General features: G+C 42.7%; 7 protein-coding genes across 9 annotated transcripts; 4 read left to right on the forward strand and 3 right to left on the reverse strand.

Annotated features, from left to right (window-relative positions):
• Positions 1-1856: 1856 nt before the first annotated feature.
• pkd2l1 (polycystic kidney disease 2-like 1) lies at positions 1857-10351 on the forward strand (the record flags this gene model as incomplete). Its single annotated transcript, XM_080546137.1, has 15 exons — positions 1857-2136; positions 2543-2656; positions 5178-5305; positions 5558-5811; positions 6376-6600; positions 7044-7272; positions 7738-7908; positions 8004-8185; positions 8324-8444; positions 8550-8648; positions 8732-8853; positions 8978-9095; positions 9223-9356; positions 9943-10078; positions 10193-10351. The coding sequence occupies 15 exons, from the start codon at positions 1857-1859 to the stop codon at positions 10349-10351; spliced, it is 2472 nt and encodes an 823-aa protein (XP_080402263.1).
• A 1953-nt stretch (positions 10352-12304) lies between these two features.
• tial1 (TIA1 cytotoxic granule-associated RNA binding protein-like 1) lies at positions 12305-24521 on the reverse strand. Of its 2 annotated transcripts, XM_080546181.1 has the most exons (13): positions 24383-24521; positions 23106-23202; positions 22206-22358; positions 21185-21239; positions 20918-21005; positions 18993-19068; positions 18607-18715; positions 18192-18287; positions 17812-17896; positions 17400-17523; positions 15043-15188; positions 14233-14271; positions 12305-14136 (listed from the first exon to the last, which is right to left on the reverse strand). In XM_080546181.1, exons 1-13 carry the CDS (start codon positions 24409-24411, stop codon positions 14019-14021), a joined length of 1215 nt encoding a protein of 404 aa, XP_080402307.1. In that variant the 5' UTR covers positions 24412-24521; the 3' UTR covers positions 12305-14018. The 2 variants fall into 2 exon arrangements, 1 of the variants encoding a protein (XP_080402307.1); XR_013937820.1 differs by lacking the exons at positions 12305-14136; positions 14233-14271; positions 15043-15188; positions 17400-17523; positions 17812-17896 and having other exon boundaries at positions 18961-19068.
• Positions 24522-31326: 6805 nt separating this feature from the next.
• bag3 (BCL2 associated athanogene 3) lies at positions 31327-36245 on the forward strand (the record flags this gene model as incomplete). The annotated part of the gene is made up of 4 exons (XM_080550145.1): positions 31327-31485; positions 33733-34068; positions 34942-35289; positions 35448-36245. The coding sequence occupies 4 exons, from the start codon at positions 31327-31329 to the stop codon at positions 36243-36245; spliced, it is 1641 nt and encodes a 546-aa protein (XP_080406271.1).
• Positions 36246-46999: 10754 nt separating this feature from the next.
• inpp5f (inositol polyphosphate-5-phosphatase F) lies at positions 47000-69811 on the forward strand (the record flags this gene model as incomplete). The annotated part of the gene is made up of 20 exons (XM_080546104.1): positions 47000-47096; positions 55555-55635; positions 57088-57224; positions 58844-58975; positions 59187-59354; positions 59471-59527; positions 60278-60476; positions 62270-62449; positions 62595-62662; positions 62773-62897; positions 63301-63378; positions 63604-63724; positions 64137-64265; positions 65162-65279; positions 65383-65581; positions 67496-67567; positions 67649-67722; positions 68125-68253; positions 68376-68463; positions 68638-69811. The coding sequence occupies 20 exons, from the start codon at positions 47000-47002 to the stop codon at positions 69809-69811; spliced, it is 3426 nt and encodes a 1141-aa protein (XP_080402230.1).
• A 4641-nt stretch (positions 69812-74452) lies between these two features.
• Positions 74453-88940, reverse strand: mcmbp (minichromosome maintenance complex binding protein). Its single transcript, XM_080546149.1, has 16 exons — positions 88837-88940; positions 87480-87565; positions 86816-86956; positions 86370-86411; positions 85829-85920; positions 85542-85669; positions 85280-85440; positions 82146-82243; positions 81341-81513; positions 81100-81223; positions 80642-80759; positions 77548-77713; positions 77316-77449; positions 75913-76077; positions 75579-75667; positions 74453-74861 (listed from the first exon to the last, which is right to left on the reverse strand). Exons 1-16 carry the CDS (start codon positions 88892-88894, stop codon positions 74741-74743), a joined length of 1896 nt encoding a protein of 631 aa, XP_080402275.1. The 5' UTR covers positions 88895-88940; the 3' UTR covers positions 74453-74740.
• Positions 88941-90324: 1384 nt separating this feature from the next.
• Positions 90325-100017, forward strand: sec23ip (SEC23 interacting protein). Of its 2 annotated transcripts, none has more exons than XM_080546120.1 (17): positions 90325-90469; positions 91148-91692; positions 91868-92072; positions 92758-92951; positions 93835-93924; positions 94234-94354; positions 95293-95382; positions 95583-95724; positions 95887-96095; positions 96207-96463; positions 97045-97140; positions 97229-97393; positions 97504-97659; positions 98155-98257; positions 98421-98606; positions 99131-99293; positions 99550-100017. In XM_080546120.1, exons 1-17 carry the CDS (start codon positions 90337-90339, stop codon positions 99629-99631), a joined length of 2937 nt encoding a protein of 978 aa, XP_080402246.1. In that variant the 5' UTR covers positions 90325-90336; the 3' UTR covers positions 99632-100017. The 2 variants fall into 2 exon arrangements, with proteins under 2 accessions (XP_080402246.1, XP_080402247.1); XM_080546121.1 differs by having other exon boundaries at positions 99134-99293.
• Positions 100018-102547: 2530 nt separating this feature from the next.
• Positions 102548-107103, reverse strand: csgalnact2 (chondroitin sulfate N-acetylgalactosaminyltransferase 2). The gene is made up of 8 exons (XM_080546160.1): positions 106848-107103; positions 105529-106521; positions 104817-105033; positions 104507-104608; positions 104153-104331; positions 103521-103615; positions 103209-103290; positions 102548-103051 (listed from the first exon to the last, which is right to left on the reverse strand). Exons 2-8 carry the CDS (start codon positions 106181-106183, stop codon positions 102759-102761), a joined length of 1623 nt encoding a protein of 540 aa, XP_080402286.1. The 5' UTR covers positions 106184-106521; positions 106848-107103; the 3' UTR covers positions 102548-102758.
• Positions 107104-108851: the final 1748 nt, after the last annotated feature.

Genomic DNA, 108851 nt, shown 5'->3' on the forward strand with positions numbered 1-108851 from the left:
AATGGGACACAAGGGAGTGTCATGAGCTTTCTACTCTTTGATACAATTAATGTTGGCTGAAGAAAGAGAGAGGACATTTTGGGCATTTGCACAACCAATGATCGCTTTGGTTGAAGATTGTGTGTTATGCCACTGCACAGGGTTAAGTGCTTTTGAACCCAATGAAATGCATTTTAAAAATGGAAACCATTATCATAAGTCAATATTTTCAATCAAGTATTATGTCATGTCATTGATCAAGTACTCCATATCAATATGAAATTGATATATACTAGTATATTGATATATCATTATATTGATATATAATAATTGATATATATGATATTTCTATACAAATAGAAATAGTGCTAGGCAGAAAGGTTAAAGCAAAAAATAAATAAATATGGCATTATAATCAATCAATATTTCATAGGCCCTTTTGACGTTCTTACACCAGAATAACAGGAGGTAAACATGTTTGCATAGTATCAATCATTAGTATCTCTAATCTCTAATCATATGAATCAGGCCAGTAATGAGAAGTCCCATATTCATACAGGGACCAACTGTACAGGAAGCCACAGTCTCATTTGAATACCGAGGATTAGTGGTGGAAAGGTGATCGTTACACATTTTAAAATCTTGCCATCGTGGTACAAGCTGCAGCTGATTAAAGAAGCCTGTGAGATGGACCCTACCACTGCCCAGCGAAGGAGGAGACATTACTGTCTATTGTTGGGCAATGACTGTGCTTAATGTCTCTGTTCAGAGGAACTGAAGCGTGAATGTTCCATGGCTGGACTCAAACTCTCCATCTATGTTAGGATAAGACATCCACAGTAATACATATACTCTATACTATAGTATGTCGACATCCAGATTTCTCTGTTGATGAGTCATAATATGTCAACAGTTCCAACAACAGTTTCCAATATTGCACTAACATTTAAATATATATTTTTAATAACATACAGTATAAGTCTTCCCAAACGTCAATGTGTATGTATGTAGTCAAAAAGCTCAAAATAGTTTGATTCTTAACGAACCAAAATGTTTGTGAACTAGTATGAAGCAGTGTGTGGGTGTGGCTGTGTGGGTGTGTGTTTTGTGTGATGTGGTCAGTTATACAGATGGTCATGGTAATTCAAATGCTGTGTTGATTGTTTGCATACCTAATGTATGCTTTTTCACAGTTGGCTCGTCATAGATGAATGCGTGGCAGGGTCAAAAATGTATATGCTAATGAGATTGGGGCCTATTGTACTTTGGTACTTTTGGCAGGAGATCATACACACAATGCAGTTATACCCAGATTAATTTGCCAGGAAGCAAGTTAACAGTTTGCAAAGGAAAATGCAATTGACATAATGTCAATCCATTCTTTAGGAGGAGTCAGTTGCATTGTTATTGAATGATTGTTTTTTTATGCAAGCATCAGGTGGAACATGGATGTCAATAAGAGTTCCAGACAAAACTCACATAAACATACACGGTGAAACCTCTGCTAAAGTGAAATAGAAATCATATCAACCATAGAACAGCAGCTGTCCATATCAGGTGACCGTGACAGTACAGTACATTCTCTTTTAAATTATTAAAAAGAAAAAAAAAGTCTGAAAATAGATACAGCAAGATCTTTCTCTGTCCAAATCTCTGTATACACCATCATTCTACTTTATTAGTGAGAGCAGCATCACAATGACATAATGATCAGCTCCTCCTTCTTGAATGCTTATGTCATAGCCCCTATAAAGCCATCACACCAACAGGTGATGCCTAAAAGCTTGCAGGACCGGTGTTCTTCACCAGCACCTTGTTTCTGAACGTGATATCCCATATCTGACTCCTACAGTAAAAAGCCAGGTTATATCCCCATCATGCTGCGCGCGAACAACCGGGCCGAGAGCCACATGACTGGTCAGGTAGAGTGCGAGTTGGACAGCTTGGGGAACGGGTCCTGGGTGAACCAAGGATACTGTGGCTCTCCCACACCCCTGCCTCGTGCCGTCAGCACTGTCTACAACCCCGAGCCCCTCTACCCGGGCTCCTTCGACAGCATGTGCAAGCTGAGCGCACCGAGCCCTTTCCCAGTGGAGGTCAAGCCACTGGACCAGGGCTCAGAGAAGAAACGCGCTGGGTGCTGCTCATTTTTTAAAGGTAGGAATTTGTTAATTGTTAATTGAGAGCTAATTGTAAGCCTTTTTTATTTGCTTCAGTTACACTGTATGTATAGATCTGTTGTGCACGGTCATGTTTGTCTAGTGTCACAATTTCATAATTTTCATAATTCTTGACCCTGTCAGTCATTGAGAAATGCAACGTTAAAAAGATAATCAGTCAGAAATTGTCTGCATGGATATACAGTACAAAGACCGATTTAATTTAAAGACGTAATCTTTTTCTTGGTATATTGTTCCATCAAATGTATGTCTTAAATCTGTTTGTTTTAATGGTAGTGAACAATTATTACAAAGATACAAAAACAAGCTTTGAAAAATCCACTTTGTTGATGAACACTATCTTATCAGATATATTTTGCTTACAAATGTCCTCTATTGTGTAGGCTTGTGGGGCACGACACTGACTGAGAACACTTCAGACAACAGAGAGCTGTTTCTTAGGACCACGCTGAGGGAGTTACTGGTGTATTTGGTTTTCCTTGTGGATATATGTCTCTGTAAGTATATCAGCAATATTATACATTTGATCTGTGTTGGAAATGTGTTCACAATGATTGGTATTGTCTACCCTATATTATGACTGAATAAATGCATTTATGACTGTAATCATAGATAATGTTGAATGCTGTAATGCAACTGAAACACTGAGATTCAATATGTTGGTCCATAACATGAATGAAAGGATAAACATTTGTCTTAGTTTCTACATGTTAAGATAACAGTTTTTCAGTATTTTGCTAACCAATAATGTCAAATCAAATTTGGGAGCAATATTTTTGCCATGCAACATTTCTGTGGTATTTTGTTACTGTGTGTTACAATGTTATAATTGTTTTGAGCGTTACAGTTTTTCCCAATCGTTTAAACACGTTTCCTGAAACTATAGCTCAATTTCTCAAAACTCAAAAGTGTTAACAATGTTTTGTCAAAACTCCTAAATCTCTTCTCAAAATGGATTCTTTCCACCAAAATGACATACACAGCTATCATATGAATATCTCTTACATGAAACACTACCATAAAAATGGTGTTATAGAGGCCATGCTACATATTCAAATGTATAAAATTGTATAGAAATGGTTTCCTTTCTAAAGTAAAAAGCATCTGTGAAAAGTATATACAATATGGGCTATACATACACTACTACATTACGCTATACATTTCTCTAAGGACTGTAGATATTCATAGAAATCATAAAGTTACATTACTGTAATTACTGTAGAGAGGATAGAAGACTACTGAAGTGGTTACTTACCTAATCTCATCTCAAAATTCCCGGCTTCGGTCATTGTTAGGCCATGATTGAGTACATGGTCAGCTAAAGTTGCCCAGATTTCATTGGACATAATTGGCTTGCTTTCCTCATCCTCATCCGCCTCCTCTTCTTCCTCCTCCTCCTCCACTCCTCTTCCTCCTCCTCCTCCACCTCCACCTCCACCTCCACTCCTCCTCCTCCTCCTCCTCCTCCTCCTCCTCCACTCCTCCTCCTCCTCCTCCACTCCTCCACCTCCTCCTCCTCCTCCTCCACTCCTCCTCCTCCTCCTCCTCCTCCACCTCCACCTCCTCCTCCTCCTCCTCCACCTCCTCTTCCTCCTCCTCCTCCTCCTCCACTCCTCCTCCTCCTCCTCCTCCACTCCTCCTCCTCCTCCTCCTCCTCCACCTCCTCCTCCTCCTCCTCCTCCACCTCCTCCTCCTCCTCCTCCACTCCTCCTCCTCCTCCTCCTCCACTCCACCTCCTCCTCCTCCTCCTCCACTCCACCTCCTCCTCCTCCTCCTCCACTCCACCTCCTCCTCCTCCTCCACTCCACCTCCTCCTCCTCCTCCACTCCTCCTCCTCCTCCTCCACCTCCTCCTCCTCCTCCTCCTCCACCACTCCTCCTCCTCCTCCTCCTTCTCCTCCTCCTCCTCCTCCTCCTCCACTCCTTCTCCTCCTCCTCCTCCTCCACCTCCACCTCCACTCCTCCTCCTCCTCCTCCACCTCCACCTCCACTCCTCCTCCTCCACCTCCACCTCCACCTCCTCCTCCTCCTCCTCCTCCACCTCCTCCTCCTCCTCCACCTCCACCTCTCACTCTTCCTCTCTGTTCTCCATGCGGCTCCATTCCCCCCCCCCCAACACAGTAGAGGTCACCTGAGGTCTCTGTTATGCTCGGACACATGATTGAAGTGTTTTGCCAATTGAGTGAGAAGTGAGTGAGACTAATTGGTAATCAGGGTGTGGCATTTTGAAGGGCAATGTTCTCCAGGTGAACACAATGTGCTAAATGATGTGATTTGTGCTTCAAGTTTTGCAAAAATGTGATTTGAGTGAAAACAATGGAATTGTGTTTGGAGTGCTGTCTGGAGTCTTGTTGTTGATACGTGAGCTTCAAGTTTTCAGACTTGGGCATAGTTCCAATTCTTGCGTGTATACAATGGAGAAAAACTGTAATGTCAAGAAAAAACTAAATTATACTTAATGTCTGTGGTATAATTCCAGTTATTGTGCAGGTTGGTTTATATTAGCCAATATGAAAATAGTCTTCCTAGTGGAATCGAGTTTGAAATGATGACTGTGTTTTAGCAAGCTGTTATTGTGGTCTATGTGTTGATTTATCATCAGCTGTTTCATGCTGCTTTAGTGTCCATTATAACCCCCCCCCCATCCTCTGCTGAAAGGCATTGTCCATTAGAGCATCACGAGTGACGAGCACACAGGCACAGCTCTCCTGCCTTTCACTGATAAGAGTATTGGCTCAAGCCATTGTTGCTTTGTCTGTGTTGGATTTACATTGTTTGATGAAAGCTATTTATGTCGGCCAACATGTTCTCTCTTCAAACAAATGATCTTCTGCTCTAATCTGGGGCTCTTTGACTTCTGTGACGCGAACGTGGCTAAACGAGAGGTCCTGAATGACAAGCCCTGTGTTTGTGTCTGCTTCTGATTTTCCTTATCTTGGCCATTTGAATGGACATCTCAGTCAAGCCTAATATGAATCAATGGCTGACCGTAACAGTGTGGCTGTGTTGTCTCTTTTAGTGACATATGGCATGACCAGCTCAAGCACCTACTACTATACTAAAGTCATGACAGACCTGTTTGTGAATACGCCCAGTGACAGCGGGGTCAAGTTTCAGTCCATTAGCAGCATGGCAGACTTCTGGACTGTAAGTAGTAGGCCTACCCTCCCATGTTTTTTAACGTTAACGTACATTATTTAAATACTGAATTGATACAGGATTGCTTTGATCATCATCATCATCACTACAACAATGGTGGATGAATTATGACATCAGTCAATAAATGGCATGGTAAAGTTAAAGATGGCATGGTAAAGTTAAAGAAAAGAAGGTTAATGCTTTGGCATAGATTGACTTCCTACTGTTTATTCTGTCCCCTACCTTTTTGTATTTGACCAGTATGCCCAGGGCCCATTACTGGATGGCCTCTACTGGACCAAGTGGTACAACAACCAGTCACTGCAGAACGGAGACCAGTCCTTTATCTACTACGAGAACATGTTGCTGGGAGTTCCCAGGATGAGACAGATAAAGATAAAGAAGAACTCTTGCAAGGTCCACAACGACTTCCAGGATGAAATCACAGCATGCTTCGATGTCTACAACGAGAAGAAGGAGGACGACCTGGACTTTGGCCTTATCAATGGAACTGCGTGAGTTGAGAACGTTTTTTCGTTGGGTGTTTGTGTTTTTGTTTATTTTAAGTATTTGGGAGTAAATCCAATAGAAAATGGACAATACTGAAATTATTAATTTGATCATGTAGTTCTGAACTAAGAGCTCCTCTCATCCCTATCTACATCCCCGCACAGCATTTTCGCACAACCTGATACTTGAATCTGAACTTTCTGTGATGTTGTTTGCATTAAGAATGTTGATATGCTGATTCGCATTCTGCTGTTATCACCTATTCTATTATTGACACTCTGATGCTACTGTATATACAGTACAGGCCTGCAGCCATTGTTGATTGTTGTCTGTATCCCGCTTATTCTTTATTGATTGTTGTTTATATCCTGCTTATTCTATTATTGATTTTGATTTTGTATTTCTGCTGCAATGCCAATGCCTAATTGAACCTGTACCCAAGAATTGTACTCCTTGTGTCCGTACGTCGATGTAATAAAAGCAATTCTGATTCTGATTCTGATTCTGATTCTAATTCTGATTCTGATTCTGATTCTGATTCTAATTCTGATTCTGATTCTGATCTACAGTTGGCAGTTCCATCCAGAGAAAGAGATCAAGGGTTCTGCTCACTGGGGCCTGTTGACCACGTACAGCGGGGGAGGGTACTACCAGGACCTGAACAGGACCAAGGAGGAGAGTGCTGTGGTCCTGATGGAGATGATGAACAACCTGTGGTTAGACCGAGGAACCAGGGCCGTGTTCATCGACTTCTCCACTTACAACGCTAACATCAACCTGTTCTGTGTCATCAGGTAGGGACAACAGTAGCACCATTAAATGGACTGACTTATATAGAGCTTTATTCCAAAGCGCTTTACAACGGCCTCTCATTCACCCATTCACACACACAATCAACACATAGACTACAATAACAGCTTGCTACCCACACAATCATCATTTCAAATTCAATTCTACTAGGAAGACTATTTTTATATTTGCTGATATAAACCAACCTGCACAACAACTGGATTTATATCACAGAAATTGAGTTTTTTCTTGACATTACAGTTTTTCTCCATTGTATACACACACGAATTGGAACTATGCCCACAAGTCTGAAAACCTGAAGCTCACGTATCAACAACAAGACTTCAGACAGCACTCTAAACACAATTCCATTGTTTTCACTCAAATAGAAAAAAATCCTTCACGAAGTTAAAGTAGTCAAAATACAATCTTTTCCTGTCTCCTGCAGGTTAATGGTTGAGTTTCCGGCCACTGGCGGAGCGATACCTTCCTATCAGATACGGACAGTGAAGCTGATTCGTTACATCACCTACTGGGACTACTTCGTCATTGGCTGTGAGATGGTGTTCTGTGTGTTCATCCTCTATTACATTGTGGAGGAGGTTCTTGAGCTACGAATACACGGGTTTTCCTACTTCAGAAGCATCTGGAACACTCTGGATGTGGTTGTCATTCTGGTGAGAGAAGTGTCTGGAGCCTTATCTTCAGTTCAACATCATTTCAGACAGTCTAGTAGTCCAGTGGTTCTCAAACCTCTCCTCGGGGACCCCCAGCCGCTCCACACATTTGATCTGTTCCACCACCAGCAGAACACCTGATTCAACTAATCAAGTACAAAGCCATTTGAATCAGGTGTGCTGGTGGTGGTGGAACAGATAAAATATGTGGAGTGGCTGGGGGTCCCCGAGGAGAGGTTTGAGAACCACTCGTCTAGTCCAATTATCATACATTCCTCAATGACAATACAAAACAGGAATTATTTCAGTGATTGTTTCAACAAACAGATAATATCAACCTTTTTAGAGCATGTAGCCTAATACATTTTCTACCATAGCCTGTAACCATAGCAAAACTATAGTCTTATTAACTAAAATGTATGAAGGTTTGTCAGAGGAAGGAAATAACATATCTGTTTTCCACAGCTCGCCATTGTTGCAATCATCTTCAATGTTTTCCGCACAATTAAAGTGGATAAATTGCTTGGAAAACTATTACAACAACCTGATATTTATGCAGACTTTGAATTTCTTGCATTCTGGCAAACACAATACAACAACATGAATGCAGTCAATTTGTTCTTCGCTTGGATCAAGGTAGAGTGCTGGTTTAATCCTCAAAAACATTCATATATTTATCATCGGTGCCATTGATGAAAAACATGACGAAACATGTTTTCTTGCTCCAATAGGTTTTCAAGTACATCAGTTTCAACAAGACCATGACCCAGCTGTCCTCCACTCTGGGCCGCTGTGCAAAAGACATCATGGGATTCGCTATTATGTTCTTCATAGTGTTCTTTGCATATGCTCAGCTTGGATATCTGCTCTTTGGAACAGAGGTGGATTCCTTCAGCACCTTTGTCAAGTGCATGTAAGAGAAAGAGAGCACAGAGCAGCCATTATCCTCTTAAATTAATAACAGTCAAGTGTCTACACAACTGGCAGTTGGAATGTGAATAGTGGCATTATTTGAATGATCTTATTTGTTCATTTGCTATCTCTTCTGCAGTTTCACACAGTTCAGGATTATTCTTGGAGATTTTGATTATGATGCCATTGAACGAGCCAACCGAGTCCTTGGACCCATCTATTTCGTCACCTATGTATTCTTTGTCTTTTTTGTGTTACTTGTAAGTTGCCCTACACTCGACACCTTCTACTGAATTTCAGAACAGTGAACAACATTACGCTAAATCGTGGATTTTAGTCTTATTGTGATGGTTTTTGTTTCATAGAACATGTTTCTGGCCATTATCAACGACACATATTCTGAGGTTAAGGAGGAACTGTCATCCCAGAAAGATGAACTGCAGATCACTGACATCATCAAACGGGTAAACAATTATTTCAATGTAAGATGAAAGATGAAAATCCTAAATATAAATGAATATTGAAAAAAGATGCCATTGTATTTCAGAGCTACATGAAGACCTTCACGAAACTGAAACTTAAAAAGGAGAAGATATCAGATGTTCAAAAAGCCCTGAGATCTGGATCAAAGGAGCTAGAATTCAAAGACTTCAGAGAAACTTTGAAAGAGTAAGTCACACCACCACCCATCCTTAAAGTAAAAAAGGCAGAGAAACATACATAAACAAACATACAGGTACATATGATGTGATATTAATGTTGGCCTTCCTCTCTCTTGTGCAAACCCCATTAGGATGGGACATCTTGACCATGAGATCTCTGCAGCATTCTCTAGATTTGATCGTGACGGAAACCAAATCCTGGACCAAGAAGAGCAAGAGAAGATGAAGAGGGAGCTGGAAGAGAAAAGGGTAAATAGACTTGACGTAAACTAGTCGTTTAAACAAACCCACTATTGTGCAAATAAAATTATAGATTTACATGTTTTATCAGTAAATTATTCCATAACAATTCATCATTGTATTTCATTATCCCCAGGATGCTCTTAGTGTTGAGCTAAACAATCTAGGCAGAGACTATGGTGATGGTTCGCTGGAGGAATCGCCGATGGATGCAGAGGAACGAAACATCAGGCCCAGTAAACCCCTGAAGGAGCAGGAGGAGTTTCAAAAGTGTGTTGAATATCGCCACCATGATAGAGCAGGGGGCCAATACCATATAGACCTCATTCAGACTTGGTCTTCACATGATGTGGCTCTGTGATCGAATGACAGCTGATAGGACGTCGATCCTATCACAGATGTGTCCAGTTCATCGACTGCTTGACATTGTTCACGATTCATTGTGAATGAACAATTGACTATTTATTGAAACAAAAAAAGCCTAACAACAAGATGTTAAACTGATCACAGGTAGCATGATTAGATCAAGTCTGGTGGTCGGTCTCTTATGTGAAGGCCACCATATTCAAAATACTGTCCTATCATTTCAGCAGCGCACAATGAATACTGACATGGTCATGTAAACTCGTTCAAGCTTCTTAGAGTATTACATAACATTAATGTTGGGTACACACTGAAATAGAGACCAATGAAAGCAATGCTATTTCCTGACAATAACTATCTAGACTAGACACTAGACTACAAACACATCAGAGGAGGTGAATAGGAGGTGAAACCACACATGCATGCAGCCACATACAATGTTTTGTGTACCTCCGTCTCTCATGACAATAACGTTTCCTCTCCTCCATATAAGGTTGGTCAGACAGGTTCTCCAACTAGAAAGCTCTGTAGCTGCTATCATGTCCAAGTTTGACAAAGTCACTGAGAAATTGGAACTGCAGGAGAGCAGCAGGACTAAAGGGAAAGAAACAATGGGAAAACCAAGTGTGGTGAGTAAAAATTATGAGTATGGTTGATATTTTAAAAAATGCTAAACCACTTCACAATTGAGAGGCACAAAGACATTGTACAACCCTTTGACCTCTCGCTAACACTTTCCATAGGCTGAAAAACCTGCTTCAGATGGGAATGTTCTGGTACATCTAGAAAGAGGGATGAGGGCAGAGATGCCATCTTGGAGAGCAACAACTCCTGCAGGAAACGCCACATATGATCGTCTCGACCCTGGTAAAGGCTGGCCAATGGCCAACAGTCACATGTGACCCCGAAGCAGAAATGTGATCATGGATTTCATTGAGAAACGCAATGTTGACTTAGCTGAATAGGTTATAAACACTTTAGTGATTATTCAAAGTTATGCTTTTTCACTTTTCCAGCTTTTTAAGAGGTCAACTTGTATTGTCCATTGGAAGCAGCAAAAACAAACATTTCTACAAACGTCGAATTAAATCAGACCAGAATGTCAAAGATTAAAAGTCAAATTAATTGCTGTCTATAAATGTGGCAAATATGATTTATGATTAGGCAATCTGAATTCAAACACAATAAAGTTGTCTCCCCATCTCTTTTTTGGCTGCTGAGGGATGGGGCTGGAGAAATGTAACCACTTTCAAAGTCATATTATGAACTATGAATGCAAGGACTGAGATCAAAATGAGAATTATAACCATGTTCGGAAGCTCTACAGTGTTTGTTTACGAACAATAAGAGTAAAACAAGTTGATAGGTAAGACAGTTGCACTAAGCTCATGGGGCATTTAGAAGTCAAATTCCTTAAGAAACAATGGCTGTAAATAATTCATTTAAAAGTAAAAATATAAATGTCCAAGGTTGCCCTACCTGTATTGATCTACAGCAGATCATAGTCTACCATATAAGTATAGTTTTACCTGGTGTTTGATGGTACAATGATAACCAAGTACTTTTTTAATTGACGGCATTAATTAAAACAACTGTCCAGTGAGTACAGTACAAAGTGCAGTGCAAAGTATTGCTGATGGTTAGAGTACTGTTACCGCACTCTGTGGCTAGCTGCACTGTGTTGTAGACAATACCTGTGTTTTTGTCGTTTGTGGAGTTCTTTATAACCATTTGTGCTGGGATTTAGTGATTATGTTAAATTAAGTGCTTTTCTTTTTGCTGTTGATGTGTGCTTTCCATGTTCCCTGCTCATGGGTGTATAACATCGTATTATGTGCAATATCCTACACTATGTAAATATCCAAGTACCACCACCTCACATTTCACTTTATGAATGTATAATGTATTAACATCGTAGTCATTTTTAGTGAGTTGATGTTTGAATATTGATGTCCATTGTAACATGTAATTAAAACTAAACTATAAACTAAACTATACACTAAACATATTATAGACATCTATAGATTTCCTGAATAGATCAGTGATTACGTTTAATCATTATCAAAGCCTAAAATAGACATAATTGTTGTACCTTTATTGTACATAAATCATAACTCAATAAAAGTGTCTCTTAACCTATTTACGGTGAATTCCTAAATCAAGATCCACATGCGTAACTCTTGACTTGCATATCTCAGGCATTGATATCAATGGGCATTTTTAAATGAGTATTCAAGTTAGGATTCCAACCCACCATATTTGTTGATAGGTAGCAAGGGAAACTTACTATTGAAGGGGTTGACAGAACAGCTCAAGACATTTTGACTAAGGTAAGTGTAGAATCTTCTTGTCGGTAAAAGGATGGAATGGATCAATCTATTGAGGATTGTGATCTTAAATGCGTTGTGTCATCTCAGGATAGATTAGGTGCACAGCAATGACAGCATACACGATTTGACAAGAAAATAGGATGTTCAACACGGGTCGGAATCTCTGTACTTGATTTATTAAGACAGTCCGCATTCATCAGCACAGTATCTCAGCATTCGGCATTCAACGACCATTCCACGACATCATTATGACATACAGACAGGCTTAAATACTCTTGACCACCCTCTGTCTGTGCCCTGGCGCCTAACCCCCAAGGTCTTTAAGATAACAACCTCTCGAGTCTGTATATTTTGGCGTTATTGCTACCCCTGAAGAGCAGGCTGACCTGGAAGGAACAGAATGTGTGTGTCTGAGTGACCTGAGAATAGAGTGTGTGTGTGTGGGTCTGTCTGAGTGACAGAAGCATACATGTTGCTAGACAATCAGTAAGATCTAACATAAGTACTGTAAATGCATTGAACATAAACACAAAATGGCGATAGCATATTTGGTTCAATTCATCAATTTATTGTGATTTTTGTTCATCATTAAAACACTTCTTACATTATTCTATTCAATACTCTGAGCCACCAAGATAATACATTTACATTTTAAAAACATGCAATTGAAACTCACAATGTCTCCAGGAAACATTAATTTTTTTCTCTCCTACTAATGCACTGTGAATGGCACACAAACTTAAAATGGGAAAACCCCCAGAAGAATCTAATATCTAGAATTCAGCTTTCTAACATTAGTAGAATAAAAAAGGTGCTTCTTTGTAAACTACTCTGAACAGATGTAATATGTCAGCCCTGCATTGCACACGTCTACAGGTCTACAGGTACAGTATATACAGCATCAGGTTTGTGGAGCTCCTGTGTTTCTATAAAAGAGTACATGCTTGGAACCCCTTATATCACACCAAGATCTCAAGGGTTATGGACAGTGCCATCGGAAAGTATTCAGACCCCTTCACTAGATTCAATTCAGACTCAATTCAACTTATTGAGTGATTTGTTGATGACATAATTTGCATTGTAGCTAATTTTAATAGTGACATAGCAAAGGGTCTGAATACTTATATGAGGTATTTCTGTATATCTGTATTTTACTGCAATTTTATTTTACTGCATGTTTTAGCTTTGTCATTCTGGGGTATTGTGTGTGTGGATTAATGGCAAATTCTTTTAATTTAGTCTATAACACTACAAAATGTGGAAAAAGTGAAAGGGTCTGAATACTTTCCAAATGCACTTGCAAATATTTATTTGGGCTTCATGACCAAGTAAGTGATATTTACAGTTATAAGCAAAAAATGTCCACATAGTATCAAGTACAATGCCAAGAGAAAAGGACAGTGAAGTCAAATAAAATGTTCACACATTACCTATATCCATATGCCGGTATATTTACAGGAAACAGGTAAACCAAAAAAGTGCTTTTCCATAAAATTGCTTTGTTGGACCAAAATGTAAACACAGGATCAAAGTTTGAATAAGGCAAATTGTAGTATATTTAGATCATTTATAATTTTCCATCAGTTTTTTCAACAATGTACCTGTGTCAACTTCCTATGACAAACTCTGGGGTAAACATGACCTTTAAGTCGGTTTTAGGCTACATTAAAGCGATAGTTCACTATTTTACACCTCTGATGGGTCAACAAAAACTATGGGAGTGATAAGGGTTAAAAAAAAAAAATCCCCAAATCATCTCTAAGTAACATCCAACTAAGCCAGAGTTCATTTGAGGTGATTGGGCTTCACATTTTGAACCTTTTTAATAGCCACTACTAACAAAAGAACCATGGGAGTGATGGTTGGAGTGACAACTCCATGGATTAGTTTCTCCTAAAAAAAAAGGAGCAAAATAGTGAACAAACCTTTCAGTAGTAAACTAAAATGTATTTTAAAAAATGTTATCAATAAAACATGTATCTTCTATTAAAAAGAAAGCGTGAAAGTTCAGTCAAAGGAGCTGTTTTTAATTTCTGTTGAAATGTCCTATATACATAACAAAATTGTTCTTGCGGTCTTTTATAAGTAGCCTTTGCCTCCTCACATATTGGAAAGGTAAGCTCTCGTTCCAGATCTTCTCTGCTTAACAAAGAGTCGTTCAGATGTATACATGCTGGGTTCTTTATTAAAGTGATTTCATTTCCATGTGGTGATCTGTGTCACTGATGTGAGAGCCAGCTCACTGTGTCTGATAGCCAGTCATACTGAAGTTCGCCTGGTTGGGCATTACAGGGCCCGGCTGGGGCTGGGACTGTGGGGATCCAAACCCTCCTACCCAAGCTGGGGACTGGGACTGCCTGGAAGAGAGAGGATACACAGAAGGGGTCATGGCACCATACAGTACAAGAGCCAGGAGAAAGAAAGGAGTGTTTGGGCAGGAAAGCATTCATCACCTTGATACGCTCTGTGCTGTTGCTGCCAGAATGGAGTCCCTGTAGAACAAGATGTCTTAGTTTAGTGTGGTCCAAGTCAAACAAAACACTCTTTCCAATGATGATTTCCACTCTTTGCAATGATGATCGGGTACGAGGACTGTCAGTATCGGCATAGGTGCATCCCTACATAATATTATTGGGACATTCTAGTATGATCTACGTTAGCTACTACAACATGTCACAATGTTTGGTGGACTTTTATTTACTGCAAGGTAGTCTTAACCTACCTATGTTACATGAACTGAAAAGCTAAATACTGTTCACTGTACTTAACTACTGAAATTATAAGCTGTTTGAAGACAGCAAAACAAGAGAGCAGGAAGCAATAAAAACATTATGAATGACACAGGAACAGTACCACAAGCCTCTTATCTTTATCCTCATAGCATAACTGAAGTCATATTTTGGCCAAATTGAGATGTCTGCCTAACTCTACTCTCCTAACACTGATGATTCACTGTGCATTATCGCCTATGCCATCAGCCTGCTTGTTACATTCCAAAATCACTATCTGCCCAAGTCATCTCTTTGACATAGGCATTTTTTGACACTACATACAAAGATGGCTCGGCTGACCACAAGTGAAGCATGACTTAGGCAATTATGCTACGAGGCTAAACGATATGTAAAGCATCAGAACTGATTCTCAGACCAGAAAAAAATATGGTGCTGCAAACATCCTGTAGATAGGGTAAGGACAAGCAGCCTATACCACGGTTTCATCAAACGCATTTGACAAGGTGCATCGTCAAAGACAGTTGAGCTTACTCTACGCCGAAGGCTTGTTGGTTCCAGGTCTGGCCGTACGAGAGGCCGTAGGAGGGCACCTGCCAGCCGTTGGTCATGTACTGGCCGTACTGCTGCTGGGGGTTCCCATACATCTGGTTCCACTGCCCCCACTGGCCATACTCCACCTGTTCAGAGACAAGGGAAGACAAATACAATAAAACAGTTACCGTATTTTCCGCACTATAAGGCGCACTTAAAAGCCTTTTTTTTTTTTTTTTTTACGACAGTGCGCCTTATAATCCGGAGCGCCTTATATATGGATCAATTGGTTAATTGGTTGATCCATACTGGTTGTACACGGCGCTCAAGGCGCTCTGTCAAAATGTTTCAGTACGACTGGTAAACTACAAAGCCGCACCGCTTGCAGCATTACGGTAATCAGTAAACACCGGTACTGATGTGCTTACTCACAGTCCCACACCACAAGACCCCAAGTAAAGAAGACTAAACAGAGTTTCCGAAGGAACAAAGCGAGATGGCTACAGTTAGATCAGTTAGAGGACAAACTCCAACAGTGGGTTGTTGAACAGAGAGCAGCAAGTAGAAGCGTCTCTACAGTCACTATTTGAATGAAGGCAACAGCGCTAGCACGGGACATGAACATCGATGAATTTCGAGGCGGTCCTTCTTGGTGCTTTCAACTTGAAGTTTTAAAGTACCCACTCGATATACTAAACAACAGTTTAACGATCACTAAACACTTATAATGTGTGTATTGGATTCATTATTCTCGTTTGCCGGAGGCTACCGGTAAGGGAGGGTTCAGGGTTGACTTGTAAACATACTTTCGTTTTAGCTCGTGTTCAAAAGCAAGAACTGTGTGTTCATCTAGTTATGTGTTATGTGTTTTTAGCATGTCGATGTTCTCCCAGTATGTTGTGATGTTATTAAAATACAGTTGAGACCTTCGTAGCGATGTGTTTTGTTAGCAGCGTTCGTAGCTGTGGCTGCGTTCAGAGTCACTTTTCTCCCATTCAGTGTTTGAGGTGAACCAACATTCAAATACGCCTGTCGTGTTCAATCTTTCTCTGATTTGAATGTATGACACATCATTTGAAAGCTTACAATCTGTAGTTTAAGCATGTGTAAAAACTGAAAAATTACGTTGCACATTTCACCAGGAGCTGTCACATATTGGTTGTTGGTTATAATTGTATAGCCTATTGGTTGTTTTCTGGTGTTGTTTTATTGTTTTGCTCTGTTTGTAGTCTACTATTTTTATCAGCTGTTAAATCACCACAGCGGTTAATCCACTAATAGAGACAATACCAGATTGAAAATGCTTGTAGCTAACTACTCTATATCTCGTGGTCGCAGCTATTGCGAATTGCTATTCACGCGAGTCAGCTGTGAATCACCGCAGGTCCTTGACGCTTGTTGCAAAAATGGATGATGAACGGCTGATACTTGAGGTGGAAAAATATATATTTTTGACAGTGGAGCAGGTAGAACGTTGACGGTGACAACGCTCAGGTGGAGCATGGACAACGGGAAGTTGACACAACACCGATGGAGAGGTGACGCAACACAGTAGGTGGAGCTTGGGCGTAACGCAACCCCAGTCAAACGTTTGACTGCAGTATTTTCTATTCTATGCGCCTTATAATCCGGTGCGCCCTGTATATGAAAACAGTTCTAAAATAGGCCATTCATTGAAGGTGCGCCTTATAATCCGGTGCGCCTTATAGTGCGGAAAATACGGTAACCTTTAATTGATTTGTTTATTTAAAAGGATCCCCATTAGCTTATGCCATAGCAGTTTGCTAATCTTCCTGGGTCCACACACAGTCAGCATTACAACAAATAATACATTAATACAGTACATAAATAAAGATATATATAAAAGAAATAAAAATACAAATCTCTCTCTCCCTCTGTCTGTCTGTCTCTCTCTCTCTCTCTCTCTCTCTCTCTCTCTCTCTCTCTCTCTCTCTCTCTCTCTCTCTCTCTCTCTCTCTCTCTCTCTCTCTCTCTCTCTCTCTCTCTCTCTCTCTCTCTCTATATATATATATATATATATATATTAGTGCTGTCGATCGATTACATTGTTTTATTAAGTTAATCACAATAATAGGCTGTGATTAATCATGATTAATCACAAGTTTAAAATACTAGTATTTACTTATAAAACAAAAACATGTGTGGTGTTGGAATAAGGAAATTCAAGACAAATCGGTTAGAGGAATCAGTTTTTTTCTTTACTTTATGCTCGGACAAACCGTCCTGTCAGTCAGATTATACATACTTTCTGCAATATAATATTTCCTTAATTTATGAAACATATTATTTAATACTGTGATCCCTTCTTGTTACAGTGATCTATTACTGTAACCTACCTGTTGTACATTCTTGGCCAAATCGGGAGATTCTTTGCCCCAGTAGCACTTCACCATGTGGCCTTCAATGGTTGTGCCATTTACTGAGACAATGGCATGGGCTGCGCTTTCATGGGAGGAGAACCTTTCAAAAGAAGAGAGATTTCAGCATTGCAATCATGGTGCAATCATGGCACTAACCATAAGCACTACTGTACAATCTAGGAATTCAAAAGAGGGATAGAAAGCTGAACTGTTCATTTAATGTGTGTATAGATATATCGATACGTATATAAATATGTGTACACAAGTTTGTGTGTGCCTGTGTGTAATATTGACTGATTCGTCAGAGTGTCCTGTACAGGTACTGTCCCCTAGGGGCAGAAATGTGGCGATGCATGTTGTTCACTAAGAGCATCACTGCTTACAGTACCTGATGAACGAGTAACCTTTCTCTGGGAAAACTCTGATTTCCATTATTGACCCAAAGAGTAAGAATGTCTGTCGCATGAGGTGCTCTGCAAGAAAAGAAATGTGTAATGAAACAGGTTTGCACCGGCACTGCATTGGTCAAATCATGGACATTTAACAATGTAATGGGCTTATAAAGACTGAAAATCAAGGCAGAAATTCCAATTTGGTTGAGGCCATCTAAACAGAATGTGATAGGGAATATACAGGATAATGGACATACAGACAAATACATCATAGTCATGAGTAAGTAGTGTTTGATGATTAGTAATGGTTTTGACCCGTCACAATGTTACTTCCACAGTGAGCAGGTATCTTAATAAATGAGAATACATGACTTGCCTGATAGTCCTGACTGTATTCCCCCACAATACACAGTGCAGTTCTGGGGACTCGAATGATTCACCACATCTTCAAACCTGAGCTGCTTCGAGCCATCTGACGTGAAGATACAAAGATGAACCGCTTGAATCAGTACAATACACGTCCTTGGGCAAGACACTTAACCACAAATTGCTCCCAATGAGCGAGCCGGCGCCTTGCATGCTAGCTAGCCGCCATCGCTGTGTGAATGGGAAAATGAGAGGCAATTCTAAAGCACTTTGGAATAAGGCGCTATATACAGTAAGTCAGTCCATTTGCAATTTATCAAACTACCAAGCTGTTTTAACTGATGATGATATTTTGAGAGGTAACTCGTATTTTAACTATCAAATTAAACACATTGTAAGGGATATATCTCACTCATCATACTTACTGTCTTGCACGTTCTTTGGAGCTGGAGGTTTGCGGGTTGCCCAGTTGGTCCTGATCTGACGTCCCCCTAACCACTGTCCCCCCATGTGTACGATGGCATTCTCTGCATCCTGAAAATTCAGACAAAAGCTTCCTCTCCAAAACCCAAAAGTGCTACCTCCTTCAAACATGTTAAACATTGTTATATACTGTATATTTTCTATCTATAATTATATTCAGGAATGACAAACTATTATGTAAGTCTTACAACAAGGTGATCAACAGAGAACATGAGAAAATGAGCCTGATTGCTTGATTGTACTATTATTTATCTATAAAAATACAAAAATAGGATAGTAACAGAAATAGAAATAACCTTCGTCTTGTGTTCCTGCACCGGAGCCTTACCAGTTTGTTATAGAAGGACACAAAGCCATACCCCTTAGATTTCCCTGTCGTCATGTCCTTCACAACACGGGCGTCCCTGGGAGGACACAGTAGCATCACAACACTTGATTGATACAGGTGTTATAAACGGACACACACACACACACACACCCACACCCACACACACATAGGGCTTTCACACCGGCAGTTCCGAACGCCGGTTCGCGTTCGCGTTCGGAAACCTCCGAACGTTGGCGCTGTCTGCCGAACGAGCCCGCGTTCATACCAGTGTATCGTTCGCCAGACAGCGCCAACGTTCGGAGGTTTCCGACCGCGAACGCGAACCGGTGTTCTGAACTGCCGGTGTGAAAGCCCTAACAGTGAATCTTCTACATGGTCCCACATCTAAATATCTTAACTATCTTAATCCTCAACTGATTACTGGTAATACTGATAAGCAAAGCAGGATTGGAAACAAAAACCACTACAAAGACATGCAACCTACACTGTTTCAGATTTTAAAACAAAGTTTCCCTGGTTTCACTAAACACTACACCAGCTACTTAATAACCCTCAGCACTATTAGTTACGTATTGAGGTCTGAGAGCAACACTTTTCTTCTTCTATGGATTACCATGCATTTCCTACATCTGTTGATGGTGCTCATCCTACAGTACCAATACAAACATATAGAAATATCAAAAGAGAAAAAAAGGCATACATGGCCTGTTAACAGATTTCTTTATTTTTCCTGGTCAATTCTTTATCACCAATATGGAGTTTGGGGAGCTGCAAATTTTCTGAAATTGACATTTTCAGAATCTTAGGAAAGGAGCATAAAACTATCAACAACACTAAGCAACCAAAACGTGACTTGTTTACAGAAATCTTAAGAAACAAATATATAGATTATTAGGAGATGTTATGCTAAACTAAAGTAATGTTAATACAAACGATTGGTAATAAATACAAATGTAAATTAATAGAATAATAAATAGATATGAAAAGAAAATCTACATCTGAGTAGTTTCCAGTGTGTACAGTTCCTTGCTGTTAGCCTTCAAGCTCCTGTCCAATCCTATGAGCATGTCTGTAAAATAACCAGAGCGCTATTACTCAACTGAGATTAACATCTAAGGGTGAGCTGAAAGATTTTAAGGATTACACACACACACACACACACACACACACACACACACACACACACACACACACACACACAGATTGAACTGCCTTAAATTTGACATTCAAAATGACTTACCATTTCCTACATTTATCAACAGGCATGAGGGAGAATAGAAAGCTGACACTTTTAATGTAGTTTAAGTTGATAATGGCAGGGAAGAAACTGTTATTAAAAGACTGTAGGGTACTTAACCAATATACAATATCTACATCATACAAAGGGTTGGTCATACTTGACTATGAGTTCAAAAGGGCTTGTGACTTAACACATTATGTAACATCAAATAATTTCAATGTTGGCTAAAGTCAAATGCAAATAGTTTCACTAAATATCAATTAAACAACCATGATCTTTTCAATTTCATCAATTCAGGAAGTGATATGACACTCAATAGATATTACTCAGATACTCAGCAAAAATGAAAGTCACGTTTTCAATTATCTAATTGGAATTCAGTTACCTTCCTGGATTGACAGAATTGAAAAGGAATTTACCCCAACCCTGTAAACAGCAGGAGTGGTGATAGAGGACAAGAGACTAATTTGCTATTATTGGTTGCAATAAGATACTGTTTAAGATAATGTATTGGCAAGATAAAACTTTTTCTGGTACCTTGCAAACACAAACTATGAGAGGAATTCTAAAGGTCACTAAAATGATTAGATAAAGATCATCAAAAACAGACAAAATATAAAGCATTGTCAGAGCATGACAACATGTTGAGAGGACAAGTATATCAATGCAAAATTACCAAACTTACGAGATTTTCCCAAAAGGTGCAAAGGCGGCTGTGACATCATCAGTGGTGATCTCTGGGCTCAAATCTCCCACAAAAACATGGAAGTGATCTGAAACAACCAAGAAAGATATTCACTTAATAACTTACCTTAAAGATATTCACTATCCTCTAAGAAAGATATTCACTATCCTCTAAGCATCCTGACCTGGTTCTAAAAGAGGGAAGTCACTTTCCTCTAAGCATCCTGACTTGGTTCTAAAAGAGGGAAGTCAAAACGTCAACACTTACTGGATGTATCTTTCTTCTGGCTGCTGGGAGTCGTGGCCCAATTTACTTTGACCTCCTGGAAGTTAAACATTTAAAATAACAGTCACATGCAATGAAAGGTTTTTCCCTGTCCCTGAAAGCCCCTGTAGAAGGGATCCTGCACACCCGATTCAAGAGCAGAGAACCCTACCCTACTTAAAACAAGAGGGGATAGAGCCTTCTCCATAGCCGCCCCCAGGCGCTGGAATAGTCTCCCCCTCCACATCAGATCCACCCAGAGCATCGAGGCTTTTAAGAAACTAGTTAAAACACATCTTGTCTCCCTGGCCTTTGACCTGAGGTGAGCCTCCCGAGTCACGACACTGCACTTTTTGCACTTTTATTTGTATTGCATCTTGTTTTTAGTGTATTTTATCTATTTTATCAGTTTTTTTATCAGTATTTTATCTTGCTTTTCTCTTTTACCAGTGTTTTATCTTTTTATCTGTTAAGCAGCAAAGCCTGAACACAGCAAAGACCTAGGTTCTGGGCCCTGGACAGTCTGGACGGATTGATGGCAGCTGCTGGATTGAAAATCAGGTGTAGTGCTGAGGCACAAATGTGTACATTTCAAGCCTGCAAACTGCGACACTTTAAATGAATGTGCAATAACACTATGTGCAATATGACAACCCTAGGGTACATAAGGTTGCAGAGAATAGGAAATGTTAGGATATGTATAGCATAGCATAGAGTACAGCACAGTGTTTTATTTGTATAGTATAGTATAGTGGATAGTGTACATAGCCTTTATTTATGTAAACCAGCTCCTTTCCCTTCTTCTTTTTTTTCTTTCTTTCCTAGCACCAAGGGAGCCCCCACCTCCCAAATGTCGTTGTTTGGTACCTGTACTATATCAATGACAATAAAGACCATTCATTCATTCATTCATTCAAGCACTTTGGGCGGCTGTTTGTCGTTGTAAAATTGTGCTATATAAATAAATGTTACTTACTTACTTACTGTCACTGTCATACATGTCATTTTAGAGTGCACAAATTACCTTTCCCATTATCTTCCTTCCATTCATGGCCGCCAAGGCGGCAGCAGCATCTCTATGTTCAAAGAATTCCACAAAGCAATAAGGGTCATTGCTTGTATGCTGCAAAACAGAAAATCCAAGAGAAGAAGAGTTCACCCTCCTGCTATCGGGTTGCTGGGAAAAAAGTCAGGAGAGGATGTTATTGCCAGACATATGGAACAGATTTGGAAGTCTGATTATATTACAATATCATTCAGGATTACCCTATCATCGTTCAGTGGCCCTAGACTCCCACATAGGACGGGCGTGTCAAATATGTGACTAATGGTACATCTGCTTGCACAGCGTCTAAGCAAACTAAGTTCATTTATACTCTTATACATCCGATCATTTCAGGAGAAAGTATAATCTGCAGGGAGAGGAGTGACTCTGAGGGTGTGGACAATCTCTGAGGTCAGGGCCATTAGAGACCAACACATCATCATCATCATTCCATGGCCAAACAATTATGTTTTCCTTTTCTATCTATAATAACTCCCAACGATGTTGACACCACAGGCGTGACTAACCTCCCATCGGACACCAGTAGGCTAAACTCCTAAATCTAAGGAGGGGCTCCTCTTCCTTGCTTAATGATAAGGGTGGTGATGATGAAAGGGTTGAGAAAACCAGTGGGACTGCAAACTGCTGCTTGTGCAAGGATCCGATCTAACGTTACATTACAGGTTAACGGCAACGTTTCTAACACACACACACACACACACACACACACACACACACACACACACACACACACACACACACAAAACAAATTCACCTCCCTTTAAGCTCTATTATTTATTGGCAGGTCGTCCACACTAATTAAAGACACAGATTCTCTCTTGTTAGGTATGCCAAAACAGTATAACAGATATTTCTCACCTCAGTAATCATTTTACAACTTTTGCAAGGTCCTATCTGAGTGAACAGCTGAAGGATCAGAATCTCTGTCACGTCTCTGGAGAGATTGCCCACGTATCTGATGGAAGAAAGAGGGAACAATTAAGTGATGCATTTGTTTGGCCAAATGAACTAATTTAGTCTACACACATGTGTATACGCATAGGCTACTTCTTACTGATGTCACTAGTGTAGCATCATAAGCCAGAAAGCTTAGTTGATGGCTTCTTACTAAGCCTGGGACAGACATGTGGCCATGGAGAGTTGTACTCCTATCAAGTGCGTAAAACAGCAACAACAACAACGTTAACCACAAACTTTCCGACATTAAAAGCATGTGTACAACTTTTGCCAGGTCGAAAAGAGTAGAAACGAGTAGAAAAAGAATAACGTGAAACAGTCTAAGTACAGGGTATATACAGGAATCTTGAGGTTAATTTCAATACCTTTCTAAGACTTTTTAAAGACCTTGTCAATATGTTTCCAGACCTCACCGCCACTTCGAGCTGTAACCGTTGACATCAGTGACACCTTTAACTTAACAGTTTTAGTTTGCAATAGACTAGACCACTATCATACAACAGAATGTTCGGTTCATCTTTGTTTTTTAATAAAACTAATAAATTCACGAACTTTTTACTAAAGGTGTTTAGGACAGGACTCAAACTATTTGGACAGAGTCTAATTCAGAAAAAGACCTACAAAATTCAAGACCTCATAAAATCGTGATAAGACTTTTTAATACTTATTAAGGGTCTTGATTTTCCCAAAATTGATTTATCAACTTTTAATACTTTTCAAGACACCGCGGATACCCTGGTTGGGAAGTGTGGATGCGTCACAACAACATGCCATAATTAGGCTGACCCCCACCACAGTGACATGGCTGGTCTGCACAAGAACGAGCTGCGTTCGTAAAGTCGCTTTTGGAACTCTGATCAGCACTCATGGAACGCCTCTTGTCCAATCAAATTACTTGGTCCCTTTATGACGTTGAACCCAGTGTGCGCTCCGGCGCTCTCAGAGCGAATTTACGAACGCAGCCACGGTTACCTTCAGCCCAATGTAACACGCTAGCTGCTAAGCTATCTCTCAACGCCCTCCTCCCGCAGAAGTGCGTTATTATAAACACATGGTGTGTTGAAATGAGGAGGCTAATGGTGGAGGTTAGCAGCGATCTAGCTGGCTGGTTGGCTAACGTTAGTGTGGCCCCAAAACAGTTATAAACTAACGTGATCATGTGTTTCATAACTACTTACAATGTTCTGGGGTGGCACTCGTCCTCCATGCTATCAGGTATCCAAGCCTTTTAAACCACTAACCCTTAACCCTAACCCTAGATCCACTGTCTTATCTATACAATTAACAAGCTAAGAGAAGCTAAGATAATAATAACGCAAACCCGGACAGTCATGGAAGCCGAAAGGTAGCGCTCGATTGATCCACCGGCTGGTGAAACCGGGTAACTTTACCTTGGGCTGCGTTCGTAAACACGCTCTGTGAAATGTGATCAGCACTCGCGGAATGCCTCTTGTCCAATCAAATTACTTGGTCCATTTGTGACGTTGGAACCCAGTGTGCGCTCCGCCGCTCTCAGAGCAAATTTACGAACGTTACCACCGTATACCTACGAACGTACCTTATACCTTATACAGGGTGTAACTACCTTATATCTTATATAACTACCTTATGCCATATGTAACTATCTTATATCTTATATAACTATATAACTACCTTATACCTTATATAACTATATAACTATATAACTACCTTATACCTTATATAACTATATAACTACATTATACCTTATATAACTACCTTATACCTTATATAACTATATAACTACCTTATATAACTACCTTATACCTTATATAACTATATAACTACCTTATACCTTATATAACTATATAACTACCTTATACCTTATATAACTACCTTATACCTTATATAACTATATAACTACCTTATACCTTATATAACTACCTTATACCGTATATAACTATATAACTACCTTATACCTTATATAACTACCTTATACATTATATAACTATATAACTACCTTATACATTATATAACTACCTTATACCTTATATAACTATATAACTACCTTATACATTATATAACTACCTTATACCTTATATAACTATATAACTACCTTATACCTTATATAACTACCTTATACATTATATAGGGTGTAATTGTAGGGTGTAGTGACTACATTATGGGTTCATGTTCTCCTCTTACTGTTGGTTGTGTAGTGGGAGGGAACCAGTTCTGGCACTAGGGGCAGAGGGGAGGATTATTAACGTTGCAACTTCCTGTTTAGATACAAGAGTTTTGGTGATCGATTTCCTGGTCCTGTACGGAGTGTACAAGTTGTTATTTTGATTAAACAGTTATCATTACGTTGCCTACGTCTTTCCTTTTTCCTCCGGCACTACACTGGTGACCCCGACGTGGATTTTTGTTAACGTGATTGTGTACAAAAATCAGCGAGCGAACATTACAATCCTGCAAAATGTCCGGGAGAGGAAGACGTTCAAACCAGCGGCAGCCATCACCATCCCCTGTCAGGGTAACGCGTGGTGCGCACACTCCCACTCTCAAGCTACCAGAGTTCTGGGACTCAACGCCTGCTGCATGGTTTGCTATTGTAGAGGCACATTTTAACAAAAGTGACATCGATGACGGCGACGACCGGTACAACCATGCTGTGGCTATGTTGGGCAGCTCCACCGCAGCTCGAGTGGTAGGTTTTTTGTCTGCTCCCCCGACGACGAACAAATATGAGCGCCTCAAGGCCCTGCTTCTAGAGACATTTGAACTGTCCACTGCGGAGAGGGTGCGTCGCCTATTTGCCATGTCGGACTTGGGTGACGAGAGGCCTTCTGCGCGCATGGAGAGGATGCTAAACCTGCTCGGTACAGAAGACCCCATGATCCTCTTCACAGAGCTGTTCATGCGCACATTGCCAGCTCAAGTTAGGATGGCGCTGGCCAACACCGCCATCATGGAGCCCCGCGCCCTGGCCAGGGAGGCGGACCGGTTCGTCTTGGCCATGCCTCAACGGTCCCCCGACCTGCTCGCTCCCGCGGCCGCCCCGCCACCCGACCGTCGCAGGAGAGCGAAGGATGACGCCAGACCTTCTGGCCAGCAGGGTAACGCTGCGGGCCATTGTTTCTACCACGCCACTTTTGGCGCCAAGGCCAAACGGTGCCGCTCACCCTGCACCTTCGGACCGACGGGAAACGGCGGGGCCGGCACTCAGTAGTGGCCCTGAGCGCTGGCGTCACCAACAGGCTGCTCTTCATACAAGACACCGCCTCTGGTCGCAGTTTTCTTTGTGACACAGGTGCCCAGTGGAGCATCATTCCGGCAGAGAGATCGGATGTGGCGAAGGAGGAGCGTGGTCCGCAGTTGGCAGGCGCGGACGGCACACCTATCTGCTCTTATGGCACTAGGGCGGTGGACGTGTGCTTCGGAGGACAATGCTTTTCGTGGGATTTTGTCATAGCGGCTGTCACATTTCCCCTCCTTGGTGCGGATTTTCTGTGCGCCCACAACCTGTTGGTGGACGTGGGGAACAGGCGCCTGGTCAACTCACAGACTTTCGCTTCCTTCGCCTGTACGCAGGGGGAGGCGGTCTACAGCGGGTGGTCCAATACGCTCGCCGAAAGTGACCAGTACCTTCGGCTGCTCGCCGAATTCCCCGACCTTACCAAGCCCACCTTCTCCGCGCCCACGGTGAAACACGGAGTGGAGCACCACATCGAGACCGAGGGGCCTCCCCTCCACGCCAGGGCCAGGCGCCTCAACCCGGAGAAGCTGGCCATCGCCAGGGCGGAGTTTGCGCATATGGAGCAGGTGGGCATCGTTCGGCGCTCGAGCAGCCCCTGGGCGTCTCCCCTGCACATCGTCCCTAAGTCAGACGGCGGGTGGCGCCCGTGTGGGGACTACCGCCGCCTCAACGACGCGTCCAAGCCTGACCGCTACCCGGTCCCACATGTCCAGGACTTTTCAGCGAACCTGGCAGGCAAACGCTTCTTCTCCAAAGTGGACCTGGTACGGGGGTACCATCAGGTGCCGGTGCACCCCGAGGATGTCCCTAAGACGGCCGTAATCACGCCATTTGGACTCTTCGAGTTTCTGCGGATGCCGTTCGGCCTGAAGAACGCGGCGCAGACCTTCCAACGCCTCATGCACTCGGTGCTCCGGGACCTACCATTCCTCTTCGTCTACTTGGATGACATCCTCGTCGCAAGCACCACGGAGGAGGAGCACCTGTCCCACCTCCGGGCCCTTTTCACACGGCTCAGCCAACATGGGCTGATTGTCAATCCGGCGAAGTGTGAGTTCGGACGGAACACCATCGACTTTCTCGGGCACCGGGTCTCCGCAGAGGGGGTGACCCCCCTCCCCTCGAAGGTGGAAGCTGTCGCTGCTTTCCCGCGCCCCAGCACAATCAGCGAGCTCAAGGGGTTCATCGGGATGGTGACCTTCTACTATCGCTTCCTCCACCACATCGCTCACATCCTGCGGCCTCTGTACGATGCCCAGAAGGGCAAGACTCTGAAGCAGCCGGTGGACTGGACGGCGGAGCGTGTCAAAGCCTTTCAGGACACCAAGGCGGCCCTGGCCCGCGCTGCCATGTTGGCCCACCCCTCGCCCTCGGCACCCACTGCTCTCACCACGGACGCCTCTGACTTTGCTGTGGGAGCGGTGTACGAACAGTGGGTTGGGGACGCCTGGCAGCCTCTTGCATTCTTCAGCCGCCAGCTGTCTCCCAGAGAGCAAAGGTACAGCACATTCGACAGGGAGCTCCTCGGGCTGTGGCTTGCTGTCAGACACTTCCGTTTTTTACTGGAGGGCCGCGAGTTTACGGCCTACGTGGACCACAAGCCACTCACGCACGCCATGTCCAAGGTGGCGGAGCCGTGGTCCGACCGCCAACAGCGCCAGCTCGCCTACATATCCGAGTTCACCACAGACATCCAGCACGTTGCTGGGAAGTCCAACCAGGTCGCGGATTGTCTCTCCAGGGCGGTGGTTGGTGCGGTCCAACTGGGTTTGGACTACGCGCGCATGGCTGCAGACCAGGCCGCCGACCCCGCCGTCCAGGCTCTCAAGTTGTCGGACACAGGACTGCGCCTAGAAGAGGTGGTTTTCGGTGACGCAGGGGCCACGCTCCTGTGCGACGTCTCCATGGGTCAGCCACGACCGGTGGTCCCCGCCAACTGGAGGCGCCCCGCCTTCGAGGCGATACACGGCTTGTCTCACCCTGGTAGGAAACCGTCCTCGCGGCTGGTGTCAGAGAAATTCGTCTGGCATGGGCTCAAGAGGGATGTGAGGGCCTGGGTAGACACGTGCATCGCCTGCCAGCGCGCCAAGGTGCATCGACACGTCAAGGCCCCCCTGGAGCAGTTCTCTGTGCCTGAGCGGAGGTTCGATCATGTCAACGTGGACCTGGTAGGGCCGCTGCCCCCCTCGCACGGATACACCTATCTCTTTACCATGGTGGACAGGACGACTCGCTGGCCGGAGGCAGTTCCGCTCTCCTCAACGACAGCCCCCGACCTGGCCCGGGCGTTCATCGCGGTGTGGGTCTCCCGCTACGGCACCCCTGCTGATCTCTCCTCTGACCGTGGCTCACAGTTTACTTCAGAGCTGTGGGCAGCGGTGGCGGAGAATCTGGGGGTCAAGCTCCACCGCACAACCGCCTATCACCCGCAGGCGAACGGGCTCTGTGAGCGTTTCCATCGATCCATGAAGGCCGCCCTTCGAGCCAGCCTCACGGACAGCAACTGGCTTGACAAGCTGCCGTGGGTCATGCTGGGGCTCAGGACAGCGCCTAAGGAGGACCTCCAGTCGTCGTCCGCTGAGCTGGTGTTTGGACAGCCGCTGCGGGTCCCCGGTGACTTCATTCCCAAGTCAACGGAGCCCTGGTCCGCCGCCGCTCAGCGCGCCTCCCTGCTGGACAGCGCCAGGACCTTCGTCCCGGTCCCGACTACGCAGCATGGTGTCCCTACTTCGAGGGTGCCCCCGGAGCTGCACTCGGCGAGGTTCGTTTTCATTCGTCATGATGGCCACAGGACTCCACTACGTCCTCCTTATGACGGGCCTTTCCGTGTCATCGAGGCCGGAGCCAAGAACTTCATGGTTGACATGGGGGGTAGGCCTGAGTGTGTGTCCGTTGATCGCCTCAAACCGGCCCACTTGGACCTTGAACTGCCCCTGGACTTGGCCCTGCCACCGCGCAGAGGCCGGCCTCCAGTCCTACCTCCCCTGCAGCGCCCTGGCCATTCCCCCCTCCGACCCCGACAACCCCCCGCAGCTCGCGAGCCCCCGGTCGTCACTGCCCCCCGTCCTTCCCTGCAGGAGGACGTGATGGGCGATGTCACACCTCCTCCCGCACCTCCTGACTTTACCTACGATCGTAGGGGCCGGGCCATACGCCCTCCTCGCCGTGAGGATTTCCAATATTGAGGTGAACACTGGGGGGGCTGGTGTAGTGACTACATTATGGGTTCATGTTCTCCTCTTACTGTTGGTTGTGTAGTGGGAGGGAACCAGTTCTGGCACTAGGGGCAGAGGGGAGGATTATTAACGTTGCAACTTCCTGTTTAGATACAAGAGTTTTGGTGATCGATTTCCTGGTCCTGTACGGAGTGTACAAGTTGTTATTTTGATTAAACAGTTATCATTACGTTGCCTACGTCTTTCCTTTTTCCTCCGGCACTACAAGACCGCAATTCGGGGCGTTTCTTGATATCAGGACACGCCCACTGATCGCTGCTATTGATCTGTTCCCACACTGTCGCACACTGTTCATATTTACGAGACATAAGGAATGCTTTAGACATTATAGGAGTTGCATTTGTGTTGTTGTTTAATATGGTTGACTGTCTATGTATGGCAAATGATCCAAAACTATTTATTAGAATGCACATTTATGTTCACAATTGTTTTTATGTTGAGTTGAGTATTCAGAATACCCAACTCAACGTACATGTACATTTAGTTGACTGACATAATCACATATTGTATATATTCACATATATCACACCGTATTCTAACATGTTACTTGTGTTCTTAGTTTCTGTGAATAAAAGGACTGTACATTGAGACAGACACTATTTCCAGGTAAATAGCAAGTGTACTGCAAATCAATCCAAATCAATCAGTTCTTTCTACAAAGTTACTATGAGATGTGCTGATAAGACCGATTAACATTAGGCTAACATTAATGAAACATTTAAAATGCTGCACTGTCCCTTATACTGTTACTTAGAGTACTGTAGCTATTTTCCATACCAAAAGCAAACCAAAATACCATTTGTAAAAAGCTTGGAGGGGTTTAGCAGGACGCTCCGCCCTCGCCGTTTGACTCGTTTGGTTAAACCTGGGTTGAGTCTAATCGAATGTCACCATGCGTAACGCGCTCGTAAATACGCTGTGGAATTCTGATCAGCACTCATTGAATGCCCCTCTGCTCTTGTACAATCAAATTACTTGGTCGCTCTATGTATGACGTTGAAACCAGTGTGCGCTCCGGCACATTCAGAGCGTATTTACGAACGCACCCTTAGTTGATGATCATCTGTTCCATTCATTATCATTTCATAAATCAAAATCATGTTACCAGCGCTATGAAGATGTTGTCAAGTGTGTCCGAATAGAGGGGTCTTTTATTTTGTAGTGGTATTACTGGGTGGTAAAATAAAGTAATAAAGTGCGTCTTTGTAGTGCACTGGTTATTAATATTATGGTTATGTTCTTATTATATTATTATTAAGTTATTATAATAATTGTTATTATTATGGTTATTATTATTATTTCAAAACGTGTCTCATGATCTAATCTCGGATTACAGTTGTGTCATTTCCAGTGTAGCGATTAGCCTACAATGTCAGAATGAACTGTATAAAAATAGCATATATTATTGTAGCCACCTGCGTGGGAAATGATGTTCATTTCCAAGAGATCCATTCTAGGCTACAGGCAAAACAGAGCGCAACACATGTCGCCCACACGTCGGGCTGGAACTTTCTGAATCTTGATCCACCAGACAACGTTGATCTTCCTGCTATTTCTAGAACCTTCCCTCCCCTCCTCCCCACACGTCACCGTGCGGAATGTATTAAAGGGTCCGTTCACTGTATCAAATGGCACAGTAGTATCCAAGACCAAGGGATATCTGAACAGCATGAAGACACAGTCCCCTATGGTAGTAATGGCCACCAGCGACCCTCCTCTCCCCCCGGGATGGGAGATCAAAATTGACCCGCAGACCGGGTGGCCTTTTTTCGTGGATCACCACAACCGCGCAACAACATGGAATGACCCGAGACACGATGGTAAAAAGGTACGTGTAGTTAGTAGCCTACAGTAACACACATGAAGAGTAACTGGAAAAAGCTCTGGTTGAAAGTTTGCGGTGTCCATGCCATGATGACCAGGGGCTGACAGCTCCTGTGAGGAGGGTCTCTCCAGGAAGGCACGACGTCGATCACGCGCTTGATTCAGTCCCTATAATAACCTTTATTATAGGGAGAACGGAGCCTAGTCAGCGAGCGTCATTTCTCTAAAATCGCGCATAATATTTTGGATTTGTTTATTCTTGATGTAATCATATATTGGTGTCACAAACCACTGTCGGAAATCCCAAACCACTTGCATGAATAACCTGGCTTAGCCTAGTGTACTATCTATGCCCATTAATATTATTATGTTATGATCTAAGCGTGGCTGGTTTGTTGGTGACGCACTGCAGTCGTGTAAAGCCTTGACTGTGAACGTTGACATCTCCACAATGTTTATTTAAAGCTTTGGGAGCTACGCAGACAGCGTTTGTTCAGATTTCCAACTTTTCCTTACAAGGGGGTTTGAGGCGGATCCGTCTCATCACAGTTGCAGGCTTAGTGAAGGAGAACGACTCATTGAATTAAAGGAAGACCTTTAGTAAATGGTGTTATTTAATTTAACTACACTGTTTGACTATGTGATTGAACTTTGATGTTGAAGGATTGGTAGTAGTAGTTAGCTCTATGCACGCCAGTTGGCATCTGCCATGAGATCAACACTTGCTGTTGTCCAAAGTTAGTGTCACGAAGAATCTGCTGGAAAGACACAGCTGTCAGGGGATAAAATTGGTGCAATGCTGGCAGTCCTACAGGGTCTCTGCCAAAATGGTGGAGGGCGAAGGGTCGTTCAAAGCTATGTATGTGTCATAATGTCACAGATGTTGTTGCAAAGGGGGGGGGGGGGGGGGGGGGGGGGGGCGGAGTAAAAAAGTATACAACTATAGGATTACCCTTATACTTAATTGTAATCATTAATTTTCATGTAGTTTTTCATTTTCATAATCTGCCCATACTTGGTTGTAACACAGGTCCACTGTCCAGCCATGTGGTAAATTCTTGGCCTTACTCAACTGGGTGGAGTTGTTCTATCTAGACTATATCTATCAGCCTGTAAGCCTGTGGCCTATGGAGCAGAATCTGGTCCCCCATTTCAAAGCTCTTCTTTGCGACACACTCCTACACATTGCCTACTAACGTTGTTTCAGCTTTGTCTTTTCAACATCTTTATTATTGTTCTGAGCAACACCTTGCCAGCAAGCATATACCGATGACAGTAGCTTAACATTCTACTGTAATGTGTGTCTGTGTATTTAGATGAATCAATTTGTTCCTACACATACCTTATTTATCAAAATATTATATTTCATGGTCAATATTGTACCCAGTTAGACTGCAAGCACCACTGAGCTAGCCTAAATGCTTGGATGATGAAGCCACATTGCGACATACTTTGTTAAAGACTGAAGACAAAACATTTGTGAACAATTGAATTACATCAGTGCCAATATATTGCTTCTTAAATTTATATTTGTTTATTTTAAAATGTATATTTTTGTCGCTGTCAGGTGCTTCACTGTGACAGCTTTACTGGTTGTCCTGGCGACCACCATGGCAGTAGATTTTTATCTCAACTTATTACTGATACTTTTCACCAGAACAATGCCATATTTGATGATGACAAATTCAGAAAAATAGTTTTTGAGTTGAGAATTTGAGTTGTGTACACACAAACCTTGTGTGTATTTGTTTGTTTGTTAGTTAGGTTATGTACACAACTAAAATTCTTGGCTAGTTTATTGGCTAGTGTAATAGCTTACTCTATAAGGCATTACAACTTGCAATTGGATTATGAGTAGTTTCCTCTCTGTGGTCAGGGAAGTGATACTTCTGACATCTCCCAGGGATATTTCACATTATACCTAATGCCTTTTCTCTTTGCATACCTCCAGAGTAGACTCCAGTTTGGTTCAGCCTCTAGCAAACAGCTCTTTTGTGCTGTAAATGAAATCTCCGTAACACTCCTAGTCCTAGGGTGGAGGAAATTGTCTTTCTCTCTTACTGAATGTTGTATGTTTTCTCCAATCCCCAAAACAAAAACTATGTAAACATCAGGTTTCATAATGCTGTATAGAAATGTCATCCCTTTGTATAGGCTAGTTTGGGCTTCACCGTATAAAACCATTTTACACAATCGGCGTTGACGCTTATATTAATGTCACATTTAACAATTCTGTGATTGTGTTTTTCAGGTCAGTCCGTTACCTCACAATGGCCCTAGTGTGCCGCCAGAGCCGAGCCTTCAGGAGCAGCAGAAGACCTTCGTAAGGGAGATGAAGCACCCCACCCTCCGCCAGGGTTACATCCCCATCCCCGTCTGCCATGAAGGTGCAGACCTCCGGCAGCATCAACACCCGTGTTTTTCCTACATCCAGCCGGCCGCTTTACAAAACGTTCGGGCAGATGGACGGACGCCCTCCCCCACCCCGACACTTCACTGCAGGCCCAGATCCCCTTTACAGGTTCCGTCAGAGAGCTGTCTTCCCGAGCCCTGCATGTCCTGTTCACCTGTTTCACAAGGACCTGAGGTGAGATTTGACTTCAGGCTTTATCTCACTTGAGATATAAGAAACAAGTGTAAGCCTTACTTTTATATTCATTAATTCATTCACCTTTATTCAACCAACCTCATTCACATCAACCTTTATTTAAACTCAAAAGTCCACTGAGGTTCCCCTCTTTTACAGAGACGACGAGTGACGAGATAAAATAACATAGTAGATAAAACAAGTAAAACATAATCACATGCACAGAATAAAATCAAGAATAAAAAGCAAGGGGCAATTAGGTGGCGTAGTGGATTAAGCGCTGACCATGTACCGCAGAGACATATCCTGCATGTCATCCCTCCTCTCTCTCTCACCCATCCTTCCTGTCATAATCTCTACTGTATCTGTCATTAAAAAGAAAAAATATGAGTGGGGCTGCCCCACTCAGAAAAAATTACTTAAAAAAAAAAGAAAGAATAAAAAACAAGGATAAGAGAATAAAAACTAAGAATAAAAAGATTAAAAAAGATCAGCTAAAACAATTACAAACTGAAGTGCAGTGATTATAGATCAAAGCCTCGAACTGTGCACGTTTGGAAGTAGGCCTACATCAATCTTTAAAGTGCGTTGCAGATCATTCCAAGAGCGAGGAGTACTAAAGCTAAAGGCAGACTTTGTACTCGGGGGACAGTAAACATAAGTAAATAATTTGCACATGTAGGATAAGGACCAAAGTTCAATTCTATATTTCCAAGAAGGTTTCATGCAGGTATATCTCATGTTAGGATTATGATCTTATTAGTTACCTTCGGCTAGTATTAGTGTTCGATGTTGGACTCAAATGAAACATCTGCAATATATAATTGTGTTTCATCTGATACACATTTTGTCTTGTCTTTTCATTCCCCTCAGGTCCATAATGTCTCCCTCCATCAGCCTCCCAGGCCCAGTAGCACAGGTCTCCAGGCAGGTTACATCCCCATCCCGGTGTTCCATGAGGGGGCTGGAGGTCAAACACAAACCCCACCCAACCCCACTCTCTACACCCAGCGCTTCCCTTACTCAGAGCCCCAGCCCTCCTTCCACCGTATGCAGCCAGAAGAGTGGAGTGCTCATCATGGGGCGGCCATGCCCCCTCCCCGGGATCGGGCCTCTCCAATTCCACCTCCCCAGCATCGTGAGGCTGTCCCCGTCCATCTCCCTCCCCACATGAGGAGCCAGTCTCCTGTAAGAGCACAGGTCATGGGAGAGAGACCACAGGTACATGTTTTCTTATTACTATGCTTTCTGTATCAACTGAAAAGTCTTATATAATATGTATATTACCAACAGACAAATGCCAAAGTTACAAATTTGACATACTCCTTCTCCATTTGATGTTGAAGACCCTTTACTCATATTCCCTCTACATTCCCCAGGTTCAACAGTATATTCCACAGAGGGAGTGCCCCCACAAAGTGGAGGGGGAGGAGCTAAGCCCCCTTCCCAGACATGAGATGCCTCAGTTTCCCCAAACTGTACAAAAAGAAGCTGACACACAGCAGCCCCAACAGCCCCAACAGCCCCAACAGCCACAACAACCACAACCACAACCACAACCACAACCACCACAACCACGCCAGCAACCAGTACAGGCACAATTCCAACCCCCACAGCAACCCCAGCAACCACAACAGGCACAATTCCAACACCCACTGCAACCACAACAGGCACAATTCCAACACCCACAACAACCACAGCAACCGGCAACACCGGTCACTGTCCAGATGCCGAAACCAGAACCCCAGGACCCTGCGCCTCCTCCACAAGAGGTCCTGCCTCCAAAACCAGAGAATGAACCAACCGCTCAGTGCCCAAGTCACCCGGGCTTGGCGAAAGTACAACAGATAGTGGAGAGAGTGGCCAAACTGGAACAAGAGGTGAAATGCTTTGATGGGAAGAAGTACGATAAGAGGTACTTACTGCTGGAGGAGCTGTTGACCAAAGAGCTTTTGGCATTGGACTCAGTGGACCCAGAGGGACGATTGGATGTGCGGCAGGCACGACGCGATGGAGTCCGTAGGGTCCAGACCAACCTAGAGGACCTGGAGCTGCTGGACGAGCGGCCGTCAGGGCTACTCAACGAGTCCTCGATGGAGGGTGACAGTCCGCCACAGAAGGGAGAACCCACCATGATCAGTCAGGCAAATGTAGAGATGGCTAGGGAGATATCGTAATGACTGCACAGCGTCAGAGCAAATATGAGGAAGAACGTAATCAGATTTGATATAGAAATAGGCTTCTCCAACTCCCTCTTTCTTCTGCAGATATCAGTTATATATAAGATGCATGCGTTAATTAATCAACAGTGTTAGTATTTTCTGGCATTCACCACGTATTATGTGATGGTTTACTGAGTGAAATCACGTATTCATTCGTTGTTGCCTTTTTTCGCTGAGCCAATGTCTTGTGTAACATGAACATTGTCATGGTTAAAGTGTCAGTAACAAAGTTCCTTGCTGAATGGAGATTAAATAAGAGGCCTTTATCCATAAGAAAACATTAAGAAAATAACTGTTTTTATTTTTGTATATGACATAGATGCCTTCTGGACCATGTGATGTGGTTGCGTTAAAGCTATTCAATACAACTTCAATGATAAGACCTCTTGTCTCGATAAACCTATTTAAGTGGTTATTGTGAGAGATGTCTAATGTTGCACTCCTATTTTTCTAAGCCATTACATGGACATGTACCTCAGACCCCTTCATATAAAAGAAATGGGACAAATGCAATCAAATGTTTTGCCTCATCTGACAGAAGGCCATGACAAGGCTGACTCTTTCTTTTCCTCTCACTTTTCACAGTTACACGTCACACCTATACTGAACCCCAAACAAATATCTATCTTGTTTGCTTTGCTAGCCTACAACTTATTATTGGTGTCTTACTTATTTTTTGCTGTCTTGGCACTTGGCACAGTGTCACTGTTATAATAGGCATATGAATGATTACACTAATGATGGGATCTTGTAATGTAACATGCTGAAAGTTCGACAATTCAACCCCCCCATATCAACATTCAACTGTCATTTCAATGACTAGATTGTTTGAATGATTTTACATGTATACGTTTACTTGTATCAGTCCATAACATTAATATATTTTATCAAAAGATTATATTGTCATCATTTGTGAATTCAATTACACATGATGAATTAATGATGGTGATAATGACAGAAATGGATGTGAGCTGTATCTTACATGAGAAGGGGGAAGTGAGACTATCAGTATTAGCTGCTAATCAAGAATCACAATGTAAAGGGTTTCAGAGTATAAATGTTAGTGTCAAACTACTGTATGTTTTATCACAGCTTGTGAGTTGCAGGTTGTTGCAGTGTTAAAAGCTTTGGGTCACGTTGGCATGGTTGCAAATAAAATGTATTTGACATTGTCTATGTTTGAGTGATCCTTTCTGCTATTAAGTTGTCCAATCACATTCCTGCAAATCTTCTCCCTTGGCAGCAACACCATCACCTCACACACCTCTGATTGGAGGAGCCATGCAGCCAATGCATGAATTGAAATGCTAACTGACGGTGGTATTGTCAAGAGGAAGGTGTCAAGAGGAAGGTCAAGAGGAAGGTGTGACCAGACCCAACAATGCAGATGAGCTGAAGGCCGCTATCAAAGCAACCTGGGCTTCCATACACCTCAGCAGTGCCACAGGCTGATTGCCTCCATGCCACGCCGCATTGATGCAGTAATTCGTGCAAAAGGAGCCCAGACCAAGTATTGAGTGCATCAATGGACATACTTTTCAGAAGGCCAACATTTCTGTATTATAAACCCTTTTTTTGATTGGTCTTATTGGTCGTTCTAATATTTTGAGATACTGGATTTTTGATTTTCCTGAGCTGTAAGCCGTAATCATCAACATTAAAACAAAAAAGGCTTGAAATATTTCACTTCATGTGTAATGAATCTAGAATATATGTTTCACTTTTTGAATTAAATTATGGAAAATAAAAAAAACTCTCCACAATATATATATATATATATATAATATTTTTTTTTTTTAGATGAACCTGTAAGTATATCTTCTTCAACTATTTTTAAATTTCAATGTATGACACATCATTTGAAAACTTCCTGGACGAGAGCCGGATCCAGGACGTCCAAAGCCTGACCCCAGGACTGTTCCTCGGGCCCAATCCACCAAGTACAGCGGGCTCGGCAAAACAACCGCCAGGCGTCATCTTTTTCTTGGGGGTAATACACCTTAACAACCACCAGAGGGCAGCATAGCCAATTCTAATGTCTAGAGTAGACTTTAGTCTACCTCAATGACACGAACACATTTAACTTGTTAATATTGTGTTGTTGGGGAGATGGCAGCTGGCTACTGATGTGTACATGCAGCTAATTGCTAGTCATATGCAGCTGATCACAATGTAATATTTTGGCAATGATTAAACATTTTAGAGAGAGGCCCATGATGAACAAGATTCAGCACTGGAGCGGCTCGGCCTCATGGGAAACGTAGTTCATGAGAGCTCTTTGCCGGTTACTAAACTCCTCACTTTTTTGTTGTGCATTTATACCACACATTTATTGTCATTGTGTATTTTAAGTCTTATAACACACATGCAAAATAGTTTGTGAAAGAGACAAAAGAATACGTTATGTGAATGAAGGTAAGTAATAAGATATGAGTAGCTCTCGGCCACTTACATTTTTTCAAAGTAGCTCTCAGATGAAAAAAGGTTGGAGACCCCTGATTTATGCTGATACATGCCTGCCATCTAGTGGACATTTAAGGGTACGACCAGGTAGGGGGATATTGCTTGTAACTAACACAATCCTCATTCCTTCCCTCTCTCTAACTAACCTAATCCCATAGTAACCTTCATAATTCAGTTTTAGATATGTATTTTCTTTATGTGGCTAACACAACTCCAATTAAACTGCTTCATGAAGTTAAAGTTAATAAATGTATAGTAATAATCACTTTAATCACTGTAATTACTTTGTTGTTTAGTAACAGGGAGGGAGGGAGAATGTATGACCATCTTTCTTCAGTAGGCCTACCATTTATAGCTCATGTATATTTCTAATGATTCCTTATATGTCTTGTATATGATTCTTGTTATGATTCTTGTATATGATTCTTATTATGATTACATTTCTTTTTTTTTAAATTTGTTTTTTTCAGATTTTATCCCTTTTTCACCCAATTTGGTAGCCAATTGAACCCAACCTAGCATCCAATTATCCCCTGCCTATTGCATAGGATCCGCCGCACGACCCCGTGGCCGGCAGTCCCAGAAGAGGCCGCCAGGCAGACTAGCTGACTGGCTCCTCGAGCCCAGCACCGTTATTCCGGCACCCAGGGGGCGGTGTTGCGCGACGGATCCTTGTCCAGAAATACTCCTATACCGCCCTCGGAAGCGGCCGCCCAATATGCCGCTTCCCGTGTGCCTCGGCCATATCTGGATCTGGCGAGCCGGGATACGAACCCCGGCCCCGGTGGGCAGCATGCACTAGTGGCCAGTGCGTAGACCGCTACACCACCGCGGGGCTATGATTACATTTCTATTGGGATATTGCCTCAGGCATGGCTGTAAACATGCTTAGCTACTATATTTGTTGCTGTAATCGCAGTTGCTTCTAGCTATGATATTGTTAAGACCACTTATCTAGTTACACAATCTTCAGCATAACAAGTTCATAAGATATGAAAAATGCACAAGCAAAAGGAATGGTCCAAATTATTTAATTTTTAAGTTTTGATGCATCCTCTGGAGGCGTCGTCACAGCCGCCACTGTGCCGGGCACTAGAGACAGGAGAGAGAGTTCATATGAGCTTCACCAGGCCTATCGCTACAGAATAGAATACGTCATTAGTTTAGTTCGTATGTCCTTGGTCTATGTGTTCTATATGTTGACTTACCTCTGCTGTGTCCATCGTCGTGAAGACGGTTACTGGGTCTCGTTGGACGGAGACTGTCTGCATGGACAGCAGCTGCCAAGGCTCCTCAAAGATTTGAGAATCCGCTGGAGGAGGGAACGCTTCTTGGGCTTTGAAGCTCCGCTCCCCTCACAAGGCGTCGTCACAGCTGTCACTGGGCTGGCCGCTAGAGAGAGGAGAGAGAGTTCATATGAGCTTCACCAGGCCTATAGCTACAGAATAGAATACTTCATTAGTATGGTTAGTATGTCCTTGGTCGATGTGTTCTACATGTTGACTTACCTCTGCTGTGTCCATCGTCGTGGGCAACCTCAATGCCCTCCTGTCCTGGGGCTGGAGGCGGGACACTTACCTTCATATCCTCCTGTCTTGGAGCTGGAGGCTGGAGACCTACCTTGATGTCCTCCTGTCCTGGGGCTGGAGCCTGGACACCTACCCGGTTGGTCCTCTTGCACTATATCAGTTGTTACAGAAGAAGAATCAATGACAGAACATATCTCTTAAAACCCCATTATTCCAATGCATAGATTGTCTGCTGTTTTATGATAAACTGGTAAGACTTATCTCTTATAAATTCACTGTATATTTCTGTTTTACCTTGCGCATCACCATTGAAAGGAATTTCCAGAATTTTCCTTTCTTCTTCTTCCCACTAGCATCCCTCTGAGGCTGTGTGACCGAGGCTGTGGAGGTGTCGGATCCCACTGATAGGGCCATCACCTGGTTGACCAGGGCACTGGAGAACAGATCCACTGTCTCGTTGTAGATCTCCGAAGAGCTGGTGGACAGCAGGCTCTTGTGGCTGGAGACTCTGGTCGGGGCGTTGCTGTTGGAAGCTCCTCCCACCTCCATGCTCCATGATGAGGGAGGGACGATCACGGGAAGAAGCAAACGCTTCACCGACTCCTCGGCAAAGGCGTAGAGCACCTCAGAGCACACCGTCGCACGCGTCTCTGCCGGTGTCCGTTTGGACAGAACACTGTCCGACACACTGGTCCCAACGTCCACTGGCAGACTGCTGTGGAGTAACATCAGCCCCTGGAGTCTGTCCACAAGGGCGTTGGTCAGGGTGCGGATCCCCCCCTGGGACAGAAGCTCCTCCCGTCTGGTGAGGTCAGCTCCGGGAGAGGTGACCTCTTGAAGAGCCGTCGGGTCCAGGTGGTCCATCAGGACTTGCACCACGTCGGCCATCGGCTGTTTGGAGTCACTGACGACGGAATCCTCCGGCACAGACTCGTCAGAGGTCGCGCTTCTGACGACGGGGAAACTGCTTTCTGCTGGAAGCTCTGTGGGAGGCTGACATGTGAGACTACCCTCACTACACACCCTCTCTACACTCTCCAGCAGAGATCCTACAGCACTGTGCCATTTCTGTAGCTCCACTGAGGTCTCCATTTTCCCTGACTTTACCACCATGTCACCCTGAATGGCGACCAGGATCTGGCTAATGCTGTCTCTAGCCTTAGCCATCGATGCACTCTGCTCAGAGGCATCCATCTCACGCCGAGTGAAGAACTCCTTCAGCTTCCTCTTCAGATCTCTGAAGATGGTCTGCGCTGTAGACCACAGTCTCAGCTCCGACACACCATCACTAGCACTAAGCCCACTAGCCTCGGACACCTCAGAGGCCTCAGTGTGTGTGGGCAGCACACTGGGACCAGCTGAGGACTCCTCGTCCTGGAACAGGCCCTTCACACTGTTCACAACCATGCCGACGAGGTCTAAACTGAGGGAGCATCTCTCTGATCTCAAGAGAACATCCCTCACTTTCTCAGTGGCTTGACTCTGAAAGTCCTCCTTGGACAGTTCGCTCACGACTGCCTTTGGAGACACGCACAAACTCTCTGATGAGGAGGAGGAGTACTCCGTTAACCATGTTAACACGTCCTCCACAAACTTGCAGGCAGCGAGGGATTCATCAGATGCCGTTGGTCCAGCGGAGGCTGTCCTCTCGTCTTCTGTCTTATAAAAGAGGAGAATCTCGCTCAGAACCTCTTTGGTCGTGCGGTCGAGTTTGAGCTGGCTCACCGGAGGGCTCTGCTGAGCCAGCATCGGTAAAGAGCATTCACTCTGACATCTATGCAGCTCTACTCCAACCAGTGAGGTGGATGGAGCCAGCATCGGTAGAGAGCATTCACTCTGACATCTATGCAGCTCTACTCCAACCAGTGAGGTGGATGGAAACAGAGGCTCACTGTGAGAAGACCCCGCTTTTACCAGAGTAGATCCATGGATGAATCTATCCTGGTCTGAGGGCAGTTTGCTCTTCTGGCTTGTGCCTTTAAAAGACAACAGCCGCGCGAAGAATGCTCCCAGCCTTCTCTGAAGCCTCTGAACTAGGGTCAGGGCAACAGGCAGAGACTCCTCCTTTGAAGCACCAGACCCAGCTGAGTGAGTGATAGACCTCATGTCTGCCACAAACTCATCAACAATGTCTGAGGCCTCCTCCGTGGTTATATCTATAGATATAATGCTATTCCGGCATAGAATTGCACTCACGGCCTTGGTGGCTTCGGAGTGAAACTCCTCACTCTTCACACTCCTGAGGTGTCCCACACTGCAAGAGGAGGACACGCGTCTATGCGGTGCTCCAGCAGAGGATCCGTCCTCATCAGAGACAGAGCTGATCGTGCTGATCTTCTCTGCCAACTGTCTGAGCATGTCAGCTGCCCCCTGATCAGCAGTGCTGCAGGACTCCACCGTCTCAACGATGGCAGTCATGACGTCTGCCGCCACTGACCCCAGGTCGGTCTTAGAGGTCGTGACCTTGACCTTTGGCACCACTGGTTTGGTGATCCCCAACTCCCGGAGCTTGGTGCACACCACGTGCAACATCCTCCTAGCCGCGGACATGGTGGTGTCCCTGTCGCAGACTATCAGGGTGGACTTATCTGACCTTGATAAGGAGATTATCAAGGAGACGTCCGAGTTCACCTGCTTCAGGACGTCTCTCACCACAGGTCTGGTCAAATCAAATGGGCCAGAGGAGATAGAGCCCAGTGATTGGAGGACGGTGTCCTCTGTGATCCCAAAGTGGACCTGGAGTGGATCATCCAGGGGAGGTGATCCTCCGGACACACATTGCTGCAAAGTCTGGGAACTTCAAAATAAAGACAAATATGACATTAAATTCAAACGAATTCAACTTTATCAATCCCTGGGGGATAAAAGCATAAGAGTAATCACATTGGTGGCTCACATGAGATTCTGATGTAGTGGAGAGAGATTTGACCTTCGACAGTACGTTGTTACTTGTTATTCTGATTATTGTTGGTATTTTGTCAATGGTCAAAACATTTCATCACCCAAAAAATAATTGTATTATCAGCATTGATAAAGTCCAACACTTTAACTGTGCAACAAACATTTGGTTCTAAAACAAAACAAAGTAAAAATGATCATCATCATGTTATGATCATAGTAGTCATTACGTAGAGGCGTGGCTGTGATTATAGCATACCTCGCAGAGGAACACCTTGACGGGGACTGGGCCTCTCCTTCCTCCAGAGAGGTGGTGGAGGAGAGCTCTGACCCACTCTGAGAGGCTGCAGCATCCCTGGCCTCACTCAGCTCTATGACCCGCTGTAGAGTCGGGAGGAGGACCTCTATGACCGTGTCGGCGACCAGTTGGACAATCTTTCGACCCGTGATGTCAAGCTTCGCCTTGGTCATCTGTGTTCATTCAGAGAGTGAAGAATTAGTTGGTGTTTAGCTTAAAGAAGGTAATCATTTCGATTCACTGATTCACAACACAAACAATGACTGGTATGGTATGCCTGCTAACTCTAAAGTCACACACATCAAATACACTTACAGGGTCTGTCATGCCATCATGGATCACCGTCCACTGCCTGGTGAAGAAACAAGTCAACATTTTCAGTTGTTTTGGTCTTGGCTCACACTTGTTGTACTGTTTATGCGCAGGGTGCAAAATATTGGGTGTGTATAGAAACATAGGGAGCATAGATACAGTAGAGCGCATAATACTGACTCATCAGTGAGACCCTTCATGAACTTCATCAGGATGGGGAAGGAGTCCTGATCTGTGTTGATCAGGGCACCAGCCACGCCTTCCTCCGCCAGCAGCTTGATTACTGCTCCTCTGTCCTCATACTTCGTTCCGGAAGCAGAGGACATCACAGAAGGAGCTAAAAGAACCAAACAGAGAGGATTCTGGGGTTTTATTGCCAGCTATGAAATATAGTCTGTAGTACATTAAGACAATCAATGGTTGTGTTTACAATATTCACACTAGCATACCATGATGGAGCCATTTCCCAGCCTTGCATTCAAAATGATATGTATGGCCATGCATTCATAATGAATGTTAGCATGTGGATATTGGAATGATGTTCAAGTCATTATCATTGTCTGTGATCGGATGTTTAATAGGAATGAAATACATTTTTTCTTCTCATCAAACCAAGTCTTCAACATAGGGACTCTACAGGGCGAAGTCAACAGAAAACTCTCACCTGCATCAGTCTTGGCACTCTTTGCGCTCTTCCTAGCGCATTTAGCGCTCTTCCTCGTGCTCCTACTCTTCACCTGCAACACAACAGAGTTCAGATCGTCACATTCTGGTCAACTTGTTACGTGAAGTCAAAGTAGCTTCAGACACAAAAAGTAGCTTCACATAAAAAACGGATTAAAAGGATGAAAATCTGTCTGACTGAAAATCTGTCTGACTGAACAGTGTTATACAGTACTATACTGCTCTTCACAGTCTATATACTGAGCTCTCAGGTCTTCTGACGCTGGTTTTCTCTGTGTACCACATGTACAAAAGAAGAGATTTGGTGAGGCTGCGTTCTCATTTTATGCACCCAAATTGTAGAATGCACTGCCAGTTTACTTTAGGCATGCAACCTCAGCAAATATGTTCAAGTCAAGACTAAAAACCCATCTTTTTAATATTGCCTTTAAATGACTAAATAATTCAATTAAGATTATAATGATTGGAGCACTTTGAGCTGCAACGTTTGCAGGAAAAGCGCTATACAAATAAAGTTATTCTTATTCTTATTCTTATTCTTCTTATTCTTATTCTTATTATATATACTATAATAGGTATCCTTACTTTTTCTTGGTCCATACTCTCAATCTGCTCGTTGTTGTTAACAATACAACGTGCGATCTGCGATGTAAGATGTCATCCAAGTTGACATCGACCACATGACTGACGACAAGACGCCGCACCGTGGTTTTATAGTGGCGTTTATTACGTCATAATACATTGCGCGCGATTACGTCATAATACATTGCACACAGTGGCGGCCAATCAGAGGCCTGTAGACCATCTTCATGTGGCCCGCCGAAGAAAATGATTTTTTTTTTTAAATGAAAAATATTAAAAATATATATATTTTAAATAAATACTTTATTTATGACTGTCTTGTATCACGTTGGTTATTACATATTAAGGGTTTAACTTTTAACCATTCCGTTTTTTTTTTAAACGACAAGGTGTATTACCCCAAAGAAAAAGATGACGCCTGGCGGTTGTTCTGCCGAGCCCGCTGTTCTTGGTGGATTGGGCCCGAGGAACAGTCCTGGGGTCAGGCTTTGGACGTCCTGGATCAGGGGTTCCTGTCAGACATGTCACTGAATCCTGATGTGATACTTTTAAAAACATGAATGAATAGGATTTAGGTCTAAAATAACCAATTGATATAATAATAAATTGATTATATAAATTGATAGTAAATTAGAAAGAGTACAAATCGAATCATTTCGTGATTAAAAGAGTCCAGTGTTGAGTTATATTCGTAATTTTGAACATGTCACCTCAAGTGTTGAACATGTCACCTCAGTTTCTGCCGCTAGGCGTCACTGTTTTACACCTCCACAGGGTGTAGCTGTTATGTGGATATTTACATATCCACAGTTATCAGTCTATCCAGAATAACTGCCTGTTTCCTGGGCTTTCACCCCTGTACAGCTAGATGTATGCAGCTAATTGCTCGACATATGCAGCTGATCACAATTTAATATGTTGGCAATGATTAAACATTTTAGAGAGAGGCCCATGATGAATTGAGAATCAAGGACCCCAATTGAAATAAGCCAGTGGCTTTCTTGGGTTTTTATCCTGTTAGTTGACCTTGTATGTAATATGTACTTTCATGTACCTACTCCTGCAAATCTTCTAATAAAGTTTTCAATCAATCAATCAAACAAGATTCAGCACTGGAGCGGCTCGGCCTCAAGGGAAATGTAGTTCATGAGAGCTCTTCGCCGGTTACTAAACTCCTAAGATGGATCATTTAAAAAAATACATAAATACATATTTCACAGATTTCTAAACTATTTGTACAGGGATAGAGGGTTGTGGCTTCAGATTTCCGGGATTGGAAAGCTTCCGGGTGATTATGGCTCCCTCAAATCAGGGTTGCCAGATGGGGCGGGTTACCAGGTTTTGGGCCGCAGGTTATTGGTGGATTTACCGTAGCTGTTGTTTAGACTGTGGTTAGGCTGGAAATTGTCAATCCCATTTGGCAACCCTGCTTCAAACACTACATTTTCATTGGATGGACGAATTGTGAAAGTCACGTGTCAATGTTTCTGCAGGAAATTGATAGTCTGTCTGGAGATGAATAACCAACGACATTTTCACTAGTTTCATCAAACTGGAGATGAATTAACAACGACATTTTCACTAGTTTCATCAAACTGGAGATGAATTAACAACGACATTTTCACTAGTTTAGTCAAACTGGAGATGAATTAACAACAACGACATTTTCACTAGTTTCACCCTCTGCCTCTTCTGCAGCGACATCATGTCTTCGGGATGGAGTAGCAACATCTTCTGGACTGCAAAGTCCTTTGGATCCACTATTATATCATATTACTATACTATATAATAATATGCCTAGATATTACAATTAGACTTGGTGGAACAACCAAGGCCAACGTCAACTAGTACAGCTAGTTGTCTAGCTAGAGACATTAAATCCTAGTTAGTTAGCCACCCGCCCGGTTTGGACTGGTTCATATTTACATGCTTTACATCCCAACATGGAGCTGTTTCAAGCCAAAGATCATTATATCCTCCAGAGGGGCGACCATGCCCTGTGGTGCAGCCGCAAAGATGGGACAATGAACGTGAGACCTGGTAGGAAACATTGTGAATTGTTGGCATTTCTGAATAACATTCATTGTAATAACATTCATTGTAATAACATAACATTCATTGTAATAACATTCATTGTAATAACATTCATTGTAATAACATTCATTGTAATATAACATTCATCCTAAGGAGACTTAAACACATGATGTAGCTTAGCATCACATTATGGGACAAAGATCATCATAATCATGTCATCCTCCTTTGAGCACTTCATTCACATGTCATAGGATCAATCGAGTGTTTTGCATATGAAAATATGATTGCCCCATTGCTAACCCTATCTTATAACAATGTCACCCATTATGCAGAATGAGTGGGACTTTAACTAACCCTACTGATGTGTCCCTACAAGCCTCTACTCCACTTCTTGTGTAGCCTCACACACACACACACACCTCACTCACCACACTGACTTGTACTTTGTTTGTTTTAGGGCAGTTCTGTGTAAAGAGCATTTACAATTAGATTAGATTAGATTCAACTTTATTGTCATCACAGAAGTGCAAGTGCAATACAAGGAAATGCAGTTTAGCATCCAACCAGAAGTGCAAATAGTGATATAAGGGCATGATATAAATAGAACAAGAATGGTAGTGATAGGTAACTATGTAATATATACAGTATGTGCAGAGGTAGTATTGTAAACATCAGTATAGCTAGAGGTATATACAGTTATGGGCTATATTATACAGTTATGAGCTATGTACAGTGAGGTAGTTTATGTACAGTATCTAATGTGCAGCAGTATTAAAGTGCCCATGGGGTGTCATATATGACAGCTAAGAGTCCATATTTTGGGGTAATGAAGTGAGAAATATCTTTCTCTCAACCATCTTCCATCATAGGAAGATGATGCAACGGCTTTGACTTCTAGTCAAACATTATATGGGAAAGTTTTCTAAGAAAACTGTCATCTTCCAGACCTTATTCAAACCGTACTAATGTTCAAGTATTGACCCCGGTCATGTTATATTATCAACACTTATATTTCCTTTATTTGAAGGAGTTGGTTTGGCTCTGTAAGTTTCAGAATCATTCCCAGTCTCCAGGTCATGCCTCATGAGGAGCAAGGATAATGAAAGTTAACAAAAGTAAAAAGACCCTACCAAATACTCCCTCACTTTCAATCTAAAATCTCCATTGAAGATGCTTTTTAGTCTGGGACTAGGTTTAAGCCTTGCCTGTGAAACTGACCCATAGTGTTTTTCCTTATATTGATTTATGAATGAATTAGTAAAGCCCGAATTATATATCGGAGCACAAATATTATTGGCCATTTCCAGAAATATCTGCATTGGCACACATGTTCCTCCGATAATGCATCGATACAGCACCTCACATTCCGAATTGATAGAATGTCTGTGTAATAGAGTTTTCCCAGATTTGTATCAAGGAATAACGTGTGTTTTGTGGCATTACTGGAGTGCCTACTGAATTAAGTGGCTGTATTTAGCAAAGTAACGTTAGCTCCTTGAACTACAGTCAATTAGCTCAGTTGCTAACAAAAATTAGGCCTATGTTCACTGAACATCAGTTATTCGGTATAAGGAGTCACACAGTTAAGATTATTCACCAACATAGCTAACTTGTATCCATGACAGTCAGATGTTCTAACTAAATGTCGTCACAACACAAGCAGCTTGGGTGTGTAGTTCCAATCAACCGTATCAGCATGGACTGCATGATACAGGTTTGTTTACTCTTGAGAAGAGAGCAGAATTTACCACTTTGATAAAGTTTGTCTTTGGGGAGGGAGAGGGCTGGATTAAACCATTACTGGAAATGACAGAGGTTGGCAACCAGAATGCGTGAACAGTAGGTTTTAAGAATGATTTTCACAGTGCTTTTTGTACGTCTTTGTATGTTAAATATAACTGTTGTGTTATAATTGTGTGTCACAAGTTAGATTTAACAGCAAATCACTGATATCAATATGCAATGCACTGAATATGTGAAATTCTAATTTGGCTTAGTACCGTATTTTCCGGACTATAAGTCGCACCCGAGTATAAGTCGCAGCAGGCCAAAAATGGGTCATGAAGAGGAAAAAACCACATATAAGTCGCACTGGACTATAAGTCGCATGGTTCAAGGGAACGGGCTTGGCGGAATCAGCGGGGAAAGAAGACCCTGTTGAGCTTGACTCTAGTCTGGCACTGTGAAGAGACATGAGAGGATTTGTAAGCCCAGGAAGGACATAATTCACGTTAAAACTTCTTCTGAAAGGTTAGAAATACTTAAATTATCGAGTGTAAAGCCAGGGCTAGCTAGCGCGTTGCTAACGAAGGTTAGCAAAATGGCGTCGCGGGAGCAAGCAAACAGGATGGAACAGCCTCTGAAAGGTAATAAATGACTTTAATATCGTGTATAACGTTCATAATAGCGTGTATAACGTTCATAATATAGTGCTTAATGTCCACATTGTCGAGTGTAACGACTATTTATCGTGTATAAGGCCATGACAAAGATAGCTTGGTGAAAAACGGAAGTAGTTAGGATGAAGGGCGGCCTACAAACAATGCAACATTGAACAGCCTCTAAAAGGTAATAAATGACTTTAATATCGTGTATAACGTTCATAATATCGTGTATAAGGTCCATAATATCATGTTTAATGTCCACATTGTCGTGTTTAATGTCCACATTGTCGAGTATAATGGCTATTCTATCGCGTATGTGGCGCTACCGGAAGTAGCATAATAGCCTCGCGGGGGTAACTTAGCAACATAGAACAGTCTCTGGAAGGAATAAATGACTTTAATATCGTTTATAACGTCCATAACATTGTGTATAAGGTCCATAACATCATGTTTAATGTCCACATTGTCGTGTTTAATGTCCACATTGTCAAGTATAATGGCTATTCTATCGTGTATGAGGCGCTAGCGGAAGTTACTCCTTGGTTCATGTCAGTCAGAGATTACCGTATGTCAGTTCATGTCAGTCAGAGATTATGAATTATTGATATATAAGTCGCACCTGACTATAAGTCGCAGGACCAGCCAAAGTATGAAAAAAACCGCGACTTATAGTCCGGAAAATACGGTACAAGTAGCCTGACTGCACATAAAATGAATGTTGCTCTATTTATCAATGGAGATCATTTCAGGTCACTATTAAAAGATAGATGTTTGCCTAATGATCATTAAGAGTATATATTTTTTTGCCATTGTTTTCTTCTGAAAACTAAAAAGCTATGTTCAGTGTTTCCTCCAGGAATTTTTACAATGGTGGCGCGTAGTGCTGACCGCGCGCGCACAGCGCGCGCCCGCGATTTTTCCGCGTGCACGCGCATGAAACGCGCACGCGCGCTCAAAACAACGACGTAATTTCAGCCAAAACTCGAGGATGGCCCAAAAAAATAAAATGTTTTCCTGTACTTCTCCCGTGTGTCTCTTATTGTCTGTGTCTGCATGTTTTTCCAGCATGTAATTCCGTTGTCAATAAAAACAAAAACACTGATCTGACGTTTTTTTTCACAACGTTATTACTTGTCACTTTAAGCCCAGGAGGGAGTTAGCGATGTTTAGCTTAGCTTAGTTTAACAGAAGTATCTTCACTTTTAACATGACTTCCCGTGGTCGTAGAGGGCTGGTCGAATGACCGTGTAGACCTGTAGACCTTATCCAGCTATAGTCTTGTGTTTCTACCCCGGGCATAGCCGGTGTTATTCACGGACAAACACTCCTGTTAGAGTGGTTCTAGTACACTGGACATAGGTAACACATAGAGAGGCTTCTCCTCTCTCTCTCCATCCTACACTACACTACACTACGCATCCTATACTTCACTACACTACGCTAGCTCGCGGTGTTCGGGTGACAGCCAGGGCGCGTTCGTAAATACGCTCTGGAAATCTGATCAGCACTCACGGAATGCCTCTTGTCCAATCAAATGACTTGGTCCCTTTATGACGTTGAACCCAGTGTGCGCTCCGGGGCTCTCAGAGCGAATTTACAAACGCAGCCTCAAGTTCAATACTCGCGACACACACGGACTGGTCCAGTTTCAGCGCTTGTGGGTGTGTCTAGCGCTGTGAAGGTCTGAAAAGCGTCCTAAATCTTTTTTTTTTTTTGGGGTTGAGAAATCTGAATGGTGGCGGAGGAAATTCCATCGTGGCGGTCCGCCACGATGAAATGCATGTAGAGGAAACACTGATGTTGGCAGATATTATCGGTTGTCAGTGGCAATAGGCATAACAAAAAGGACCTAAGAATCAAGTAGCCTATCGTTCAGGATCTATAAATCAGTGATTAAAACTGGTCATTCTTACCAAATCGGTAACATAAGGACCAAATCAAAGGGTTCTTGGGCTGTCCCCGTGGGAGAACCTTTTAGGGGACAGCCAAAAAACAGTGCATACAGTAGTAGTTTATACCAAAAAAAACGTTATACAGTAGTATAGTATGGAGGTAGTGGTGGTCTAGTCTAGTGGATAGTGAGTTGGACTTGTGATCGGAAGGTTGTGAGTTCAAATCCCGCCTGAAGCCACACCACTACTAGTGTGCCCTTGAGTAAGGCACTTAGCCCTCAGTTACTCCAGGGGGAATGTCCCTGTAATTCGTAATTGTAAATCGCTTTGGATTAAAAGCGTCTGCTAAATGGCAAAATTATTATTAAATTACAAAAGTAGTAGTTACAAATAGGGATGTCCCGATCCCACTTTTTCACTACCGATACCGATACCGATACCTGGGCTTCGGGTATCGGCGATACCGATACCGATCCGATATTTGTATACATTTTTTGACCCCTGAATAATAACAAATACCTCCCAGTCCACACCAACAACAGTTAAATTAAAGACTGCCAGCCTTTATTAAAGCAACAAATGCGACGTGTTGTGGATTGGAACTACGGATCATAAGCTTTCAAATGATGTGTCATACATTGAAATCCGAAAAAATATGAAGTTAGTCATTTGAATGTTGTTAGACGTCAGGTACATATAGGGTTAACCTCTTTGTAATGAAACCGGAAGCACACAGCGCTATGCGCATTTTAAGCGCATATATGACTCGCGTGAAGCATTTCTGCGACTCGCGTGAAGCATTTCTGCGACACGCGTTTCTGTTCACTGTTTTCATTCCCTCATCGCTTATACACATAAGTTTGACTTCACAGTAGGATCGGATCGGAGCCTTTTTTTCTGGTGCGATCCCCGATCCAGCATTCAGGACCAATATCGGGTCGATATCCGATATCAGTATCGGATCGGGACATCCCTAGTTACAAACCACCAGTTATCAACATCCTCATCTCCTGCTCCAAACCACTTCACTGTTGTTGAGTGCAGTGGGGAAAGCAGTCAGCAAATCACAGTACAGTTGCACAAATAACTGCCATTGACAATGATGACATGTATGTTACATACACTACAAAAAAAGACAGCAACTTTGTCTTCATCATTAAAGAGCACACTGACACACATGGTGTCCCTAAGACAGATCCTTAGGATCTCACACCTGTTACAGACAATAAAGAACTTTTTCATTTTGCAAAACCCCACCAGAGGCAAACTAGGAACAGACTGGGTGTCTCTGTGTGTGTCTGACCACGACATAGGCCTACTTGTATTTTTTCTTTTTTCGTTTGCACCTTTTTTTGTATAACGAAGAAGCCATTGAGAACAACACATCATTGACATTAATCACATTGTTTCAAAGGCCCATTTCTGTTTCTTGTGTTTTGTCAGTTTTTTTTAGCAATTTTCCTTTATTTATATACATTTTATAATGTTATAAAGTGCCATGCAAGTAATGACAGTGAAGCATCTTTTTCTTTTTTTGGCTTTGCACTCCAAAGGTTTGTTAACAACATTGACATATTGGTTTCACCACTTAGAAATGACACCACTTTTTATACATAGTCCCTTTATTTCAAATGTAATGGGACAGATTTATCAAATGGCCAAAATAAGAACTCATGTTTAGTATTTGGCCAACAATCCTTTGCCTGCAATAATTGCTTAGAGTGTGCAACCCATTGACCCCACCAGATGCTGCGTATCTCTGGTGATGCTCTGCCAGGCCTGTACTCCAGCCATCTTCAGCTGTTGTTTGTTTTCTTTTTGCCTGAAATCTTATCATCAGGAAATCAAATTCGTGTTCAATTGGATTTAAATCTGAAGATTGACTACCAACCATAACATTTCGTAATTTCCTCTTGATCCTGACAAAATCCCCAGTCCCTGCGGTGACACACATACCCATAACATGAAGCAGCTACCACTATTCTTCAAATAAGGTATGCTGCGGAAACTGTGAAAACACATTTCCAGCCACTTTCTTTGCTGTATCACTTGAATTCATTGTTGCAAATGGACAAATGGATGTAAGTCTCCACAGGCAATCTGTTTCAGATTTTTCAGCTGTATAATGGTTTCCTTGGCTTTCATTAAGACCGCTTTGGTCCTCATGACAGACACCAATATCAAACTCCACGGGTAAATGCAAAGCCTAGAATCAATACTACACATTGACAGCTCTCTTTATACCTGCACAAATTATGTGACGGAACACACCTGACTTACCATAAACACCTGTCAAGCCAATAGTCCCATTACGTTTGGGTACTCTAAGGCTACATGAATGGTGTTCTGTTGTGTGAAACCAATTATGTAGGCTACACAAATACCATTAAATACAAGCTGAGAATCTACTTTAGCCTCATAGTAGGCTAAGTTCTGGAGTGTAGTTTAGTCATTTAGTCATTTTGTTACTGTCATTCTGTTACCGGTAATCCCACTTAACTGTAGCTCAACAACAAAAACATATTTTCAAAGTCAAGGTGTCATATGACAGCGAACACCACCCTCTTTCTGCAGACATATTTGAATCTTAATTTGGAGCAGATATTTAGCTACAGGTTTTGGGGAAACGTGATTCCCCCCCCCCAAAAAAAAAACAACAGGCAGAATTTAGGGTCATTCCATTACCGAACTTGAAGCTGCACAGTTCTTCAAGTAAATATGTAATTTTGTATTGTTTTATTTAAATGATCAGTTGGGATTGTAAGAAGTAGTCCTTGTCCATAGAGATGCATCGTTTGTTAAACTCTATGGAGAGTTCTTCTTTGGTATACATTTGAAAGTGAAACATTTATTCCCAGGGTCATTCTGTTACCATGGAATTTACTGCTGGCAGTGTCTGACCTCTTTCTCTCTACTGTGGATGTGAGTGAGGAGGCTACCTGTCGGCTGGCTGGAGTCACATGCGTGTGCAGCCAGCCTGAACAGGTTTGGGTTGCACCGCTGTTTCATTATTAAATCGTAGAAGGGTTTCCACTACACATTCTGCCTGTTGACACTAGCACAGGAAGGAATGTCCATGATATTTCCAAATCTTTCCAAAAAAACTGGTTTGATTTCTTGAGAATATACAGCAGTGTATCTGTAACACGAACAGACAAAAATATAGGCCATAGCTTAGGCCTACTGTATATAGGCAGTCTTTTATTGCTACCTGTGTATTTTCAAGCCATGTCTTGCCCCCCCCCCCCCTTCTTGCGAGGGCCCAAAAAAAAAACAAGGCCTGTACATTCAGTTCCCTGGAACAGGAAGAGTAGTGAATGCCCTGCCTAGAGGCGCTCCACCCTCTTTTTTTGCCTGTTCCTGTTGCCAATGTTCCTCCACATTAGACACACCCTTGACATTAAGAGCTGTTTTTAATTTGTTAACATACACTTTTATTAATTTGACAATCATCGGCTTTACCACTGCTTATAGAAGGCATATAGGTTCATTAACTCTTTCCTGCTTGGGCAGAGGAATGTGTTGATGCCTTGAGTGCTGGATGACATGGGGAGTATGTGAGCTGGAGAGTGTGAGCTGGAGTGCGTGACCTGGAGTGCGTGAGCTGGAGTGTATGCATGCAAGATAAGATTGATACTCTACTGTATAATCCCAAAAATAATGTCAATGTCTTTCAGTCCAAACCTAACATCGAGGGTGCAAGAAGTCCTCCCCATTCCCATCGTTTTCAGAATGTAGCATAATATTAACAGATTGGGAGGCTGACACTACAATCACAGCTACATCTTAGTGTTCATAGGCCCAGACTTTGCATGGATGGAGAGACTCAACAAAAAAATGTATATTATCAGGGTTCCCACGGGTCCTGAGAAAAAGAAATCAAGGTCTTAAAAGTTTTTGAAAAAGACATGGGTCATTGAAAGTGAAACTTGAATTCACCTCTCTCTCTCTCTCTCTCTCTCTCTCTCTCTCTCTGTCTCTCTCTAAAAAAAAAATATATATTCTAAAATGTTTTACTTAGCTCGACTAGTTCTGTCTCAAACTATGCCGTGTTGGGTCCTTGAATTTGAGGGAATTGAGTCTTGAAAGGTGCTTGAAAGTCCTTGAAAGGTGCTTGAATTTGATGTTTCAGAAGGTGTGGGAGCCCTGATTATGTGTGAACTGTGTTTTCTTATCTTCCCTTCTCAGCCACAGACCTGCTGCTAGCGTGGAACCCGGTCTGCTTGGGTCTGGTCGAGGGAGTCATCGGGAAAATACAGCTTCACACAGGTAAGTGAAACGGCGAAGTCTTGCTTTACAAGCACTGGGGAGGTGATGGCGTATTGTTGTAGTGTATCAGTGTATTTTCTGATATCCTTGTTGTGTGGGGTATTACGTGTTACGACTAGTCTAATTGCCTCGTCGTCTACCTAATTCGCTACACTTCCGTTATCTGAATACAAGGGATTAGATGTGACTGACAGGTCTGCATGCAAAAGTGGCGTTGTGGTCTGATTGTGGTCTGATAGTGTTCGGATCTGGCTGACCATCTCACGAGGTGGACCAGGACGCATTATGTTACAATTTCTGCATAGTCTGGAAACGATCCGGCTACAGTAAGAGGAGCCTGTTAAATACAGCAAGGGGAGAGAGAATGTAAACACAAGGTGGGCTTAGGAGACTGTTAAAAGCCAAAATTATGAAAATTGTGTCACTGTCCAGATATTTCCGGACCTAACTAGATGCTCGCTCACGTGCACAACGTTTTAGAGTTGCCAGTTCTATGCAAAGTTTTCTAAATGAGGCCCCAGGTGTGTGGACATACTGTGTTCAGATTGAGATCTGATCATCATGTTAGGAGAACAGAAGTCTGATTGACACTTCTGACAGATAAGCCCAATGTTGCAACACTCAATGTTTTAGAATAAATGTTTGCCGATGCAGATTCTCTGTTAAGTGGAAATTAATACAGAATCCATCCATTACACAAGATTTTTATGAGCAGCATTCAGAACGTTGCGCCATTTTGAATATCATGTGAAGCATCTAAAACATGACTGAACATGCTGATAGCCTGGGCTAGATTATTTACTCATGTTGTCAGACTGTTGCAAAAGATTGGCTATACTTTCCAAAAGATTGCCTTACTTTATTCTGTCATCATTGGCATTCACTTTTTATAGCTTTCAAACCAATATTGCTCTTAAAAATACCTGGTCATATTTTCCACAAAAACAACCTTGTTGTTATAACAATGTTGTCCATGGATCCTGTTGTTAAGGCTGGAATTTTTTTTCCCCATCCATGCGAGTGAGTGAAATAATTGAGGAAAAAGTACTGAGGAATGCCTGAAAAAGTGAGTCAGTTGATGACTCAGAGAAGAAAGTCGTGCAGACGAGCAAATAAATGTCAGTTTCAGTTGGAAGTGCCGTCGGATCATGACAAGTCATTGTGTGTTTGTGTTTAGTCAGAGGGTTCAGCTGTAGCCCGTGCCGCCGCAGATACACATGTTTAGTACGTTTGCAAAACAAATGCAGTACAGTTGTCCTATATTCCCATTCCGCTTATTCAAATGAATTGTCATTGCTGACATTTCTATTTGCCCAGCTGCTTTCTTTTACCACAGCAGGAGGAGAACCACAGGCTGCGCTATTGAGAGAATAGCTGATGAAGTCACACCTTGTGGAATGTTTGGAATTGTGTGCCTATGATGACGCATCCCTTCCCCCTTCCTGTTGGCAGATCTTCCTCTGGGGCTAATACTGATTCGCCAGAAAGCGCTGGTTGGACAATTGCCAGGAGATCACAAAGTATACAAGATCACCAAGATAGCCGTCATCCCCCTGTCGGAGGAGGAGCCCGTGGATCTGGAGCTTGAGGTGAGCGGGGCCCCGTACTGAGGTCTGTTATATCTGAGAACATGTAAGACCACTCAAGAACCAATCAATCAATCTTTATTGGCCCAAAATAGAAATGTGTAGTGCAGGACAGGGTAAAAAAAACTATGAAACAATAATAACCATGTAACAAATATACACACAACATAAAAGCCGGGGGATTTTTATATCACGTTGTCACAGTCATCATGTAGAGCAGATGATGTAGCATGTGCTTAAGTGCTGCTTACAACCATATAATTGAATGCACACTGCTCACATGTGAAACGATAGCGTTGAAAACCTCTTCAGCTAACTCCATGTTTTAATTTTGGGCAACTTCTGCAAAAACAAGAACACAGGCAGAAGAGCTACTAAGGATGTTTATTTCATGCTTGCCATATTATATTCTCCTTCATGTATCTAGGCTACATGCATGTGATTTTGAAATTCAGCTAACTATGTTCTAACAGCATGCTTCAGACTCAGAGCTCTATTGCAAAGTGATCTCAGAGGAGATTTCAGCCTCGTGGATTGAGAGAGATTATTTGCAAGTAAGTGAAACATTTCCAATAAGCAGATGTGTTGGATAATCATTCATCAGGTATGACGAGAATGATTATTCTGCACTGTCTGGTAGGATAGGAGTCCAGTAGTGACGTGGTGTGAACTGTTTTTTTAACAATAGTTGTGATTTTGTTGACTGGTACATATTGTTGACTGTTTGTAGTAGCGAGTAGCTGTGAACTGACATGGGCCCTAGCCTTATTCTTTCTAGAAATGTAATTGGAATGACAGAACTAGTGTTGTTCCGATACCATTTTTTGATCCCGATACCGATACCGATACCTGACCGTGCAGTACTTGCCGATACCGAGTACCGATCCGATACCACGGCGTTTGAAAAAACAAAACAAAAAAACATGTTTTTTGAGCCGCATACTCACCTCGATGTAAAATGATTGCTAACACTTAGTCTGGCACTGCTCAAAACCTTTGTAAAACAGGAAAAAATACCAACAGAGAGTGAATGCTATAGAACTTTTTTTTATTATCTACCTGGTATGGTGACAAGAAAATCAACCCCTTATAAAACCTGAAATGTGGCTCTCACAGATGCCAATCAGTGCAATATCCATTTAAGATATAAAACAGTCGTAGTAGTAGTGCAACAGCAAGTGAACATTTACAAACAAAATAACTTTAGTACCTAAAAAAAAAAAAAAAAAACGGATTTTCTTTGGTTGTTAGTACTCGCCGATACCGATACCAGCATTTTTGTGCGTATCGGTGGCCATGCCGATACTAGTATCGGTATCGGAACAACACTAGACAGAACCTCCTGATTCATTGCAGTGAATCTCAGACACATCCACAAGATTGTTCCCAAGGTCTATTGTTAATAATTCCTTGTATTAGAAGAGCAATACATTTGGGAAAATATGTAATTATGATGAGGACCAGTCATACTGGTTGCTGGATTGGGGTCAATTCAGAATGCGGTCCTAATAATTAATACAAAAATAAATCCTCTTTCACACATCACTAAATGGGAGGATTAGGCTGACATATCAACAGTGCACCTTCATGTACCAACGCAGTGTTCTGCTCTTCTCTTTCAGCTTTGTAAGAAGCATCACTTTGGGATCGACAAACCAGAAAAACTCGCCCCGTCTCCCGACGAGTCCAAATTTCTGCTGAAAACTCTGAGTCAGATCAAGTCCAATGTCGCCCAGCCCACGAATAAGAAAAAGGTAGAGAACTTGTACTATTCATATATCAATCATTCTCTTCTTTGCCTCTTGGAGATTTCGGGATTTACTAGTTTCAAATGTTTCCTTTTTTTTAATAATGTGTACACTAACAAAGTTGTCAGGACTCAAACTTTTCTTTGTCATCTTAATAGCGTGTTTGTCCGTACGCACCCAGTATTCCCTAGCTTCCCCTGCCTCCCCTTCTCTCCAGGTCAAGGAAAACAAAGAAAAGGAACGTCTGGAGAGGCGGCTGCTCGACGAGCTGTACAAAGTCTTCATGGACTCCGATTCCTTCTACTACAGCATGACCTATGACCTCACCAACACCGTGCAGCGACAGGGTGACGCTGCCAGGTCCAACTTGCCCCTATGGAAACAGGTTAGAGACCTTCAGTCATCACACACACACGCCCTGTCTGAGATCAAAGATTTCACTGAGCTTGTATGAAGGCGGTGTTACATCTTTGACTGATTGTGGTTGGTCTCCACTTGAAGGTTGATGACCGCTTCTTTTGGAACAAACACATGATCCAGGAGCTCATCGACCTGCAGGCAAGTGATGATCATTATGAATCGTGTCAATTTAAAGCAACGGATACTTTTATATCTCTGCAGTAGATACTTTCATGTTTGTGCTTCTGACTCAATAGATTAGCTATGCCTTTGACTCATAGGACATTCTAAATGGTAATGTGTGAGCAGTCAGGCATAGGAGCGCAGATGGCCATGCTCCGTTAGCAGGGCAGTTACACATTCCAGCACATGACAGAGCTCTATCTGAGGAGTATTCCAAATATGCTTACAGGGAAAAAGGTGGTAACTGGTACCACTGGAGTGATTCGATACGCAGTGAATAGTATTGTGCTCACTGACATAGCTTCTTTTATACTTCTGCACATTAGATACTGTACATAAACTACCTCGCTGTACTATTGCCCCTAACTGTACATAGCTCATAACTGTATATAGCTCATAACTGTATATACCTCTAAACTATACTGTTGTTTACAATACTACCTCAAACATACTGTATATTACATCATTACCTATCACTACCTCTTGTTCTATTTATATCATGCCCTTATATCACTATTTGCACTTATGGTTGGATGCTAAACTGCATTTCATTGTATTGTACTTCTCTGTACATGACAATAAATGTGATGACAAAGTTGAATCTAATCTAATCTGTCAAAATCAGTTTAGAACTCTGGATTCACCCATTATTAACAACTAAAGGTTAAGATTTTGTTGTTGTTGTTGTTTAATGTAAAGATGTAAAAAATGTTTGTTATGTTCCAGGTTCCGGAGGCGGACTTCTGGGTGGTGCCCGTCATCCAGGGCTTCGTCCAGGTTGAGGAGCTGGTGGTGAACTACAATGAGAACTCTGACGAGGAGAGGAGCAGCCCCGACACCCCGCTGCAGGAGCTGACCTGTGTGGACGACATCCACCCCCGCTTCACTGTGGCGCTTATCTCTCGACGCAGCCGCCACCGGGCAGGTACGACACACAGCCAGGGCCAGCTAGGCCCGGAGGTCATGCTTTCAAAATCCTCTGTTCCATTTGGGTAACCTTGATTAACAAATTAATTACTGATCATAATCAACACAAACGGCTACTTGTTCTTATTGAAGTGAACGTTTAAAGGGAAGCACATCGTTTTGCCCTGTTTGGCTGTCTTTTATAGACCCCCCTCCAGTGAAAATCTAACATTTTACACATGTATTATACAGTATATGTATATCACTATAAAAACATTTTGGATCCTTAAAATCTGAGAGATACATTACATAGCAAAAAGTATGTGGACACTAGGGATGTCCCGATCCCATTTTTTCACTACCGATACCGATACCTGGGCTTCAGGTATCTGCGATACCGATATCAATCCGATATTTGTATTTATTGTTTTACTCCTGAATAATAACAAATACTTCCCCAGTATATAGTCCACAACAACAGTTGGCTATTAAAGACTGCCAGCCTTTATTCAAGCAACAAAAACAGTACTCTGCAGTACTCAGTGACCAACTGGTTTAAAGTTAAAACTATTTAAACTGCAGCATTCAGCATTGTAGAAAAAAAAAAGAGTTACTGTCTGATTTCTAGTTTTAGTGCCTTCATGTTTTTATTCTATTTATCTTCTCTTACAAATGAAGTTTTAAAGTACCACTCGATATAATATACAACAGTTTAACGATCAAATACTTATAATCTGTGGGTTGGATTCACTGTTGCCAGAGGCTACCGGTAAGTGATACCTGGCTTGTAAACATACTTTCGTTTTAGAACGAAACGTTAGCCACTAGCTGTTAGCAGCGTTTTTAGCTGTCACCATTCTTGAGCAAAACATTGATACAAACAAACATTCAAATACTCGTGTCGTCTTGAATGTTTTTCCGATTTCAATGTATGACGCATCATTTGAAAGCTTACCATCTGTAGTTTCAGGCTATGTAAACAACCCGAAAATTACGTAAGCAAATGGTTTATGATTTCACCAGCTAGCATCATGACATTGTCAGACTCATTACACACTGGTAGCTACTAGCCAACTCTCACCACTGACTACTACTGTTGTCATCACGTGAGTGACACGCCGGATCGCGAGCCCCAGATCGCTGCCTATTTTTTTTCTGGTGCGATCTGCGATCCAGAATTCAGGACCAATATCGCGGCGATATGCGATATCAATATCGGATCGGGACATCCCTAGTGGACACCCATTCTAATTTATGGGTTTGGCTATTTCAGCCACACCAATTGGTAACAGGTGCATAAAAGCATAAAAGTATACAGCTATGCAATCTCCATAGACAAACATTGGCAGCAGAATGGGTCGTACTGAATAGCTCTTTCAACGTGGCACAGTCATAGGATGCCACCTTGCCAACAAGTCCATTCATCACATTGTTTGCCCTGCTAGAGCTTCTGCGGTCGACTGTAAGTGCTGTTATCGTGAAGTGGAAATATTTAGCAGCAAGAACAGCTCAGCCGCAAAGTAAAATTTCAGGACCCTCCTTTCATGACTTTTCCTAGATATGAGCGTTCTACCACCCAGTATCCTTACATTTTCAATCAGGATAAGCTAGTATAAAGCTATTTAACAGTTTTTCTGTGTAGGAGGCAGGCTAATTTACAAGACGCGCCAACTAATGGTCTTTGTGTGTAAATAGCAGCTTCCCATTGTAAAGACTATGGTCATTTTATCCCAGAGGCAGCTCTTATAGTAGGTAAAAAAAAAGGCACAGCTGTTTTCAGGGTTTAATGACCACATGTAATTATTCCCAAAGGGATGCGGTACAAACGCAGAGGGGTGGACACAGACGGCCATGTGGCCAACTTCGTGGAGACGGAGCAGCTGATCCACGTGCACAGCCACTCCCTGTCCTTCGTGCAGACCCGCGGCTCAGTGCCTGTGTTCTGGAGCCAGTCAGGCTATCGCTACAACCCCAGGCCGCATCTGGAGAAAGGTCAGTAGGATCCATCTGATCCAGCACACTGACCCCGGCACCGTGATGTGTCACACTTTCTAGACCAATAGTTAGCGTACTCAATATAAAATAAAATAAACGAAAGTGATGTTTCTTTTTGTCACGATACTGTCTGATGTTCCAGGAGAGAAGGAGACCGTCCCTTTCTTTGCTTCTCACTTTGACGAACAGCTTAATCTCTACAAGAAGCAGGTGAGATGCATCAGAATATGGCAATAGCCACGCTGGAGACTTTAATTAGAGAGTATTATAGGAATACATATTACATTATGCACTATAAACGTTTTTTCGTTACTTGCCAGGTCATTATTAACTTGGTGGACCAAAGTGGACGTGAGAAGTTGATTGGCGATGCTTATCTCAAACAAGTGCTGCTGTACAACAACCCTAACCTCACATACGTCTCTTTTGACTTCCACGAGCACTGGTGAGACACGAATGAAAAAGTCTTAAGCCGCGCGTTCGTAAATTCTCCGGAGCGCACACCGGGTTCAACGTCATAATGGGACCACGTCATTTGATTGGACTAGAGGCAGTCACGTGGACGCTCCGGCGCTCTCAGAGCTAATTTACGAACGCAGCCTTAAAGTCTTAATAACAACATAGATTTGGTTGAATCTACCCAAGTTAATCTACTAGTTTTTGACGAAGTAAGAACTAATAATAATAATGATAATAATTCATTATATTTATATAGAGCTTTTCTGAGGCTCAAAGATGAACTAAACTACCATACTCATATTTGCCTTTTAGAGCACTTGACCTGTATGTATTTCATTTGTTTTGTGTGTTTTCTACCCCTCCCTCCTTCTCCTCCTCCTCCTTCTCAGTCGAGGTATGAAGTTTGAGAACGTGCAAACGCTGACTGATGCCATCTCTGACATCATTACAGACATGAGATGGGGCTGGTAAGTGTGTGTGTGTGTGCGTGTGCGTGTGCACGTGTGCGTGTGTGTGTGCGTGCGTGTGCATGTGTAATTCTCTCAATTATAATATACCTAATATAGCCATATACACTAGAGGTTCCTTTCATGGAGATCAAACCCCAATGAATCAATAATTAAAAGCACCCTCCCATCATCAGAAGCTCCATATCCCCATGAATGTCTCATGAGTGTGTTATCCTCTGATAGGGTGGACCAGGCAGGAGTCATCTGCCAGCAGGACGGAATTTTCCGGGTCAACTGCATGGACTGTTTGGACAGGACAAACGTCGTCCAGGCGGCCATTGCTCGTGCGGTCATGGAACACCAGGTGACATAATATTATTTCATGGTGGCAAGACGAGTCATCTTTCAACCGTGTGTTATCTGGCAAACTGCCTGTAGCAGGGTTCCCACGGGTCCTTGAAATCCTTGAAAGTTTGTGAATTTGAGAAAAATAAATCAAGGTCTTAAAACGTTTTTGAAAATAGACATGGGTCATTGAAAGTGCTTGAATTCCCCTCTCTCTCTCTCTCTCTCTCTCTCTCAAAAAATAAATATATATATTCAAAAAAATTTCACTTAGCTCGTCAACTAGTTCTCTCTCAAACTATGCCTTGTTGGGTCCTTGAATTTGGGGGAATTGAGTCTTGAAAGTCCTTGAAAGGTGCTTGAAATTGATGTTTCAGAAGGTGTTGGGAACCCTGTGTAGTGACTAACGTGTTTCTTTCTGCTTTCTCAAGCTGAAGAAGCTGGGTGTGATGCCCCCAGAGCAGCCGCTGCCCCTCAAGTGTTACAGGATATACCAGGTCATGTGGGCCAACAACGGAGACACCATCAGCAGACAGTACGCCGGCACCGCCGCCCTCAAGGTGAAATGATTTGCTTTGTGTAAACTAATAGTGAGTAAGGCTTGCTTCTATGCTGGTTAATGGGAGCATCAGACAATGACACTTGCTTTCCCGGAGGCCTGCAACTGGCTGGGTTGTGCTGTGTGTCTTTGTCTGAATACCACTGACAGTGCCCTGCATAAAGTAATGGACCAGTGAAGCATTTGTTCTTCTTTGTGGAAACAAAGCAGACGATTCATGTGCACAGTCACTCACTGTCCTTTGTGCATTTTAAATACATTTCAAACACTCGCTATGAGGTTAAAGTAGAGATAATCAGCTGTTGTTCGATGGTGTGTTCCGTCACATCATTTGTGCAGGCATAAGAGAGCTGTCGATGTCTAGTATTGATTCTAGTAATTGTTTGATTTGAAATCCAATGAATCCAATCCATAAAAAATGCTTCACTGTCCATTTAGTTATGCAGAAATACAGTATACTAACTACACAGGGAGAATTGTGGATCAGCAGAATGGAAATAGAGTCCAGTACAGTACTGTACAGTATGTCTCAAGATTAAGGGTGCATAATCACGACAAACTGTGAAGATAAGCAAATAAAGAGAATGACCTTTTGCCTCAGTGTCTATGGAAATCACCATCTTAACACACATTTGTGGGGTTAAATTCTGCCAACTGTAGTGTACTAAGAATTGCCACCTCCCATACATGAAAGGTGTTTGCATAGTCGCTTGTTTAACACATTGTGCAAACAAGGAAGTTTCAATCAACTTCACTTTAGAAAGCAGAGCAATTCTTTTTCAGTACCGTACTCATAATAAACTAACATCTTTTTAGCTTTGTTACAATTTTGAGAGGGATTGGGGGACAGCACAATATTGGATGTTTATGAACATGCTTTGCAATTAACCCGTAAAGGGAGACTTCACCAGAACGGGGGAGAGAAAACTGGCCGGTGTGATGAAAGACGGCGTGAACTCAGCCAACCGTTACTACCTGAACCGCTTCAGGGACGCATACAGACAAGCAGTCATCGGTAAGGGCGGGGGTCATCCGTAGCATACATTTAATCCATAATGTGTGTGATGTCACAAAAAAGAAACATCGCCCATGCCTAATCGACCGTTGTCCCCCCTCAGACCTGATGATGGGCCTGCCGGTGACGGAGGACCTGTACTCCATCTTCAGCAAGGAGAAGGAGCACGAGGAGAAGGAGAAGGAGAGCCAGAGGGGAGCCCAGGAGCAGGTCAGCCTCCTGTTGCAGACGTACATGCAGCTGCTGCTGCCCGAGGATGAGAAGTTCCACGGGGGCTGGGCCCTCGTCGACTGTGACATGAGGTTAGTGGATTGGGGGCATCTGGGGACCATTTAAAGGCCAACTGAAGAACACTGAAGCCATTGTCGTGTTCATGAGACCAGTTTGAGCTGACTTTCACTGTGTGACACGGTGCATTATCATGCTGGAAGTCTCCATTAGAAGATAGGTACATTGTGGCCATTGTACATGAAGGGACGTGCACGTGGTCAGCAACAGTACTCAAATAGACTGCAGCATTCAAGCGATGATTGATTGGTATTAACAGGCCAGGAGGGTGTGTCTCAAAGAGTTTCAAAGGATGCTCCATAGGCGCCCACGTCCATGGACAGAGCTCATAGCTAATTATTGATGTAGCTTAACATAATGCTAATCAGAAATGGCCTTAGGCAAAACTCAGAAGTGTCATTAATGCGCAAATTGTACCGTACCGCGGCTGTCTGTCCACGATTAGATGCCTCTATTATGGAACAAATAAGGAAGTGTATGCTTTCCTCTTAAATCAAGAGGTTATGTTGTCTAAGGTCATAGCCACCGAAGCCCATCTACAATCATAGATATCAGTGTTTCCTCCAGTATTTTTCACATTAGTGGCGGAGCGCCCATCTTTTGCGATTTTTTTTTCCCGCGTGCACGCGCATAAAACGCGCACTGGCGCTCAAAACAAAGACGTAATTTCACCAAAAACTAGAGGGTGGCAACAATTATAATTTCTTAAATAGCGGTTAAGTCATTAAAGCCGAGCAGGTGATTTTATATAGAAGGTGATCAAATACCAATATATCCTACAGCTGCAGCGGAACATGCGGAACGCGCATTACACACACACACACACACACACACACACAGAAAGATCAATACGAAGTAGGCCTACATGAGAGTACACACACAAAACCGGCTAACGTTACTCATTAACTGTTTACACAAGTAAAATCACAGTGTGACAGTCAGATGGAGCATTCGGTAAACAACAACAGCAAGGTAATGCTATCAGTTGAGTTAAAGAAAACCAACTCTTACCTTTGAGGACACCAACATGACCCCTGCTTACCCGTACCTCCGCCGTTCTGTTCGTGGTGATTTTAGAGGCAATAGATTATTTTTGCCCCGCGCATATTGCTATGAATAGTTCGAAGCTAGGTGCTTGCACGTTAGGTGCGAGAATGCTCGGTTAACCCATTAGCGGGAACATTATTTGTTTTACAAAATAGGCTGATTTAATTGACCATGAACATCAGAGACATACATTACGAATGTTCATTTAAAATACTCTATACTGAGCACTGGTATAAGAACTTGAACCAGAGAACAGCAGTAAATGCAATAACCCACAGTCGTCGCTGATGATGTTGCATTTTCGATTATGATACGTTTACGGGATTAAAGGAACCGGCGACGGGCGAAGAGAGAAATCCAAATGTCCCGCTAAATTCGGACCAATCACAAAACTGTTTTGAAAGCGCGTCGCCTCGCGCCGCGCGCCTGTTGAGAGCGATTCAGTCTCGATTGCAGTGCGAACACAAACGACGAGGTTAATTGCAACATTGTAACATATTGTAACTAACTACGCCCTAAATCGTAACGAAATGTAGGTCTGGAAGCGGCCTAAATCTAGCTTCAATCTGCTTTTTTTCTGTTCTCCGGTCATAATAACTCTGCCTTTCTGCGCAGCCTGAATCAAAGTGGGCTGTCTGAATCAATTAGTGGCGGAGGAAATTCATTTGTGGCGGCGCGCCACGAATAAATGCATATAGAGGAAACACTGGATATCATTTATATAAAATGTGTGCCCCCCCAGTCAAGCCCCCCCTGCTGAGTATGTTCTGGCCCTGGACCAGCAACAAAGCCCAATGCTAAGACATGAGCTCTAAGTGTTACTTCAACCAAATATGTTTTATATGGGAATGTCATCATGACTGTTTTCTTCTCCTCATCAGCCTTATAGATGCGACCCACAAAGACGTGGATGTTCTCTTGCTGCTATCCAACAGTGCTTACTACGTGGCCTAGTAAGTTAAACTGATATACAGTACTGTGTTTGTTGTTTGTTGTGGTTACTTGTGTTTATTAATGGATCTGCTCCTTTACAGCTATGATGAAGAGGCAGACAAAGTCAACCAGTACCAGCGCCTCAGTCTAGAGGGTCTGGAGAAGATTGAAATAGGTAAGGAGTGAGTTTCCAAGAAGAACATAACTTGTTTGTGTATTTCCATTAAGAGAAGATTCTTTATGACAAGAATTCTTAACAATACAGAAATCGTTTAGCCTCATAGCATAATCGCCTGAGCCATGCTTCACTTGTGGTCAGCCGAGCCATTCTTGTACGTAGTCATCAAAGAGATGACTTGGGCAGATAGTGATTTTGGAATGTAAACAAGCATTCTGATAGGCTGATGGCATAGGCAATAATGCACAGTGAATCAGCAGTGTTAGGAGAGTAGAGTTAGGCAGATATCTCAATTTGGCCAAAATAGGACTTAGGCAATTACTATGCTATGAGGCTAACGAAATGCAAGTCATCAATAGAAATATCAGCTTATGCTTTATAATGTTTCCTGTTTTGTAGGTCCAGAGCCCACTTTGTTTGGGAAGCCAAAGTTCTGCTGTATGCGTCTGCACTACAAGAACGCGGAGACCAGCGGGTACTTCCACACCTTGAGGGCCGTCACACGGAATCCCGAGGATGATGGTAAAGGTAAGAAAATCTCTGTCTGCATAATAAAAAAGTAAATATGAACCAAAATCGGTTGAGAAGAAAAAACCAATATACCCTGAATTCATATTGTGATGTTAATTGTCTGAATTGTTCTATTTCAGACACCTTACAGTGCATAGCTGAGATGCTTCGCATTACTAAGCAAGCCTTAGGACTTGACCTGCAAGTGATAGAAAAGAAGCTCGAGAGGTGAGTTGTATCATTCATTATTATGTAACCTAGATCTGCAAGCACATTCATTTCTTGGAGTTATTGCAGTTATCACTATTGCCTGTACGGTTATTTTTCTTAGATGTTATCAACAGATTACACATTATTTTATATGAGCTCTGGCCGCAATACTGTGATGTCATTCTGTTTCAGGAGACACAGTAAACCTCACGAGGACATCATGGGCATACAGGCCAAGAACACTGACCAGGTCCTGGGCAGCTCTGGTCTGGCTCAAGGCAAAAGCTTCCTGCTGAACAAGTTCTCCTCCCTCAACCAGAAGGTGAAGCAGACCAAGTCTAACGTCAACATGGGCACCTTCAAACCCTTGGGGAGGCTCGGCACCTTCTCCAAACCCGACGTTAAGGTGAACTTCCTGAAGCCTACTATGCACGTGAACCTCTGGAAGTCTGACAGCAGCTTGGAGACGTCGGACGGCAACCCCGGCACGGGGGGGGCCCTGAAGGACCTCTGTGACGAGCACTCGGAGATCTCCTCGGACTCTGACTCCTGCAACTCGGACGACGCGCACCCGCGCTCCGGGTCTCTGGAGAACGTGGACTACGTGCTGCCGAGCTGCGGGATCGTAGCGGCGGCCCCGCGGCTCGGCAGCCGCTCGCAGTCCATCAGCGGCGTGGAGTTGAACATCCCCTCTGTCATCCGGGTCACCGGCTGTGACAGCAAGCAGCAGGAGGGGACCCAACAACCTCAAGCCTCAAGTCCTGACGACCAGTCCCCAGGGGCCGCCTCGGAGGCCGAGGAGGCCATCCTGATCGACTTCGGGACGCCCATCGACGCCTACTGCCACCAGTTCATCCAAGACGCACAGACCAAACCCGTGGAGGTTTTCGGGGAGCAGGTGGTCAGCGGTCCCACACAGAATCCCACACAGGTCCCTCTTCACACCAAGGGCCTTCCAGCCCCGGAGGAGCAGGGTGCCGGAGACCAGGAACGGGAGCCTCAGCTCCCCAGGCCTTCCCAGCTGGACGTGCAGGCCCCCGCCTCCGGCCCCAACCTCCTGTCCGTCCAGAAGCCCACCTCGGCCGCCTCCGGGGGCTCCCAGAGGAGTCTGGGTTCCCAGCTGGAGGGCAGCCTGGGACCCTCGCCCGCCGACAGCAACGGCAGCCGCGTGGTGTCCCCCTTTGCCAAGATCAAGAGCTCCATGGTGCAGGTGGCCAGTCTGACCCAGGCCGGACTCACTCAAGGGATCAATTTCGCCGTGGCGAAGGTACAGAAGAGCCCCGAGCCCGAGGCCGTCAACGAGACGCAGGAGAGCGAGCTGAAGGCAATGTTTACACAGTGCCAGACCAGGATCATACAGATCTAAAGCACTTACCGCTTCGTAGTCTCTCTCTAGCAGGGTTTTTTTGTAGTAGTACAGTTATGTGACTTCCAGTACAGTAGCAGTAGCATAAGCTTGCACAAAAGGGGTCCACTGACTCAGCTAAGAATCCCATCTCTATTATTACCCCATGTAGTTGAATTTGACCTGACCCAATGTTTACAGCCAGTCTTGTGTAGTAACACACCTAAGCGAAATATAGCAGTGTCCTTACTCTCGATTTATTTTAGCTTACCACATTTGCATGTCAGGCTATTGGTAATAACTTTAGAGTTAGAACAGGCAGGTAGTATCCGGTGCATGTTGTGAGACAAGCTCCCTCGGTCAATTATGTTATCCCATGTGCAGTGCACCGATTGGCATTAGTGACATAATGCCTAGTTACAGTTCTGTTTCAGAACACTGGTAGAAAGTCAGACCAAATTTCCTCTCTTGATTTTCAAAGGGCAGCTCAATGTTAGATTTTACCTATAAGAAAACAAACAGATAATTTAATTCAATGGATATCAGTGTTGTCAATTTAATCTTTAGCGCTATAAGACATGTACTATTGTAGGAATGAACATACAAAAACTTTGGTAAGAGTATACCGTTTGATATGTAGAGTATACTGTTTGATATGTAAGTATTGTATCTAAGTACAGTATGTATATCCGTTCCCTTACTAGAACCTTCCCATTGACCTGCATATATCTATGGACATGTATTTATGTACAGCACTCTTTGGCTTTTAATCATTTTAGTGGCAGCTGCACACCTGCTGAACATTTCTGAAGAGGGATGAGCATTTTTCTTTGATAAGAATAATATCACCATTTAACTGAAATCGCTTACTGTAAACTACCACAAGAAATTCGGGTTTGATTCACTAAGCAATGGCAGTTTGAAACACTCCTGTTTTTAATTCATTTGAATTACGAGGCCCTCAGTCTAGAATAGTAATGTCACATCTTTGAAAAGTACTGTACAGTAGCATATAGAACATATGCAATGAGTAATTAAAACACACTGTTGAATGCTTTCAATGCCGGAAACTCAAGCATAAGCCTTAAAAGGAAACAGAAGTTTGAGATGGTTTATATCAGGTATTTATGGTAAATCTACCGTATAAAGTTTAGTCAAGTTGAATCCAAATAATGTTTTATTATTTGTTTGATCTGGGTACATTATATACTGTATATAAGGTAATGCTTTATCTTGGGATATTTTATCCTCTGGTCATATGTTTTTAAATAGTAGTGATACACGATGCTCAGGAAATGAGCAAGTCAATATATGGAATTCAAGTTTCCAGTGATGACTACCGTATGTGTGTGTGTGTGTGTGTGTGTGTGTGTGTGTGTGTGTGACTCACCCTTTGTGTACATATATTTATGTTTCTCTGCTGCTGGTCTTTCTGCCCTCCTGTAGACTTCTATATGACATGTTATAGGACAGATATTATACAACATTCATAAATGGAGTTGTGGTCTTATTGTTTTGTACAGCAGATACCAACATCATGTAAGGTTTATTCTATCGGAGGCCTGCAAACCTGTAAAATTAGAAGAGTTGCTGTGACATGTAGTCTATAGAATTTTTCTACCCATACACACACAGTAGCTGTACTCGGTAATTCTGAGTAGAGTGAGGAGTGCTAAGCAGGTCTTTCCAGTTCACCCATGCTCCTTCCCTCTGGCCTTAGGAACACACCACCTGATGTTTTGGGAATCCGGCAGTGCTTTTCCCATTTGGTTTGGCGATGGTTATTTTTAGCATCACCCTTTGGAAGTCATTACTGTTACGAAACACTATCTGTGCCCCAAAAGAGCTAAATAAGAGCCCACTGTAGATTATAAGTTATAACCACCTTGTTGTATTCTTCCAGGTTATCTTAGCCTCTACAAGCTGTCACAAGCAGGGATATCCCAAGATAAACAGGATCTCCTCGGTCACCTTATATCTGTTGTGGTTTTGTACTGGTGTCATTTTTACTCTTTGCAGCATTCCGTTTTAGTGACTTAGTCTAGTGACTTAAGTTTGCTTCTCATCTGCGGCTCATAGAGTGTGGGGTCTATTAACTGTTAGGTTGAACATTACAGTGACACTGTAGCCCATCCTGGTTGGTGAGGGTTGAACATTACAGTGACACTGTAGCCCATCCTGGTTGGTGAGGGTTGAATTGCTTAGTGATTGGCACCTGACCAGAGACACCAGACCAGCTGATATTGTCTGGCACTGCCAACGCTTTAAAATGACGGCTGTAACGCAATATTAATATTATAAGGCTTTAAGCGGGGCTACGTTTTCATTTGTATTTTTTTTTAATCTTATTCAGGGATGCATGCACTGGAGTCGTTCTCAGATCAGAGCAGGAACCATTCTTACCTGGAGAAGGTACTGTAAAGGAACAACAAATGTATTACATATAAACATTCCATGGAGATTGGGTTGTTGTGGGGGAAGAGTGGTATCGACTGTTGTTTGGTTTCACATAGAAGAGGCCTAGTCTTTTTCCATTCTTTTTTTTTTTTTTTTACACTAAGTGCTTTTGAAACCACCTTTCATTTGTCATCCATGGTTGTCTTCACTTAACAGATAGAGTGTGGGGAAATAAGTGTTTGATCTCCTGCCGAATTTGTAAGTTTGCCCCTCTGACAAAGAAATGAGCGGTCTATAATCTTACTGGTAGGTTTATTTTAACAGTGAGAGACAAAAAATATCGACAAAAAATATGCCATGTTTTGTTAGCGGATCAAATACTTATTCCCCTCGATCAAATGCGAATCAATTTATAACCTTCATATAATGTGTTTTTCTGGATTTTTTTGCGGGGGATATTCTGTCTCACTGTTAAAATAAACATACCATTAAAATTATAGACTGTTCATTTCTTTGTCAGTGGGCAAACTTACAAAATCGACAGGGGATCAAATACGTATTCCCCCCCACTGTATGTACTAGTAATGATCCTGCTCATAGATAATGTACAATAACATTTTGCCATGTGACTAGATGTCTCAACACATGATTGCACAGCATTTTAAGCACATTTTACCAGCATAGTCCCATGTTGTCTCAATGTCTGTGGTTGTAGTTCACCTCTGTAACAACTGACTGTCATGTTATCATGTTTTACTCAAAATGTATTGAATATTAAAATATCCTATTTATTCTTATTTCCACCTGTGTAACTCATTTGTCAATCCTATTGCTCCTTTGTGGACATTCTTACTGTACCAAAGCTTGCAGTCACAGGAAGTGTCGATGCCAGGATGTTGCATTACAATGTACTGCATTATGCTGTTGTGCTGGCCCTTGGGCCCTACATCTTTATACACCAAAAATGTTATTTTAAATGTTTTCATATTCTTTTATGATGCTTGGACTTGATTAAGTAATTTGAACAGCACTAAGGATAACTACAATATATTTGGTACATTTAGGGCCGGTTTCACAGACAAGGCTTAAGCCTAATCCTAGACTAAAAAGCATCTTCAATGGAGATTTTACATTGAAAGTGTGATTTAGTCCGGGACTAGACTTAAGCCTTGTCTGTGAAACCGGCCCTTAGAATGTTCCTTATACATTCTAGGATGTTTTCATACTGTATTACAGTATCTGTACCAATTTGAATTATCTTTTCATGTGTCCATGTGTCCAGGGGCCTCATTTATAAAGAGGGGGACGGTTTTATGCCATCCCCCCTCAACTCGAGTGCTGCTTATACTGTAATAATATAATGGTCGTATTCTTATATGGCTGCTCACTCCCAGACACCGGAGAAACTCCAGTATCATTGAGCGCATGGCCGGGCAAGGTCCGTTGTGGAACGCACTAGGCATGTTGAAGGGGAGATAGACAGCTCCGGAGGGATATAAAGAAAGACTGAAATACAATTATAAACATCAGTTCCCTTTAAATCTTGAGTTAAACTCATTTTCTCGGCTGATAACAACATCGTTAATTTTATTACGAGCCACTTGCATGAATTACAGTAGGCAGTGCGGCTCACATGCCTGTAATAACTGCATAACCAGTAGGTAATGTGCGTACGCACGTCGAGCTGAAATTGTATAAATCACTACGTTGACGTGGTTTTCTACGTACGACATGGGTAAGATCAACATTTTATCTGAGTACTTTCTATAAATGAGGCCCCCAGGACTTTACTTGTTTGTGAGTTCTTTTCACTTTTGAAGATGTCATCTCTGTGTTTTACTAGGATTTGTACACATTTGGTGCTCAGCCACAGGGGAATAACATTAGAGTGGAGGGTATGGTAGCCCTCTCCTGGCAACATGTGGCCTATTAGGAACACATTTCATGCAATTGTTCAATGACTATGTAATATAAACCCCTCTGTAAACCCACCTTATTGTTGTTGAACTTGGAACTGCAGTTCACCGTACATTGAACTCAGGCTGCTATTTGTGAGCAACTCCAGAGTGGTAGTTGAAGGTGCAAGATGATAAACCAGTGAAACATTCAACTCAAATACAATATTTTTTTCAATAACAACACTAAACACATGCTGTACGAGTTGGTTTTATTATTATCAACATGAACAAATCTCATAACCAGACATGGATATTCTTTTTTTACACACAGGAAAAAATCCTTAGTCAAATCTTGAACAATGCGACTCCTGAAAAAGCTTGGTACCAATGGCAAGAGAAATCTTAACATGTTTTCCCCCTTATAAATCATACAAATTTAGAAAAAACTAGAAAATCTAATTTAGAAACAAAAAAAGTTGAAGCTTTGCATGTACTTTCTACAACGTTCAGCATAGAATCCATTAGAAACAGAATCAAGGAAGTTCATTTCAGTAAGAAAATACAACATATGTACCACCCCACGGAAAACAAAGGAGATTACATATCAGATCTACTTTGAACATGAAAAACACACTTTAGTTCCAACATTCAAGAATTAAGGCTCATTGCCATTCTTCTGATGTTCAGTCCTGCTCCTTCGGACCATCTCTAAGACCTTGGCTCTCATCCATCCATCTCTTGAAAGGGTCACCTGTCCCAAACTGGAGGAGAGCAACCTGAGGACCATTACCAGAGTGAGAAACGGCATTAGCATGTGCTAGATTTGCACTAAACTTAATGCTTTGTAGTGAAACCAAATAAACACATTTCCAGACCCCACTTTCTTTGCTGTATCACTTGAATTTATTGTTTATTATGAAGCCTTCATTCAACCATACTGTACTATAAGGAAAAATAGGTGTGTCGATTTGATCGCAAACAGGATGTTCATTCATCTGATACAAAGGACAGAACATTTGTGCAAGTGGTTTTGATTAGCGTCTTAACATAATGTAAACATGACAATTGGTCAGGAAGCAACGACTGTCGTCATCATTACAATCCAGTATACAAATCAGTCTGTCTTGGCGTTTGCCACGCCTTGATTCATGGTAATATGAACTTTTTTTGGGCATTAAAATGTATTACGCGTTATGGGTTAGGGGCATTAACGTGTTACCAAAAGCTTTTTTACCAGAGTTGATCATTTGGAGGCACATTTTACAGTTGAAGTGGTATGAATAGATTAAAAGGTGTAAGAGGGGCAGTGGCTCAAAAACATAGACCTCCATGCTCCGTGTTAAAAAATGCACTTTCAAGTTTATTTTGATTTCAAAAGGTTTAATAGGCATCAAAACCAAGTGCTAAAGCAAGGTTGCTAGCAATAAGGTTGAGCAAGAACAATAGTTGGACTGAAGCAAGTCCAGTAACAATGAACAGTAATTACAGCTCACCTGGCAACCACCAGCAGCCTGTGCAGGTCCTCAGCAGAGATACTCTGGGGGTCATCTTTGCGCATATCGACAAAGTCGTCCTCAACTGCCTGGGGGGCACGAGAGCAGGAAGACATCATGAATATATCAGGTACAAATATAGCGTGCAACACTCAACCTTGACTAGCTTTGTAATCGTTATGCGATAAGCTAATAGCTAGCTATAACGGTCAGCTTATGCAAAGCGTGGTTTGAGGAATGAAAATATAGTGCTCCCAGAGCACTGTGCTCTGAATTTGCCTGCTGCATCTGGCAGATGTTAATCTCTTTCCCTGGACGGAACACACGTCCTTACCTTTGTGACTTCGTCAGAGATGCTGTAGTCTAGGGTCCGAGCCACGCTCAGGTACACACGGAACTTGTTCAGCTGTGACGGCACCTGCGCCATGTGAAGGGCATCGAGGTAATCCTCCAGGCTGGGGGGGGTCACCTGGGGCTGCAGGTGCACCTGACAGTCGGACTGAGGTGACAGGGATGGGGGGGGGGACGACGACGACGACGACGACGACGACAAGGAAGATTATCAGAGACAATGCCGGAAAAACATACTACACAGCATCTTATAAACAAACCCTCGACGAGTGTGTGACTCAACGTGTACACAAACTGTGTCTTTATATATCTGTTTATTTCACAATACTTATTCAGTATATAGACAGGAGGCATGAACCTCTAACCACCTGCCCAGACTGCCTAACCCTGAGAGCTCTTACAATCTGCCCTTCAGACCAGGCTAATAGATGGCCTATCCTGACGCCTCTCCTGGGATTGTCCCTCGTTGCACAGCTGCAGCCATGGCAACCCATTAGACATAGACAGACACACAGGAATAGCACACACCACATTCCTCAGCCTCGCTACGTAGCGAACAGCCCCAAGTCCAAAGCCAAACCAGGGGAGCTGCTGGGGGACCAATGGGAGGGGAGACGGCAACGTGACGCTCAATGGAAACAACTCCCAGTTGTTCCATACGTGTCAGTCTCACGAGAGCCTGGCTGATACCAAACCCTGGGGAGTCAGTGAACAAGGTAGCGTGTCTGCTCGGTCTGAAGGGCCATAGCAGGACTCAGAGTCGGGAGGGGGGGGGTTCAAAATAATGGTTGTAATTTACCACCAAAAGTGGACAAAAAGTAAATCCAGCAAACTAGACAACAAGACGATAACAAAACATTCAAATTGATCAACGCTTCATTAAAGTGAAAGACAACCACTATACAGGACTGCAGCTAACCACAAACGAGTGTGCGGGTTGGGGCGTACTAGGCTCAACAGCCACCGCATGAGCAATGCCAGAGCTAAGCTCCTGAACAAACATTTGCACAGGTATTTAGAGGCCACTCCCGATGGCAACACCTATGGTCAATTAACCTCTACATTTAATTAACCAAACTTACAGACTAAAACACATGTCTTGGGCAGACAATACCAGGGCTTTAGCAGCTCACAATAATCGAGTAATAATCACATCCATAATAACAGATCCTTGTTTTAAATAGATATAATATACATATACTGGAGCATGCACGCACTCACGCACGCACGCACGCACACACACTAGTATGTGAGGCAACAGCGGCAGCGGCTACCCCAAACCAATCGAAGGTTACTTGCACTTCCGTGATGAAGCAGCTAAACACGCCTCCGTCACAGAATCTAAAAGTGCATCATCGCCCTCCTCCTACATCCTTTTGTCCTTACCGGCAGCAGGGACCGGCCCTCTGACGCAATGAGCACGTTAATATTGCAGGGGAATTCCATCTGGTGGTAGTTGAAGTCATAATCAACCTTCTGCCAGGTGATTAGGTTCCCGAGGGCGGTGATGTTCCGCACACCTACAGCAGGGGACACACAACATCATTACTGAGATTATTGACTGGCCTTAAAGTACCTCCTCCTCAATATAGCAGCACATGGTTTCAGGATTCCTCACCTGGGGCGTCTAGCTGCCCCTGCTCCAGCTGGGTCTCGTCCAGGAAGAGGGAGGTGTTCCTAGCCAGCTGTAAGGCTCCGCTCTTTAGTCGGTTGGCCACGTAGTCCTTCTTGGGCACCAGACACAGGTTGTTCATATTGTTGAGGCTCATACAGAGGCGGTACGACTACCAGGGGGGAAAACATCCACAAACAGTTACTACCAGGGGGGAAACATCCACAAACAGTTACTACCAGGGGGGAAACATCCACAAACAGTTACTACCAGGGGGAAAACATCCACAAACAGTTACTACCAGGGGGGAAACATCCACAAACAGTTACTACCAGGGGGGGAAACATCCACAAACAGTTACTACCAGGGGGAAACATCCACAAACAGTTACTACCAGGGGGAAAACATCCACAAACAGTTACTACCAGGGGGGAAACATCCACAAACAGTTACTACCAGGGGGGAAAACATCCACAAACAGTTACTACCAGGGGGAAAACATCCACAAACAGTTACTACCAGGGGGGAAAACATCCACAAACAGTTACTACCAGGGGGGAAAACATCCACAAACAGTTACTACCAGGGGGGAAAACATCCACAAACAGTTACTACCAGGGGGGAAACATCCACAAACAGTTACTACCAGGGGGAAACATCCACAAACAGTTACTACCAGGGGAAAACATCCACAAACAGTTACTACCAGAGGGGGGGAAACATCCACAAACAGTTACTACCAGAGGGGGGGAAACATCCACAAACAGTTACTACCAGGGGGGAAAACATCCACAAACAGTTACTACCAGGGGGAAACATCCACAAACAGTTACTACCAGGGGGGAAAACATCCACAAACAGTTACTACCAGGGGGAAAACATCCACAAACAGTTACTACCAGGGGGGAAAACATCCACAAACAGTTACTACCAGGGGGGAAACATCCACAAACAGTTACTACCAGGGGGAAAACATCCACAAACAGTTACTACCAGGGGGGAAAACATCCACAAACAGTTACTACCAGGGGGAAACATCCACAAACAGTTACTACCAGGGGGGGAAACATCCACAAACAGTTACTACCAGGGGGAAACATCCACAAACAGTTACTACCAGGGGGGAAAACATCCACAAACAGTTACTACCAGGGGGGAAACATCCACAAACAGTTACTACCAGGGGGAAAAACATCCACAAACAGTTACTACCAGGGGGGAAACATCCACAAACAGTTACTACCAGGGGGGAAACATCCACAAACAGTTACTACCAGGGGGGAAAACATCCACAAACAGTTACTACCAGGGGGGAAACATCCACAAACAGTTACTACCAGGGGGAAACATCCACAAACAGTTACTACCAGGGGGAAACATCCACAAACAGTTACTACCAGGGGGAAACATCCACAAACAGTTACTACCAGGGGGGAAAACATCCACAAACAGTTACTACCAGGGGGGGAAACATCCACAAACAGTTACTACCAGGGGGAAACATCCACAAACAGTTACTACCAGGGGGGAAAACATCCACAAACAGTTACTACCAGGGGGGGGGGAAACTAGGGATGCACCGAACATTCGGCCACCGAATGTATTCGGCCGAATATCGCAAAATAAAGCACATTCGGTATTCGGCCGAATGTGTGAAAACACCGAATGTTTACCACCGAATAGTGGCCGTGTTTTGATGACGCAATACAATTAAATATAACTCTCAACAGGCGCGCGGCGCAAGGCGACGCGCTTTCAAAACTGGCTGCGTTCGTAAATTCACTCAGGAAATCCGATCAGCACTCGTGGAATGCCTCTCGTCCAATCAAATGACTCGGTTTCTCTATGACGTCGGGCCCAGTGTGCGCTCCAGCGCTCTCAGAGCGACTTTACGAACGCAACCTTACACTCATCTAGCTAGTTAGCTTAGCAGTCGTAGCGGAAGAAGCAGAGTTGTTGCCTTGTTGAAAACATATTCAGACTCCCAGCTGTTCTACACGGGTTTATGACATGCAGCTGTATCATGCGGTGGTTTCTATGCAAACCAGAGACTATAAAAACAAAAGATATTCATTCTGAAATAACATGAACTATTATCCTTACACTCAGGTGGACTCAATTCAACTTGTTGAATGACTTGTTGAAGACATTTAGCATTTGACCTAATTTTAAGAGTGACAAAGGGTCTGAATACTTATGTACATGAGGTATTTCTGTATTTACATTTTAATACATTTGCAAACATTAAAAAACGTTTTTACTTAGATTATGGGGTACTGTGTGTGGATTGATGGCAAATCTATTCAAAAATGTGAAAAAAGTGAAGGGGTCTAAATACTTTCTGAAGCCTATGTAGAGACAAATCATGAATATCATTAACTTGAACCCTGGAAAGCAGTAGAGATTAAATCCCACGATAATTAGTTATAATAAGTTATATATAAAAGTTCTTTTTTTTCAATCTCAATTTCTTTCTTTGAGAAGCATGAATAAAAAGCAAAATGTATTTAGTTTATGCAATGATAAAATTAAAAACTGCCGATACACATTCGGTATTCGGTATTCGGCCAAGTGTTTCCTTAAATTCGGCTTCGGCCTCGGCCAAGAATTTTCATTTCGGTGCATCCCTAGGGGAAACATCCACAAACAGTTACTACCAGGGGGGAAAACATCCACAAACAGTTACTACCAGGGGGGAAAACATCCACAAACAGTTACTACCAGGGGGGGGGAAACATCCACAATTTTGATTTAACATGGTAGTAAATAGGAATAGAATTAAGGCCTTAAATTGCACTTGACAACCAGTGTTAGTGAATCTAGCATCATGTTTTGTTTCATCTTGCTTTTAAATGATGGTAACCTGTTGGTCCATGTGTACCAACAATTATTTTTATCTGTGGTGATCTACTATATGTATTATTGCTTAAATAATGAGTATCTCACAGATGGAGAACCAAATAGACCTTGTATGTCTTATGTAATATATACAGTATTTACACCCAAAAAAAAAAGGGTTTAGTCAAGACAATGATAATCAAATCACTCAAACATGTTTTCATGCCATATAAAGCGCTTTGTAAGGGACGCGTTCACTCACACAAGGCACAAGCTGCTGGATGGAGTGATAGAATCTCTCGATGTATGAGCAGTTGATCGGACAGCCACTCAGGTTCAGGCTGAACTTACCCAGGGGGAGGTCACCCCGCCTGGCGTACCTACGACAAGACAAGACCACAATGAAACACCTTTGTCCCAAATAAATTAATTACAAATAATAATACATGAAAGAGTTAAGGGGATTAGCCATGCTATATATTGCCCCTAACTGTATATACCTCTAGCTATACTGATGTTTACAATACTACCTCTGCACATACTGTATATTACATAGTTACCTATCACTACCATTCTTGTTCTATTTATATCATGCCCTTATATCACTATTTGCACTTCTGGATGGATGCTAAACTGCATTTCGTTGTATTGTACTTGTACTCTGCGATGACAATAAAGTGTAATCTAATCTAAGCATCACAGATGGACCAACCCACTTACACATTAGAGATCAGATGCAGTAGGAGGTACTCTGCAGCCAGCGCGTCTCCCAGGAGGACATATCTCAGGTAAGAGAGCAGCTCTTCCCTCACGGACGCAATCTCACCCAGGAAAGACTGTATGACTGTGGGGTCAAAGGTCACACAACAGCCGACACAACAGTTAAAGATACACTGAGTGACTGTAACTGTTATGCATCATGCATATATTTGATGTAGTGCTGGACGTGTTGTAGTCTTACATGCACTGTTGTCCGCCATGCCAGCAGAGGGCAGCAGAGGGTTGGTCTGCAGCAGTGGGTGAGCATAGAGCATGTGGAGACGGGGAACCAGGGAGGCAGGCGGGCTGTGGGCTCTCTGTTCCTCTGCTGTCTCCATGCTCTCTGTGGGGTCCAGCATTGACGACGAGGCGTCTCTGTGTGTAGACAGATGGCTGAGCAATATAGACAAAGAGACAGACACATACTGTGTATATACAGTACTGGTCAAAAGTATGCATACAGTTTCCCATTCAATTGAATGTGGAAGTGTGTCCAAACTTTTGACTGGTACTACTGTGTGTGTAATATATATATATATATATATATATATATATATATATATATATATATATATATATATATATATATATATCAGGGTCCTCCACAAAGACTGTAAGAGTAGCGCTGCACCAACTTGGTTGTGCCATAATGTAAACATTTCAAGACAAATTAAACTACATCACTTTCGTTTTTTTTACAAAGATGTTGTTGGCGTTCAAAGGTAGTTACTCTATCATTACTGTTTAGTAATTCAGTAATGACAGAGTAACTACCTTTGAACGCCAACAACATCATTGTACATTTTTAAAAGTGAAAGCGTTATGATGTTCCTCAGTGAATTCAGTGTTTTTTTTACAAATGTTTTGCACATTTTGAAATGAATAAACACAAGTCAGGTTTTGATTACGCAATCCTGCACCACACTGTTCAAATATACTGGGGAGAACCCTGTATATTATATAAATACACAAACAGTCAAATTAAACCTAATCCTCAAGGCTCTTACTTTTCTTCAGACATTGCACTCAGAACCGGATTGACGGAGAGAATCCCATAGACCTCCAGTGTGTCGTTCACTTTGAAGCGGTCCCAGTCCTCATAGACCTGCCAACAAGAGACCTGGTGACTGCAAGTCAATGAGACCTTGATTCCAATCAAATTACACTGCTCAAAAAGATTAAGGGAACACTTAAATCATCACAGTATAACGCCTCGTCAATTAAACTTCAGGGATATCGATCTGTCCAGTTAGGAAGCGTAAAAACGATTGTTAATCAATTTCACCTGCTTCGGTACGAATGAAAGCGACAACAGGTGGACAGGAGGGGCAACAGCAAGACAACCCCCAAAAGGAGTTGGTGGCCAGACTATTTCTCTCTCCTTATCCTTCCTGACAGATTTTTGCCTAGTTTTGCATTTTGCTAGTGCACTGCCCACTACTGATAGCCTGAGGCGGTACCTGCAGCCCATTCAGGTTGCACAGGTAGTCCAGCTCCTCCGGGATGGCACATCCATGCGTGCCGTCGCAAGAAGGTTTGCTGTGTCTCCCAGCACAGTCTCAAGAGCGTAGAGGAGGAGATACCGGGAGACGGGCCGTTACACGAGGAGAGCTGGACAGGGCTGTAGAAGGGCAACAACCCAGCAGTAGGGATGGACGGTTTTTCGGGGTTTATAAAAATAGAAACGTTTTTTTATCAAAACCGTCTGAAACCGGATATTTATTTTTTATTTTTACATTTGATCAAAATATCATAGATTGATATATAATACATGCCTAGAGTGTGTACAAGAGTGTGTGGTTGAAGATGCTATAAAAGTGATTTTGTAAACACTATAACTTTGTTATAACTTGTCAAATAAATGACATGTCTAAAAAGACGGGTCACGTGACAGCTTCTCTTCAGAGCAGAGAGTGAGGAGAAAAAAAACAATGGCTAGCGTGAACGAGCGCGAATGTTTTCTATTCTATTGTATATTCTATGTTGTTCAAAGAATAAAACTGGAACATGTCACATGTTTGTCGTGTGTGAAAATAACAATGATACAGTCTGAATCTGCCGCGCAATGAGTGAGAGGTTTGGTCAGTTGTGAAGAATAACTGAGGATTAATATCTAATTGGGATTATATTTAAGGGTAACGAATCACTCCATGGGAAAGATAGTTGCCTTCAGTTATTGGTAGATAGGAAAGGTTTTTTACAATTACTCGCTTACATTTAATAAGATCATTTTCGCTGCTCTCTGTAAAGCGCATTGGGTCACTTTTGTGAGAAATGCGCTATAGAAATAAAATGTGATTTGATTTGATATCAATCAATCAATTAAACTTTATTTATGTTCTATAGCACAAATCATGCATTGAATGTAACTCCAAGTGCAGTATTTACTAAACCACAATATAATAAAACAAGAGCTATACGGATCAAGAGTGTTTGTGCACAGCGCCACTGTGTGTGAAGGCGCTACTGAAAGTGATGACAGAACGCATGTCTCAGAAGATACGCGGTCACTTAGTGACGCAAAGGTAGTTCTGTATTTATCTCTATCTGTATTAGTACATTTATTTTGAAAGCTCTATTTTGACAGCTCTACCATGGGCACTTTTATTTTGATGGGGCATTCTTTGTTGATTGACTTACGACAGTTCAGGACGAGTCAGTCTCGCGGCATGTGGTTTTTATGAAAAGCTTTAAGTATGTTCACTGCATAATTCTAAGTCTAATCTTTCAGTGATTATTGAGCAGTATTCAAATATTTAAATACATTGAGCAGCAGCTGAAACTTTGTCTAAGAACCAAGATATTGAGAAAGCAGTTCATTCAATGAAGACGCTGTTCCAAGAGATGATCTTCCGTGCAGGCGTGCACCCTGGATCAGCGGAGCTGGTGTGTTAAGTGTTCATGTGTTTTCATGTATGGTGTAGCTTACAAAAGTCTGCCTTTCCACTTATATTTGTGAAACTAAGTAGCCTAAATGTGTTGCGACTGTGCTTACGGTGTTTTAATGGTGTTCGACATGAGTGTATTGTAGCAGTAGGGCTCAATTATTTGAAATATATATTGAAAATATATATTTTTATTTTATTTTATTTTTTTACATTTTCGGTTAACCGGAAAACCCCGGTTTTAGTCTTTGACGGTTTTTCGGTTTCAATAATTGGAAACCGTCCATCCCTACCCAGCAGCAGGACTGGTATCTGCGCCTTTGTGCAAGGAGGAACAGGAGGAGCACTGCCAGAGCCCTACAAAATGACCTCCCGCGGGCTACTCCTTGTAGAGGAATGTGGAGGGATGTAGAGGGGTGTAGAGGGATGAGGGATGTAGAGGAATGTGGAGGGATGTGGAGGGATGTAGAGGGTTGTAGAGGGATGTGGAGGGATGTGGAGGGATGTAGAGAGATGTAGAGGGTTGTAGAGGGATGTAGAGAGATGTAGAGGGATGTGGAGGGATGTAGAGGGATGTAGAGGGATGTAGAGGGATGTGGAGGGATGTAGAGGGATGTAGAGGGATGTAGAAGGACGTGGAGGGATATGATTAAACACAAACACTTCTATCAATGTCTTTTTCCCATTAACTATTGTCTTTTTAAATGTTTTATCTATTTACTTCTTATATTTGCTTTTATTCATTGTAATTGTTATTTTCTTATGCTCCTCTTGCTGTATTTTTAAATAATGCATGTAAAGCACTTTGAATTGCCCCTGTTGTATGAAATGTGCTATACAAATAAACTTGCCTTGCCTTGCCTTGCCTTACTCCTGTGCATGTCTCTGACCAAACTGTCAGAAACAGACTCCATGAGGGTGGCATGAGGGCCTGACGTCCTCTAGTGGGACTTGTGCTCACAGCCCAGTACCGTGCAGCTCGATTGGCATTTGGCAGAGAACCACAGAATTGGCAGGTTCCCCATTGGCGCCCCGTTCTCTCCACAGATGAGAGCCGGACGTGAAAGAGTCTGGAGATGCCGTGGCGAGCGTTAAGCTGCCTGCAACATCATCCAGCGTGACCGCTTTGATGTGTCAGTGACGGTCTGGGGAGGCATATCCTTGAAGTGTTCCCTTCAATTTCTTTGAGCAGTGTAGTAAATTGATACAGATCATTTACACAGCCCAGGTGAAACGATCACTGTATGATTGCGTACCTTCACTAGACACGCCGGGCCTGTCTCCTCTGGCAGGGGGAAGTTGAGGTTCAAATGAGAGGAACAGTCTAAGGGGGACGTCGTCTGGTTGGACATGGGAGCTTCTGTCTCTCGCCGTTTCGAGTCCCCGTTGCCATGGTGATCTGTCAGGCCTTGAGGCCCTGCGGAGAGAAGAGAGAATCATGGAGAGAGAACCTACCTGGCTTATCCATCCACAACGCCACAACTTCATTTAAAATGTATGATTGAGGATTGTCCATACCAGTGTGTGGTACTCTCTGCTTCTGGGGTGTTTCTGTGTCCATATCGTCATCTTCATGACTGCGCTTCGGTCGTCTTGGGACGTAGGAAGTAGATGGCACCACTCTTGCCTGACTAGAAGAGGCATAGCTGTGTGACAAGTCGAGTTAAGAAAACTGTACAGATTGACAACCTAACTCTTAACAGTACTTCCAATTCTGACTCCTGCTTTATCATATGAATTGTACGCAAATTAGGACAATGAAAATAAAAAGTTGAGTTGAATATATCATAGCGTATAAAAAGGATATCTCTTTAGCCCAGGGGGTTTCGCCTGGAATGGGGACACAGTAGAAGGTCTGTCTCTCTGAGGTCACAGTGTGTTGGGAATCCATATACACCTTGAGACGAAGATTACACAGGTCATCAATGCAATATGACAACCCTCGGGTACATGAGGTTCAGAGATAGGAAATGTTAGAATAGGTATAGCATAGAGTACAGCACAGTGTTTTATTTTGTATAGTATAGTATAGTGGATAGTGTACATAGCCTTTATTTATGTAAACCAGCTCTTTTCCCTTCTTGTTTTTAGTTTTTTTTTCCTAGCACCAGGGGAGCCCCCCCTCCCAAATTTCGTTTTTTTTTTTCGTTTGGTACCTGTACTATATCAATGACAATAAAGACCATTCATTCATTCATTCAAGATGTAAAGTTTGTATAACAATTACTACTTGTACGACAAATAGTACATTATGCTTTCTGTGTCACGGTTCTGTCCTGGACTTTCCGGGAAAATGTGAGGTCTGTCTAGGTTAAAGAGGTCAAAGGTTAAAGAGGATGGACTTACCCCACATTCTGTGATGTCTTTGTATTTCCCACATGTCAAAACCTGAAAATGGTCACACGGTATTATTCCCTCTGAATATACATTTTAAATTTTAAAATTCTGCCATTTAGCAGACGCTTTTAATCCAAAGCGACTTACAATTACGAATTACAGGGACATTCCCCCTGGAGTAACTGAGGGCTAAGTGCCTTACCCAAGGGCACACTAGTAGTGGTGTGGCTTCAGGCGGGATTTGAACTCACAACCTTCCGATCACAAGTCCAACTCACTATCCACTAGACTAGACTAGACCACCACTACCCCATCATCAGATCGTCACGATTCACAAAGATGAAAATATTACGGATCACAGATTCCTAACAAAAAGTGTCATGAGTGTGTGTGTGTGTGTGTGTGTGTGTGTGTGTGTGATACACACAACAGCTACCAAAACAAAGAGAGCTTACAGTGTTCTTGGTCGAGGGGTCCACTGTCTCATACGCCCCCATGTAGAACTCGGGATCAAACATGTCCTGGACTAAACAACGGAACTTCACAAGGCTGTTGGGCTTCAGGTAGTGCAGGGGGACATCGTTTAGCGAGGGAACCTAAACAAGAGCAATATCACACAACACGTGTAAAAACAGGAGTGTGTGTGTGTGTGTGTGTGTGTGTGTGTGTGTGTGTGTGTGTGTGTGTGTGTGTGCTGTGTAATGCATGACTACGTAGATCGATACCCAAGTGTTATACCGTAGTCAAATATGAAACCACCCTCAAGACCACCAGGACCAAGCTCCGGACCTGGGGTGACGGGGCCTTTTCAGCCGCAGCCCCGTCCCTCTGGAACGCCCTCCCCAACCACATCAGACAGGCCAACACCCTCCCAACATTTAAACAGGCCCTCAAAACCCTCCTCTTCAAGCTCGCCTTCACCAGTTATACCTCTCCCCCTCCCCTTCCCATGTGTCCCCAGCACTATACCTTAATTAGGCCCCTACTTTCTTCTATTTATTTATTACTACTCGATCTTTTCAGTTTGCAAAGTGTCTTTGAGTGTCTAGAAAAGCTCTATATGTATTATTATTATTATTATTATTATTATGATGAATGAGTCATAACTAGTCGTCCTACCCCGGTATGAGCGCCGCCTGCTTTCAGCTGTTCTCTGAAGTACTCCAACACTTTTAATTCCCAGTCTGGGTTTGAGTTCCTCTGGGCTGCAAAACAACAACAACACAACAATCACATCCCCTGTTCATCAGCGGGGCGCTGTCTCTCTGTCTCTCTGGTGCTTTCAGGAAACGTCACATGGTAAGTAGATTAGTTTAGATTCAACTTTATCGTCGTCGCAGAGTACAAGTACAATACAATACAATGAAATGCAGTTTAGCATCCTACCAGAAGTGCAAATAGTGATATAAGGGCATGAAATAAATAGAACAAGAATGGTAGTGATAGGTAACTATGTAGTAGTGTTGTAAACATTGGCATAGTTTAGAGGTATGTACAGTTATGAGCTATGTACAGTTATGAGCTATGTACAGTTAGGTAGCTATGTACAGTTATGAGCTATGTACAGTTATGAGCTATGTACAGTTATGAGCTATGTACAGTTAGGTAGCTATGTACAGTTATGAGCTATGTACAGTTAGGTAGCTATGTACAGTTATGAGCTATGTACAGTTATGAGCTATGTACAGTTAGGTAGCTATGTACAGTTATGAGCTATGTACAGTTAGGTAGCTATGTACAGTTATGAGCTATATACAGTTATGAGCTATATACAGTTATGAGCTATGTACAGTTATGAGCTATGTACAGTTATGAGCTATGTACAGTTATGAGCTATGTACAGTTATGTGCTATATACAGTTAGGTAGCTATGTACAGTTATGAGCTATGTACAGTTAGGTAGCTATATACAGTTATGAGCTATGTACAGTTATGAGCTATATACAGTTATGAGCTATGTACAGTTAGGTAGCTATAAACAGTTATGAGCTATGTACAGTGAGATAGTTTATGTACAATATCTAATGTGCAGAACTTAGTAAAAGAAGCTCTATCAGGAGACATGTTACATGGTAAGTATGGCAGCTCGTTGGCAAAAGTGGGAGTCACAAAGCAGGGAAATACAGATCCAAATATTGACACAGAATCAACAGAATGTCACAAGTCAAAAGTGAAAGTAAAAGTTGCTTGCTGAAACTAACAACAGTCACAATGACAGGACAGGAGGAGATTATGCGCTATCTAGCTACGTGGTGCGTTCGTAAACTCGCTCTGAGAGCGCCGGAGCGCACACTGGGTTCGACGTCATAAAGGGACCAAGTAATTTGATTGGACAAGAGGCGTTCCAAGAGTGCTGATCATATTTCCAGAGGGTATTTACGAACGTGATGTCCTCTTTCTATGCTCCCTAACTAACCAGCGTGGGTAGCATAAAGAGCTAACGTTCAATAGCATCTCAATCTCAATGTTTTCTTACCAAACATCCCTTCGACGACCCCCAGCGGGCTGTTTATCCAGTCCTGAGTAGAAGGCATGTTGGCAGTAACCGATATGATAATAAAACAAAATGTTTTGCACCAATTTCAAGAACTATAAACTTTTTTTGCTTAAGCCGCAACTTTCCTTCCGACTTCCAGACAGACAGACAGCGCTGTTCTCAGTGGCGGGAACGTTGCGTCACTACCTTCACTGTCACTGTCAGATTTTTAATATTATTTTTAATTTAAATTCAGCTTTTTTTTACGTTTTTGAAAAATATCTAATATACTCCCATGCATATGATATTAATGAACAGTGCATAATTACAAAAAGTGATGCATTGAAAAGAGTTACGTTGTGACGTCATCACGCAGCAGTCAGCAGCCATACATCGCAGTGAAACAGCAACATTGACGCTCTTGAACAGGACCCTATTTTTATGAGTCCATTCCCAGTTCGTGACGTTAGAATTATAAGGTTCTATCTCCATTTTTGTCAAAATTGAGTTTTTTTACATAATCTGATCCATTAGGTGTTTATTAATGCCTGTGTGGTGTTATTTTTAAAATGTTGACATTTTTGAGTTAGTAATTAATAAAATACAAAGGTTCCATCTCACAAAACATAATGGAATGTAAAAACTTTGACGCTCAATATCTCTGAACTGAACTGCCCTAAACGGAAATAGAACCTTATAATTCTAAACGGAGATAGAACCGTATCATTCTAAACGGAGATAGAACCTTATCATTCTAAGCTCACGAAATGACAAAAACACATTTGTCACATTTTGAATACATTTTAAAATATCAGGGTTGTCAACTCTAGAGTCAACCTTCAACAGCATTTGTTAGGTCTATAATTCAATCAGGGCTGGCTGCATGGTGTAGTTTGTCTTAGAATTTATACTCATTATTTATATTATTATTATTATTATTATTATTATTATTATTATTATGTATACTCATTATTAGTTATAATTTATAAGCACTTTGAGCTGCAATTTTTGCAGGAAAGGTTATCATTATTATTATTATTATTATTATTATTATTATTATTATTATTATTATTATTATTAGTAGTAGTAGTAGTAGTAGTAGTAGTAGTAGTATTTCGAGTTGAGTTGCAAAAAAATAAAAAAATAAATCGTTGTTTGGTACCTATAGCAATGACAATAAAGACCATTCATTCATTCAAATAATAATAAATACAAATACAAACGAGTTGCAGTCACTATGCCACAGCAGTAGATGGCAGCACCAGATGCAACCGCCACTCTTGCGCAACCGGTCCATTGAAACTGCAAAGAATTTGCGGGGATTCAACGACTTGTACGTGATTAGTACCATCCTCATTAAGCTGCTGGTTCCTGGTTGAACCTAGCCTGGCGCTTGCAGATCAGTGAATCGGCGCAACAACGTCAGACAGATCCGGGTTGAGATGTTATGCCTGCCTCGGCAGTGAGCTAAGCTTGGGTCTACGTGTAATTTGGGTGAAAATGGCTGATAGGAAAGTCAATAATGTCCCTAATTCCAGTGCGAATTTACTGTTTTCTGCGGCACCAGAGTTTAACTTCAACCTCCCTTTCATCCCTGTGAGTCAAGCGTCGGGTCCCGCGGTGCTGTCAGGAGGTAAGAGGGGCAGAGAGAGGTGGAGGGGTAGAGAGAGGTGGAGGGGTAGAGGGGCCCCCCTATAATAGACCAACATGGGGGGGCAATAGCAGCTAATCAGCTGTACATCAAGACCCTTCCACATTTGTCAAGTTAATTCCTGTGATTTTATTGAATATCAGGAGGATATTTCAATGGGAATTGTTTAACTAGTTTAATGAAGGCGAGGCAAGGCAAGTTTATTTGTATAGCACATCTCATACAGGGGCAAATCAAAGTGAAAGTGCTTTACATACATACAGTATAACAAAAAAAGGATAGTACAGAAAAAGAAGGATAGTATATATATATATATATTTTTTTTTTAAAAGGCAAGAATAGATAAACATATGATAAATGAATGATGAATAAAGTCTAACTTATGTGACAAGCTGTCAATGATGTCCTGTCAGAGAAAGAGCTTTTGTATTGGTTGCTTGGTTGGACAAGCATGTTGTCTTTTTAATATGATTTGTCTGCAAGCTTCAATCAAAAGGATAACTCTTTAGTTCTCAACGTGACAGCGACAATAATTCACACCAAGTATTTGATTTTGAAGCTGAGTTTGCAGGGCCTTGCGGTTATTTAAATGCATTCAATAAAATAGTATTGATCAATGTTATGCCTAATTGTATCTGCTTGTTGTTGTTCTTTTCCAAGACGATTCTACAGATGTTGGAGAAGAAGACAGCTTTCTGGGTCAGACCTCAGGGAACGCTCCGGCACCCGCCACATTTAACTACTTCTCCAGTCCGGTGACCACCGGTGACCCATTTGCCTCCATCGGGCATCAGCCATGTCCACCCCCGGCACCGTCTGTGGCTTCTGCACCTTCGGGTCCATCGTCTGTCCCCGGTGGCGTCCCCAGCATGGCCTCGACCGCCGCACTCTCCGGTCCACAAGCTAACATGCCACCATTTGGCACTGCTGTCTATCAGAACCCCATGGGAAGATACACTCCGCCCCCAAGTTCAGTGACTCCGCCCCCTCCCCAGCCCCCCCAGCAGAGCTATAACCCGTATCGCCACACCCCCCTCAGCAGCAGAGCCAACCCTTACCTCGCAGCTCCAGAAGTTCAGTCACACACACAACCCCACCCACAACAACAACAACAACAACAACAACAACAACAACAGCAAAGCCCATACGCTCTCGGCGGCTCTCCAGCACAAACATTCCAAACGGCACCTTCCACGTTCACAAAGGTAGACAGCTCCTCTCTGTCTGTCCCTCTATGCTGTCTTCTTTCCTCTGTGTCTGTCGCTATTCACAGCGAGTGTCTTAGTGCACGACAATAATCTTGCATAACATGAATAAATGAAAAATGCTGATGATCACGCTAAAGAATGCGTCTCTTAACGGTGTTTACCTTGTCTTTAGCCGCCTCCCACACAGATTCAGGCTCTCGCTCCCACCAACGCTGGGGCGTTAGTCCCGGCCAATCCCATGATGCAGCAGTACAACTATAACGTCTATGAGCCTATTCAGCCTCACTGGTTCTTCTGCAAACAAGTGGAGTTAAAGAGCGTCTGGCTGCCCTTCAGCATCCTTGACTCCATTCAGCTAGAGGAGACCTACAACTCAGGTGAGATGGAGGTGTTCATTATTCGGTTGTTGAGTCTGACGTCAAACATGATGTTTAGCAATTTCCGGGTCCAAACCAGAAATTCCCTGCACCATAGTACCAGTGTACTACAGCGGTAGAATGACAGTTCAATCGTTTTTTAGACTCGGATCTATTCCTACAACAAGGGACACAGCACTTTCCCGTTTTTCCCATATTTGTCAGCATCTTTGAGCCTCGGAAAAGCGCCATATAAATATAATGAATTATTATTATTACTGAGGCATTTCAAAGACAGCGCCTCAGCCAACTTTGGACCCGGAAACACGTCACGACTTAACAACCGAATAGCTACCCAGGCTGATTTAAATAACCTAATTTCAACGTTGATTTTCACTGTTTTTAACCAAGCAAATCTGGCCATTGATATGCTGTGTTGTGTCTCTTGTCTATGTGTAACTTTATGTATGCTACCTTCTTGGCCAGAGCTCACTTAAAGTAAATCTCAATGTGACTCAGGTTAAAATACATGATATTAAAATATGAATATAAATATAATACATAAAATACATAATACCTAAATAAAAAACGAAAAATAAAACATCTGATAAATACAATGGTTCTATCTAGGATCTATCTATCTATCTATTGTGATGGCATACACAGTGTGTGATCTGACTCTGTTTCCTTCCTCCCCCCCCCTTAGTCCAACCAGACCCTGAGAATGTGATCGTGTGCACAGACGGGGGGCGCTACGACGTGCAGCTGTACGACCGCATGCGCACCGCCGTGTTCTGGGAGGAGGAGCCCACGGAGGTGCGCCGCTGCAGCTGGTTCTACAAGGGAGACGCAGACAGCCGCTTCGTGCCCTACTCTGAGGAGTTCAGCGACAAGCTGGAGGTCTGTGTTCTGTGAAAGTCCACCAGTTATCATCTGTTCACCAAGGCCTTTGGCCCCTAGTTTAGTTTTGTCGCTGTTGCTGTCTCTGTGTTTTCTGTTTTGTCTGTCTGACTTTTCTGTAAAATCCGTAAATTGGTGGCCTGGGGTGGTCCAGTGGTCTAGCACCGCGGTCTACAGTGCACACATATGCCTATGTCGGCATGGGTTCGAATCCGGCCCATGCCCTGCTGACATGCCGTCACCTCCTTACTTTCCTGTCTACCTTCACTATCTCTATCCAATAAAAAGAAAAATATGAGTGGGACTGCCCCACTCTGAAAAAAATAACCTTTAAAAAAACATCTGTAAATTGTCCTTGGGTTCGTGAAAGGCGCTATATAAAACCAAGATATTATTATTAGTATTATCTGTTTGTGTTATCTCACTGCTGTCTGTGTTACCCAGATTAAAAATATATAATATAGAATAAAATGTTGGGATTAAACCCTGGGAGTAGACTGAGACGTTAATGTGATAGCAGATCAAAACATTTTCCTCATTATATATGTGACACGTTCTAATGCTTTGGTCCTCATATCGGCAACCAATCAAAATGTTCGGACTTTTCTTTTGAAACACGGAACTACGTTTCAACGCTGTTGAGAATCACAACACAAACTCGCTAGTCAAGCCAAAATACTGCAACGCAATGGAATTTACATTGTTAGCAGACTCACAAGCTGTGTTAGTTGACCAGCGATGTGTCATTGATTTTCAACAATGCAGAAAAATATTCAAGTTTTTCTAAAGAAAAGTCAGATCATTACATCAGATCCCGATATGAGGACCAACGCATTAGAACGTGACACAAATGTGTGAAGTGGCATATGTCTCCTCTCTCCAGGGAGAGTATAAGAAAGCCGTGTCCACCAACCAATGGCACCGCAGGCTGGAGTTCCCGACTGGCGAAACCATCGTCATGCACAACCCAAAGGTGATCTATTGTCTGCTTGAAGTTAAGAGTGTGTATTGATCAAAATACCACCGCTCATCCGTGATCAGACTTAGCGGAGGTGCTGGAACTGAAGAGTATCAATAGAGTGCAAAAAAACAGCATCCACACACTCAAATTATGGGCAAAAAAAACGTAGCTTATTGCGCGACCTTTCGGTCATAGACGTTCTTCAGGAGTGTGTATTGATAAAATAAACACATTTTGAACATCAAACAATAACTAAATGGGAAAGGAACATGATTTTGTTTCTATGTGTGACACGGCATTCTCTCTTCCTTCTGTTTGCAGGTGATAGTACAGTTTCAACCTTCCGCCATGCCGGATGAGTGGGGTACGACACAGGACGGGCAGACCAGACCGAGGGTCGTCAAAAGAGGCATTGACGATGACTATGATGAAGTGCCTGATGGTATCAACGTTATTTTCCCTTTTTTCTTTTTTAGAAGTATATTTATGAATGAATGGTCTTTATTGTCATTGCTATAGTACAGGTACCAAACAACGAAATTTGGGAGGGGGGGGGGCTCCCCTGGTGCTAGGAAAGAAAAAACTAAAAACAAGAAGGGAAAAGAGCTGGTTTACATAAATAAAGGCTATGTACACTATCCACTATACTATACTATACAAATAAAACACTGTGCTGTACTCTATGCTATGCTATACCTATTCTAACATTTCCTATTCTCTGAACCTTATGTACCCTAGGGTTGTCATATTGCACATAGTGTTATTGCACATTCATTTAAAGTGTCGCAGTTTGCAGGTTTGAAATGTACACAGTTGTGTTTCAGTATTACACTTGATTTCAATCTAGTAGCTGCCATCAAATTGTCTAGATTGTCCAGGGCCTAGAACCTAGGTCTTTGCTGTGTTCAGGGCCTGAATGGCCCTGGGGTAGAAGCTGAGCTTCAGTCTGTTTGTCCTTGCGAACATGGTCCTGAACTGCCTGTTCGAGGGCAGCCGAGCAAAGTGTTCGTACCCAGGGTGGGATGGGTCTCTGGAGATCTTGGAGGCCATTTATTGGTTTTCAAAGGGTTATACATTTAAGAACAGGAGCAAGAGAACAATATACACCCTCAAAGTTATTTTCCTGATTACCACAAATAAGTTCAGGTTTCAAGTTTATTGTTCTGTCACATTACACAAGTGTAAGACAGTAACATTCTTAGGCTTCACTTCCTGACATTGGGGCACAAGACAGTATTAAGGGTATATTTTAAGGGCATATTTCAAGATAAAAGTAGTCGATAGTACAGGACATAAGTGACAAATAAGACAGGATACAATTAGCAGTTGTAAGTTGGTTGAACTAAAATATGTGCAAACAACCCTTTTTCTTTGTTCCAGGGGAGCTCCCTCAGGTGGATCACCTGGTGTTCATGGTGCACGGCATCGGTCCCGTCTGTGACCTGAGGTTCAGGAGCATGGTCGAGTGTGGTACGTAAGGCCCAACATCTCTAATCGGCCCCTCCGTAATAAGTTACACACCCGGTGCAGTTCTTTATTCATATCACAGTACTCCCCTGATATCCATTTAGAACAGCCGCACAGCAGCTACATTTACTGACATTCCTTTCAGTCACGTGACCACAGCTTTCTCTGGTGACTGTAGACACTGTGTGTCTTTGTGTTCACAGTGGATGACTTCCGCAGTGTGTCCCTGAAGCTGCTGCAGAGCCACTTTAAGAAAGCCCAGGACGATAATGTCATCAGCCGGGTGGAGTTTCTTCCAGTTCAGTGGCACACAGCCCTGCACGGGGATGCCACAGGGGTGGACAGGTAAGGGGATACATGACTAGGATGTATCCAAAAGCTTTGGAAGAGCTTGTGAAATTGTCCTGATTATACCTCTCAGTTACAACCTCTTACGAATGAAACCTCACACCTTTCTCTCTCACTCATTGACTCGAGTAATGATCGACGATGTCTTTGCTGTTTTAGGAGGATAAAGAAGATCACCCTCCCTAGCACTGGCCGGCTGCGTCACTTTACGAACGAGACCCTCTTAGATGTGCTGTTCTACAACAGCCCCACCTACTGTCAGACCATCATGGACACAGTTGCCCTGGAGATTAACCGGCTTCATGACTTGTTCATGCAGCGAAACCCAAACTTCAGAGGAGGAGTGTCCGTGTCTGGGCACAGCTTAGGTAGGAACCCCTGGTACTTGTACTACAACTGTGTGTGCATACTTGTCTGTTGAAGTCCTGTGAGAAACGGTGTGTTAAACCAAGCGTGGTGGAATATGTTCTTACCTACAGGTTCTCTTATACTTTTTGACTTGCTGTCGAATCAGAAGAATGGCTCGCCGATGCAAGCCGTGGAAACTGCGAATGGAGGCAGTCCTGTGGCTACCCCTGTCCCCCAGGTGAACCATGCTGTCAGCCCACCTGCTGTGGAGGAGGAGCCTAAAGAGGAAGGGGAGGAGTTGGAGGACCTTTCCGCTGTAATGGGGCATCTGGGCCTATCAGAGTACCAGAGTACCTTTGAAAAGGAGAAGATTGACGTAGAGTCGTTGGTATGAACCCTACTTGCTTGTTCTAAACACCTGACTGTATTTATTTTCACTGGTAATTCGTTCAATTTATTCTTTTGATAAAGAGACTATTTATAGGAGCACAGGTTCGAGTGGAGACACGGGAGACTATTGAGGTTCTATGGCCGGGGTCCCCAGTAGGCGGCCTATTTTTGGAGAAATGCCAGAAGGAAAAACTATAATTTGAAGGAAAAAAAAAATCTTACTTCTGGCATTTCTTTTTTTAGGGAGTGGGGGACGACGACACTATTCCAAACATTCATAATTTCAGCAATCAATCAAAGAAGAAATGTTCCCTCTTAATTCCACCCCGAATTTCCCCTATAGTCCATTCCCCTTCTCTGGCGCACCACATAATATTCAAAATATGCAAGAATTTCGGGCTGGAGATTGAGTGGCCCACGGTTTCCCAGTGCATTTTAAAAGTGGCCTTCTGTGAAAAGTAATTGGGGACCTCTGTTCTATGGTATTCTCAATGCTTCACAGGACATCTTGAATTAGTGATTGCAAAGTCTGTTGCTGATTGATGATGATGTTCTCTCTCTCTATCATTGTTTCCTCAGCTGATGTGCACAGTCGAAGACCTGAAAGAGATGGGCATCCCTCTAGGGCCAAGGAAAAAAATAGCAAAGTTTGTCAAAGAACGAGCAAATACACAGGTAAGCTTTAGATCATCTGTGTTTTAGGCACCAGAGAATGGATACAACCTCTGTGTTAATGTACCTTCTCTCGATTCAACAATGTCAGGCAGTGGAAGAGAAGAAAGCAGAAGTGAAAGAAGCCAGCCAAGAGGTGGTGCCTACCCAAGAGAGCAAGACCCTGCCTGGGCCCACCCCTAAAAAGGTTCCCGTGGACGGGTCCATCTCCTCCATCCACGTCGATTACAACTATTTTGAAGTCGGCACCGGACAGGTAACGTCTCATGTCTAAAACATGGCAGTGTGTGTGAGTGATGTCGCGATGTTGACTACTAAAATGAAATGTTGTTGAGCAAATCTGTCTGCTGCTTCAACCCTGCCTAGGTGTCGGTGGTGTACCACACGCTGGACTTTGAGCCAATGAATTTCTTCGCCCTGGGATCTCCGATAGGGATGTTCCTCACCGTGCGAGGCCTGGAAAAGATCGAGGAGGGTTACCAGCTACCGACCTGCAAGGGATTCTTCAATATCTACCATCCGGTTAGCCAGCCCTTCTTACTAGCCCTTCTTACGTGTCTCCTGAGAGGTGTATATGTGATGTGTAGCGGTGGCCTAGTGGATAGTGAGTTGGACTGGTGATTAGAAGGCCATGAGTTCCAATCACCACCTGGAAACACCACCACTAGTGTGCCCTTGAGTAAGGCACTTAGCCCTAAGTCTCTCCAGGGAGACTGTCCCTGTAGTCTCTAATTGTAAGTCGCTTTGGATAATAGTGTCTGCTAAATGGTTAAGATGTAAATGTAATATGTGTACAAGCTGATGACACACAATTCCTACGTCAATTAGTAGTTCAGGCAACCAAATACTAGGTGTCTGTGTTTTAAAATTAATTGATATGCAACATTGTAATATCGTGCTCAAATGTCCAATATTGATATTTAACAGAAATATTGTTGTTTGTCTGATAATAGAATGCCTGTGATTGTTGTTCTGTAAAGAAAAGAAAAAAAGGATATCTAAACTTTCTGGTTTTAGTTGGACCCGGTGGCGTACAGGATTGAGCCCATGATAATGCCAGACCTGGACCTGAAGCCGGTCCTGATCCCCCATCACAAAGGGAGGAAGAGACTGCATCTTGGTACGGACCTCTAGACTTCATCAGGATGATGTGTTGTTGCGTCTATGGTGTTCAGTGCCGTTATGTTATAATGGTGGATGGTTGTGTGTTATAAAGGTGGATGGTTGTGTGTTATAATGGTGGATGGTTGTGTGTTATAATGGTGGATGGTTGTGTGTTTCAGAGCTGAAGGAGAGCCTCTCCCGTATGGGGTCTGACCTGAAACACGGCTTCCTCAGCTCGCTGAAGACCGCCTGGCAGACGCTCAACGACTTCGCCCGCGCTCACACCTCCTCCGCCCAGCTGCAGGCCGAACTCGCCATGGTGGCCAGTCAGATCAAAGAGGAAGAGGAGAAACAGACTCACGAGGGTGAGTCTTCGGTTTGACTGTCTCTCCTTGGCCTTGCCTGAAGAGACGGTCTATGACCGAAAGCTCGCGCAAGAAACTACGGGTTTTTTGCACAGATTTTAGTGTGGATGCTTTTTTTTTTTTTTTTTGCACTGTCTCTCCTTGAAAAATGTATTATTGGTGCGAATTAGGTTAACCATTCACAATGGCTAAGCGGTCATTACAAAGAGATAGAATCAGATTATAGCTAATGAGGAGAACAATGAGATCAATGGCTGATTTATTGTCTATAAAGAACCACAGCCCACAGGCATGTAAGAGCCACTGAAATGTTTTCAGCACAAAACCCACACACAAAACAACATGCCCATTATGTATGATAGGAATGTAGTGATAAAGCTATTTAATATCGCTGTTTAAGTGTATTTGAATAGGGATGTCAAACAAATATGCCATATATCATTAAAAGTATTTGACATAATGTATATGTTGTGGTTTGTATAGATTTGTTTTATTTTTTTAAGTTCCCTTTTGGTTTGTTTCAGAAGACAAGATGGTGGAGAGCCATGAGATGCAGAGGGAGGAGGAGCCGCAGGTGAAGATAGGGATGCTGAACGGGGGGAAGCGCATCGACTACGTCCTACAGGAGAAGCCCATTGAGAGCTTCAACGAGTACCTCTTTGCTCTTCAGAGTCATCTGTGCTACTGGTACGGGGGGGAGGGGTGGTGGGGTGGTGGGCATGCCTGGGTCATTACTGCCTGGGCACTCTTCATGTCAGCTCAGCTGTTTCACACGTCTCTTTTTGCATTCATTAAAATGCATCCATATGATTCTCAGTAATACCGTAACTGGTGGTTTGAGACCCACTGCAAACGTTCTCACAGCTGATCTGACCGGGTGTTATATTGACAGGTTAATTTATTCTGCAGGCATTCATATTTATTTGTTGCCTTCCTTCTCCAGGGAGTCTGAAGACACAGCCCTGCTCATTCTTAAAGAGATCTACAAGACCATGGGTCTCCACCCAGAACAGATCATACACTGATACATAATGGATGTTGGCTGGAATCAAAAATAAAACTTTCTGAAACCCCCATACTGTTTCTCTTCCCATCAGGGTTTTTTTCCATGTTTGATTTGATAATTGCTTTTCTTTTTGTTAGTATTTTGCTTTATTTTCTATTATTGTAGTCTATCGTATATAATGATTAATAGTTTAGCTTGTATAATGCCATTTGTCTTAAATTAAAAAAAATAAAAATAAAATGGTGGATTCCATGGCCACTTTATTTGCTTGAAATCACATTTTTATAGCCTAAATTATAGAAATTGTGAGTTTGGTTGGAATTTACAGAAATATATATGTAATAATCAAGTTAGATATTTACAAAGGAAAGAAACTGCTAATTAAATCTTACATGTATCATAAAGAGATAATAAATCATTACTTTCACATCATTTGTTTTGATTTTTTTGGGCGTATCAAATGCTTTCAATTTAGTGTTGTGTATTGTAGGTACAAGAACATTTGAATACTGTGCAGTTGTGTGTCCTACTTGGAATCCTTTCCATGTAACACTCGATATGCACTCAATATATCTTTACCAACCATTATCTTCTCATTATGGGCTATATTTTAACAGCATGTGCTATTTTCAAGGCTACATTTTTCAGCGCACATGATGGCTCCTGATGGTTTTCAACCCAGGATGACCCGTCAAAGTTGGCAGCAATTGGCCCACGGTTTGGAGCTTGTTACTATAGCTACAGCTACTTGAGAAGAATGGACATTATTTTCTCATTTTAAAAATATCCAATTATCCAATAATAAGACCATACTAGTGTACACATTATGAGGAGATAGCAATGTTTATTGACATTTTCAAGACAAATGAAGAAACTTTAAAAAACAAAGTGTTTGTTTGCATAAAATGCGACCTGTTAATTGGAATAACAAATGATGACACAAAAATTGCTTGTTCTATCTTCAAGGTTTCTGATACAGTAGTACACTGTACCACTTTGTCCATGTCATTGTTCATTCAAGCCGTCATCTCACTTTCGACCAAGGATCTGTATTATCTCAATGTTCAAGTATAACATCCTTTCGTCAAATGAGAGAATGTCAAAACAGATAAGTGTAGTATAGGGACTCACGCCGGAAGCTTTGACATCCCTGAAATCTGAAGCCACACCCCTCTACTCCCTGTTCCCATTGACTCCACTGTAATGTTACTCTTTACTTTTGAGTTTTATCTTTCAATAAACTTTTCCATGGTTTTGGGGGGTTTCATTATAAAAATAATGAGCTTTCATCACCATCAATCAACTGCATTATAGTTAAAAGACAATTGTACTCCACTGCAAAATGCTTAGGAAAACCCAATTGGAAACTGCAATTGTGGCCACCGTGAACAGTGGTCACACTTCCATCATCTTAAAAGGATAGTTCACTATTTTAGACATTATAGTCAGATGGTTCAACATGTGTGGCCAAATCACCTCAAAGTATCTACCGGTCAGAGATCATTTGAGATGATTGAATATTATCTTTGCTCCCCAATCACTTGTTTTCAGTTACTAGTTGCGATTTAAACTCTGAACCATGGATTAGTTCTTCCTGGCCCATAGACCTGTCAACGTAAGGAACCATCGGACTACGTTGTATAATAAAGTACTTGAAAAAACTATCCCTTTAAATACTGTCTCAGTGATCATCACCTCTGGAGGTGGGGTATTTAATCTCTTCAATATCTCTTAGTAGGCACATTAAGTATGACATTCACCAGCATGGAAACAATCTACCGGTGTATTAGAAAATACTTATTTACATATTATTCAATTCAAGATAAACCTTAAAGTTTAGTGGGAATTTAGTGGATGCAAGGTTCAACTAACTGAAAGGCGAATCTAGTACAATGAACCATAATGCCATGAACCGCCCTCCTGGAATGAATGAGAAGATCACAACAAATTAGACACCTATACAACATACTGATGCGCTGCATGCTTGTAATAACCATATTCCATGGTAACAACTTCTCTTCAATTGCTTCTATCACAATCCAGTCAATACTCTTCTCTGCTAAGTACATTTGGTTATCCCAAAAGAAGCTCAGTCATGTTCGATTTCAATACATAAGTCGTCATCTTCTAAGCAAAGAAACACAGTGACTGATTGTCCCTTTCAACAACGTCTACGCTAACATACAAAGGTCCCTTCTTCATCACTGTAGAATTACAACATAGACCATAACGTAGATGAAATATGAAACAATATGGCTCTAGAGACAATTAGTGATTAAAAAGAGAGAATTGTCCAGTGATTGCTTCGAGGAACATTGCTTAGATCACGGTGGGTTATGGGAAATTTCCCAACATACAATTTTTCCACCGGTATTTTTTGTGTTGTTGACGCAAGTCGTACCATTTGTACGTACCATTATCAGTCTTGTTTTGAAACGTTGCGGTTTTTGATGCTTCACATATAACCAAACAATATTGTACATTTGTGTACATTCAAAGATGTCTTCAGCTGAGCTGAAATAAAAATGTAACAAGGATTTCTGTGTAAACAGGTCATTTTTCTATAGTGCATGTTAGTAATGTCATATGAGGATACCTCAGTTCTCATATTATTTATATACAGTATAATAATAATAATAATACAATAAAATAAAAAATAAAATAAAGAATTAACAAGAGCCTGGACATCAGGTGTAGAGGGGGCGAGACTCCACACAGCAAAAAGGTCTGATTCTGGCCCCGCGGTGGTGTAGCGGTCTAAGCACTGGCCACTAGTGCAAGCTGCCCACCGGGGACTGGGATCAAATCCCAGCTCGCCAGATCCGGATATGGCCGGGGCACACACGGGGAGCGGCATATTAGGCGGCCGCTCCCGAGGGCGGTATAGGAGTATTTCCGGACAAGGATCCGTCGCGCAACACCGCCCCCTGGGTGCCGGAATAACGGTGCTGGGCTCGAGGAGCCAGTCAGCTAGTCTGCCTGGCGGCCTCTTCTGGGACTGCCGGCCACGGGGTCGTGCGGCGGATCCTACGCAATAGGCAGGGGATAATTGGATGCTAGGTTGGGTTCAATTGGATACCAAATTGTCATAAAAGGGGATAAAATCGGGAAAAAAAAATAAAAAATAAAAATAATAATAATCTGATTCACTCTTCTGGTTTGCTCTGGGTCTTGTAGGCTTGCTTGCGCAGGTGATTCTCGATCTCCTCACGGAACACAAGCATACCGAGGTGGGAGTGGGAAGCCTCGTTCATGGCTTTGGACTGGATGCACATGCGGTACTGTTCTGGCGTCAGCTCGTCTGCACACTGCTTCTCATGCCACAGGTGGAAGAGCCCTGACACCGGAGTGCGCATCACAATGAGATCGCTCCGAAGGTACTTCCTGTACAAGTGGACGTCTTCCACTCCCCAACCTTTTACTTCCAGGTCAAAGCCCCCTAGGAAACAGAATTAACCGCTATTAAAATCTCTCAAGATAAGCTAACTTAATTTATAGAAAATATTTAAAAGGCACAGAATAATGTAATAATACAGTATAGATATCTATGCAAGTATGAAGGAGGAACAATGAACAATTGATGAACGCTGCATTACCAATATTGAGGAAGTCTGACTGGTACTGACATGTCATTCCAAAGCCAAAATCTCTCCAGAATCCAGCATCTTTTTTATGAATCTGTATGTAAAAAGAGCACTTAGCATTAGCTACTTCGTGGGCATCTGACAAAATTGCCTGTTTCAAGACAGTCTCATTATCCCTAGTATTTCAAATGAATTAAAATGGAATTTAAAAATACCAAAATTAGACTACTTAAGTCTTTTCATAGCCAAGCATACACAAGTGCATTTAATTGACATGACACAAAAAAACTAATGAGGTATTAATATGATGGTCCAGGTACTTACAAGCTGAGTTTCGATGGGCGGGGCCAGCTCCAAATTTCCATAAACGATGGCAGGATTATACAGACTGAAAACCACTGGATAAAAAACTCTCTTGTCTTCAAGAGGAAAGAAAACATGGGTTTAAAAAAACATCTTCGCATTCACTAACAATCTAAATGTCAATAGCCTTAATACAGAAAATATGACACTGTCCAGGGTACTGATGAACAAGCCCAAACAAATTGAACACAAGGACTGTGAGGCCCTATGTGACACGTTCTAGTCTTTTGGTCCGCATGTCGGCAACGGCAACCAATCAAAATGTTCAGACTTTTCTTTTGAAACACGGAACTACCGGTTTCAACGTTGTTGAGAATCACAACACAAACTCTAGTTTGTCAAACCAAAATGCTGCAACGCAATGGATTCTGTGAGTAATCCCCACTGCTAGCTAGTTACCTATAACACTACTTTACATTGTTAGCAGGCTCACAAAACAAGCTGTGTTAGTTGACTAGCGACGTGTCAGTGATTTTCAACAACGCAGAAATGTATTCACATTTTTCGAAAGAAAAGTCTGATCGTTACATCAGATCCCGACATGAGGACCAAAGCATTAGAACGTGACACATATTCTGGTAGAAGACACCTACTTGGAGCTGTGTGAAGGCGGCAGGTGTCCAGGAACTCCAGTGTGAAATAGATATCGACGTCACAGAAGAACATTAACACATCACCCTTCTTCCAAGCGTGGGCTCCGATGTCAAGACCTCTGCCCCTGGAAAACTCCTCATCCACTGGGATAAGTGTGTAGTTGGAAAAGCTCTCCTCCCTGGAAAGCAATTATGTTAGTCCAATATAGCCAGAGATTACGTACCTCAGTCACTCAAACAGATTCTTGCAGATAACAGAAAACTAACACCAATGGTAAAGTGACAGTGAAGTGAGGTAAAAACTGAATAATACAGAAGCACAATGACCTTTTCCTTCACAATAAAAGAACAAACCTGGACATTTTTTCCAAAGAGGACTTCACTTCTTGCAAGCCTTCCTGTCCGAAGTAAACCACTGTAAGATGCACTTGTCTATCATGTTCTATGCAAACTTCCCTGCAAGCACAAAAAAAATACTGTTAATACATTACCAGAATCTAAAACATCAGTATGCACTTATCAACCTTTCAAAGTAAACACTGGGGTCAGTTCATGCAATATGAAGTAGCCCATCAGACTAATGGTATTGCAGTATTAAAAAATTAAAATTAAAATTAAGGAAATCCAGTAGTAGAAAAAAAAGTCACCAAACCAGATCACACACCTGAAATTGAGTAGGAACTGTGAAAAGGCCTCTGTTCTGCCTGCCAGTGGCACAATGATATTGATGACGATTCCTGTCGTTTCTATGGACGTGCTCTTGACTTTCATTAATGGACCGAATGGCCGGAAAAGAGTGACATGGTGGAAGTTGTTGGAATCCTCTTTGGCAAAGAACAGCTCGTAGAGAGTACCTTTGTCCCGCTCCGTCCTGTACAACCCTGCCATCATCAGTGGATATAACAGAGATCAGCCACATAACAGTGAAGTTCTGTCAAACATAAGTAACCGACTTACAACACTTTCAGACTTAGTTCCCCCTGGTTTAACACTAGAGCAGCCGTGCCTATTTTACCTACTATAAGAGCCGCCTCGGTGGTCAAATGACCATAGTCTTTATGGGAAGCTGCTATATACACACAAAGACCACTAGTTGGCCGCCTTGTAAATTAGCCTCCCTCCTACATAGAAAAACTGCGAAATAGCTTTATACTAGCTTATCCTGATGTGATTTTTGTAAGGATACTGGGTGGTAGAACGCACACATCTAGGAAAAGTCATGAAAGGAGGGTCCTGAAATTTGATCTGTGTGCAAAATAACTTTTTTCTTTTACTCACATGGTCAAATGACCCCACCGATAGCTGTTCTAGTGTTAAAGTCATGAAACAAAGTAGCCTAAGATAAGTGATCCACATAACAGCAGCACAGGTCTCACCCTCGGTAAAGTGGCTCTCTGTGTATATCTCCCGCTGCATGGGGACGTCGTCCTCCTGGGCGTCCTCCTCGTCGGGGTTGTTGATGATGTCCAGGGCGGCTTCGATGACCTCCACCAGCTCGTCCCTGCGGTCTTTACGCACCGGCTTCTCCTCCGGGTGCCTGGTCAGCCCCATCTCCAGCTGGTACACCTTACTGGACGTGAAGCTCTCGAACGGGACCAGGGCGTACTCGCTGGGCAGACGCGCTCCCGTGTTCACCTCCGCCTTGTCGATCTGAGAGTGGAGGAACTCCAGGAGGTCTCCCGGCTCCTGGTCCTTGGCCTCGGCCAGCCCCTGCACCCCCCCGGGGAGCTCCTTCCTGTCCTGCAGGACCTTCAGCTTGTCGCTCATCTCCTGGAGCTCCTGCTTGAGCTGGGCGATCTGGCGCTTGAGGCTGGCGGCGCGGCTGAGGTGGCGTTCCTCCTGCTCCTGCAGCAGGGCCTGGTAGTACTCCTTCCCGTACGACTCCCCTCCCAGGCCCGGGAGGACCAGGCCTACGTCCGCCGGGGGGGTGCACTCCAGCAGGTAGGCGAACAGGAGAAGGACCAGAAGGAGGAAGAGCCCCAGGAGCAGCCAGCGCACCCTGCCCTGCAGGGGCAACCCTCGCCTGGGCATCACGCTCGCATGCAGTAACAGGGGCTAAAAGGTATGCATCGCCTTTATCGTCAGCAAAAAATCTCTGTCAAGCTAGACAGATCATTTCAGATGAGTACCGTGAAAAATAATTGCATTATTTGAAGTTCCCTTTGAAATAAGTTATATCTAAAGCAACATAGTCGTTTTTTTCCATTTAAAGTCCACTGCACAAAGCTGTAAGGACTTTAGTCAAAACATTATTAGTCAAATATGTTCTTTAAAGTCACATAAATGGGGCATTTCGGGGACATTTCTTGTGTCTTCATTGATGGTTGGCTGATAACGACGTTCCTCTACTAAACCAAGGTGCAAAGAACCTGGCAGGTATGAACAGAGATGAACAAATCAATCAGCTTAGACTCTAGAGTTGCAAAAGAAAGACCTTTTTCAGCCCCAAATGATGCAATATTGACACACAACAAAACAATGAATGTGGCAACAACTCTCCGACCATAACAGTCAATAATGTACAATGTCAGGAACTAAAAACGGGAACTTCTTGCATTTGAAGTCTTGTAAATAAAGTCAATTAAGTTCAGGGTTTGCATAATCCAAGTTAGATAACAAGCTAAGCTACCATTTATACCAAAACACAAACAGCTACAGATTGTATTGTACACAACAAGGCTGTGTTCGTAAATACCCTCTGGAAATCTGATCAGCACTCATGGAACGCCTCTTGTCCAATCAAATCGCTTGGTCCCTTTATGACGTTGAACCCAGTGTGCGCTCCGGCGCTCTCAGAGCAAATTTACGAACGCAGTAGCCTACATAACAATAAGGGTCAGGACAGAGTATAATAGAGAGAGAGTAAACTCAAACCCTGTGCTTGTTAAAGTTGCCAGTAAATAAGCAGATCTGGGGGAATCTGCGCCTGCTAGAAAGCCAAGTCTAGTAGATGGATAACATAACATTAGCCTCTCGGTGTCCCCCCGATAACATGTCCCCCCGCCCCTGAGGCCACATCTGTTCCTGTGTTGTTCTCCGCCCATCTACTTCCGGTGAATGTAAAATCATATGAATGTCCTGGTAGATTTATTCAAAATAAAAGTCGTGACGTTAGAATTATAAGGTTCTATCTCCATTTTTGGTCAAAATTGAGTTTTTTTACATAATCTGATCCATTAGGTGTTTATTAATGCCTGTGTGGTGTTATTTTTAAAATGTTGACATTTTTTAGTTAGTAATTAATAAAATACAAAGGTTCCATCTCACAAAACATAATGGAATGTAAAAACTTTGACGCTCAATATCTCTGAACTGCCCTAAACGGAGATAGAACCTTATCATTCTAAGCTCACAAAGTGCCTAAATTAAACTCCAATTTTGACGAAACTTGGGTGAATGATGTGTCTTGTCAGACAGATGCGATGATGAATTTACTAAATGACACTAATCTAATTGGCCCAATGTTTGACTTGAGTTGTTGGTGAATGAGTTTCTGTGTTCTAAGAAGTGATAGATTATTATTATCATTAAAAACATCATAACAGGGTGCAAAGAGGAGAGTACAACCCTTTTCAAGACCGCACGTTTTGGGCCAATTGAATGTTTCCAAATGATACTATAATCAAATCCTTGAAAATTTAATCTAATAAACAGTAACACGTCCCGGTAACTTGTCAGTCATTCGGAGAGGCGCTACATCGGACATCATTCGTGGGGGGACAACATGTTTACTGTAGACTTGTTGATATAATATATATTATAATAATACTAATAATAATAATAATAATAGGTGTATACTCGTTTATACTAGTGAAGAATTGCAACAAGCACTCACCCCAGGGGGACAGTTAGTCAGCTCTCCGCAGTTGCAACTTGCTGACAAGATGTGATGCCGGTGGCACATTTCATATAACTTCCGGGTTTGGCTAAAACGTCAAAATAAAAGCCAATATAAAATGTTGATATTATAATAGAGAGGTGCTCTGAGGTGCTCTGGATCTTGTTGGACTACTGATGTGACATTCTGGTTGATGTCAATTAAATACATTTTCCTCAATCTATAGTTGTAATAATATAATAATATAATTACACAGCAAAAAAGTGTATGGATAAAATCAGAGCAATTGGAGTGTGTGTGTGTGTGTGTGTGTGTGTGTGTGTGTGTGTGTGTGTGTGTGTGTGTGTGTGTGTGTGTGTGTGTGTGTGTCTGGGGGAGGGGACGACGACTGCATAAATAGACTGCACTTCTTTTTACTGTTTATTGATTGCAACAAAATCATGTAATAACAACATAACAATTAATTAACACTCTTTTGTTTTAATAATCATAATTGTTGCATAAAGATTGCCATTACGAGGAATCAAAAGGTGAACTGCAGTTTGACACAGGACATGGCCACAGTCTACATTTAGTCTCATGTCCTCACAACACAGTAGCACTCACTACTATCATTTTATATTTCTGATGTAAGAAAAGAACAGTTGTATTTAACTAAAACGGTTCACTTATTTTCTTTGGCAAGTGAACTTGGAAATGTGAAAGGGGGAACACAAAAGTGGTGTACAATTTTTTTATTAAAGAACATGATCCTATCAAATAGAAACTTTACAGATTATCTGGATGAACAACTCCATGTCCACTCTTTGTCCACTTAACCTCAGAGGTCTACACTAGGTGATGGTAAAGTAGTCCCCTTTC

The sequence above is a fragment of the Nansenia antarctica genome (genome assembly GCF_963989245.1).
Source record: "Nansenia antarctica genome assembly, chromosome: 1".
Classification (NCBI taxonomy): domain Eukaryota; kingdom Metazoa; phylum Chordata; class Actinopteri; order Argentiniformes; family Microstomatidae; genus Nansenia; species Nansenia antarctica.

What these genes read in the sequence shown, in the direction of transcription:
- sec23ip (XM_080546120.1), top strand. Translation starts at nt 90,337, where the DNA reads ATGGCTGATAGGAAAGTCAATAATGTCCCTAATTCCAGTGCGAATTTA. An exon ending in AAGAACGAGCAAATACACAG is followed by an intron (nt 97,141 to 97,228) that starts GTAAGCTTTAGA and finishes CAACAATGTCAG; the next exon opens with GCAGTGGAAGAGAAGAAAGC. An exon ending in TCTTCAATATCTACCATCCG is followed by an intron (nt 97,660 to 98,154) that starts GTTAGCCAGCCC and finishes TTCTGGTTTTAG; the next exon opens with TTGGACCCGGTGGCGTACAG.
- mcmbp (XM_080546149.1), bottom strand. Translation starts at nt 88,894, where the DNA reads ATGCCTTCTACTCAGGACTGGATAAACAGCCCGCTGGGGGTCGTCGAA. An exon ending in ACCCCCTGGGCTAAAGAGAT is followed by an intron (nt 85,670 to 85,828) that starts ATCCTTTTTATA and finishes CTTGTCACACAG; the next exon opens with CTATGCCTCTTCTAGTCAGG. An exon ending in TCCAGCAGCTTGTGCCTTGT is followed by an intron (nt 77,714 to 80,641) that starts GTGAGTGAACGC and finishes CCCCCCTGGTAG; the next exon opens with TCGTACCGCCTCTGTATGAG.
- tial1 (XM_080546181.1), bottom strand. Translation starts at nt 24,411, where the DNA reads ATGGAGGACGAGTGCCACCCCAGAACATT. An exon ending in TGTCCTTCTATAACAAACTG is followed by an intron (nt 18,716 to 18,992) that starts GTAAGGCTCCGG and finishes CTGAATTTTCAG; the next exon opens with GATGCAGAGAATGCCATCGT. An exon ending in TGGCCAAGAATGTACAACAG is followed by an intron (nt 15,189 to 17,399) that starts GTAGGTTACAGT and finishes GTCTCTGAACAG; the next exon opens with GTGGAGTATGGCCAGTGGGG.
- csgalnact2 (XM_080546160.1), bottom strand. Translation starts at nt 106,183, where the DNA reads ATGCCCAGGCGAGGGTTGCCCCTGCAGGGCAGGGTGCGCTGGCTGCTC. An exon ending in CAGTTCCTACTCAATTTCAG is followed by an intron (nt 104,609 to 104,816) that starts GTGTGTGATCTG and finishes TTGTGCTTGCAG; the next exon opens with GGAAGTTTGCATAGAACATG. An exon ending in CCGCCTTCACACAGCTCCAA is followed by an intron (nt 103,616 to 104,152) that starts GTAGGTGTCTTC and finishes TTCCTCTTGAAG; the next exon opens with ACAAGAGAGTTTTTTATCCA.